The sequence below is a fragment of the Amblyraja radiata genome, chromosome 19 (assembly GCF_010909765.2).
Source record: "Amblyraja radiata isolate CabotCenter1 chromosome 19, sAmbRad1.1.pri, whole genome shotgun sequence".
Classification (NCBI taxonomy): Eukaryota; Metazoa; Chordata; class Chondrichthyes; order Rajiformes; family Rajidae; genus Amblyraja; species Amblyraja radiata.
The window spans coordinates 40,070,103-40,214,281 of record NC_045974.1 but is presented as its reverse complement, the minus strand read 5'-3'; positions in this window follow the sequence as shown (position 1 = coordinate 40,214,281).

Below are 144,179 nucleotides of genomic sequence, written 5' to 3'. Positions count from 1 at the left end.
TTCCTTGTATGTGAATACTTGGCCAATAAACTTGCTTACTTACTAACTTACTTAATTAACATGGCCCTGGGATTGGTAGAAATTCAAAATTGTTCCTAGTGGAGGATAGTGTTAATGTACGGGGATCGCTGGTGTGTGCAGACTTGGTGGGCCAAAGTGCCCATTTCCACGCAGTATCTCAAAGCTAAAAACTAAAATAACATAGATCTTGCTGGTGAGGGGTAAGTGGGAGGGACATAGTGGGGCAGGTTGCATGATCCATTCTTCTTGCTTGCGTTAGCCTTCCCAACAACCCATTCTAACCGAGGCTGCTCTCCGGTAAGAGAACTACTGTAACAGTTGTTCTGTTCCTGCTCTTCACAAAACTGGAGCAATGCCTTCAGCTGTAATTTTAACTTGAGTCACGAGTGCCGTGTGGGAATGTGGCCATCTCAACCGCTCAAAGGTGGGCCAGTTGTCACAGAGATGCTCAATCACCCTGGTTAATCACAAAGGCCATGTAGGATTCCTGAGACCTGACTGAAGAACGTTGGCCTCAAAGACATACAGGTTTGTAGGCTAATTGGCTTGGTATCAATGTAAAGTTGTCCCTAGTGTTTAGTTTGGTTTAGTTTAGTTTAGAGAAACAGGCCCTTTGCTCACCGTGCCTGCACCAACCAGCGATCCCCTCACATTAACACTATCCTACACACACTAGGGACAATTTACACTTATACCAAGTGTAGGATAGTGTTAGTGTGTGGGGAGCGCTGGTTGGAGTGGGCTCTGTGGGCCGAAGGGCCTGGTTCCGTGCTGTATCTCTAAACTAAACTAAACTAAATGGGCAACCATCACCAGGTTTTGGCAGTCTAACCAGGATATTTCCATCGCAGAGCTAAGAAACATTAACACTCTGCTGACCGCACTGAAGACTACACGTCAGCAACATTTATAACTCTGGTGGATGCTCAAGTAATTGTCTGACAACCTTTGGTCACTCTTGTGGAACTTAATTTGTGATAAGGGGTTCTAATGGGCATATATTTTCCATTGAAAATATGACACGAACTGCTGGAGCAACTCAGTGGGTCAGGCAGCAATATTGGAGAACACGGATATGCTACATTCTAGTTTGAAACCCTTCTGCTGATGGATTCTAGTCTGATTGAAGTGTCACAACCTAAAACATAGTTTTTCCATGTTCTCTAGAGATGTTGCCTGGTCTGCTGTGTTACTCCAGCACTTTGGGTCTTTTTTGTAATCCAACACCTGCAGTTCCTGTAGGAAGAAACTGCAGATGCTGGTTTAAATTGAAGCTGGACCCAAAATGCTGGAGTGACTCAGGGGACCGGCAGCATCTCTGGAGAGAAGGAATGGGTGACGTTTCAGTGTCGAGACCCTTCTTCAGACTGATGTCAGGGGAGTGGGAGGTACATAGGTAAGGAAGTGTATAGATAAGGAAGTGCAAAGTGTGAAAACAGGACAAAGGGTACGGAGATCAAAGAAAATGTGGAATAGATCATTGTTAGTTGGGAGAAGGTAACAACAAAGCAAATAGATAAAATGTTGTCGGAGACAGTAAGACGGGTCGGAGAACTGGGGAGGGAGGGGATGGAGAGAGAGGGAAAGCAAGGGCTACTTTAAGTTAGAGAGGTCAATGTTCATACCACTGGGGTGTAAGCTGCCTAAGCAAAATATGAGGTGCTGTTCCTCCAATTTGTGCTGGGCCTCACTCTGACAATGGAGGAGGCCCAGGACAGAAAGGTCAGTGTGGGAATGTGAGGGGGACTTAAAGTGTTTAGCAACCGGGAGATCAGGTAGTTTCGGGTGGACTGAGCAGAGGTTTTCAACGAAACGATGGCCGAGCCTGTGCTTGATCTCGCCGATTTACAGAGTGTGACACCTGGAACAGCGGATACAGTAGATAAGGTTGGAGGAGGTGCAAGTGAGCCTCTGCCTCACCTGAAAAGACAGTCAGGGTCCTTGGATGGAGTCGAGGGGGGAGGTAAAGGGAGAGGTGTTGCACCTCCTGCGGTTGCAGGGGAAGTACCTGGGGAGGGGGTGGTTTGGATGGGAAGGGACGAGTTGACCAGGGAGTTGCGGAGTTCCTTGTGTCTACATTCATTTGCTGTAATCTGCTTTTGTATAGAGTTTGTGGGGCTGAACATTGCTGTAACAACAGTGGAAGTGGCACAGTGGGTGCTGTATGGATGGCAGCAAATCTGCCACATTATATCACCTCCTTTCAACAGGGGAGAGGGGGTGTACGGTGGCATAGTGGTAGAATTACTGCCTTACAGTACTAGAGACCCGGGTTCGATCCTGACTACAGGTGCTGTCCGTAAGGAGTTTGTACGCTCTCCCGTGCCCATGTGGGTTTTCTCTGGGTGCTCTGGTTTCCTCCCATGCTCCAAAGACATACAGGTGTGTAGGCTTATTGGCTTTGGTAAGAATAGTAAATTGTTCCTAGTGTGTAGTATAGAGTTAGTGTACGGGGATCACTGGTCGGCGTGGACTCGATGTGTCGAAGAGCCTGTTGCCGCATTGTATTGCTGAAGTAATAACGAAAGGCAGATTATCCCATCAGCGGCAACCCTGCATGCAATTGCTTTTCTCTCAGAGGATCCAACACCCAGACATCACGAGCATGTTATAGTCAAGTCAAGTCAAGTCAAGTCACTTTTATTTCTATAGCACATTTAAAAAACAACTCTCGTTGACCAAAGTGTTTTACATTGGTGGAGGTACTAACGTTATACAACAGTGGTTCATAGATTAAGTACGTACATAAATACATACATATAGCCCTCACTCAGAGGACGTCAAGAAAGGCTTGAGAGTAAAGATGAGTTTTAAGTCTCGACTTAAAAGAGTCGATGGAGGGGGCAGTTCTGATGGGAAGAGGGATGCTGTTCCATAGTCTAGGAGCTGCAACCTCAAAGGCACGGTCGCCCCTGAGCTTATGCCTAGACCGCGGATGGTCAGTAACCCCAAGTCGGCCGATCAGAGGGACCTGGAGGTGTAGTGGTGGGTAAGCAGACTTTTGATGTAGATGGGGGCAAAAGTTCGTGGGAATCTCACCTTTGGACCATTTATTTTTTATGTTTCTGACTGACAAGTGTAATTGTGCATTTTCCTACATTTGCAACATCATTGCCCGCTCTTTTTGCAAGATCCATAGGGTCTTCTTTCAACGAGTACCTGCAGTTTCTTACCACTCATGTTTCTATAGGCACAGGTTATTGATTGGGGGCGATCAGCCATGATCACAATGAATGGCGGTGCTGGCTTGAAGGGCCGAATGGCCTCCTCCTGCACCTATTTTATATATTTCTATGTTTCTTTTTACCCGTCTCTATGACGTTTGCAGCTTCCTAAAGTTCCTTCATGACGTACATTCTTATATCTTTATGTATTCAGCAAAGTTAGCAACATATCTTCAGTACCTTGTCTGGGTCATTAATATGGATTACAAGAAGCTGAGGCTCCATCATTGTGACATACTAATCATTACAATCTTATTAACCAGACAAAGATCTTCTATCTGAGTCTTTAGTCAAGGAGTGGTGAATCCGTAGAATTCATTCCCACGAACAAGTCAATGAGAATCTTTAAGTCAGAGATTGTCAGATACTTGATTAGTATGGGTGTCAAGGGTTACGGGGAGAAGGCAGGAGAATGGGGTTGATATGAAAAGATAGATCAGCCATGGTTAAAATGTAGAGTAGACTTGATGGGTCAAGTGGCCTACTTCTGTTCCCATGACTTATGACCATACGTCTATTTCTGCAACAGGGAAACACCCCTGAGGTGAAAGCAGATTGGTGTCCCACTTTCTCTCCTGTTCTCTCTCATCTTCTTCTCTTTCTTCCTCCTCCCTCCTTCCTCCTTCCTCCTCTCTCTGCCATCCTCCCTTCTCCTCCTTCCTCCTTCCTCTCTCACCCTCTTTCCCCCTCGGATGCCTAGGTGTTATAGGGAGTCTGCAAGGTTGAGGTGACCGACCATACCAACATCCGCTAATTTGACCCAGTGGTTCCCAGTGATGCTGGAGATGGGCCTCTCCTGGCCTGCCAGCCAGTGATAGGGATCAGAGTGGCATCTGAGGGAGGGAGGCGCTGTCACACCTGTTTCAAATATAATTTGTAACTCTGAGGATCCCAGTAAGGTGTTGTTGAAGATCTCTAACTAATCCAATTATTTACCATAACATTTCTCTGGGAGCTCATTTTCAAATCAGCTCCAGCTTGAGATCTTATAGTCAATAATTCTGCCTATAGTTGAACCATTGTGATTCTAATGCATTAAAATCATTAGATTTAGAAGATTTTCTGACTGCCATCGGATGTAAGATTTCCATGATTCTTTGTGAGTTCTCCAGACTGGAAATTTGGTCTTGAAGTTTCATTTCAACTGAGTTGCTTATTGATTATCTGTTTCCTGTTAGTCACCCATTCATCTATTTATTATCTCTGCCAGCAGGAGCATTTGAAGGAGACTTTGAAAATCCTTGAATTGGTTTCTCAATTTGACTGGAAACATTTTGCTGTAACAAAGCTGTGATCAGCGGCTGCCTCTTTTGAGAATCTGGAGTCAGACATTTACATGATGCGGACGACTATCAAAACTGACAAAGCTCAAGTCGAGTCTCATTGCTGGGATCTTGGCTGGAGATCCCAGTCTGCTTACCCTACCAACATTTTAAAGGATTCCGTAGAGATAGCTTTGGTTCTAACTCTCCATTGCATTGAAGTGTCCTGTCTTAACATCAGCCTTGAAACATACGTGGGGTGCAGGTTGAACACTGCCTAGTGAACCAGGAGGTCTGTGCAAGGTTTGAGCTCTTGATCATTGACGATGCTTTTCCTCAGTTGGCCAAAATACTGCAGGTCCCAGGACTTAATTGTGACATTAACTAGGTATGTTACAAAACTTACCTTCAGCGGTGCTGCAATTCTGCCACTGGCCGTGTGCGCGATTTTGGCGCGTTTGAGGGGGGGGGGGGCGGGGTTAAAACGGGGGGTTTTCCCGACCTGGTCCTGAATTATATTTGTTAGAGTGCAAGATGTTGCTAAAGAATCGTTCCTGCGGCCGTTGTGCATGTTTTTTTCAAAAATTCACCCGACAAGTTAATCGCTGTGAATGATTTTAAAATCAGCTTCTGAAGCCGTCAATGCCGAAAACGGGGACGGATTTTATGGAGGACCAGGTAAAATAAAGTAGTTCATTTTTATATATAAAAGTGTTTCTTAAGATGTATTTAATTCACATTTTATGTTGCGAAACGGTGATTTCCCCCCCCCCCCCCCGAAGAACCGGCAGTGTATTTGCTGCTGATATGGGGGACTAAATTCACCGCACCCTGAACGTTCCAAATGGTCCCGTTCCAGAAAATCCCACTCGCAAGCTGATTTAAATGGCCATTAATTTACAGGTATTAAACATTAAATTCCTTCCATTTGGCCTATAAAACCATGACAATGAGATTTAAAAATTATGTTATATTCTGAATAATTGTGTGAATGTTATTTGGACACTTAGGCTATTTAAAAATGTTAATCTATTCTTAAGAAATGGATAGATGTTTAGATCTAGTAATTTAATTTTGTAATTAGCTACAATTAGGTAACTAACTAATTATATGCTTTAATTTCAAGTAATCTAAGTAAGATTGTTTCATATTTTTTTCAGAATGCTTCAATCTATAATAACTGATAATTTCTTTCAGTTCTCTTAAATTTTAAGAAAGTTATTGGCTTTTAAATGTTCTCGATCACAGCTTTTGTGTTAATTCAATGAAAAAGCAATAGGGAACAAGGTGCCAATTTCCGAGTATGAAAATGGCCATAACCTTTTTAATACTGAAGATATGAAAGTGAATTAGGTGTCAAATTAAACTTATTTTTATGCTTTATCTGATGGGACAAATTAAAAACTTGATTTTTAAAATCTCAAAATTTTGGAACATTGCTACATTAACATCAACTCTGTGAGGTGGATCCTGAGACGTAATCCATTTGTACCAGACTATCATTGTTAACCCTGTTATGATACGATGCGGTACGATACTATATGATACGATGCAATACCGTACAATAAACTGTATTTATCCCAGGAGGAAATTTGATCAGGAACTGTTGCTGTGCAGTGAAGGCAGTGTTGTAGGGAACCTTGCTCCTGTCAATGGCTGATATAAGGCCCACTATTTCAAACTCCAGTAAATAAATCAACCATGATTTGAATCTTGTCCTTCAGGAAGGTGAATGAATGTCTAATCTGTGTATTGCTGCTCAATGATGTGATCTTAATTCTGGAGGGGAAGTAAGGAAGTTAAAGAGTTCCACACTTATTGTGTGGGAGCTCATTGGAGACAATATTGTGCCAAAGAAGATTGAAAAGAGAGTTGGGGTGAGGACATAATTTTGCTTGATGCCAGTCTAAACTGGGACTGGGTCTGTGGTATATCCATTGGTTAGAGTCATGGCTTGGATGTCATCGGTGAAGATAATGTAAAATTGTGGAGACATTTTGAAGATAGACTTTCTGCAAAATAGTTGACAGAGTCAAAAATCTTATGCAAGATGAAGGAAGATTATGTACAGTATTTGACACTGCTCCAGGCTTTTTTTTCTTTGGGATTAAAATCATTCACATGACATCTCTGTGTAGATACAATACACAACACAAATTATTGATATCACTGCTGCATTAGCTTTGTTGTTCCTCTGTCTCTCTGTGTGACCTCCACAATCCATTACATGTGCAGCTGGTCCTAAGATGAGTGTGGAACCTTGGTAGTTGCAGAAAATACTCACAAATTTTCTTAAAAGCCTGAAGTTAAAATTGTCATGGGCAGGGAAAGAACAAAAAAAATTGGTAGTACGTTCTTGATAATTTAACACCCTGCTCCACCTGTTTCCTTTGAGCGCAGAAAGGTAAAATTAAGACTTTTCAGAATGTCTAAATTAACTGCTTCAGGAAAATGTTTCCAATCCTCTGTGGCATCTGGGATGATGCCGGGTTTGGCAGTGACCACACCAACACTTGTAGTTAGGTATCCGTATAACAGCACCTCATATTACACTTGGGCGGCTTACACACCAGCAGTATGAACATTGACTTCTCTAACTTCAAGTAACCCTTGCTCTCCCTCTCTCTCCATCCCCTCCCCCTTCCCAGTTCTACGACCAGTCATACTTTCTCCGACTACAGTTTATCTCTGTTTGCTTTGTTGTTACCTTCACCCAGCTAACAATGATTATTTGCCTTTGGGAGCTCCAACCATGGGAGCCTGCGGACTTACCATCACAGAGCTCGCGATTCCTTTGCCAGGGATTGACCTCTGGGCTCCAATCATGGGAGCCTGAGGATTTTAACATCGTGGAGCTCGCGGTCTCTGGTTAGAGACCGACTTCGGGAGCTCCAAGCCGCAGGAACTTCGACCGCCTCAATCGCGGGAGCTTCGATCGCCCCGAAGCGGGATAAATTCAGAAACATTCTGGGGATATTGACAGTCAGCTAAGACAGATTGAGTGGATAAAGGGTTGCCAAGGTTTTGTGGGCAGAATTCATAATGGCCCAAACTCACGGCAGGATTTGTGAATGGAAGACCTCCCACAGCACAAAGCCACTGCTGACAGCTGTAATAAGGTATTCTCAGTGGGGAATGCCATAGAGATCAGTTGGATCGTTACCGACTGCAGAATGTAGCCATTCTGTAAATTGCTGAAGAAATCCTGAGGCTATGAAAAGTATTATGACTAACCTGAAATGTTATCTCTGCTTTTCTCTTCCTGGGTGCTGCATGAATTGCTCAGTATTTCCAGCATTTTGGGGCTTTCATTGCAAATTTCCAGCCTTTCCATTATTTAGTTTTTTGCACAATAAGTTATACAGTACAGAAACCCAGCCTATGGCCCATCTCATCTACACCATGCAAGGCTCCTTCCAGACTTAGTGCCATTTGCTTTTATTTGTGCCATGTTCCTCTATTTTTCACATTTGTACCTGTCCAAATGTCTTTTAAACATTCTAACTATATCTACCACCAACACTTCTTTTGATATCTTTTTCCATGTACCCACCATCATCTGTGTGAAAAAATGTCCCCAGCATGAATCCTTTAAATCTCTACTTTCTTGCCTAGAAATATACCCTCTAGTTTTAGGCTCCCCTATCCTTGGATCATTTATCTTGTCTGGTACCCTTATCTATATAACTAAAATTCTCATTGACCACTTCCTGTCTGTGCTGTATATGGATTTTAGAAAAAACACTACCATATCACTATGATTTTGGCCATCTTACACACAGTCCTCCTCCGCTGAGGCAGCCCCGAGGATTTTTCCGATCGATGAAAAATAAAAAAGTTATGAGTGTTTAAAAATCTTGAGATCAGCTGATTGGCCATCTTACCTGTTAATCACCATGATGAAGGTAACGCCCGCAGGACTCCAAAATCCCGGATGACTGGACATGAGTCAATCACTCTGGAAGATCGTGAGGGAGAGTCCACAACTGTGATTCTAAGCTGTGAATCAACTGAACTGTGAGTCTGCAATGTACTTGCAATAAATGATTTGTTAACCCTTAACGACAATGTAATGAGTTGTTTGGCAATTTGGTGGCCTGCATGCTGCTTGAAATGCTATGAAATTGAATGTGGTGGCCTGCACACTGCTTGAAATGCTATGAAATTGAATGTGGTGACCTGCATTCCGCTTGAAATGCTATGAAATTGAATGTGGTGGCCTGCACTCTGCTTGAAATGCTATGAAATTGAATGTGGTGGCCTGCACTCTGCTTGAAATGCAATTTCGAGGAATAGCCGTGAGTGAACTGCCAGCCCACCAGCCCTAAGTTACTGAGCTGCCAGCCAATCAGCCCTGAGTAACTGAGTGGCCAGACCACCAGGCATGCGTGACTGAGCTGCCAGCATACCAGGCCTGAGTGATTGAGCTGCAGCCTACCAGGCCTCAGCTGCCAGTCCAAGAATCCATTCGGCCCACAATGTCTATACTAGCCCTCTTGAAACCAGTCCCTTCGGCCAACAACACCTATACTAGCGCTCCAGAAAGCCCCCCTCTCCCACTGGCCACCAATATTGGAATTGTTGGAGAGGTGGAATATTGCGTTGGGGGACCAGCCCTCCCGTGTGAACATGGGACCCAACGGGTCCCACTTAGTCTAGTGATTTTATAAAAAAGAGGTTAGGTCACCCATCGGCTTTCTTCACTGCAGTGGGAATGGCCCCAACCATAATGTAAGTGCATGTATTTTTGACTTGTTGAACACTTTTATTCATGCTATTATTAATTGAATGGCCTACTTCAATATCTTTTCACTGAGTCATACAGTATGGAAACAGAGCCTTCGGAGCAACTTGCCAATGCCGACCAAGTTGCCCCATCTACGCTAGTCCTACCTGCCCGCATTTGGTCCAAATCCCTCTAAACCTTTCCTATCCATGTACCTGCCTAAATGACTTGTTAACGTTGTTATAGTACCTGCCTTAACTACTTCCTCTGGCAGCTTGTTCCACCAACTTCTGTGTGAAACATTTGCCCACAGGCTCTATGAAAACTTTCTCCTCTATCTATTAGCTATTTGGAGATATCATTTAACATTGCTCTAAGAATCTCAGGACATTTGGCTTCACTTGATGTCAGAATATTTAAGTGCCTGCCTCTGTATCCCATGAGGGATTTAAATGTGGTTCTAAAGTTATATTGTAAAAATATAACAATGGGAAATTTCAGGTTTTTCGTATTCATGTGAATAAGGTCAAATGAGGATACATTTTCCAAGGATAGAAACAAATTCATCCACAGCCACTGAAAGATGCTGGAAATTAATAACAAACACATCAAAATGTTGGAGGTATAGTATGGATCAAACATCATCATCAGGAAAGGAAATAATCAATGTTTCAGGTCAAAACCCCTTCGTAAGGACGATGTCACATTAAAAATGAGAAAACGTACATTTTAAGTTGCAAAGATACGTGGGATTGGATAGGATGCAGACCAAATGTCAAGATTCAAGATTCAAGATTCAAGAGAGTTTATTGTCATGTGTCCCAGATAGGACAATGAAATTCTTGCTTTGCTTCAGCACAACAGAATATAGTAGGCATGAATACAGAACAGATCAGTGTGTCCATATACAATTATATAAATATATACACACATGAATAAATAAACAGATAAAGTGCAAATAAACAGATAATGGTCTATTAATGTTTTGTTTCAGTTGAGTTTAATAGCCTGATGGCTGTGGGGAAGTAGCTATTCCTGAACCTGGACGTTGCAGTCCTCAGGCTCCTGTACTTTCTACCTGAAGGTAGCAGGGAGTTGAGTGTGTGGCCAGGATGGTGTGGGTCCTTGATGATGCTGCCAGCCTTTTTGAGGCAGCGACTGCAATAGATCCCTTCGATGGTAGGGAGGTCAGAGCCGATGATGGACTGGGCAGGGTTTACTACTTTTTGTAGTCTTTTCCGCTCTTGGGTGCTCAAGTTGCTGAACCAAGCCACGATGCAACCAGTCAGCATGCTCTCTACTGTGCACCTGTAGAAGTTAGAGAGAGTCCTCCTTGACATACCGACTTTCTGTAATCTTCTCAGGAAGTAGAGGCGCTGATGTACTTTCTTTATAATTTCATCAGTTTCTCGGACCATGTATCATGTTAACAATGACTTAAAAAGAACAACAGTTATAAATTGAAAATAGAAAGGAAATAAATCAAAGCATAGAGGTACAGCAACATATGTGGAGAAAGAGGGAGTAAAAAATAGAATGATCATCTAAAAATATTAAATTAATAATTAGAGTCATAGAATATTGTAGTTATACATAATGGAATGAGGCCTTTTGGCTCAACCCGTCCACGCCAACCAAGATGGACCATCGAAGTTTGTCCCATTGGCCTGCATTTGGTCCATATCCCTCTAAATCTTTCCTCTCCATATTAAGCCCCAAGACTTCATTGTACTCAACTAGAGTCAAGATGCTGTCCCTCCAGATCACATTGGGAATTATTGGAATAATATTGAAAGCAATTTTGTATTCAGTTTCAACATCCACTCATTATGACATGAAAGAGCCACAGTTGAAAAGACTTTTGTTTAAAATACCTCAGACACACTGGTTTGTACCACAATGCCAGGTCTCCATTGATAGGCAGAAGTACGAACTTTGCACTAAGGGAATTGCAATGCCTGGTTATTTGTCTTGTGAGTGCAACCTGTGAAACTTTGGAAATGCATGAGACTTGGTCATACAAGATTTCCACCCTCTTCTTTGTAGTTCAACCAACCAGCATTACCTAGAAACTTTTATACAACTCAAAAAAAAAATAGTCCCATCCAGTTGAAAATTGATTTAACCTGGAATATATTAAGAATATAAATGTGTTTATGTCTAGGTGTTTCACAACAGGGCAGGAAATTCAGTCCTTGACTTTTCAATTTGTCTTCAGTTTGCAGTAATACCAATTTGCCCCCAACCTTGGCAACCCCAGTACAATTTCCCAAATCATTTCCAGTATCTCTTTCTTCCATGCTGGTGTGAAAGATTGAAATGCAGGCCATGATTTCCCTGTCATCCTCTTTCCATTACCTTGTTTCCTTTCCTGCAGTGTGTTCTTCCCATCTTCGTCATTCTTTCACACTTTCATTCTCAGTGCTCTCGTTCCATTTGTTTCTCTCATTCATTCTCACATTTTTTTCTTAATACCTTCATGTGTTTTGTTCATTCCACTTATCCTCTTTGTATGCAGGGGAATCATAACCTGCATGTGTAGGAAGGAACAGCAGATACTGGTTTACACTGAAGATAGACTCAAAATCCTAAAGTAACTCAGCGGGACAGGCAGCATCTCTGGAGAGAAGGAATGGGTAACGTTTTGTGTAGAGACCCTTCTTCAGATTGTAATACCCAGTCAGTCAGTAATACCCTGCTCTACAGAACAGTCTTGAAGAATCCACAATACATGAAACTGACCAATGGACATGGCAGTGTAAGGCTATGGAAAATGCTGTAGCTGTGTGTGTTTGTATATTGTGAAAATTTGATGTAACAAATTGCATCCCTCACTCACTATAAGCACAAAAGGAGAGTTTAAGAAACCTGTAGGTATGTTGGATTTCTCATTCACACAATCAAAACTCAGGAGGCAGTTCGTACCTACATATTAAGAACAAAACTGTTCTTCCCAGTCAATAATATCGCTGTGGGAAACTGGGGAAAATGTTGAGGAATAGAACACAATGGTACAGCGTCATGAATCAAACATGTTTATAGTACACAACTGTGTACTGGTCAATGTAAGTGCTGCACTGGGTAACAGGTATCCCCTTTGACAAATACATAGATATACTACAGAATCATTTTGACAGAACACTTTTAGTGCATACATTGGTGGATGTAACAATGGCATCTCCTTTTCTTGGGGAAGACCAATTGTTACAGGGAAATCATATTCTATGTTCTAAGCTTCAAATGACAGGAAAGATTTCTATCATCGTAATGGCATATAGAATTCGGCAAGTATGTGTAAGAAGGAACAGCAGATGCTGGTTTAAACTGAAGATAAGACACAAGAAACTGGAGTAACTCAGCGGGTCAGGCAGCAACTCTGGAGAAAAGGAATAGGTGACATTTCGGGGCGAGACCCTTCTTCAGACTGAGGGTCCAGGGAAAGGGAATCCAGAGATATAAACGTTGATATAGAGAGATATAGAACAAATGAATGAAAGATATGCCAAAAAAGTATTGATGCATGGAAGGTTATCTATCATGTAGGGGATGGTGGAAACAGACACAGTTGCTAATTGTAGGTGACATTTAGACAGATATTTAAATGAGCAAGGCATAGAAGAATAAGTTTCCCAATGCGGGCCAATGGAATTAGTCTAGATGGGATAAACGGTTGGCATGGGGGTGAATGGCTGAAAGCCTTTTTCTGCAATGCATAACTCCATGGTTCTATGAATATAAAACATAGAACAGTACAGCATAGGAATAGGCCCTTCAGCCCATAATGTCTATGCCAGAACATGATGCTAACTCTTATCTGCCTGCACATAATTAGGGGATATTAGCTATAGTATTGGACAGACTTGGATTGTTTTCACTGGAATGCCACAGGTTGAGGGAAGACCTGATAGAAGTATATAAAATTATTAGGTGCAGAGCTATGGTAGACAGTCAGAACCTTTATCCCAGGATGGAAATATCAAACACTAGAGGGCATTGCTTTATGGTCCGAGGGGCATATTTTAAAGGAGATATGCGGGGCAAGTATTTTTTTTACAGAGACGGTGATGAGTGCCTGGAATGTGCTGCAGGGGATGGTGGTGGAGGCACATAAGATAGTATCATTTAAGCGACTCTTGGATAGCCATATGGACATGCAGGGAATGGAGGGATCTGGATATAATCCTAATCCAGGCATTTATTCTTGTAAACATCCTCTGCACCTTTTCCAAAGCACCCACATCCTTCCCATAGTGGGCGACCAGAACTGTAAGCAAAATTCCATATGCGGCCTAACCAAAGGCCTATAAAGCTGCATCAGGACTTACTGACTCCTAGATTGAAAGCCCCAGCCTGCGAAGGCAAGCGTACGATGTGCCTTCTTTGACTCTATCTACTAGTTACAGTGGTGCAACGGTAGAGTTGCTGCCTTACAGCGCTTGCAGCATTGGAGACCCCGGTTCGATCCCGATTATGGGTGCTTGTCTGTACAAGAGTTTGTACGTTCTCCCCATGACCTGCATGGGTTTGCTCCGAGATTTTCGGCCTCCCCCAATGCTCCAAGGATGTGCAAGTTTGTAGGTTAATTGGCTTGGTATAAATGTAAAAACTATCTCTAGTGTGTGTAGGATAGTGTTAATACGTGGGTATTGCTGGTCGGCAAGGACTCGGTAAGCCGAAGGGCCTGTTTCCACGCTGTATCTCTAAACTAAACTAAACTAAACTAAACTAAACTTGTGTTGCCACTTTCAGGGAGTTCTGGACTTAGCCCCCAAGATCCTTCTGTACATCAATGCTGTTGAGGGCTTTGCCGTTAATTGTACATATGGTGAATAATAATTATACTGAAGAAGGTTACATGAAAAGGACTGCAAATCTGATCTCCACCAGATTGGGGTGAGGACAATTCGCCAGCAGTTGGGAGCAAGTGACAGAGAGGAGGTCAATAAGTGTGGAAGCATTTCTCAAAATTAGGAAGTAACTTAATATTACACAATGTCTGAAAAATGAAAGTAAATGCCTTCAAAAATCATTCAGATCTCAATCTGAGGAAAGAATGAACCAGGAGTCCAACAATAGAACATTCTCTGATGGAAACATAAATGTGGTTGGCAGGTTTGGATAAGAGAACTGACCTAAAGAGCCTTCTGACAGGAAAACTAAATGCTCTTGAAAGCTAAATGCAAATAAAAGATGTCAAAATAGATACATTCCAAAGGGCACTGAATAAGGTGAAAGGTAATCTGTCTGAGCAGTCGTCTCAATTACAACAAAATATACAGGTAAATAGCCTGAGAAAGCAAGCATTGATAATGTTGGTATTGCAAATCACTGAATTACAAGCTGGACTGGATACATTCTCAGTTTTGCATTTAAACTTTGAGCTGCCATTAATGCATTCAATCTAAACCAATACAGCACAGGAACAAACACTTTGACCCTTGATGTTGCTGCTGAACATGACGTCTTTCAAACCAATTGCAATTAAACCAACGCTTCTACTTCCTTCGAAGGCTTCAGAAGTTCGGCATGTCCCCTACAACTCTCACCAACTTCTGCAGATGCATCATAGAAAGCATTTTATCAGGATGCATCACAGATTGGTTTCGGAACAGCTCCATCCAAGAATGCAGCGAATTGTGGACGCAGCCCAGACCATCACGCAATCCAACCTCCCTTCTATTGACTCAATTTATACCTCATGCTGTCTCAGCAAGGACAATAGCATAATCAAGGATGAGTCGCACCCTGGCTTTGAAGATTGACGCGCATGCGGACTGGCGGGGTTCTTCACGTAATCGCTCATCGTAACTCCTCATAAAATAAAGATCAAACTTCAAACTGGTAAGTTCTCGTTTAATCTTACTATTCTATCTGCCTGCATGTGATCCACAACCTGCATATTGATGTGCTTATCTAAAAGCTTCTCTCCTATCTGCTTCCACCACTATCCCTGATCAAGTGTTCCAGGTACATATCACTCAACACTTGCTCCACACATTTCCTTAAACTTTCTCCCTCTGACATTTCCATGCTGGAAAAAAGTTTCAGGCTGTGCATCCTACCTATGCCTCGAATAATTTAGTAAATTTCTATCAGGTCTTCCTTTTGCCCTTGGCACTCTGGAGAAAACCATCCAAGGTTGTCCAACCTCTCCTTCTAGTTCATACCCTCTAACCCAGGCAGCATCCTGGTAAACATTGTCTGCACCCTCTCGAAAGCATCTACATCCTTCCTGTAATGGGGTGACCAGAACTACACATAATACTTCAAATGCAGTCTCATCAAAGTTTCATAAAGCTGCATCATGACTTCTTGACTCTTATACCCAGTGCCCCGATTAATTCCATCCACCTTCTTCACTGCTTTCAGGGAACTGTGGACCCCCAGATGTGTCTGTGCATCATTACTGTTGCAGATACTCCCATCCATATGATTTCTCTTTACATTGCCCCCCACCGAAGTGCAACACCTCACACCTTTGGAGATTGAACTTCATCTGCCTTTTCCCCCTCAATACCAATATCAATAACTAGCCCATTCTCTTCCAAATGTAAGTAAATTCTATCTTGAAGAATCCTCTCCAATAACTTCCAAACCATTGAGGTGAGGATCACTACAATTTCCTGGATTATCCTGATTTCCTTTCTTGAACAAAGGAACTACATTGGCTACTCTTCAGTCCTCCAGGATCTTGCCTGTGGCTGGAGAAGATGTGAAGATCTTCATCAAGGCCCCTACAATCTACTCTCTCTACCTCTCAATAACCTGGGATAGGCCCCCATCAGGTGATGGAGATGTATCCACCTTAATACTCGTCAAGAGCCCCAAACCACCAGCTTCTTGATCTCAAATTGCCCTCGCTTATTAGTATTCCCCACACTGATCTCACTGTCCTCCATGTCCATCTCCCTGGTGAATGCCAGTGCAAAGTTCTGGTTTAGTAACCTGCCTACATCCTCTGTCTCCAAGCATAAATTCCTTCCTTTATCTTGTCATGGTCCTACCCTCTTCATAGATAACCTCTCTAGTTTTAAAGTATAAATAAGCCTCAGGTTCGGTTTTACTGTGAACGATACTGTGGTTGAGAATTTGCAGAGAAACTCCGCGGCAAATGAAAGGTATATTTCTGAAGTTATAGAAGACGTGATTGGAATGTAGTGGTTTTGAAAGAAGCTTTCTGGAACATGTGGATCAAATTGAATTAAGTAGGTATGTTGCAAAGCCTACCTGAAGCGTCGCTGAAAATCTGTCGCTGCGGGTGTGCGCGATTTTGGCGCCGTTTAGAGGGGGGCGGGTTTAAAACGCGATTTTCCCTAGGCTGTTCAAATCGAAGATGTTCAGCCTAGTTAATTATTAACGAAAAATCGCTGGAAGACTCCGTCGCAAAAGCTATTATTAGTTTTAAAGGCCTTGGATAATAGTTATAGTAGTTTAAAAACCAATCTCTAAACCCGCGACCACCGACAGCCGTCAGGGTCCCATAGAGCAAACCACAGAAGGTATGTAGCTTATTTTTACATTAAAAAGGGCTTCTTAAGATCCCTTTATACAAAGTTTAATATTGCGAGTAGCTCATTTTGGGCCCATTATATCCCGCAGTATTTTTCTGGGCATTTGAGGGCACAAATCTACCGCAATGTGAACGTTCTAAACCAGCGCGTTCACAGGATCCCACTAGAAAGCTGATTTAAAATGGACTTTGATTTACAGCAATTGAACACTAAATTCCTTCCATTTGGCCTATAAATTAATGTAAATGAGATTTAAAAATCATGTTTTATTGTGAATTATTTATGAATATTATTTGCACACTTAGGCTATTTAAAAATGTTAATCATTTATTAAGAAATGGATAGATGTTTAGATCTAGTAATTGAAGTTTGAAATTAGCTACACTTGGGTAACTAACTAATTATATGCTTTAATTTCAGGTCATCCAAGTAAGATTATTTTATATTTGTTTCAGAATGGTTCAATCTATGATAACTGAAAATTTCATTCAGTTCTCTTAATTTTTAAGAAAGTTATGGGCTTTTGACCAAAGATCTTATAGCAGAGCAAGATAGACCACTCCTCCGAAATCCAATGGGCTGACGTGTAGTACGTGACGAAACGTCACGGCCGCCATTTCTTTAAGCGTAAGGGAGGGAGAGAGAGAGATCGAGAGAAGAGAGGGAGAGAGAGATTCGAGAGAAGAGAGGGAGAGAGAGATTCGAGAGAAGAGAGGGAGAGAGATCGAGAGAAGCGAGGGGAGAGAGGGATCGAGAGAAGAGAGGGGAGAGAGGGATCGAGAGAAGGGAGAGGGATCGAGAGGGGAGAGGGATCGAGAGGGGAGAGGGAGAAGGGGAGAAGGGGGAAGAGGGAGAAGGGGGGAGAGGGAGAAGGGGGAGAGGGAGGGTGGAACGATAGCATGTTATAACGTTCACCCGTCCCATTCCGACCAAAGATTATAGAGCAGAGCTCCTCTAGTATCTTTGATTGCAACCGCCGCCACTGCCGAACGCCACGGCCCACCATTGCACCCAAAGATGATAGAGCAGAGTTGTATAATCTTTGATTGCACCCTTCTTCACGGCGGGCTTGTGATCTTTGCTTGTGATGTCTCGACAAATCGAGGGCTATAACTAGGTATGTTGCAAAGCCTACCTGAAGCGTCGCTGAAAATCTGTCGCTGTGGGTGTGCGCGATTTTGGCGCCGTTTAGAGGGGGGCGGGTTTAAAACGCGATTTTCTCTAGGCTGTTCAAATCAAAGATGTTCAGCCTAGTTCATTATTAACGAAAAATCGCTGGAAGACCCCGTCGCAAAAGCTATTATTAGTTTTAAAAGCCTCGTATAATAGTTATAGTAGTTTAAAAATCAATCTCTAAACCCGCGAACAACGGCAGCTGTCTGGGTCTCATAGATCAAATAATTGAAGGTATGCTGCTTATTTTTACATTAAAAGGGGCTTCTTAAGATCCCTTTATACAAAGTTTAATATTGCGAGTAGCTCATTTTGGGCCCATTATATCCCGCAGTATTTTTCTGGGCATTTGAGGGCACAAATCTACCGCAATGTGAACGTTCCAAACCAGCGCGTTCACAGGATCCCACTAGAAAGCTGATTTTAAATGGACTTTAATTTACAGCAATTGAACACTACATTCCTTCCATTTGGCCTATAAATTAATGTAAATGAGATTTAAAAATCATGTTTTATTGTGAATTATTTATGAATATTATTTGGACACTTAGGCTATTTAAAAATGTTAATCATTTATTAAGAAATGGATGGATGTTTAGATCTAGTAATTGAAGTTTGAAATTAGCTACACTTGGGTAACTAACTAATTATATGCTTTAATTTCAGGTCATCCAAGTAAGATTATTTTATATTTGTTTCAGAATGGTTCAATCTACGATAACTGAAAATTTCATTCAGTTCTCTTAATTTTTAAGAAGGTTATGGGCTTTTGACTGCATCGATCACAGCTTTTTTGTTATGTCCATAGAAAATCAATAGGGAACAAGATGTTAATTTCCAGGTATGAAAATGGCCATAACTTTTTAAATACTTGAGATATGAAAGTGAATTAGGTGTCAAATTAAACTTCTTTTTATGCTTTATCTGATGGGATAAATTACAGACTTGATTTTTTAAATCTCAAAATTTTGTAACATTGCTACTATAACGGGTAACAGCCGCCGCGTTCTCGGACTTGAATCTGAGCTCGAAAAATCCCGTGGTCACTGGGCCCAATGTGTTCCGCGGGCCATATTTTGGAGACCAATCCCTTACAAGAACAAAACCAAAAACGTACAGAAGTGTTAAAATTGTCTTTATTATTATGGTAAGTAAAGATCTATTAAAAATAAGTCTACTAACTTTCTAATGTACCGACAAACCTAGTTTCACAATGGCCGTTGATGGGAGAACAGAAAATAAAATTTTCACGACAGAATATCGACAAAAAATAATAATAATATTTTCTTACCTTTCTTTTTTATCGGGGAACCTAAAGAATGACAGGTCGGGTCGTTTAGATTTACGATTAGAACAATTGATAGCGGAGCAGTGATGTGAAGATTTACATGAGGACGCCATGACAGCCCAATAAAATGCTCAAAAAATGGCGTCGACAATCACACACGTCATACTACGCGTTTTTCGAGGAGTGGTCTATCTTGCTCCTCTATGATATTTGCTTTTGACTGTCCACGATCACAGCTTTTTTGTTACGTCCATAGAAAATCAATAGGGAACAAGATGCTAATTTCCGAGTATGAAAATGGCCATAACTTTTTAAATACATGAGATATGAAAGTGAATTATGTGTCAAATTAAACTTCTTTTTATGCTTTATCTGATGGGATAAATTACAGACTTGATTTTTTAAATCTCAAAATTTTGTAACATTACTAAATTAAGTCATCAGGTTAAGCTGGATTTTTCCCTGGGACATGGAGCTGTGCTCAAGAAATCTTCAGAGCAATCATCAGTTGCATCAAGCGAAACACAAATTATTTTCAAAGAGAAAAGCCAGCCAATGTTTCTCTGCAGAATTTTTTTAAAGTCCTGGCAGTTTAGTTTACTTTAGTTTACTTTAGAGATACAGCATGGAAACAGGCCCTTCAGCCCACCGAATCCACACCAACCAACGATCCCCGCACATTAACGCTATCCTACACACACTAGGGACAATTTTACATTCATACCATGCCAATTAACCTACAAACCTGTACGTTTTTTGGAGTGTGGGAGGAAACCGAAGATCTTGGAGAAAATCCCCGCAGGTCATGGGGAGAACGTACAAACTCCGTACAGACAAGCACCCGTAGTCAGGATTGAACCCGGGTCTCTGGTGCTGTAAGGGAGAAGCTCTACTGCTGTGCCACAGTGCCACTCCATTGAGAAGTAAAACGATGGACAAGGAAAAGGTTCAAACTGGATGATTAACCTGAAGCAAGTCAATGAAGTCATGCAACAGAGGAGACAACCTAGAAAGGGGCTCCAGCACGTCCAGAATCTTCTTCACATGCCTCAAGAAAATCACTGAAGATGTTGCAAATGTTGTAGAATCTTGATGTTGAGTGTGCTGAATTTGAGTATAAAGGGACCACCAAATTAACATTAAAATAAACCCCCAATTGCAGAAGCTTGGTTTAGTTTAAATCTAAAGATACAGTATGAAAACAGGCCCTTCAGTCCATCGAGTCCATGCCAATCTCGATCACCTCTTCATATTCATTCTGTTAGCCACCTTTGCATCCACTCCCTACACACGGCCCAATTATCCTCCAAACCTGCACATCTTCAGGACTTAGAGTAAACTGGAGCACCTGGAGGAAATCCACATGGTCACAGGGAGTATGTGCAAACTCCCCACAGACAGCATGCCAGGTTGGGATCGAAAATGGATCTCTGGTGCTGTGAGGCAGCATCTCTTCAAGCTACGCCATTGTGTCACCTTTAATTTGGTCTACTTTGTCCATTTTGTGGTCCTTATTGTTTTTCAAGATGACCAGTTCTGGCACAGGTAAAAGATTTTAAAGCGGTAATGATGGTTAATGCCTTGGTCAGAGGTGAGCATTCACGTTGATACAGGAATAGCCAAATTAATACTTGAGTCGGACAGGCTGAAGCTGCAAGCTGAAAAAGCCAAAACATTCCAGCGATCTTGAGTGGAACCAAGTCAACATTAACATGGCTTCCTAGAGGGGACATGGAATGATGAGGACATTTTGAAACCAACAGAAGTGCTTAGATGAGATGTGAAGAGCACTGGTTGAAACAATGATCAGAGAAGCTACAGATCATGAGCAACATTATTCTGTAGCCAACAAGTACCCAAGAAAAGGAGGTAATATTTGATGTAGTGCTGTTGGGCTTTACACTGTGGACCCAGGAGCATGTCGGAAGTCTGTGATGTGGTGGAGGAAAAGCGAGAAGATTAATGAGAGAGTAAAGGGAAAGTACTGTAAAAATAACTTGACGATTCCTAGCATTCAGATTATTTGTCCTTTATGCTCAATTAAATTTGTTCAGAGAAGTCTACAATGAGAATATTCAATGTGAATAAGAAGCAGCAAGCAATCTCAAAATTATCAATATTAATCTCGGACACCTCTCTCTCCCTTCTCGATCTCTCTGCCTCCACCACAGGAGACAGACTATCAAAAGGCACCTGTTACAAACCTACCGATTGCCATAGCTATCTGGACTATACTTCTCCCCACCCTGCCTCTTGCAAAGATGCTATTCCTCCCCACAATTTCCTCTTTCTCTTCCTCATCTACTCCCAAGATGAGGTGTTCCATAGATGTCCTCTTGCTTCAGGGAACATAGGTTCACCTCTTCTGTCATAGATGGAGCCCTCACATGTGTCACCTCTGTGTCCCGTGGTTCTGATCTTGCTCCCCCTACCACCCAGACGCAAACATGGACAGAGTTCTCCACGTCCTCACCTTTCACCTCACCAGCCTCCTCATCCAACACATTATCCTCCGACATTTCCATCACCTCCGAAGGGATCCCACCACTAATCGGTTTGTCCCATCTCCACCTCTTCCCGCCTTCCGCCAAGACTGCTCCCTCCGCAACTCCTTGGTTCACTCATCCCTTCCCATCTAAATCACCCCTTCCCCAGCTACTTTACCCTGCTATCATTGTAGACAGAGGTTCACATATACCTACTCTAACCTCATCTATTGCATCTGGTGTTCCTGATGAGGGCTCCGGGTACATCCGGGTGTAGACTCCACCACCATTTTGCAGAACTCTTACGCTTGCTCCACCTAGGCCTATGAGATCACCCAGTTACCAACCATTTCAACTCCCCTTCCCATTCCCACACTGACCTTTCCATCCTCTGCTGCCTCCCTTGACAGAGTGAGGCCACATTGAAATTGGAGAAACAGCACCTCATATTTCACTTGGTCAGCTTACACTCCAGCGGTATGAACGCTTGCTCTCTTCCTCCATCCTAGTCCTTTTATCAGTTCCACCATTCTCCACATTGTTTTTTCTCTTGAGATCATACCTTCCCTAGACAACGATGTGCTTATCAGGCATAGCCCTGCCCGAGGTCATTTATGGCCGGCCCTGATTCAGTCCTGGACTTTTCTTGCCTCTATCTATTCACCTGCGCACGTCCCACTCCCTACGTTCAGTCTGAAGCAGGGTCTCGACGCTTTTTCTCCAGACATGCTGCCTGAGCCTCTGAGTCACGCCAGCACTTTGTGTCTATCTTAAACAAAACTAAGGCACAGAGATTTTAATCATAGTTAGGCCAGAGGAAGGCTTGGCTTCAGGCTACTCATGAATTATTGCTGCTGTTAATTTACTGGCATAGCAACATTAATTCCAAAGAACTTTAGGGCAGAAAGTCCCGGGGCCAAAGCTTCAGATAACCAAGGGTGTAAATAAAGCAGCTGGCTCCCAAACTACACGTGAACTTAAAGAAGTGACTGTTTTCTACAAGAACTTTCTTGCACATAGAACTTTTAAATGGACTGAACCAAGTGCAGTAAAAATTGGACGTGTTATGGATAGAATGGGAAATTCAAGAGATAAGTCTCAAGACAAAGATGATTTCTTCTGAAAATATAAAAGCTGTTTTTAATGTCAATTGGCTCAGTTTCTTCGAAAGTTGATTTATTTGTTCATTTGGACGTGGGTTTCTCCCAATTAGTTTTGTTTTGCCTTCTATGTAAATGTTTGAATATTAATGCTTGATTTCAGATTTGCACAAATGTTAAACACAAGACATAGTAATTGAATAGAATTTTTCAATGTCTTAAGGCCAAATATGGAAATGTTTTAATCATGCATTGCACACTTGTGAATTCAACATCAGTATATATATAAGGTATACAAAAATGCTGGAGAAACTCAGCTGGTGAGGCAGCATCTATGGAGGGAAAGAATATTCCTTCGTTCCATAGATGCTGCCTCACCCACTGAGTTTCTCCAGCATTTTTGTCTACCTTCGATTTTTCCAGCATCTGCAGTTCTTTCTTAAGTATATATATAAGCCTCTGGTATAAATATATTTGGCTGCTGATTCAGTGTCATTTGTTTTCATTTTAAATGAGGGTGTTGTGCAATATATGCATGTTGATGGTTGCCCTCCCTTTTGCAGAGTCTGGATTTGCAAGAGGGTCTGGAGAAGGATGCAAGGGTCCTTGTCACGTGGAAGCCTTGGAAGCCTTACCCCACTACTCAAACCTCACGTTAAAAACCTTGGCTTGATATTTGACTCAGCACTGAAATTTGACAAACAAATCAATGCCGTGGTAAAAGCTAGCTTCTTTTAGCTTCGGATGATCGCTAAAATAAAACAATTCCTCCAGTTTGATGACCTGGAAAAGATCATCCACACATTCATCTCCTCTCGCCTAGATTACTGCAACTCCCTTTACACTGGCATCAGCCAATCTTCCCTGTCCCACCTGCAACTGGTCCAAAACGCCGCAGCAAGTCTCCTGACAGGCACCCGAAAAAGGGACCACATCACCCCGATCCTGGCCTCTCTCCACTGGCTCCCTGTGTGGTTCCGTATAAACTTCAAAATACTCCTCCATGTCTACAAAGACCTCAATGGGCTTGCCCCCACCTACATAAAAAGTCTTCTCACCCACCACTCCACCTCCAGGCCCCTCAGATCGGCCGACTTGGGGTTGCTGAATATCCCACGGTCTAGGCATAAGCTCAGGGGCGACCGCGCCTTAGCGGTTGCAGCTCCTAGACTGTGGAACAGCATCCCCTTTCCCATCAGAACTGCCCCCTCCATCGACTCTTTTAAGTCAAGACTAAAGACTTATCTATACTCCCAAGCCTTTCCTGACGTCCTCTGAGTGATAGCTACATGTATATATGTATGTAGTCTGTTTTGTTGTGCTATTCTTCTAACAAATGTAAAGCACTTTGGCCAACGAGAGTTGTTTTTTATATGTGCTATATAAATAAATGTGACTTGACTTGACTTGATTTGTCACAGTTCACCCCAAGAAGATCAAAAAAAAGAGAATGATCTGATTTAACCTTCTGTTCCCAGACACACACTTGAAGATGGACATCAAGTGCTGCTGGAAGACCATGAACTTGGTGAAAGCCACTCTTTAGTCTGTCTGAAACTTTTTGGTCTCCCAGCACAGCGAGATATCCATTGGGAAATGTTGCCAACTGGGCCATTTCAGACTGTAGGAGTACAGGCTGAGAGGTGCACTGGGGCTGGGTGCAGCCAACACCAAGGCTTAGTGGGGGAGAGCCACGGTCCAGGGTTCTTCCACTGCTGGACATTGAGGAGCTGAGTCTAGTGGGAATACCCCACAAACAAAGGAAGAGATATCACTCCATGGGCCACAGAGCGGCAAGAGTATTTTGTTTAAAGATGAGTACAAACACCACTGAACACACATTATTGAATATTTAACAATATGAAAAGTCACAGTTTTTGTTTTATATATTATTTATTCTGAATAATGCTTATTTCTGAGGTATCTATGTCTATATATATGTGGAAAAGCTAACTCAAAGTTTGTGACTTGCTGCTACCTGAAGTGACTGTGTCGTGCTGATATATACATGCCTTAGATCAAGAGACCAGTTTACAATGAATTCAAAATATGTGACACGACTATCTCTACTTCCATCCTTCCTTTTTCACCTCTCTCTCCCATTTGGTTCTCTAACACCCAATCCTTCCATCTGAATATTTTCCATTTATTCTTTATGATTTTCTCTTTTGGATTTTGCCTTGTATTCTCTTTTTATTCACTCAATCCATCCAATTTCACTTCTCGTATTATATTTTATTCATACTCCTCCACGTCTTATGTTTCTCTCTGTAATTTTACCCTCCCTCCCTTTTGTTTGATTTCAAGTGTATTTTCCTCATTCTTCATTCTGATGATTTCTCTACATCCCAAACCTCATTCACCGTAGTCTCAAAGGTTTCCTCTCTTCTCATCTGAAAATCGATTCATTCTTTATTTTTCCTTTAATCCCGTTGCCTATTTTTTTCTGTCCTTGTCTGCAGACCAGCATTTCAGCCTTGTTGTGATTGGGAGAAATCTGGTAACGCTCAGGTTGTCAGGTTGTGCATTTATTATTTTTTTTAATCCTGCATTATTATTAGAAACATAGAAACGTAGAAACATAGACAATAGGTGCAAGAGGAGGCCATTCTGCCCTTCGAGCCAGCACCGCCATTCATTGTGATCATGGCTGATCGTCCCCAATCAATCCCATGCCTGCCTTCTCCCAAAACCCATTGATTCTACTAGCCCCTAGTGCTCTATCTAACTCTCTCTTAAATCCATCCAGTGATTTGGCCTCCACTGCTCTCTGTGGCAGGGAATTCCACAAATTCACAACTCTCTGGGTGAAAATGTTTTTTCTCACCTCAGTCTTAAATGGCCTCCCCTTCATTCTAAGACTGTGGCCCCTGGTTCTGGACTCGCCCAACATTGGGAACATTTTTCCTGCATCTAGCTTGTCCAGTCCTTTTATAATTGTATATGTTTCTATAAGATACCTCCTCATCCTAAACTCCAGTGAATACAAGCCTAGCGTTTTCAATCTTCCCTCGTATGACAGTCCCGCCATCCCAGGGATCAATCTCGTGAACCTACGCTGCACTGCCTCAATCGCAAGGATGTCCTTCCTCAAATTACTGTGCAGCTGTTGTTCCTTTATTATTATTGAATCATTACTACCCTTAGCCCTGCATCAGACGTGTCTTATATGTTTGTTTCATGTCTGTCTTTTACCTGACATAAGTAATGCCAAGCAGTATTTCTGTGTTTGTTATAGATTCCAACAGTTAAAGCATTTTGCTTCAATATTGTATTGGTTGTACAAAGCTGTATCTACATAGATCTTGTTAAAGATGAACAATAGTTTCCGCAGTCAGAATTCAAGAACATTTGCCCCTAAAGTGATTCATTGTAAAAGGGCATTATTCATTTTTGATACATTGAATAATGTTCCTAGTGTCAGTTCCACTCACCAAACTTTCTCACCATCAGAGGGGATCCTGATGCAGATCAGAAGAGGCAAACAAGTAAATGTTTCATCTCATCAGAACCTGTAATTCTGCTTGTTATTTTAACCACTTCTTCCCATGAAATGGTCTTAGTTTGGAATATGCAACTTTTGCATTAAATTTACCTTTTTTGGGGTCCAGCTAATACTCTTATATCATTCTTCATTACAAATCCTCTCCGGAACAAGACACAGGAGTTGCTCAGGAGAAATCCGACAAAGACTTTCACACCTAATCATTGCAAATTTGATTTCAATGCTTTATATTCTACGGAGATTGTCAAGGACTGCTATTATAATTGAACAAATGGATTAGTGTTGGGACCCTTGCTGTGTTTTAATATGCATTACTGACCTGGATGTGAATGAAGGAGGTATGATTAGTAAGTTTGAAGTTATTGTGAAAACTGATGGTGTTATTGATAGAGGTGGTCTCTCAGTCAAACAGAACAATGACTTTGATAAGAAGGAACTGCAGATGCTGGTTTAAACCGAAGATAAACACAAAATGCTGGAGTAACTCAGCGGGACAGGCAGCATCTCTGGATAGAAGGAATGGGTGATGTTTAGGGTCGAGACCCTTCTTCAGACACAGAAAATGACTTTGGTAAAATGGGTAAAGCCATCGCAAATCGTAACTAATCAAAAAAAAAATGCGAAGACTAAATGCTAGGAGATACAAAACAAATGCTAAGATCTTAGGAATGCTAAGAAATTAAGAGATGCTGGTATACATGTCCATGGATCCCTGAAAGAAGGTAGATTAGGTGATTAAAAATGCATATGGGATAATTGTGTTGAACACAAAGTGTTGGTGCAACTCAGTGGGTCAGGCAGCATCTCTGTCTCTGGGGGACATATAGGGGCAATTTTTTGGGTCAGAACCTGCTTTTAGACTTGAATCTGACCCAAAACGACAACTATCCATATCCTCCAGAGAACGTACCTGGAATTCGGAGCACTTTGTGTTCTAGACATGATTCCAGCAGCTACAGTTCCTTGTATCTCTATGGCATCATTGCCTTCTTTAGCCTGATCACAGAATATAAAAAAGCAAGAAGGGTGGATGCAACTATATAAAATATTAAAGGTAACCCTTGTGTTACGGATATTATGGCAACAAAAATTTACACTTAAGGGGCTGTCCCACTTGGGCGACCTAATTTGCGAGTGTAGAAGAGTTTGAAAAAATGACGTGTTGAAGACCTCTTTCGACTTTGTAGAAGACCTCCTTCGAACTCCTTCGACTATGTTGAAGACTAGCTATGACTAGCTCCGACTAACTTCGGGAAAATTGGGCACCATATAGTGGAGAGTAAAGATGACCTCCTTCGATCTCCGTCAACCTCCTTTAGACTATGATGAAGACTATCTATGACTACCTTCGGCTACCTTCGGCTACCCTCAATTACCGATGACTAACATGCCGACCTACTACGACCCACTATGACTAAACCTACGATGGATGGCCATTCGCGGGTCCAGGCAGCGGGCAGTCGATGGCCGCACACCGGTTGCCTGCCTGCCCCTTTTCCGGGGTTACGTCCGAGCTCGCGTGTCCCTAGAAAAGGAACACGCGGTGTCCATGGGGACTGTGGAGGTCTTCTGTGCACGCTGGTCACCACAGGAGGTTGAATATATTATCGATAAGCATGTTAATATTTTAATTTGATAATTTTGTTTAAGTGTTAAGAGGGAACACGTGGTGTCCATGGGGACTTTGGAGGCTTTCCATGAATACTGGTCGCCGTTGAAGGTCGAGTGTTTTGTTGATAAACGGAACACTCGACCTTCAACGGCCATTCGTGGGTCCAGTTGACGTTGACGTTATTAATTTGACGATCATTTGTTTGTAAACTGTCAGCATAGGCAGTCTTTGATTGTGTTAATACTCTATGTTTATTTTTATTTTTTGAATAAAAGTAGTTTCATAATTTAAAAAAAAAAAAAAGCCTTTCCTGACGTCCTCTGAGTGAGAGCTACATGTATATATGTATGTAGTCTGTTTTGTTGTGCTATTCTTCTAACAAATGTAAAGCACTTTGGCCAACGAGAGTTGTTTTTTAAATGTGCTATATAAATAAATGTGACATGACTTGTCACAGTTCATCCCAAGAAGCTCAAAAAAAGAGAATGATCTGATTTAACCTTCTGTTCCCAGTGCTGCTGGAAGACCATGAACTTGGTGAAAGCCACTCTTTGGTCTGTCTGAAACTTTTTGGTCTCCCAGCACAGCGAGGTATCTATTGGGAAATGTTGCCAACTGGGCCATTTCAGACTGTAGGAGTACGGGCTGAGGGGTGCACTGGGGCTGGGTGCAGCCAACACCAAGGCTTAGTGGGGGAGAGCCACGGTCCAGGGTTCTTCCACTGCTGGACATTGAGGTGCTGAGTCCAGTGGGAATACCCCACAAACAAAGGAAGAGATATCACTCCATGGGCCACAGAGCGGCAAGAGTATTTTGTTTAAAGATGAGTACGAACACCACTGAACACACATTATTGAATATTTAACTATATGAAAAGTCACAGTTTTTGTTTTATATATTATTTATTCTGAATAATGCTTATTTCTGAGGTATATATAATAATAATAATAAATTTTATTTAATGGGCGCCTTTCAGACATCTCAAGGACACCTTACATAGTAATCGGAATAACATATAATCGGAATATAACAAGTAATAAAGACATCACAGAGACACAAATTAAAAACAGAATTCAATCCAAAAACAGAAAATCAAAAACACAGTGTGAAGAGAGAGCAGCGGCAGCCAAAGCGCGCCAGCGTCCACTCTCTCTTCACGGCAGCCATCTTGGACACAGACCTACAGGACTACAATTAGACAAAAAAATCATCCCCCCACAGTGGATAGCACTGTGGAGGAAGGCACAATGTCCAGTCCCCACCCCATGTTCACCCCAAAGTCAGGCCTATTGAGGCCACCGCAATTGCCTCTACGGAGGCCCGATGTCCCTGGCCGTTCTCACCGGGTGGTCTTGCCCCGGCGTCGGGAGAGTCCTTTCGGCGGCTGGGCCACCTGGAACGGCCGCTTCCTGGTTGGATCCCGCAGCTGCCAAAGCCGAAAAGGCCGCGCCGGTTTGGAGCTCCCAGGCTCCCGATGAAAAAGTCGGCGCCGCCTCTCCGCACTGCCGCCTCTCCGCTCCGCAGACCCGCAGCCCGGAGATGTTGCTCTCGGCGGTCCAGCTCGCCAGAGCTCCAGCGCGTCGCTCCAGCGCGGCGACCCAGGCAAGGCATCGCCCGCTCCACTCCGCTCCGCTCCAGCGCTCCAATGCTGTGCCGCCGCCGAGGCCGAGGTGCTGGGCGGTCCCCGCCAGGAAACGGCGCTCCAAGCCCGCAGGTAGGCCACGAGGACGGGTCGACGGGCAGCCCGGAGAAAAGGCTGCCACACCGACCAGGTAGGGACCTAGAAATAAAGTTTACACCTACCCCCCACATTAAAAAGACCATATCCCCTACAAACAAAAAACAGGACTCACTAAAAACTATTAAAAAAACGGATTTAAAACGGACGGCTGCTGGCTAGCAGATGGCTCCTCCTCCGACATATATATATATGTCTATATATATGTGGAAAAGCTAACTCAAAGTTTGTGACTTGCTGCTACCTGAAGTGACTGTGTCGTGCTGATATATACATGCCTTAGATCAAGAGACCAGTTTACAATGAATCCAGAATATGTGACACGACTATCTCTACTTCCATCCTTCCTTTTTCATCTCTCTCTCCCATTTGGTTCTCTAACACCCAATCCTTCCATCTGAATATTTTCCATTTATTCTTTATGATTTTCTCTTTTGGATTTTGCCTTGTATTCTCTTTTCATTCACTCAATCCATCCCATTTCACTTCTCGTATTATATTTTATTCATACTCCTCCACGTCTTATGTTTCTCTCTGTAATTTTACTCTCCCTCCCTTTTGTTTGATTTCAAGTGTATTTTCCTCATTCTTCATTCTGATGATTTCTCTACATCCCAAACCTCATTCACCGTAGTCGCGAAGGTTTCCTCTCTTCTCATCTGAAAATCGATTCATTCTTTATTTTTTCCTTTAATCCCGTTGCCTATTTTTTTCTGTCCTTGTCTGCAGACCAGCATTTCAGCCTTGTTGTGATTGGGAGAAATCTGGTAACGCTCAGGTTGTCAGGTTGTGCATTTATTATTTTTTTAAACCTGCATTATTATTAGAAACATAGAAACGTAGAAACATAGACAATAGGTGCAAGAGGAGGCCATTCTTCCCTTCGAGCCAGCACCGCCATTCATTGTGATCATGGCTGATCGTCCCCAATCAATCCCATGCCTGCCTTCTCCCCATATCCATTGGCTCCACTAGCCCCTAGTGCTCTATCTAACTCTCTCTTAAATCCATCCAGTGATTTGGCCTCCACTGCCCTCTGTGGTAGGGAATTCTACAAGTTCACAACTCTCTGGGTGAAAAAGTTTTTTCTCACCTCAGTCTTAAATGGCCTCCCCTTCATTCTAAGACTGTGGCCCCTGGTTCTGGACTCGCCCAACATTGGGAATATTTTTCCTGCATCTAGCTTGTCCAGTCCTTTTATAATTGTATATGTTTCTATAAGATACCACCTCATCCTAAACTCCAGTGAATACAAGCCTAGTCTTTTCAATCTTCCCTCGTATGACAGTCCCGCCATCCCAGGGATCAATCTCGTGAACCTATGCTGCACTGCCTCAATCACAAGGATGTCCTTCCTCAAATTACTGTGCAACTGTTGTTCCTTTATTATTATTGAATCATTACTACCCTTAGCCCTGCATCAGACGTGTCTTATATGTTTGTTTCATGTCTGTCTTTTACCTGACATAAGTAATGCCAAGCAGTATTTCTGTGTTTGTTATAGATTCCAACAGTTAAAGCATTTTGCTTCAATTTTGTATTGGTTGTACAAAGCTGTATCTACATAGATCTTGTTAAAGATGAACAATAGTTTCCGCAGTCAGAATTCAAGAACATTTGCCCCTAAAGTGATTCATTGTAAAAGGGCATTATTCATTTTTGATACATTGAATAATGTTCCTAGTGTCAGTTCCACTCACCAAACTTTCTCACCATCAGAGGGGATCCTGATGCAGATCAGAAGAGGCAAACAAGTAAATGTTTCATCTCATCAGAACCTGTAATTCTGCTTGTTATTTTAACCACTTCTTCCCATGAAATGGTCTTAGTTTGGAATATGCAACTTTTGCATTAAATTTACCTTTTTTGGGGTCCAGCTAATACTCTTATATCATTCTTCATTACAAATCCTCTCCGGAACAAGACACAGGAGTTGCTCAGGAGAAATCCGACAAAGACTTTCACAACTAATCATTGCAAATTTGATTTCAATGCTTTATATTCTACGGAGATTGTCAAGGATTGCTTTTGTAATTGAACAAATGGATTAGTGTTGGGACCCTTGCTGTGTTTTAATATGCATTACTGACCTGGATGTGAATGAAGGAGGTATGATTAGTAAGTTTGAAGTTATTGTGAAAACTGATGGTGTTATTGATAGAGGTGGTCTCTCAGTCAGACAGAACAATGACTTTGATAATAAGGAACTGCAGATGCTGGTTTAAACCGAAGATAAACACAAAATGCTGGAGTAACTCAGCGGGACAGGCAGCATCTCTGGATAGAAGGAATGGGTGATGTTTAGGGTCGAGACCCTTCTTCAGACACAGAAAATGACTTTGGTAAAATGGGTAAAGCCATCGCAAATCGTAACTAATCAAAAAAAAATGCGAAGACTAAATGCTAGGAAATACAAAACAAATGCTAAGATCTTAGGAATGCTAAGAAATTAAGAGATGCTGGTATACATGTCCATGGATCCCTGAAAGAAGGTAGATTAGGTGATTAAAAATGCATATGGGATAATTGTGTTGAACACAAAGTGTTGGTGCAACTCAGTGGGTCAGGCAGCATCTCTGTCTCTTGGGGACATATAGGGGCAATTTTTGGGGTCAGAACCTGCTTTTAGACTTGAATCTGATCCAAAACGACAACTATCCATATCCTCCAGAGAACCTACCTGGAATTCGGAGCACTTTGTGTTCTAGACATGATTCCAGCAGCTACAGTTCCTTGTATCTCTATGGCATCATTGCCTTCTTTAGCCTGATCACAGAATATAAAAAAGCAAGAAGGGTAGATGCAACTATATAAAATATTAAAGGTAACCCTTGTGTTACGGATATTATGGCAACAGAAATTTACACTTAAGGGGCTGTCCCACTTGGGCGACCTAATTTGCGAGTGTAGAAGAGTTTGAAAAAATGACGTGTTGAAGACCTCTTTCGACTTTGTAGAAGACCTCCTTCGAACTCCTTCGACTATGTTGAAGACTAGCTATGACTAGCTCCGACTAACTTCGGGAAAATTGGGCACCATATAGTGGAGAGTAAAGATGACCTCCTTCGATCTCCGTCAACCTCCCTTAGACTATGATGAAGACTATCTATGACTACCTTCGGCTACCTTCGGCTACCTTCAATTACCGATGACTAACATGCCGACCTACTACGACCCACTATGACTAAACCTACGAGTAAAAAAAAGTATCAATTTTTTCCATGGCGACCTTATTTTTACTCGTGAACATTTTTTAACATTGAAAAACACGCCACGACCTAGCTGAGGCCTCGAGTACGCGGAGATCACTCTCGAGCATGAAAGAGAGTTCCGAAGACCTCCTACGCTCATGTCGACCATGCTGCAAGTATGAGTCGAGGGCAAACACGCCAGAATCACGGATTAGGTCGCCTAAGTGGGACAGGCCGTTTATAGTGTTCACAAACCTCAACCTAAACATTTGAACAATGGAAATATATATTAGCTCTCTCAGAATTTCTGTGAAAAAATTAATAATTCCAGTAATATGTATAATTTTCAACTCACGGTGCTTAAGTGGCATGATCCGTAAATGCCAATTGAGTTGGTGATACTACAGCCTGTAAATGCCCATTGTGGTCTTTGTACTCAGAATAAGGAACACTATAGGGATGTGTGATTGGGGGCAAAGTGGCAAAGCTATAAGAGCTGTTGCCTCACAGCTCAAGCAACCTGGATTGAATTCTAACCTCTGGTGCTGTCTGTGTGGAGTTTGCACATTCTCCCATTGATGCCATGGGTTTACTGTGTGCTCTGGTTTCCTCTCACATCCCAAAGTTGTGCGGGTCGCTCAATTAATTGGCCACTATAAATTGCTCCAGTGGAAGGGAATATCAGTGGAAGGGCGGCACGGCGGCGTGGCGGTCGAGTTGTTTCCTTACAGCGCCAGCGACCAGGGTTCGATTTTAACTACAGGTGCTGTCTGTAAGGAGTTTGTACGTTCTCCCCGTGACCTGTGTGGGTTTTCTCCGGGTGCTCCGGTTTCCTCCCACACTCCAAAGACGTACAGTGTGTTAGATCGAGTTAGTGTTCGGGGTGATCTCTTGTCAGCGCTGACTAGGTGGGCCGAAGGGCCCGTTTCCGCGCTGTGTCTCTATACTAAACTAATCAGATCATAGGGGGGTGTGTGGTAGTGGATGGGAATATTTAGAATTAGGGTAAAGTTGTGCAATGTGGACTGAGTGTATCTATTTCTCGGCTCAAAAACCCATATAAAAGTAAAAGTCGGCTATCCGGTCACTCATCTCGCTCAGCCAGTCAATATGATCATGGCACATCTGTCCCCTCCTTTCCAAATCTCATATTTCTTGATTCCTTTAATGATCTTATTGACAATAATTTGTGATGAGCACTTGATATAAAAAAATAGAATGGAACAGATATTTCATTCTTTTGTCTACTAATCTGGATGTAAAATTAAGAAGATTAATGGAAGATAGGATTACGAAGAATATGTTACACAGACACAGGGTATCTATGTTGCTATTGAAACTTCGTTAATTCGATCAGCACATCTCTCCATTATGTTTGCCTCTTGTACATAAATAACTTCCTTTCAATTGCAACCATGCGATTTGCTAACCTCACACTATGGAATTACATCACATTTTTACGACTCTCTGGATAAAGAATTTTCCCTTGGATTCTCTTTTGAATTTAACAATTTTTAAGAATATATTTAAATTCTCTAAAGTATTGTATCTCCCCATGCCCCCTGTAGTTCAAATATCCCTCAGTCTCCATCTTCAATATGTTTATTAACTCAGGGGCCATTGCTGTCTGATATAAGGGATTTCAATGAGTCAGGACACTCAAAAGAAAAAATATTCTCATCTGTCTCAAACATGTGAGTCCTTATTCTTAAACTAGTTCTTGATACCTCTTCTGGGGGAAACATTCATCTGATATTCAGCAAGAATACCTGTTGTTTTTCTAAACTTCATTGAATATAGGCCTATCGATGTATCGAGTCGGTATGTCAAGGAGGACTCTCTCAAACTTCTACAGGTGCACAGTAGAGAGCATGCTGACTAGTTGCATCGTAGCTTGGTTCGGCAACTTGAGTGCCCAGGAGCGGAAAAGACTGCAAAAAATTGTAAACACTGCCCAGTCCATCATCGGCTCTGACCTTCCTTCCATCGAGGGGATCTATCGCAGTCGCTGCCTCAAAAAGGCTGGCGGCATCATCAAGGACTCACTCAACTCCCCGCTGCCTTCAGGTGGAAGGGACAGGAGCCTGAAATCTGTAACATCCAGGTTCATGAATAGCCCCTTCCTCACAGCCATCAGGCTATTAAACTCAACTCAAACAAAACTCTGAACATTAATAGCCCATTGCATTTTATCTGATTATTTATGTGTGTATATATATATTCAATAGTATATGGCCACACTGACCTGTTCTGTATTTATTTATGCCTACTATATTGTGTTGTGCTGAAGCAAAGCAAGAATTTATTGTCATCTGGGACACATGACAATAAACTCTCTTGAATCTTGAATCCTGCGCAATTCCTCTATATGTTAACCCCTTCTTCGCAGGAGTCAACCTGGTTGACCGTTCTTTCACTGCCTCTGATGAAACTTTATTCTCCTTAAACATAGAAGCCAAAACCAAATGTAATATTCCTGGTTCAGTCTCACTGGCAAAGTTGCATCAATAGTTCACATATTCACTATGAATGTCCTATGATTAGAAATACCCTCATTCTAATCACTTGCTATATCTGCAACAATTTTCTTTTTGATTAAAAAAAATACAGCACTGCACCAGGCTCTTCAACACAACAGTGTCCACAGTGAACATCAGCCACCTACTATCCCGATACTAATCCTTTTTTAGTCTACTTATATGCTCGTCAATATAGAAGTGCGAAAACGCACACCTCCAGATTTAGGGACAGTTTCTTCTCAGTTGTCATCCAACAACAGAATCGTCCTGCAGCAACCCGAGAGCAGTGCTGAACTACTATCTACCTCATTGGAGACCCTCAGACTATCTTTGATTGAACTATACTGGCTTTACTTTGCACTTATAAGTGATAAGTGTTCATATGTGATAGGAGCATAATTGGGCCATTCGGCCCATCAAGTCTAAGCTGCCATTCAATCATGGCTGATCTATCTTTTCCTCTTAACCCCATTCTCCTGTCTTCTCCCCATAACCTTGGACACCCGTACTAATCAAGAATCTTTCTATCTCTGCCTTAAAAATATTCATTGACTTGGACTCCACAGCCTTCTGTGGCAAAGAATTCCAATTCATTCTTTTGAAATCATCCGGAGAATTGGCCTCCAATGCCTTCTGAGGCAGAGAATTCCACAGATTCACAACCCTCTGTGTGAAAAGGTCTTTCCTCATCTCCATTCTAAATGGCTTACCCCTTATTCTTAAACTGTGGGCCCTGGTTCTTGGACTCCCCCGGCATTGGGAACATGTTTCCTGCCTCCAGCGTGTCCAAACCCTTAACAATCTTATATGTTTCAATAAGATATCCTCTCATCCTTCTAAACTCCAGAGTGTACAAGCCCAGCCGCTCCATTCTATCAACATATGACAGTCCTGCCATCCCGGGAATTAACCTTGTACACCTACGCTGCACTCCCTCAATAGCAAGAATGTCCATCCTCAAATTTGGAGACCAAAACTGCATACAATACTCCAGGTGTGGTTTCACTAGGGCTCTGTACAACTGCAGAAGGACCGCTTTGCTCCTGTACTTAACTCCTCTTGTTATGAAGGCCAACTTGCCATTCACGTTCTTCGCCTGCTGTACCTACATGATTACTTTCATTGTAGAAATACCCTCATCATGTGTCTATACACTGTAAATGGCTCGATTGTAATCATGTATTTTTTTTATTTTTTTTAAATTATTTATTATTTATTTATTTTGAACAGAATAAAAGAATAAAAAGCAAGTGTGAAACAGCATACAAAAAACAAAACAAGAATATTTATAAAGTGTCATAAACAATATCTATAAATAAATGAAATCGTATGTGTCCGAAAAGGATTGTCTTTCTGCTGACTGGATAGCATGCAACAAAAGCTTTTCACTGCACCTCGATACACGTGACAGTAAACTAAACCGACGCTGAAACAATCTGGACATTTTTGGGACATTGGGAGGAAATCAGATCATCCAGAGAAAACTCACACGGTCACAAGGAGAATGCGCAAACTGCCACGGACAAGATTCGAGGTCAGTATTTTAATGTGTATTTCTGGTGCTGCTAAGGTAGAAGAACTCCTGGCCCCTTTGTGGCACACCATTTAATGATATCACCCCATTATAATATTAACTTGCTTTTTCACTCCTCTTTCTACAGTGGATAACTTCATCTTTTCTCACATCATATTCCATCTGCCAGCTTCTTGGCCATTCGCGTAACCCACCGTTTTCCTCTGAAGAATCTTTGTGTCATCCTCACAACTTGCAATGTTCCTACCTTCACATCATCAATGAATTTGGCTCCAGTGCACTTGGTTCCTTTACCCAAGTCTTCAGTACAGATTGTAAATGGTTGATCTCTGTGGTACCCTAACCACAGAACAATAAGCGGAATAACAGCATTCATCCTAAAATAATACATTCATTTTCTGAAACATCGCACCCATATTCTGATCATTGGAGGGCAGCCTTGCTTGCGAACTCTATTGTTCCCTGTTTATTCTGTATCTCTTACTATTCATATGGATTCTATGAACGGGCAGGTTAGCTAAAGAAAACATTTAACAAGCTGCATTTCAGTCTCAGGTACTCTTGAGATACTGGTCACTCACCTCTGTCCTCTGGGCTTCAGCAGATGAAAGCAATATTTACTATACCACTGAGCCTCTGAGAAATGGAAATTGTAATCCATTATATTTGGTGGGTGAATCTAGTTCTTTATCAACCTCCAAATAGATTTGATTCAAACGTTGTTCTTTTATTCCCATTATCTGTGAAACCTTTGGGAAATAGCTCAACATCATTGTGGCAGTATTTCTTGAATGACTGTCATGTTTAGTGATATTTCACAGGCTGCTGAAATTGCCCAGTGATCAGGGTTTCACGGTTAATAAGTTGGACAAACAGTCAATTTGGTAGTAATCGAAAGGCAAAGAAGAAAGAACTGCAGGTGCTGGAAAACCGAAAGGAAAATAAGAAATATTATCAGTGTTAGGTCAAAGCTACTGTATGCTTGTGGTTTGTAGGTTTATTGAAATCAGATGACTCTATAAAAATGGGTCTGTTCAACTCAGTGTCCTGTTAGTCCAGTGCCAATCTCACTAAGTGACTTGTGAGTGAACTAGAAAATGTTGGCAGCGCTGAACAGGTCAGATACATCCCCTTAGTTCTCTACAGCCTTCCGCTGTAACTTAAAACATGGTCATTTTCTAGGTTTACCTAGTTCTTCTGAAATGTTATCAATTTGAAAGATAAACCCATGGTTTATCCACTTACATATATACTGCCTGATCTTCTGAGTTTTACATGTTTGTTTAGTCAATGTACGGTGTTTTTCACTTGTAGCGATTATATTGTCACTTTAATAACTCTTACTTAGTGAGATTGGCCAAGTCTGCCTGAGGTATTTGGGTACTGAACTAACAGGACACTGAATTGATAGGACCCAATTTTATAGGATCATCTGATTTCAATAATTACATAAAGCACAAGCATAGTTTTGACCTAACGCTGATAATATTTCTAATAAGGAAATGTAAATCTTGATTGATATCTCATTAGAAGCTACCTGCAGCTTCAAGGTAGGCATGCCCTTATACTCAGGGGAATATCATTTCAATCAGAATTGTCTTTTAAGTTTAAGAAGTGGAGAAAATATATCAGGTAAACTGAAGTGAAGTTAGTGCCCGTGCTAATGAAATGAATGGGATCATTGAACAACTGGTGGAGCGGTGCTTGGTTTATGACAGGTAAATTGGATGCCCTTCCGCACAATGTCAGTGTGGGGAAAGTATGGGGAGAAGTCCTATCAGACACTAACGTTATCCTCCCACAGGACAGCAGAAGGTTGTGGGAAGGCTTACAGTACCAGTGTATCATTAATCACATCCCGTATTGTTGGGAAACCTTGAGTCTGATAAATATTCTGCAGCCTCTCAAATTGTTCAATGGTGAATATGTTTCCATTGCAAACACAATCTCGGGGACTTGTTCAGACATCCTTGGATAGCAAATGGACTATTTTGTTTGTTGCCGCACACGGCGTCAGAAAAGTCCAAGTGAAATAAAAGCTTAATGCCTGTCAAGATAGTGGCTCTTTAGCTACAGGTGTGTTTCTGACAACTGACATGGGAGCTCCTTTGCAAAGAAAAGATCTTCATTGACTTGCCTGAACCTGACTATCTAGGTTGGTACGGTGATTCCTTGGGCCGCGCATATCGTCTCAGACCAAAGATAGACACAAGAAACTGGAGTAACTCAGCGGGTCAGACAGCATCTCTGGAGAAAAGGGATAGGTGGTGTTTTGGGTCGAGACCCTTCTTCAGACTGAGAGTCATGGGAAAGGGAATCGGGAGATATGGACAATGATGTAGAGAGAAATCGAACAAATGAATGAAAGATATGCAAAAAAGTAAAGATGATAAAGGTAACAGGAAACAAATCTGTGTTACGTAGAATAGATGTCATCTATAGATGACTAGATAGAAACATAGAAAATAGGTGCAGAAGTAGGCCATTTGGCCCATCGAACCAGCAGTGCAATTCCCTATGACCATGGCTGATCATCTATAGTCATCTATCTGATCATCAGTACCCCGTTCCTGCTTTCTCCCCATATCCTTTGATTCCGTTGTCATAAGAGCTATATAACTCTCTCTTGAACACCCAGTTAATTGGCCTCCACTGCCTTCTGTGGCAGAGAATTCCACAGATTCACAACTCTCTGCGTGAAAAAGTTTCTCCTCATCTCGGTCCTATATAGCCTGACCCTTATTCTGTTGTCCAGTTACGGACCCAGGTCGATAAGTAATGTTTTTTATTTAAATCCTAAGGATATATAGAAGTTAAATTATGGTTCAGCCAAGAAGGTGTTAATTGGAGTTTGAACACAGATACTCCACAGGTTTGCAATCTTGTTTTGGCAGCCGCAAGCATACAGCGAGATTATAAAAATGTGGAGGATGAAACACGACTCACTTGAAAGAACAAACCTTCAAATAAAACATTTATTTTACAAAAAACACATTATTGGAAACAATTTAGGTTGGCATGTTTATTACTGACTATCAGTGTTTGTTGCAGATGTATTTAGAATCATTATCTATGTCATAGATGCTCGGCTTATGGTTTCAAAGGTCATTAGCTTCATGCATGTAGATGCTGGCAGTTTCAGGGAATGAGTATGTAGGCATGCCAATCAGCCATGTACAATTGCACATACTCTACAGGTATCAACAGTCCCTAGATGTGCACTGTAAAAGGAAAAGACCATTTAGCTGTTCAGGTACAATTTTATGCAGCGTAAATGTATAAATTGCATTGTGTGTCATTCATGTTATGCTGCATTGCAGTCCACAAGTTTCTGTCGCCTACGCATAAAAACCTATTGATGCTACACACGATTGCCCTTGAAATCGCAGCTTGCAATTTCCACATCATTTAATATGCTCTTGTACTTTTAACTTTTTTCTAGACCAAGTGCAGACCCGCTGGGTCTGTTCCCCCTAACGCGCGGTGGGGGGGGGGAGGGGGGTGGGGGGTGTTGCTGCGGCTTCACACGCACACTAGCCACCATCCCACACACACACAGGGGGGGGGGGGGGAGGGAGAGATGCGGTGGGGAGAGGGGAGGGAGAGGAGATGTGGCGAGGGAGAGGAGGGGGGAAGGGGGGGAGAGATGGGGGAGAGCGAGGAGGAGGAGAGAGAGAGGGGGAAGGAAGGGGGGGAAATAGAGTAGAGAGGAGAGAGGAGGTGGGGAGAGAGGAGGAGAGAGGAGGGGGAGAGAGGAGGGGGGAAGATGAGGGGAGAGAGAGGAGGGGTAGTGGGGAGAGAGGGGGGAAAGGGAGGGGGTAGAGGGGAGGGGAGAGGGGGTTGGAGGAGGAGAGAGGGGAGGTCGGTGGGGGTGGAGGGGGGTTGGAGGGGGAGAGGGGGATTGGTGGGGGATACAGGGGGGTTGGAGGAGGGGAGGAGGAGGGTGGAGGAAGGGAGATGGGTGGGGTCGGGGAGAGGGGAGAGGAAGGGAGGGAGGAGGAGAGGCGGAGATGGAGAGGTGGGAGAGGGGGGAGGGGAATGGGAGGGGGAAGGGGGAGGGAGGAAGGGAGAGAGGGGTGTGGGGAGGGGAAGGAGAGCGGGATGGGGGAGGGGTGGAGAGAGGGGGGAGGGAGGAGGCGGGGACAGGGAATAAGGAGGAGGGGGAGGGAGGAAGGAGGAGGAGATGGGGAGGGGAGATGGGTGGTAGGAGGGGAGGAGATGGGGAGGGGGAGAGAGGGGTGAGGAGAGGTGGAGACGGAGAGAGGGGGAGGAGAGAGGGGGAGGAGAGAGGCGGAGGAGAGGGGAAGGAAGGGTGGAGATGGGGGAGAGATTGGGGAGGGGAGGAGAGGAGGGAAGGGAGAGAGCGGGTGATGGGGAATGGGGAGTAGAGTGGAGAGGGGGGTAGGGGAGAGAGGGGTAGGTGGTGGGAGAGGATGTGAGAGTGGCGGGGGAGAGGTGGAGAGAGGGGATGGGTAGGGGGAGAGAGGGATAGGGGGAAGGGAGAGGGGGAGAAGAGGGGGAGAGGGGTGGGGGAGGAGAGTAGGAAGGAGGGAGAGAGGGGAGGGGAAGAAGGGGAGGGGGAGGAGAGGGGGAGAGGGGAGAGGTGGGGAGAGATTGGAGCGAGAGAGTGGAGGGGAGGGAGAGAGTGGATGGGGAGAGAGTGGAGGGGAGAGAGAGGAGGGGGAGAGAGAGAGAGAAGGGGAGAGAGAGAGAGAAGGGGAGGAGGGAAGGGGGGAGAGAGAATGGGGGTGAGAGAGAAGGGGGAGCAAGAGAAGGGGGAGCGAGAGAAGGGGGAGCGAGAGAAGGGGGAGTGGGGGAAAGGTGGGAGAGAGGGAGGGGGAGTGAAAGATTAGAGGGGAGAGAGAGATTAGAGGGGAGAGAGAGTAGAGGGGGAGAGAAGGGAGGGGTTAGTGAGGGGGAGGGAGGAGAGGGGAGGGGAGAGTTGGAGGGGAGAGAAGAGGAGGGGGAGAGTTGGAGGGGGAGAGAAGAGGAAGGGGAGAGGTGGAGAAGAGGTGGGAAGTGTGGAGAGGGGAGAGGATAGGAGGGGTAGAGGGGGAAGGGGGAGTGGAGAGGGAGGGGGGTGGAGAGGGAGGGGTAAATAGTGAGAGGGGTAGGACAACTTGCTCTATTTGATCTCATTTGATTGTGCACGCCAGACCACGTGAATGTTCCAATCTTCCACACCTGTCCCATTGTGATGTCATAGCATATGTGAAATCCATTGTGATTGGACATCTGTGAGATGGCATTGTGACTCATGCAGCAGCTTGATTTTAATTTGTTTTAATGTTTTTTACTAAAAAAGTGGGGAAATTAATAACCAATTTTTTTATTTTCCAATGTGGAGGAGGAAAAACTCCATTACGGCAAACGGTGGAGGAGTAAATTATCAAACAGCTTAAACAAATTTTCGCAAAATAGAACCCGTTACAAACCAACAATCGAGAGTTTTAATAGTTTCTAGACTAAGTGGGACCCGTTGGGTCCCAGCATCAAATGGGAGGGCTGGTCACCAATGCAATATTCCGCCTCTCCAATAATTCAAATATTGCTCGCCTATGTGGGGGGGGGTGCTTTCTGTTGCGCTAGTATGGGTGTTGCGGGCCGAAGGTACTGGTTTCCAGAGGGCTAATATAGACATTGTGGGCCGAATGGATTCTTGGGCAGGAAGCCAACTGTTGCAACAATTTAAAAAGCCAAGGCAAACAATATGGATGCAGCTACCTGACAACAAAAATTCATTTTGTGAACACAAACTTTTTTTAAAAGGCGAGGCAAACAATTGAGCAGCAGCCACCCGACAACCAAAATTAATTTTGTGAACACAATTTTTTTTAAAAAGGCGAGGCAAACAATTGTGCAGCAGCCACCTGACAACCAAAATTCATTTTGTGAACACAAACTTTAAATAAAATGGCAAACAATTTGGTATCAGCCACATCGAGGGGACTCACCATGGAGTAGAAGTGCGTTCAGTGTTATTCACAGCTCAGAGAGCCGTGACATGCTCGCTTCCTGGGTCTGGCAGAGACTTAGTGAGGGGGGAGGTTTTATAGTCCCTCCCTCCTCCCCCCCTGCCGCCTGCGGGGGCAGCAGAGAGAATGGGGAATTTTTTAAAACATTAATATTTCTCTGATTTTTCATCGATGGGAAAATTCCTCTGGTCACGGAAGGCGGAGGGGGGCTCTGAGCGAGGTGGCCATAAATGATGGCCGTAGGTGGCGGCGTTCTCTCGGAAATCGCAGCACAGTGGGCCAAAAGTGGTCAAGATCAGACTTTTAGTAATATACTAGACCAAGTGCAGACCCGTTGGGTCTTTACCCCCAACGTGCGGTTGTGGGGGGGGGGGGGGGGGGGAGGCGGCACGCAGCATCACACAAACTAACTATCCTCCCCTCCCGCACTCACGCTAATTACCCCCCTTGATATTATATTAATATTATTAATTTGCTCCTTTTACCCCATAACCACACTATCTACTGACGCATAGCCAGGGGCAGGGGTAGAGAGTGAGGTCAGAGAGAGAAGAGGCAGAGACAGAGAGAGAGACAGAAGCACAGAGAGAGGGGCAAGAGGGAGAGGGGGGTGCAGAGGAGGAGAAGAGGTAGGGTGGGTGACGGGGGAAAGGTGGGGGAGGAGGGGAGGAGAGAGAGAGGGTGAGAGTGAGGGGGAGAGAGGGGGTGCTGAGAGGGGGGTGAGGGCGAGAGGTGGGGAGCAGGGAGGGGGAGGTAGGGGGGATGGTGGAGGGAAGAGGGTAGGGGGTGTGGAGGGGAGGGGCTTTAGGGGAGGGAGGGAGGGTGGGGAAGAGGATGGAGGGGAGGAGGGGAGAGAGAGAGAGGGGGATGGGAGGAGAGACGGGGAGAGAGAGGGAGGGGGAGAAGAGAGGGGGAGGAGAGAGGGGGAGGGGGGGTGGAAGAGGTGGGGAGCAGGGAGGGGACGGGAGGGGGGATGGAAGAGGGTAGGGGGTGTGTAGGGGAGGGGGTTTAGGGGAGGGGGTTGAGGGGAGGGGGTTTAGGGGAGGGAGGGAGGGTGGGGATGGAGGGGAGGAGGGGAGAGAGAGAGAGAGAGAGAGAGAGAGAGGGAAGGGAGAGAGGGGGGAGGAGAGAGGGGGAGGAGAGAGGGGTAGGGGAGAGAGGGGGAGGAGAGAGGGGGAGAGGGGGAGAGAGAGGGTGTGCTGAGAGCGAGGTGAGGTGAGGGGAGGGGGAGAGGTGGGGAGTAGGGAGGGGGAAGTAGGGGTGCAGGGAAGGGGGTAGGGGTGTGTTGAGGGGAGGGGGGGTTTAGGGGAGGGCCGGTGGGGGAGGGGATGGAGGGGAGGAGGGGGGGGGAAGAGGGGAGAGAGAGGGGGGGGGAGAGGAGAGGGGGGGAGAGCAGGAGAGAGGAGAGAGGGGGGAGAGAGGAGAGGGGGAAGAGAGGAGGGGGGAGAGGAGAGGCTGGGGGGGAGAGGAGAGGGGGGAGAGGAAAGGGGGAGAGGAGAGGGAGGGGGGGGAGAGGGGGGGAAGGGAAGGTGGGAGAGGAGAGGAGGGGAGAGAAGAGGGGGGAGAGGAGAGGGGGAGAGGAGAGGAGAGGGGAGGGGGGGGAGAGGAGAGGAGAGGGGGAGGAGAGGAGAGGAGAGGGGCGAGAGGAGAGGAGAGGAGGAGGGGGAGGAGAGGAGAGGAGAAGGGGAGAGGAGAGGAGGGGGGCAAGGAGAGGCGGATGGGGGGAGATGAGAGGAGAGGAGAGAGAGGGAAAGGAGAGGAGAGGGGGGGGAGGAGAGGGGGGGATGGGGAGAGATGTGGGGGGAGAGATTTGGGGAGAGAGAGGAGGGGAGCGAGAGAGAGAAAGGGAGAGAGACAGGGGGGAGAGAGAGGGATAGGGAGAGAGAGAGGTGGGGAGAGAGATATGGGGAGAGAGGAGGGGAGAGAGAAAGAGAGTGCCTTTTTACTTCAACCCAAACCCCCCAAACAACCATTTGCAGTCAGTGCTTTTTTATTTCAAACTAATCATATTTTCATTTTCAAACCACATTAAGGGTACTTACTCACAGGTGTGAAGAAATTTGTTCAGTGTCATTCAGAGCTCAGGGTGACATAGACTAATTGACAGAGCTCCATCTTGATGAGGGACTGATTGAGGCACACCACTTCCTGGTTTTATAGTCCCTCACCCTCCCTCCAGCAGGGGCAGCAGAGAGAATGGGGAATTTTGTAAAAACATTAATATCTCCGTCATTTTCCATCAACGGGAAAAATCCTCGGCACACCTGCGGCGGAGAGGGGCTCTGAGCAAGGTGGCCAAAAATGACGGCCGTAGGTGGCGGCGTTCTCTCGGAAATCACAGCACAGAGGGCCAAAAGCGGTCAAGAACAGAGATTTAGTAATATACTAGACCAAATGCAGACCCGTTGGGTCTGTTCCCCCAACGTGCGGTTGTGGGGGGGGAGGCGGCATGCAGCGTCACACACACTAACTACCTCCCCCCCCCGCACTCACGCTAATTAACCCCCTTGGTATTATATTAATATTATTAATTCGCTCCTATTATCCCATAACCACCCTATCTGCTGACGCATAGCCCCCAACTTGCAGTCACATGTATAGAGGAAGGGGGTGGGGGCAGGGGTAGAGAGTTAGGGCAGATAGAGAAGGGGCAGAGACAGAGACAGAGACAGAAACAGAGAGAGGGGCAAGAGGGAGAGGGGGGTGGAGAGGAGGAGAAGAGGAAGGGTGGGTGAGGGGGGAAAGGTGGGGGAGGAGGGGAGGAGAGAGAGAGGGTGAAAGTGAGGGGGAGAGAGAGGGGGTGCTGAGAGGGTGGGGAGCAGGGAGGGGGAGGGAGGAGGGAGGGTGGAGGGAAGAGGGTAGGGGGTGTGGAGGGGAGGAGGTTTAGGGGAGGGAGGGAGGGTGGGGAGGGGATGGTGGGGAGGTGGGGAGAGAGAGACAGGGGGAGAGAGAGACAGGGGAGAGGAGAGAGGGGGGAGGAGAGAGGGGGAGGAGAGAGGGGGAGGAGAGAGGGGGAGGAGAGGGGGGAGAGAGGGGGAGAGAGGGGAGGGGGTGGAGGGAAGAGGGTAGGGGGTGTGGAGTGGAGGGGATTTAGGGGAGGAAGGCAGGGAGCGGTTGGAGGGGAGGAGGGGAGAGAGAGAGAGGGGGAGGGCGGAGGAGAGAGGGAGGGTAGGAGACAGGGGGAGGGTGGAAGAGCGGGGGCAGAGAGGGGGAGAGAGGGGGGAAGAGGGGGAGAGAGAGGGTGTGCTGAGAGGGGGGTGAGGTGAGGGGAGGGGGAGAGGTGTGGAGCAGGGAGAGGGAGGGAGGGTGGAGGGAAGGGGGTAGGGTTGCATGGAGGGGAGGGACGGTGGGGGATGGGATGGAGGGGAGGAGGGAGAGAAAAAGGGGGAAAGAGAGAGAGGGGGGAGGGGCGAGGGGGGAGGGGGAGAGGACAGGGGGGAGGGGGGGAGGAGAGAGGGGGGAGGAGAGAGGGTGGAGGGGTGGAGAGAAAGGGGGAGAGATAGTGGGGAGAGAAATGGGGGAGAGACAGGGGGGAGAGGGGGGAGTGAGGGTGTGCTGAGAGGGGGGTGAAGTGAGGGGAGGGGGAGAGGTGGGGAGCAGGGAGGGTGGAGGGAAGGGGGTAGGGGTGTGTGGAGGGGAGGGGGGTTTAGGGGAGGGACGGTGGGGGAGGGGATGGAGGGGAGGAGGGGGAGAAAACGAGGGGAGAGAGAGGGGGGAGATGACAGGGGGGGAGAGGAGAGGGGGGAGAGGAGAGGGGGGTGTGGAGGGGGAGAGGAGGGGGGAGGAGAGGGGGAGAGGTGAGGAGAGGGGGGGATAGGTGAGGAGAGGGGGGAGAGGTGAGGAAATGGGGGAGAGGTGAGGAGAGGGGGGAGAGGTGAGGAGAGGGGGGGGAGAGGTGAGGAGAGGGGGGGAGAGGTGAGGAGAGGGGGGGAGAGGTGAGGAGAGGGGGGAGAGGAGAGGAGAGGGGGGGAGGAGAAGAGATGGGGGGGAGAGGAGAGGGGGGGAGTGGAGAGGAGAGGGGGGAGAGGGGGGGAGAGGGGGGGGAGAGGAGAGGAGAGGGGGAGGGAGGAGGGGGAGGGGGGGAGAGGAGGGGGGAAAGAGGAGAGGAGGAGGGGGTGAGGTGAGGGGGGAGAGGAGAGGGGGGATGAGGAGAGGGGGGATGGGGAGAGAGGAGGGGAGAGAGAGAGAGAAAGGGAAAGAGACAGGGGGGGGGGGAGAGAGAGAAAGAGAGACAGATAGGGAGAGAGAGGTGGGGAGAGAGAGGAAACCAAACCCCCCAAACAACCATTTGCAGGCAGTGCTTTTTTATTTCAAACTAACCATATTTATTTTCAAACCACATTAAGGGTACTTACTCACAGGTGTGAAGAAATTTGTTCAGTATCATTCAGAGCTCAGAGTGCCCTCCATGTTGCAGAGTGATTGAGGCACACCACTTGCAGAGACTGATTGAGGCACACCACTTGCAGAGACTGATTGAGGCACACCACTTCCTGGTTTTATAGTCCCTCAATCTCCCTCCAACAGGGGCAGCAGAGAGAATGGGGAATTGTGTAAAAACATTAATATCTCTGTCATTGTTCATCGACGGGAAAAATACTCGGCACACATGCGGCGGAGGTGGGGCTCTGAGGAAGGGTGGCCAAAAATGACAGCCGTAAGTAGCGGCGTTCTCTCGGAAATCGCAGCACAGAAGGCCAAAAGCGGTCAAGAACAGAGATTTAGTAATATAGACTAGACCAAGTGCAAACCCGTTGGGTCTGTTCCCCCAACGTGCGGTTGTGGGGGGGGGGGGGGGAGGTGGCACGCAGCGTCACACACACTAACTATCTCACCCCCACCCCCCCACACTCACACTAATTACCCCCTTGATATTATATTAATATTATTAATTTGCTCCTTTTACCCCATAACCACCCTATCTGCTGACGCATAGCCCCCAACTTGCAGTCACATCTAGAGAGGGGGCGGGTGGGGGTAGAGCATGAGGGCAGAGAGAGAAGGGGCAGAGGCAGAGACAGAGACACAGACACAGAGAGAGGGGCAAGAGGGATAGGGGGGTGGAGAGATGGATAAGAGGGAGGGTGGGTGAGGGGGGAAAGGTGGGGGAGGAGGGGAGGAGAGAGAGAGGGTGAGTGTGAGGGGGAGAGAGAGGGGGTGCTGATAGTGGGGTGAAGTGGGGAGCAGGGAGGGGGAGGGAGGGTGGAGGGAAGAGGGTAGGGTGTGTGGAGGGGAGGGGGTTTAGGGGAGGGAGGGAGTGTGTGGGAGGGGATGGAGGGGAGGAGGGGAGAGAGGGGGGGAGGAGGGGAGGGAGGGGGGAGGGACGGGGTGGAGAGGGGGGGTGAGGGGGGGAGGGAGAGGGGGAAGGAGTGGGGGAGAGAGGGGGGGAGAGAGGGGGGGAGAGAGGGGGGGAGAGAGAGGGGGGACAGAGCGGGAATGAGGGGGAGAGAGAGGGTGTGCTGAGAGGGTAGGGGGAGAGGTGGGGAGCGGGGAGGGAGGGTGAAGGGAAGGGGGTCGGGGTGTGTGGAGGGGAGGGGGTTTAGGGGAGGAATGGTGGGGGTGGGGATGGAGGGAAGGGGGGGAGAAAAGAGGGGAGGGAGAGGAGGGGGGAGAAGAGAGGGGGGGGGAGAGGAGGGGGATGAGAGGGGGGGAGAGGAGAGGGGGGGAGGGGAGATGGGGGGAGAGGAGGGGTGAGGTGGGGAGAGTAGAGGAGGGGAGGGGGGAGAGGAGAGGGGGAGAGGAGAGGGGGGAGAGGAGAGGGGGGGAGAGGAGAGGGGGGAGAGGAGAGGGGGAGAGGAGGGGGGAGAGGGGGGGAGAGGAGAGGGGGGGGAGGAGAGGGGGGAGAGGAGAGGGGGAGAGGAGAGGAGAGGGGGGGGGAGAGGAGAGGGGGGGAGGGGGGGGGGGAGAACCTAAAAAAACATTTTAGAACCAAAAAAGACACATTCTGCAAGCATTGTAGAACCAAAAGAGACACTTTTTGCAAACATTTTAGAACCAGTAAACACTTTTTGCAAACATTTTAGGACCAATAGCCACATTCTGCAAGCGATTTAGAACCACTAAGGACACTTACATTTGAGTAGACATGTTTTCAGTGTTATTCACAGCTCAGAGAAACGTGACCCCCTGCCTTCCTCCAGCTTGCAGACACTGATTGAGGCACACCACTTCCTAGTTTTATAGTCCCTCCCCCCTGCCGCCAGCAGGGGCAGCAGAGAGAATGGGGAATTTTGTAAAATCATTAATATCTCTGTCATTTTTCATCGACGGGAAAAATCCTCGGCACACATACGGCGGAGGGGGGCTCTGAGCGAGGTGGCCAAAAATGACGGCCGTAGGTGGCGGCGTTCTCTTGGAAATCGCAGCACAGATTGCCAAAACAGGTCAAGAACAGACTTTTAGTAATATAGACTAGACTAAGTGGGACCCGTTGGGTCCCAGCATCACACGGGAGGGCTGGACACCCAACACAATATTCCACCTCTCCACCAATTCCAATATTGCTCGCCAGTGGGGGAGGGGGGGGGGCTTTCTGTTGCGCTAGTATGAGTGTTGGGGGCTGAAGGTACTGGTTTCCAGAGGGCTAGTATGGAATTTGTGGGCCAAATGGATTTTTGGGCTGGCAGCACAGTCACTGAAGGATGGCAGCTCAGTCACTGAGGCCTGGCAGTACAATCACTCGGACCTGGCAGGCTGGCGGCTGAGAAACTGCCAGAAATTCTGCCCAAAACAGGTGAGACTGTAAGAGAGAAGGGGGAAGAGGGTGGACTGAATAGATTATTGGGCTGGCAGTTCAGTCACTTACAGCTGGTGGGCTGGCAGTTCACTAAATCACGGCTCGTCTGCTGGCAGTGCAGTCACTCACGCCTGGTACGCTGGCAGTTCACTCAGTCACCCCACCTATCTTCACCCCCCCCCCCCACTCTGCTCCTTGCCATTACTCTCCCACCCACACATTCAGTGCATATCCAAACAACCTCCCCCCCATGCACTCTTAGTGGGTCTCCCACAGAGCAGCCGTTCCTGCCTATTAGGTTCTATTGTGATGAAGAACACACAGCATTAAAAGTGCAAAAAGGTTTTATTAAAGTTTAAAATGTGAATGACTCTTAAAATATAAGAACAATTTAAATTTTAAATATGAGATTTGTGTTCTGCTGCTCGCTGCCTCTTGATGACTATTTCCTGTTGATAAAAAGAGACAATTTTAATATAGAGAAAGTCAGCGGTCAAATTTTAAGAAGTTTGTGGGCGGAATGGATTTTTGGGCTGGCAGCTCAGTCACTGAGGGCTGGCAGCTCAGTCACTGAGGCCTGTACTGGCAGGGGGGCACCAAAATGCTTAGTGTTGCTGAAGACATCTGGAAGATTTCTGTCCACAAGTTCAAGGCATTCTCTCCTAATCATTGGACATTCATCCCAAACAATGACTTTCACTTGCCTCGTGAAATGTGCCGTCTTAGAGTTCTTCTCGATGTTGCACAATGTATCCTTGGCCACTTGGATGGGTATCTTGAATCGAGAATGTGTAGATCTTCCACCAGGCAAAAATGTAGCTGCTATCCTAGAGGATACTATAGCAATAGCCACATCACCTTGACCTCTAACATTTCCTGACATGATGTTGAAAAAGCAGCCTAAAGACAATTTCAGTTGTTAATGAACACAGAAGATTTTGTGCAAAACATTTTTTTGAGTTGGGGGCTGTCAGGGTGGGGTGGGGGTGGTAAACATTGTGCATCCAAGGGAGGGGCACAGCTTCAGGTGGGGGTTCTCGTGAGCTGATGAGAAATGGGGGGCGGGGGCTCATGCAGGGGATGAGGGCGGCTTCAGTAGGGGGTGCATCCTATAGCCAGGCGGAAGTGTGGCATGTCAGTGGAGGAGAGGGGGCAGTGAGCGATTTACTCATGACCTGTGGACTCACTCACTGCCTTGGGATTAACTCATGGCCTTTGGACTGACTGACTCTCACGGCTTGTGGACTGACTGATGCCCGACTTCTGGAGTCACATCCAACTTATCAAAGGTTATTCAAAGGTTATTTATTAGTCACATACACCTAGGTGTAGTGAAATGCTTCTTGCCAATGCAGCACATAAAGAAGGAATACAGACATAACATTAATAAGAGTTTTAAACATAAAGAACATCCCCCCACAATGGCTCCCACCATGAGAGAAGGCATAATGTCCAGTCCCCAACCCCAGTTCACCCATAGTCGGGCCCATTGAGGCCTCCACAGTTGCCTCTACGGAGGCCCGATGTTCCTGGCCGTTCTCGCCGGGTGATGTGAACCCTGGAACGGCCGCTTCCGTACTGGAGGCCGCGGCTTCCGAAGCCAACAAGGCCGCGCCGGTTGGAGCTCCACAACTGGCGATCTCATCTAGAGATCCCAGGCTCCCGGTGTACAGTTCGGCGCTGCCGCCCGCAGCTGGCCGCTCCTCAAACCCGCAGCTCCGCGATGTTTTACTCGGCGGTCTTCAGCTCACCGGAGCTCCAGCGCGGCGACCCAGGCAAGGCATCGCCCGCTCCACGATAGCGCTCCAGCGCTGTGCCGCTGCCGAAGCCGTGGTTCTGAGCAGTGCCCGACAGGAAACGCCGCTCCAGGCCCGCTGGTAGGCCGCGAGGACGGGTCGAAGCTGCAGCCCGGAGAAAAGCTGCCTCTCCGACCAGGTAGGGACCCTGAAAGGTAGTTTCCCCCTTCCCCCCCCCCCACCCCCCACATAAAAAAGTCTAGAACTCCAGAAACAAAAACACTTTAACTAACTAAAAATAAAAAAAAGATGAAAAGACAGACAGCTGCAGGCTGGGCAGCCGCGCACAGGTCAGCGCCCCCTGTTGGTTATGTAAACTGAAAACTGTAACATATACATTGAGGAACAGCTTCTTCCTGACAGCCACCACGCTACTAAACATAACAAATAAGCTCTGAACTACAAAACACTATATTATTTCTCACACACACATATTCCACATACACACACACACGCACATATTCACACACACTCATTCACACTCACATATATTCACACACACACACACACACACACACACACACACACACACACACACACACACACACACACACACACACACACACACACACACACACACACACCCACACACACACACACACACATACACAAACACATACACACACACACACACACATATATTCACACACACACACACACACAGACACACATACACACACATTCACATATATGCACACACAGACACAGACACAGACACAGACACAGACACAGACACAGACACAGACACAGACACAGACACAGACACAAACACAGACACAGACACACACACACACACACACACACACATACAATTGCAGCTTTTGCTGAAACACAATTGCCGCTGTGGCTGCAACAAACAAACACTTACCAGTTCTGTAGAATTTTCCAACACCTCGTGCACTCTGCGGGCAGCGCCATCTCGCCTCCGACCGGAAATGAAGTTATCGCCGCCATCTTCCCTCCGACCGGAAATGACGTCATCGTCGCTGGGTTACCGATCACCGGAAATGACGTCATCGCCGTCGGCTTACCGATCACCGGAAATGACGTCATCGCCGCCATCTTGCAACCGCCAAAATCACAAAATGAGCGCCGATTTTAAATTTAAACACAGTTCTGGTCCAAATATAAAGCTTTATTTGTGCATTACTCGCCTGAAAACGTTGCAACAAATGCATTTCAATTTACATGAACATTTCAAAGACATCATGCTTTAGTCACCTGAAAACGGGTGCAACCATTTTAAAACCCAAGAGAAACAAATTTGCAAACACTTTATAACAATAACAAATGCTTTTCATGTTCAATACACATTTCAAACACAATATAGATAGACAAATATACAAATGCTTTTTATTTTCAATACACATTTCAAACACAATATAGATAGACAAATTTAAAAATGCATTTCATGTTCAATACACATTTCAATGACAATATAGATAGACAAATATACAAATGCTTTTTATTTTCAATACACATTTCAAACACAATATAGATAGACAAATATACAAATGCTTTTTATTTTCAATACACATTTCAAAGACAATATAGATAGACAAATATTCAAATGTGTTTTATTTTCAATACACATTTCAAACACAATATAGATAGACAAATTTACAAACTCTTTCCAACAAAATGCCAAGAAACTTCAGACCATGGTGAATGGTGAACAACATACATATCAATTGGCTGAAAAAGCATATGCAGGGGACTCACCTTGGAGTAGAGCTGCAGCTCAGCGAGCCGTGACCCTTTCACTTCATGGTCCGGCAGAAAGTGATTGAAGCAGGACACTTCCGGGTTTTATAGCCCCTCCCTCCCCCTGCTGCCAGCGGGGGCAGTAGAGAGAATGGGGAATGTTGTAAAAACATTAATATCTTGGTCATAGTTCATCGACGGAAAAAATCCTCGGCACACATGCGGCAAAGGGGGGCTCTGAGCGAGGTGGCCAAATATGACGGCCGTAGGTGGCGGCGTTCTCTCGGAAATCGCAGCACAGATCGCCAAAAGCGGTCAAGAACAGAGTTTTAGCAATATAGATAGATAGATAAGATTGCCTAAAGATGCACTTTCATCCTCTCTGATTGGGATTGGTGTATCTCAGCTAATTTAGCTTTGCAGAGTAATTAGTTTATTAAATGTCTTGTGTGATATTTGTTGGTCACATCTACACAGTTCACAGAGACTGCAGTGCACAGAAACATCCTTTATTTGTCATAATTTTCACAAGAAAGAAATATATGCAACTAAGAAGATGCAAAGGGCATTACTACACTACCAACGTTAAAACTTGTGAATTTAAAGCTCATGATAGGCATTTCATTTGTATTTTAGCATTTGTGTTTCAGTTCAAAACTATTGCTATAGAATAACAGAAATGGTTTCACATAGTTTAACCATCACAGTGGTGGAGGACACGTTGGCCATAAAGGTACCAAGCATACCTGGTCGCAAGAGGTGGCACAGACACTTTAAGCCAAAAGGTAGTCTATTTTTTAGTTTTAGTTTTTTCGAGATACAGCGCAGAAACAGGCTCTTCGGCCCACCGTGTCCACACCAACCAGTGATCCCCGCACACTAACACCACTCTACACACACTAGGGACAATTTTACATTTATGCCAAGCTCATTAACTTACAAACCTGTACGTCTTTGGAGTGTGGGAGGAAACCGAAGTTCTCGGAGAAAACCCATGCAGGTCATGAGGAGAACGTACAGTACAAATTCTGTACAGTCAACACCCGTAGTCAGGATCGAACCCATGTCTCTGGCGCTGTAAGGCAGTAGCTCTACCAATATGCCATTAGGCTGTTGAAAGATTATATTATTGTGTGAGTTGTAAAAGCTCCAGAATTTTACACTAGACAATTTGAAATGTGTCTGGATCCTTCGGATAGTTAAAGACGAGATGGAACTGCAGGAATTTTTCAGTACTAGAAAGGCTTAGACTGTCTTTGGTGTCTGGTGGGACAAGTTGAATGCTGTTATGATCTCGAGAATCTGTGCTAATAGGGTTATTTGATCCTGGCAGTTTCCAGCCAGATCACTGTCTAATGCCTGCTCGCACAGACCAGACACCTTCATCTCCGGCCTGGGACCGAGGCACAGGGTTAACAAGCCTGTCCTGCAAATCAAAAGAGTGGAGAACGCAGTCACTTCTGTAGAGGATGGCATTCAGGATTCAATGACCTCCATGACTGCCTGTGGTGAAAGCTGAAATGAAGCCACGAATGTTAAGGCGGAAATGCTACATGTTAAGAAAACAAAATGTAAGCTGTTTTTTAGAATGAAAATGGGAAAGCTACCTCAGCTCACAGGAGAAAAAAACACTACTGCTTATAAACCTGGGTATCAGCAAGGGTGGGTAGTTTAGATTAATTTAATTAATTTTATTGGCACATGTACAGTGAAAAGCTTTCTTGTTGTGTGCTATCCAGTCAGCGTAAAGGCTACACATGATGACAGTCAAGACGTCCACTATGTACTGATAAAGGATATAGAGAATAATGTTTAGTGCAAGGTAAAGTCCTATTAAAGATAGTCTAAGGGTCTCCAATGAGGTAGATGGTAGCTCAGGACTGCTTTCTAGTTGGTGATAGGATGGTTCAGTTGCCTGAAAACAGCTGGAAGGAAACTGTTCCTGGAGGTCTGCATTTTCACCCTTCTTTACCCATAGATGTAGCTATAGATAGCAGTAGATGGGATCAGGAAGATTATAAGCAGAAACTCTGCTATATTCTGGATGGGATGTTGGGCAACAGCACGAGGGTACGGTAATTCGCTGCTTGAATGAAAGAGCATCAGAGGCAGACTTGTGAGAGGCAGACTGAAAGGGAACACAACTACCTTGATACAGTGCTAAGTTGCGACACTGTACAGGACTGCACAGTCCTGACACTGATGAAGAAGCAAAGGGCAACTTCCGCCTCAAACTCCAGTTAGACGCAGTACCATGACATAACCTAACTATTTTCACAGGAAACATACAACATGAATCCTAGAACATAGTACAGCACAGGAACAAGCCCTTAACCCCACAATGTCTGTGCCGAACATGATGTGAAGACCAAGTTTTGTCTGCCTGTACATAATCCATATCCCACCACTCTGCCTCAGAGGGTGGTGGAGGCGGGTTCAGAAGGCAGGAATGGGGTACTGATTGGGGATGATCCGCCATGATCACATTGAATCAGCGGTGCTGGCTCGAAGGGCCGAATGGCCTACTGCTGCACCTATTGCCTATTGTCTATTGTCTATTGTCTATTGTCTATTGTCTATTGTCACCCTGAATGTCCATGCACCTATCCAAAAGCCTCTTAAATGCTACTGTTCTATCTGTTTCCACCACCACCCCTGACATTATGTTCCAGGCACTCACCAACCTCTGTGACACATCTCCTTTAAACTTTTCCCTTCTCACCATGCACTCTAGTAATTGATATTTCCATCCTGGGAAAATGGTTCAAACGGTCCTATCTACCGCCTCTCTTCATTTGATATATTTCTATTAGTTTTCACCTCAACCTCAAGCATTCCAGAGAAAACAATCTCTGCCCAACATCTTCCGATACAAAATCCCCCCAAATCCAGGCTACACGAATGCCAAGGTCGGCAAGGAAAATAATAAATGATGACAGACAGTGGGGCATCATGAATGTGGCACTGCAAATGAACATACAGAGAGGTTTGTTGATCTCCGCATTACGATCAATCTAATCTCAGGCAGAACATTATTTCAACCTCATGAAAATCGCAAGCTATCATGGTGTTCTCCAAGTGGCAGAGATAAGAACCAGATTGATCATATGGTGTTGAAGAACAATTGGGAACACGCACTGCGAAATGATGAGTGATGAGCAAGTTGCAGAACAGATGTCAACAGCCACCACTGCCATCTTTCTCACTGCCTTTGATCGAGCTACAATTGCCAAGTGTGGGTTTTTCTGAACAAGGACTTGCATGTAATGATGTTGACAAGCTGAAGGTGCCTGAAATATCTTCATTTAAAGAGCAGGTTTCAGGCGCATGCAGTCCATGATGAATGGAAGGGAACACACATGAGGAGATCAATAAGAAGAGAGACAAATGGCAACAAACTACAAACAGAGCAGTATTTAGGCCACACGCAGGTGAAAAAAGGGAATGACTTACATCCAGTGCACAGATCACCACAGAAACCAGATAAGGCTGAAGAAAAAGTATCCAGACACACAATCCAAGACATTAAAGGACAAATACCAGGCAGTAAAGGCTCATCGGGAAAGTCAAACTGCTATGTTTGGGAAGGAACTGCAGATGCTGGTTTAAATTGAAGATACACACAAAATGCTGGAGTAACTCAGCAGGACAGACAGCATTTCTGGAGAGAAGGAATGGGTGACCTTTCGGGTTGAGACCTTTCTTCAGACTGACGAAGGGTCTTGACCTGAAATGTTACTCCAGCATTTTGTGTCTATCTTCAAGTCAAACTGCTTATAGCTTTGGACAAGCAATGTTGATAACTTGGCAATAACAGCATTGGTGGCAACTCCTGGTGATGAAAAAAGAACTAGCTATAAAACAACATGGCTTATCAACACCAAATGGTGAAAATCAATGAATGTTCTCAACAGAGACAAATGAGGTGACCTAAGAAAGAGTATGAGAACAAAAAATGTACAGGCCAGAGCACCTCAAAGAAAAGCTGAATAGATAACCACCTAATCAAGAAGCAAACACCAATGAGGCAAAAGATAAAATAATTTCTGACCACATAGGAGGCTAGTTAGTCAGCTGTGCCACCCTTCCCGTCAAAGCCACCCCCCCCCCCCCCCCCCACTAATTCCCCTATAACATACTGTATTATCTCTCACTCGCCCAGCAACTTCACACAATTGTCTTGCCATTGACTACAGTGGGGATAATTTACAGTGACCAATTAATTTACCAAAAAATATGTCTTTGGAACAGGGAAGCTGGAGCATCATGTAAAATGGAATATACAACAGGACAGCACAGGAACAGACCCTTCAGCCCACAATCTCTGTGCTGTACATAATACTAAGTCACAAAGTCCATATTCTATTCCCTGCATATCAATGTCTATCCAATATGTCTATTTAATATATTTATCCAAAACTATCTTAAATGCCCCTATTGCATCTGCATCAACCACCACCCCAACAGCACGTTCGAGGTACATACCACCCTTGTGTAAAAAACTTGCCCTGCACATCTCCTTTAAACTTTATCCCGCTAACCTTAAAGCTATCCCCTCTAGTATTTCATTTTTCCATTCACTCTGACTGTCTACTCTATCTCTGCCTTTATCTCGGGACTAGGACTATCTGCTGCACCACTGTCCTCTCCTTTCAATAGAGCTCCCCAGCCATCCCAAACATAGGAAGAGACCAGCAAAGCTATAAAATGGTTAACAACTGAGAACGATCCTGGCAAGAACCAGCTGAATACAAAATTAATCGCGGCATCTCCTGAGTTGGCAGCATTTACCCAGGCTCGTAATATTCACTGTCACATTCAATGTGGGAAAGGGAAGGATTACCAGATGAGAGGACTAATGGGATTATTATGTAGATACCAAAGGAAAGTGGAGCCAATAATTTTAATAACTGGCACGATTTCATAGTTTTATTTGTGCCAAGCAAGGTATTCTGCAAGGTCAAGGTCACAAAAGAGAGACACAAAATGCTGGAGTAACTCAGCGGAACAGGCAGCATCTCTGGATAGAAGGAATGGTGATGTTTCGGGTTGGGACCCTTCTTCAGACTGAGAGTCAGGGGAGAGGGAGACACAAAGATAAGGAAGCGTAAGGTGTGAGAACGGGACATCAAAGGGGATGTGGATCAAGGAAAATGTAGAATAGTTCATTGTTAATTAGGAGAATTTGACAACAAAGCAAACAGAGATAAAATTTAATCAAGGGGACAGTCAGACTGGTTGGAGAACTAGAAAGGGGGAGGGATGGAGAGAGAGGGAAAGCAAGGGTTTCAAAAGGCAGGTTAGTTTTCGGTAGAAATGGATGCACAGGCCAGAACTTTACAAAGAACAGAACGGTAACAGCAGATTGCCACAAAAACCTGGAGTAACATCCTCAGAAGGGTCTCGACCCGAAACGTCACCCTCTCCTTCTCTCCAGAGATGTTGCCTGTCCCGCTGCGTTACTCCAGCATTTTGTGTCTATCTTCGGTTTCAACCAGCATCTGCAGTTCTTTCTTACACAGAACAGTAACAGCAAATGTACATGAACTTCACACGGCATTAGATAGACAGCCATTGAATCTTCCATTGAAGATATTAACTTTTTAGTTGATTTCGATCATATTTCCCAAAATCATATATAGGAAAAGAAAACAACCTGGCTCAATGCCTTCAACAGCAAATTGAACCCAGTTAATCTCAGATGAGCATTATCATGACACAAAGTGCTGGAGTAACTTAGCGGGTCAGAGAGCATCTGTGGATTTCACCATTTCTCCCATTATCCCCCTCCTCAACCTCCTGTCCCCTCCACCTATATCCCCCGCTCTGGCTTTATATTTTGCTCCAATTTTCTCCTTATCTGATACCTTATGTCTCCTTTTCATCTCTAGCCTTTGTCCACCCATCTGCCAATGAAAGCCCCGTCATCTGTATCCACCTGTCGATTGGCAGGCTTTGTCCCACCCAATACAATACAATACAATACAATACAATATTTATTGTCATTTATATTGTCCCACACCTCTTTTCCAGCTTTCTCCCCCTCACTACAATGGCTGATGAAGGGTCCCGACCCGAAATGTCACCTATCCATTCCTTCAACAGGTGCTGCTTGATGGACTGAGTTAGGCCAGCACCTTGTGCTTTATGCAAGATTCCAGCATTCCTTGTGTCTCCTGCCAACATTTTCATGTTTCACCGTCATCTGTGCAAATGATGATCACCTTCACATCATTGCAGAAACAGTCACAAACTTAAGCATCACCATTACAATGAGCTGTAATAGTAAGATTAAATGAGAACTTACCAGTTTGAAGTTTGATCTTTATTTTATGAGGAGTAACGTTGAGGGATTACGTGAAGAACCCGCCAGGACGCATGCGTGTCAATCTTCAAAGCAGCGGTGTGATATCACAAATAACAGTAAATGAACTGAACATAGTAAGATTAGAGAAATAGGATACCAGTTGAACTTTATGATCAAGGGTGGGCGTGGAGGGCACATAATCCCTCAACGTTACTCCTCATAAAATAAAGATCAAACTTCAAACTGGTAAGTTCTCGTTTAATCTTACTATTTTACTTCGGAGTCACGTGAGTGACTACGTGAAGATTTTAAAGCTCTGTGATTTTGTGCCGTGGAAACAAGTCCAGGCGTCATACACAGCATAAGTGGGCCAATGATGAGTGAACATTAATATAGCATTCAGACATGACATAGATATAGATATGTTGATGCTATTAATGAACAATAGTGGGAATCGTAACCTCCCTCAACCTGGAGGAAGTATGAACCATACCTAACATAGAGTTGGCAAATACCCCCGATCTGGCAATGGGTTTATTCTGAATATTTGTACAGATTAATAGTTTGACCATCCTGCAGCAGCTAGGATGCGGTCCATAAGCCTGCTGCTGAGGTATAGCGGTCCTGGTAGAGTGGGACTCAATTTCAATGTACACTCCTGTATATGCCAGATCCATTTAACCCTCTGGAGAAGATTTGTAGTGATTCCTTCTAACGAAGTTTTATGTAACTAACAATATTACTAGTTAGAGTCTATGAGGCTCTTAGAGACCTTGACATACTGGTGTAGATGCGTGTTCACACGCAACCCAAGGTCCATGGGATATGCAACATCTAGTTTGGTCTTGTGTCCCTGTCTACTCTGCTTGACTAATCATAAACAAAACATGTTATTATAGCCCACAGATATGATCATTCTATCCAGTGTAGCAATGACTGGACCCGTAGCACTATACTCAATGCTATGGCATAACCACTAGTACGTGAGTTTGACCAGGACAGGGATGTTGCTGGTGCCTATCGGCGAAGTGACGTAGCACAGTGTTAAAAACACATATCTCTGTGTCCCTAGGCCTAGGAGGTTTTTAGTTGACGATACCCTTCATAATCTAGATGTCAGAGGGTGAGACCGGAAAGAGTAGTTTATATTCTCCGCAGCCAAATGATGAGGAGGTACTTCAGGCTCAGTAAATGGAATTTTAACTTGATGTTATAATCCCATAAAACTGAATTTTAATGTTTCAGTCATCCGTGCCGAGTTAAACGTAAAGAAGAATAAACATCTCCTATTCGGTTTGTTGCTATTTGGTGCTATCCCTGCAATCTGCAGTGGGTACTCCTAATGCTTATGGTTAGACAACCCGAGCCGCAGGAAACTGTCTCTCAGAGTCTGCAAGTCTATGAATTGATTATATCATGCAGAGGATGGTTTCAACATCATAACTGAACCAGCATCTTTTTTATCCGGAAATAACCATGTGTGGTTTTATGTTCATTCCCCACATCAGCAGGAATCATGGGTATATAACCCAGGCAGGGACTATGGAACCTGGAAGCGGGAATCTTGCTGAATTTTGCAAGACCCGTCTATTGAAGCCAAATGGAGGAAGACAGAAAGAACATTCCTCCCTTGTGTAGCGAGAATGCACCCTTTGCCACTATTATGCCTTGTATTTTTTGCAACTGTTGATTGAACCTGGATGCAAGCATCTCAATCGTTAGTGTTCCATCGATCCACAATGTTATTAAATGCTTTGTGATCACACATTCAATCTGTGTTGTCATTGATTTTGCATGATGATACACCAGTGCTAAATGCGGTTAGGTAAAAACTATCACCGGATACTTTGACTTGATTGTACCTTTGTGATTAACATATACCACCACCAAAGTGTATCACCTTGGACTTGTGCATGCAGGTTATGCATATCCACATGCTCTTTAATGCACAAATTGCACCTTGTGTCCATTGGTAGTTGATACCATAACTGAACACTTGATAACTCATGCTAATCCCATCTGCCTCCATAACTAGAGATGGTATTAGTAGATTTCCCATCTTTGGGCAATAGCATCAGTTTGCAAATGACTGAAGATTTACAGATGAGAGGTTTTTAGAGGAGCAACGCTGAATACTGTTCGTCCATCATTGTGACTTTGTTAGTTTCAGCTGAGAATAGCAGAGGTCTAATCTTTTGTCTCAGAGCTGATCCCAGACAAATAAATGGTTTGATTCCAATAATCAATAGTTTCAGTTGGTATCAACTTAATTTGAATTTAACTGGACGGAAAATTGAGAACCTCAATTTCTCAAATATAGCTATGTGGCTGATAAGGCTAATTTAGTAAAATATAGTATGTTCAATATCATCCAAATTGGCCAAGCCACTTATTTGTTAGCTCTGTGCAGTCGAAGCACTGATTGTAGTGATTTAGTAATAATCTGGAAACTGGGTGGACCATTTTACAACGCAACTGAGTGCATCATTGCCTCATCCAGTTAAATTTCAAATATCTTCTGTGAAAGGAAATAATCACATGGAAGTTATTCAGAAACGTCTAAACTGCACATGCAGGTTGAGGCTGTTGACATTGATCAGTCCACATCCCATATTGTGAGCCTGCCTTGAAAGGCAAACTCCACCATACCTGTTGTGCAGTATAAACTAATCTTATGTTATCCCAAACCAGTGTAAATATTCAAACCAGTTTAAGATTACTAACTTGTATCCATGACGGGAGACGTCATCGATGTGGCTCCATACCCTTATCCGGATGGGAGGACTTATGCAACCCGACCCAGGAGCTGCCTCAACCATGTGTGCATGATTTTGCTCTTCTGCTCCTGGGAGGTAGAGGAGCTTGAGTACGGAGTTGGCGCATCTTCCAGGAAGGCCGTTCTGGGCTGTGGCCTAAAAAAGACCTTTGTTCTGGTTGTACGGTCTTCAAGCTTTCACCAGCTTCAGTGCATCGTGGTTTGCTGGTGGGTGCGTAGGGGTGCTGCCGCCGGAGATGTGAGGTCTTGTGTGATGATGTGGCCTTCCTGAGCCCGATGGCCCTCATCGAGCTCCTGCTGCTGGTTGTGTTGTTTCTGCACCCCCTGCACACTTGTGGTATCTTGAGCCAAACCCCTGTCTTCAGAGTCAGCCCAGAAATGATACCTAATGCTCCCCTCTGTCGAGGGAGATGCATTATGCAGCCCTCAATAAGGTGCTGCCTTGGGCGTCCTAGAACACCCTGGTGACTAAACTCCATATACCGGAGCATGTCACATTGGAGCTTCTGCTCCATCAACCGCTCCATGCAGGATATGCGATCACAGTTGCTCCCGCCGGCGGTGAGTCTTCACAGCCCGACTCGTCCGAGTCTTCGGTCGGTCCGACTTCTGCTTGGCTTTCCCACCAGTCTGTGGTGTCGATTCCGACTGTGCAGATGCCAGGTCGGAGACTGCTGATCAATAGCGATCCAGGTGCAGTCTACCGCTGCTGACTGCCCGCAATTCCGCGATCCTCCGCAGTCAGTCTGGTGCGATCCATTCCTGTAACATATTCTCACAAAATAGCATAAAACGACCTTCGAGTAAGGAATTTACCTGCATGTCCTTTTTAAACTTTCTACTGCGGGGCAACGCTCCTCCTGAGCCTGGTCTCGTGGTCGTAGTTTGTTACAGATGGGGTTCCTTCTGTGGTCCTTGTAGAAAGGCTTCCATTGCGGGTATTTCTCCCCCGAGCTTTCTCTCCACGGTCCCTTATAGCAGGGCTTCTCCGCGATGTTCTCCAGTCGGGGCTCCCCCCCCCCCTCCCCTCCCCTCCCCCCTGATCTGGGAATCCCCGCAGTAACTGAAGCCGGGATATCCCCGCGGTCCCTATAAAAGGGATAGCCGCGTTACAAAGTCGGGGGGGGGGGGTATCCTGCTTCGGGGGGGTATATGAAGCCGCTGGTTTTATTGCCAGCGGCTCAGTAGCGACTTACCGCCGTCCGCTCCTCGCATCCCCGGTCTACAGAGCGGGTTGTCCAGGTGCCTCCGGCTCCAATATGAAGCCGCTGGCTCCACTGCCAGCGGCTCGAAGGCGAATCCACCGCCTCCCGCTCACCATGTTCCGCGGTCTCTGGAGCGGTTTTTCAGGTGCCCCTGACACCAATATGAAGCAGCTGGCTCCACCGCCAGCGGCTCGAAGGTGAAACCACCGCCGCCCGCTCCCCGTGTTCCACAGTCTCCCCAGCGGGTTCTCCACCAATATGAAGCTGCTAGTTCTACCGCCAGCGGCTCAAAGGTGAATCCATCGCCGCTCGCTACCCGCATTCTGCGGTCTTCCGAGCGCCTAGGTCCGTGGGCGGGATACCCCATGACCAGGGTTCTTTGAAGTTCGAGACTGGGGTCTCCCCTCCGTCCCGACTTTGCCCCGGACTTTTAGCAGGACCTCCAAGTAGGGATTCCTGCAAGAAGATTTAACCTGAAAAGTTAAAAAAAAACTTACCTCAGGTCTGTTGCTGGCAGGTGAATAACGTCCAGTCATCACGCAATGCGATAAACGATATGACACGCATGCGTCCTGGCGGGTTCTTCACGTAGTCACTCACGTGACTCCGAAGTAAAATTTGGTGGTTAGCATGTGATGTATAGAGATGGAATGACACAGTGTCTAAATCATGTTTAAGTCATACACCCTGTTTCAGAAAAAATATTCTCTGCATCTTTAGGCCCAAGGCAATCATAAATCAAGCATTACAGTTAAGCCAACAAGATGTTAGTACTGTGGTTACCAGTAAATGTTGAAGATGGATCGGCCTTGTCACCGAGAAGCAGATTTCAACACTTTAGTTTAGTTTAGTTTTGTTTTATTTAGAGATACAGCACGGAAACAGGCCCTTCAGCCCACCGAGTCTGCACCGACCAGTGATCCCTGCACATTAACACTAGCCCACACACACTAGACATGATTTTACATTTATACCAAGCCAATTAACTTACATACCTGTACACCTTTGGAGTGTGGGAGGAAACTAAACCCACGGGGAGAATGTACAAACTCCGTACACACAGCACCCGTAGTCGGGATTGAACCTGGGTCTCTGGTGCTGTAAGGCAGTGGCTCTACCGCTGCACCACCTTGCCGCTCTTCTACCGCTACATCTCCGTGCCGCCCTTGAGCAGTAATAACACCTGAAAATGGGTGAAAATAAGACTGCATAAAAAATCACACGTCTCTTATGTAGTAAGTAAGTAAACAGCTTAGAAATTAGTTACCTCCTAAAAACATTCAGTGTTGTCCCTCGGGTGGCATGTGACCATTTTGTGCAAGGTCATTGGAGGCAAGATGCTGTAGCTGATGCGGTCTAATATCTTGTGTGCAATAGAATAACTGCACGCATAAATTGCACAGAAACCTTCTCTCTTCCAGCTCTTCCAGAACCTTTCCATGGCAAGACAAACTTTTAGAAGTTTTTTTTTAAATTTAGAAATACAGCATGGAAACTGGCTCGTCGGCCCACCGAACCAAATCCATGTCAGCCATCGATCACCCATTCTCACGATGTTATCCCATTTACTCATCCACTCCCTATACGTTAAGGGCAATTTACAGAGACCACTTAACCTACAAACCCACACGTCTTTGAGATGTTGGAGGAAACCAGAGCACCTGAAGGAAACCCATGCAGTTCCAGGGTGAATGCGCAAACTTCACACAGACAACACCCAAAGTCAGGATCGAACCTGGTGCTGTGAGGCAGCAGCTCAAACAGCTGTGCCCCTGTGCTGGCCGTAAGAAGAATAAATCAAAAAGGGATGAGGGAGGGGAGATGTGGGATGGGGTCGAAATGATGGCGTCCAGATTCTGGGAACTTGGGGCCATCAGTTGAAGTAGCATGAAAGGATGGAGCAACATTGTGCGTTATCTGATGGATATCTGGATATCAGGTGGTTGTATCTACAGTGGGGAGGAAGGTGTGGACTTGTTATCAGGTGGTGGGGATAGGGTGTTGGTTGTTGAGAGGTTCGTTGGACAAGATACCACAAGCTCAAGCAGCATCAGTTATAGGCTGCCTGGGAACTGGTGAATTGGGAACAAACGTCAACCAAAATAATTAAAGAAGTTGATAAGTGTATAAGTTCCTCGATCTTCCTGGCACAGACTGATAGGAATGGCATCCCTTAATGAACCTCAGCTCTCCAGTTCATGCCTGTACATCCTTGGTGCCCAGTTGCACTATTGAATGTTGGTTTCTGCAAGGCATTCACAAGGCATTGCTACATGTGGCCATCTGTCTTCATTCATATCTGTGCCATATGTATGTAGCAACTGAACAGATTTGTGGAGATGGGCGATCTGGGTACAATGGGGCCGATCATATTTCATTATCAGGCTTCATCGTGGCACAGCTAATAGTGAAACTGCCACACTGCTCCACCAATCTGGGTTCAATTCTGATCTCCTGTGTTGTCTTTGTGGAGTTTGCCTGTTCACCCTGTGACTGCATGTGTTTCTCCTGTGTGTGCTGGTTTTCTCCCACATCATGAAGACATGATGTAGTTGATGTAGTTGAATGGTGTATGAGATGCAGGGGGTGAATGTGGGAAGGGATTGATGATATTGGTCTGAGAACCAATATACACTCATAGTCATAGAGTCATACAGCATGGAAACCAATCCTTCAGCCCATCTAGCCCATGCTGAACAACATGTCCCATCTACACTGGTCCCACCAGCCTGCATTTGCCCCATATCCCTCTTGGGCGACCTAATCCGCGAGTTCTGGCGAGTTTGCCCTCGACTCATACTCGCAGCATGGTCGACACAAGGTCGTAGGAGGTCTTTGTAACTCTCCTTCATGCTCAAGAGTAGTCCCCGTGTACTCGAGGCCTCAGCTAGGTTGCGGCGTATTTTTCAACATGTTGTAAAATGCCCGCATGTAGAAAAAGGTCGCCATGTAAAAAATCGATACTTTTTTTACTCGTAGGTTTAGTCGTAGTAGGTTGTAGTAGGTCGGCATGCTAGTCGTAGGTAATCGAGGGTCGTCTAAGGTAATCGAAGGTAGTCGAAGATAGTCTTCATCATAGTCGAACGGAGGTTGAAGGTGGTCTTCTACATAGTCGAAGGAGATCTTCAACATGACATTTTTTAAACTCTCCTAAACTCTTCCAATTAGGTCTCCCAAGTGGGACAGCCCCTTAAACCTGCCCTATCCATGCACCAGTCTGAATATTTATTGAATGGCATGATAGTACCTGCTGCACTCAATGGATCAAAAGCCCTCCTTTTATCTCTTGTCCTTCACCTAATATATAGCCAAGGTGATATTTAACAGCTGGGTCTTGAAAGGCCATTATAGAAGAAGTGACAAGTTGCACTTAGACGTGAATAAACTTAGCTCTTAGGTTTTTCTATTATTCAATTCGATGTTCAATGTCTTAACAGATCATTATTTCCTTAGAATCATGTCATCATTCAACAATATGCGTAAAGTAAAAGTACTTAATGCTGGAGAAGATGCAGAGGAGTTTCACCAAGATGTTGCCTGAGAGGGAGCATTTCGTTTAAGAGGGGAGACAGGAAGCTGGGTCTGTGTTCCCTGCAGCACAGAAAGTTAAAAGGAAACAAGAGGTATATAAGAGGTATATGAGGCAGTACAGATAGGGTAGGCTGTGTCAGAGATAACTAAAAATAGAGATTTTACTTCGGAGTCACGTGAGTGACTACGTGAAGAGCCCGCTCAGCACGCATGCGCGGCATTGTGTTCAGCAGTGCAACAGCGGCCGCATCGGGAGTCAGGTGCTCCCGCTACAGGTGAAAGAACGGACCGTCAGGTAAGCTCTGAGGTCGGGTTTTCTTTCACAGGGAGCCTTCTGCTTTCAGGTAGAGAAGAAAGGCTCTTGGACAAACCTGTCCCCCGCTCGACTCCACGGAGGAGCGTTCCATCTGGGGGGGGGGGCAGCAACAAGGCGGTCGGACCGCTTACCCGGCGCTCCGCTATTTCCCGACACCGTGCCAAGCCCAGCCCGCTAGCGCCTGAGCAGCGGGCTGGAAGTAAAGCCACGGAAGAGGTGTCCGGCCGGTGGCTTCCGACTTGTCGGAAGGGGACGTCTCTCCACCCGCATGGGGGAGAAAGACAGCCGCCTGAAAAGACCTGTCCCCACCGGACCAAGACGCCGTAATCCATCCCGGGAGCCGGTCCCACACAATTTGAGCCGCCTTTCCTCGACACCCTTCGTCTCCCTCCGAGACGCAGGGAGGCGTGTCCTGTACAGGCTCCTCCTCCACACCCTGCACTTCCTCGCCCTGGTCCACCATCCGGACACCAAGTGGCGGTCGGTGTTCCCTTCCGGTCACGAGGGGGGCCCCCGGTGGGGGTCCCTCTACGCAGGGATTCTCCCCTCTACATTGGGGACCTGGGGTGGAGGGTATTGCACCGAGGTGTTCCCTGCAACCTGTTTCTCTCACGGTTCACAGACTCGCCAGCCGCCTGCCACTTTTGCGGGCTGGAAGAGTCTGTGTACCACGTGTACATGGAGTGCGTGAGGCTGCAGCCACTGTTTGAATATCTAAAGGGGCTGCTCCTTGCCTTCTGGCTGCATTTTTCACCCACCATCCTCATCTTTGGACACCCTGTGCGTAGGGGAGAGGGTAGGGCTGAAGATGTGCTGGTTGGGTTGCTCTTGGGCCTGGCCAAGCTGGCCATCCGCGAGTCACGGCGCCAGACGGTGGAGGGCTCTACCCGAGCCGGCTGCCTGCCCCTTTTCCGGGGATACGTCCGTGCCCGGGTGCGGATGGAAAGGGAATACGCCCTGTCTACGGGCACCCTGAGGGAGTTCCGCGACCTCTGGGCACCGAGGGAGGTTGAATGTATCCTTGACAAGGATTGTAATATAGTTGTTTAGCAGTTGATTAGCATAATTGTTGATCTTGCATTATGGTGGTGTTTTGTTTTATTGTATTGTAAATACAATTTTAATATTTGAATAAATATTTTTGATTTATAAAAAAAAAAAAAAAAAAAAAAAGACCTCTCCCCCGCTCGACTCCACGGACGAGCGTTCCATCTGTGGGGGCAGCAACAAGGCGGTAGGACCGCTTACCGGGTGCTCCGCTATTTCTCGACACTGTGCCGAGCCCAGCCCGCTAGCGCCTGATCAGCGGGCTGGAAGTAAAGCCACGGAAGAGGCGTCCGGCCGGTGGCTTTCCGACTTGTCGGACGGGGACGTCTCTCCACCCGCACGGGGAGGGGAGACAGCTGCCTGAGCCGCATGGAGCGGCTCCTGGAGCAAGAACTCCAGCGGGACGCGCTTCGTGAGGGGCGCTCTCGCAGGGGGAGTTCAGGCACTCCCTCCACAGTGTCTTGTGCACTGTCCATTGCTTCCTCCTTACCCGAGGGTAGCTTTGGTGACCAGGACTGGGCTGGTCAAGAAGAGGGGACGATGGCTGAATATCTCGGGAGTATGCAAGGGGTGCAGGAACAGGAAGAGCTGCTAGGTGTGGTGGACAGCTACGTGGCAACCCCACGTGCAGGAGGCCGTTAAAAGCCTGACGTCAGCCATCACATCGTTTGCTTGTTCCGTGGACAAATACGGAGATGACCACAACCTTCGTAAACAAATCATAAGACCTGCCATAAAATCCTAAATTTGCGGGGTTGTGCATACCCCAGCCACTGAGCCAGACCCACTGCTCTTTGGCAAAAACCTCACAAAGCATATGAAGGATATGGAAGAGGCTTTAAAAAACTTTCGGTCTCATGAGGGCAGGCCCGGGACGAGCAAACCGAAAACAATAATTCCTAAGCAGCAGCACCCCATAGCGTCCATCAGTCGACGTCTACCATATGGGACTGGTGAAAGCTCGGGGTCCGCATTCTACCCCCAGAAGTCTTCTTTAGACCAGGGCCCAGAGCGGACCCCATGGAAAATGCACCACCCCCCAACGTCACCGCCACGTCAGACAACGTGCAACACTCGTTGGACCGGCAGGAAACAGAAGAATACCCATAACCATGGAGGTAGGTGGGTCTGGTTCCTACCAGCGTATAGAGTAATACTAACAGGGGGGAGATTACACCTGTTTAAAGAAGCACGGGAGTCTATCACGAGTGATCAGTATATACTCAATGGCATTAGTGGATACAAATACAATTCATACTAGAAAAATTGCCACCAGTTCAACATTCACCCCAGAGGGTATTTTCCCTCTCCGTTAAAGAAACGTGAGGGACAAGCTGAACTGGTGAGACTAATTCCAAGGGTATCATGGGGAAACATGAACACTTGGAATTCGTATCAAATATGTTCACTAAACCCAAAAAATATGGTGGATGTCGCATCATCATTGACTTAACTTCACTAAATATGCTTGTTAAGTATATACATTTCAAAATGGAAACGGTTGTTACTGCCAAACAACTAATTTCCAAAGGATACTTCATGGCAAGCATTGATCTCAAAGATGTTTACTATTTAGTACCATTCACAAGGATCATCGCAGATACCTGAAATTTACCTGGATGGGGCAGCTATAGCAGTTTAAAGCGTTACCCAATGGGTTCACATCAGCCCAAGATTGTTCACCAAGATACTAAAACCAGCTCTGGCAGTATTCAGAAGACAAAAACATATTGTCATGGCATATCTTGATGATATCTTAAATGGTAGGCAAGACCATGGAATTGACTATGTTAGCTGTATCAGCTACCAAACAGTTATTCGAAACCCTGGGATTGTCTTACATCCAGATAAATCTAAGTTGAAGCCATCCACAATCATGGACTACTTGGGCTTCACAATTAATTCAGTCTACGTGACTGTAACATTGCCAAGAGACAAAATAGTTGAATTGGCACAATCATGCAACAATTTAATGGTCAACGAACTACCAACTATTCGACAAGTAACAGAGTAATTGGGAAAATGGTAGCAGCATTTCCGGCTACATAATTCGGACCTTTGCACTGTCAAAACTTACAACGAGCAAAGGTACAGGCACCAAAAACGACATACAGGTCATTATGATCGTGTCATGAAGTTACCCACTGAAGCAATATCAGAACTACAGTGGTGGGCAAAAAACGTTTGGCATAGTTTTCAGCCCTATTATCATCACTAACCCTATGTTAGTTATCCAAACAGATGCCAGTGCTCAAGGCTGGGGAGCAACTAACTCTATATCCAGCACAGGTAATAGATGGACTAACCCAGAGTCATCATTACTACTTACACTGGGCATTAATTATCTAGAGATGTTGGGTGACTTTTATGGTTTAAAGCATATGCACAAATATGCATCACTTGCATGTACGGTTACAAATAGATAATACTACGGTGGTGGCCTACATTAACCATATGGGCGGCATAAAATCGGTATCATGCGACAAGTTGGCAACACAATTTGGCAATGGTGTGTCGAAAGACATATTTGGCTATCAGCAACTTACCTGCCAGGTAAGCTAAATACAGTGGCAGACACCAGGTCACGTAAATTTAATGACAACATCGAATGGATGTTAAAACCCCCAAAAATTTTGCAAAAGTTATCAAGCAATATGGCATGCCAGATATCGATTTATTTGCATCAAGGCTAAATCACCAGGTACCTATGTATGTCGCTTGGGAACCAGACCCTGGGGCAGCAGCGGTAGATGCGTTCGCGCTGGATTGGGGAAATTCTTCTTCTATGCATTTCCTCCCTTCTGCCTCATCAGTCGGGGACTACGCACAATACAAATAGACTCTGCTTCAGGTATTTTGATAGTACCCAACTGGCCTATGCAGCCATGGTTCCCAATACTCCATGACATGGTTGTTGAAACTCCGATGGTATTCCCCAGTGACCCAGAGTTATTAACACCCAGTGTCGGGCATAAGCCACCCGTGCCATGAAAAAAAAAAAAAATAATAAAAATCAAACTCCTGGGTTGCAGATTCTGCACAAACCACTTCTGGGACTGGGATTATCAGAACAAACCGTCGACACCATGTCAGCATCCCTCCGAACATCAATCAAAAAATGTGAGAAGTACTGCTTGGATACAGGGGCCACCTACTCAACCGCTACAGTTACCAACGTACTGGAATTCCTGGCGAACCTTCACCACGATGAAGGACTTCAGCTACAGAGCCATCAACACAGCTAGAAGTGCGCTGTCTGTCTATTTAAAACCAGCTCCAGGACAACAGGCCGTGGGGTCCCACCCGCTGGTGGTCAAACTAATGAAGGGTATTTACAACTCTAACCCTCTAGACCAAGGTACACCCATACATGGGATGTCAGTGTGGTCCTGACATACCTCAGGGGATGGCCACCAGGCAGATCCCTCAACGTGGAACAATCTATGCTCAAAACACTCATGTTGATGGCACTTGTAGCTGCACAGAGGGTCCAGTCACTACACCTATTGCGACTGGACAGCATGCTCACAGCTCCAGACCAGATCTCTGTCGTTATCCAGGGAGTTATCAAACAGAGCAGATCAGGAACACCTAATCCAGTCGTGGAATTCCGGGCTTACCCGCCAGAACCACGGTTATGTGCCATGACCCACCTACTATCCTACATAGACACAACCAAAAATATTCGAGGGAGATGAAAAGCCTTGTGGGTCAGTCATAAAAAACCTTATGGTCGGGTGACGAGCCAAACCATTTCGAGATGGCTCAAGCAGGTGCTAAAAGCTGCTGGGATAAACACTAACATGTACAAATCTCACTCCACCAGGGCAGCATCCACATCGATGGCCAAAAGAATGGACGTGCCTATAGACCACATCCTGACTACAGCAGGATGGTCGGGGGAAAGACCGTTCAGAAATTCTATAATAAGCCGTTGGCAAAACCTGCTTTATTTGCAGAATTTTTTTTTACAGTGCAAATATTTAATTTAAGCCCAGGGGAGCAATTTAATTTCTTTGTTGTTATTGTTAAAAAATACCATTGTGTTTTTCTACAAACAGAATCATTGTTTGATTACGATAACACACTTCCTCCCTCAAGGACTTCGGCAGTGCGTGAAGTAATACCTGTTACACGGTTTGAAATCACAGAGCTTTGAAGTCTTCACGTAGTCACGCACGTGACTCCGAAGTAAAATAGTAAGATTAAACGAGAATTTACCAGTTTGAAGTTTGATCTGTATTTTATGAGGAGTTACGATGAGGGATTACGTGCCCTCCGCTCCCACCCTCAATAATATGGGTCAAACTGATAAACTGATGTCTCCTTTTCTTTACTATGTTTACTTCAATAACTGTGTCTATCTGTGATTCCACACCGCTGCTTTGAAGTATGCCGCGCATGCGTGCTGAGCGGGCTCTTCACGTAATCCCTCATCGTAACTCCTCATAAAATACAGATCAAACTTCAAACTGGTAAGTTCACGTTTAATCTTACTATTTTACTTCGGAGTCACGTGAGTGACTATGTGAAGAACCCGTCCAGCACGCATGCGTGACATGAGCGTTCACGCAGTGCAACAGCGACGAACGGGAGTACAGGCGCTCCCGCTTGAAGTTTAAAAAGACAAACCATCAGGTAAGTAACTTACTCTGAGGTCATAAATTCCCAAACCTTGTTCTGTTTTGTGCACTCCACAAAAAATGAACAAGGCAAAACAGGGAAAGAAGGTCACTCCCCATTCGACTCCAACAGAACAGGAGCGTTCCATCAGTGGGGGGCGATCGGCGGCACCTGGACCGCACACGCTGCGGTCCTTAATCACTGATTCCGAGCCGAGCCCAGTATCGCTAGCACAGCCTGACCAACAGCAGCGGACTAGAGGCAAGGCGAAAAGGAAATCGGACCGGCCGGTAATCTCCGATGACTCCGGCGAGGAAGACTCGCCGCCCGAGAGCGGCAGAGGCAGCTGCCTGAGCCGCATGGAAAGGCTCATCGAGTCAATGCTCCAGCGAGGCTTGCTTCGGGAGCTGGGGTAGTCTCGCCAAGGGAGTTCAGGCACTCCCGCACCAGTGCATTACAATGCACTGGCCATCGCTTTTCCCTCAGCCGAGGACAGCGTTGGTGACCAGGGCTGGGCTGGTCAGGAACAGGGGTCGGGAGTATGCACAAGGTACAGGATCAGGAAGAGCTGCTGGGTGTGGTAAACCGCTACGTGGCTACACCATGAGCGGGGCGGCCGTTGCAGTCAAAACTAGCAGCCAGCATTGATTACCTGTCCTTCAAATCCCTATAAGAACAGGTAGTCAATGAGGCATTGGAACTCTACTTGCCTCCGGAGAACTGCATTTCACTCAACGTACCCGCCGTCAACAGCCAAATCTGGGGGTACATTGGCCAGGCTATCCGAACCCAGGAACTGAAATTGCAGCGCATACTAAAGCTCCTGACGTCAGCTATCACATCCTATGCTCATTCCGTGGACGGGGTGGACATGACCACCAATCAGCAAGACACCCTGGCTCTGCTGTGTAATACTCAGTACGAGATCAATAACCTCCGCAAAGAGGCAATAAGACCTGCCCTCAACCCCAAATTTGCAGGACTGTGCACAACACTGGCCTCAGAGCCACAGATCCTGCTATTTGGAAAGGACTTGTCCAAACAAGTCAAAGATCTAGAGGAAGAGTCAAAAGCATTCGGCCTCATGAGGGCAGGCCCCAGAACGAGCAGACCCACAAACCCAGACGGCAGTACCTCACCGCGTCCACCAGTCGACGTCAACCTCATGGGACTGGTGAAAGCTCGTGGTCCGCATACCATCCCCGAAAGCCTTTTTTAGGCCAGGGCCCAGAGCAGACCCCATGGAAAATGCACCACCCCCAACCAGCACCACTTCGACAGATGAAGAAACCGAAGAAAGGAACACACCAATAACTATGGAGATAGGTGGGTCTGGTTCCTACCAGCATATAAAAGGTGGGGGAACTGTACTAACAGGGGGGAGATTACACCTGTTCATGGAAGCATGGAGGACTATCACAAATGATAGTTATATACGTAACAGTATTCGTGGATACAAAATAGAATTTATTCAAGAAAAAATGCCACCAGTTCAGCATGCACCCCAAAGGGCCTTTACCCTCTCAGTTAAAGAAAAACTAGAGGGTCAAGCAGAACTGGTGAGGTTGCTTACAAAGGGTACATTGAGAAATCTAAACATGAACCTTTGGAATTTGTCTCAAATATATTTACCAAAAACTAAAAAGATGGTGGATGTCGCATCATCATTGACTTAACTACACTAAATAATTTTGTTAAGTATATACATTTCAAAATGGAAACATTTGTAACTGCCAAACAACTGATTTCCAAAGGATACTTTATGGCAAGCATCGATTTAAAAGATGCCTACTATTCAGTACCCATTCAAAAGGATCATCGTAGATACCTGAAATTTACCTGGATGGGGCAACAATGGCAGTTTAAAGCGTTGCCTAATGGTTAACATCAGCCCCAAGACTATTTACCAAGATATTAAAACCAGCCTTGGCAATATTAAGAAAACAAAAACATGTTGTCATGGCATATCTTGATGATATCTTAATAGTAGGCAAAACCATGGAATTGGCTAAATCAGCTGTGTTAGCTACCAAACAATTGTTTGAAACCTTGGGATTTGTCTTACATCCAGATAAATCTAAGTTGACGCCATCCACAACTATGGACTATCTGGGATTCACATTTACTCAGTCCAAATGTCTGTAACATTGCCAAAAGATAAATCAGCAGAATTGGCATAGACGTGTAACAATTTAATGGTTAGCAATCGACCAACCATCCGAAAAGAGGCAAGAGTAATTGGCAAAATAGTAGCAGCATTACCAGCTACATAATTTTGACCTTTGCACTATCAAAACTTACAAAGAGCAAAAGTGCAAGCGTTAAAACGACATGCAGGTCACTTTGACCGAACCATGAAATTACCCATTGAAGCGATATCAGAGTTACAATGGTGGATAGAGAACATTTGGCATTGTTCCAGTCCTATCATCATCAATAACCCAATGTTAACTATACAAACAGATGCCAGTGCTCAAGGCTGGGGAGCAACTAATACCATATCCAGCACAGGTGGTAGATGGACTAACCTAGAATCATCTTTACTACAGACACTGGGTATAAATTATTTGGAAATGTTGGGTGCGTTTTATGGTTTAAAAGCATATTCCACAAATATGCACCACTTGCATGTTTGTTTACAGATTGAAAATACCACGGTGGTGGCCTATATTAACCATATGGGCGGGATAAAATCTATATCATGTGACAATCTGGTCAACATAATCTGGCAATGGTGTGGCGATAGACATATTTAGCTATCAGCAACTTACCTACCAGGTAAGCTAAATACTGTGGCAGACACCAGGTCACGCAAGTTCTATGATAACAACGAATGGATGTTAAATCCTAAAGTATTTGCTGAAATCACAAAGCAATATGGCACACCAGATATCGATCTCTTTGCATCCCGACTAAATCACCAGGTACCAATGTATGTCGCTTGGGAACCAGACCCTGAGGCAGCAGCGATAGATGCATTCGTGCTGGACTGGGGGAACTATTTCTTCTATGCCTTTCCCCCCTTCTGCCTCATCAGTCGGGTACTACGCAAAATACAGATGGACTCTGCTTCAGGTATTTTGATAGTACCCGACTGGCCTACATGGTTCCCAGTGGTCCTCGACATGGTCATTGAAACTCCAATGACCATTCCTAGTAGTCCAGACCTATTGACTCACGCGGTATCAGGCATAAGTCGTCCATGCCATGACAGAATTAACCTACTGGGTTGCAGATTCTGAAAAGACCTTTGCTGGGCCTGGGATTATCTAACAGGACCATCAACACGATGACAGCGTCCCACCGTATGTCCACCAGGGAACAATACCTATCGAGCATAAGGAAGTGGGAAACATGCTGCTCGAAAACAGGGACAACATATTCATCAACAACCATAACCAATGTACTGGAGTTCCTGGCCGGCCTTCACCATAATGAAGTCTCAGCACAAAGGGTCCAGTCCCTCCACTTACTTCGACTGGACAACATGGTTATAACACCAGACCGTATCGAATTCACTATTCAGGAGCTGGTAAAGCAGAGCAGGCCAGGAACTTCAGGCCTTGTTATGGATTTCCGGGCGTACCCACCTGACCCTCGGTTATGTGTCATGACTCATTTACTCGTTTACATCAACACAACAAGAGATTCCCGAGGGAGAGAAAATGCTCTATGGGTCAGCCACAAAAAACCTCATGGTCGGGTGTCGAGCCAAACCACCTCCAGATGGCTCAAGCAGGTACTGGGAGCTGCTGGAGTAGATACTGACGTTTATACATCTCACTCCACCAGGGCAGCAACATCATCGGCGGCTAAAAGGATGGACGTACCATTGGACCACATCCTGGCTACAGCGGGGTGGTCCATGGAGAAAACATTCCAAACGTTCTACGATAAGCCGTTAGCAGAACCTGTTTTATTTGCAGAAAGAGTTTTAGAATCTGCAAACATATAATTTAAGCCCGGGGGAGCATTATTTTCTTTTTGTTATCGTTAAATAAATACCATTATTGTTTTACAAACAGATTCATGGTTGATTACGATAACATACTTCCTCCCTTGGATGACTTCGGCAACGAGTGAAGTATGAACTGTTACACGGTTTTAAATCACAGAGCTTTAAAATCTTCACGTAGTCACTCACGTGACTCCGAAGTAAAATAGTAAGATTAAACGAGAACTTACCAGTTTGAAGTTTGATCTGTATTTTATGAGGAGTTACGATAAGGGATTACGTGCCCTCCGCTCCCACCCTCAATTATAGAGATCAACTGGTAACTTAGTTCTCCTGGTCTTTACTATGTTTATTTCAATTATTGTGTTGTTTCTGTGATTCCACACCGCTGCTTTGAAGTATGTCGCGCATGCGTGCTGGACGGGTTCTTCACGTAATCCCTCATCGTAACTCCTCATAAAATACAGATCAAACTTCAAACTGGTAAGTTCTCGTTTAATCTTACTAATATAGTTTAGAGATACAACACGGAAGCAGGCACTTTGGCCCGCTGAGTCAACGCTGACCGTCGATCTGCCGTTCACACCAGTTCTATTTTTCTATTTTATCCCAATTTCCATCCACTCCTTGCACACTTTGGGCAATTTTATAAAAGCCAATTAACCAACCGAAACGTTGCCTATTTCCTTCGCTCCATAGATGCTGCCTCACTCGCTGAGTTTCTCATGCACTTTTGTCGACATTCAATTTTCCATCATCTGCAGTTCCTTCTTAAACATTGAGAGGGCCTTTTCATCCAGGGAGTGTCGAGTACTTGGAATACATTGCCTGAGAAGATGGTGGAAACAGAGTCACTGCCAGGAATTATGCCGAGAGGAGCACTTGAATAGCCTAGGCATTACAGGTTGTGGGCCAAGTGCCTGAAGGTGGGATTATGCAGATGGACCAGCTTGAGGTGATGTTCCATTTCCATGTTATATGACTCTCTGACTGCATTTTAATGTTTTACATGATGTACAATAAGTAGCTGCTATTTTTCATTAGAGATCTCATCCTCCTAGGTCTGTGGACACAAGGAACTGCAGATGCTGTGTTACAGTAAAAGGCATAATGTGCTGGAATACCTCAGCAGGTTTGTGGGTTAAAACTGTGGAGAAAATAGATAGGTGACATTTCTGCTTCTCTGGAGAACATGGATGTATTCCAGAGAGAGTTAAACCCCTGTCTCACGGTACGAGTCCAGCCACGAGTTATCCCGAGTTTAAAACAAATTGCGTACAATTTTGGTCTCCAAATCTGAGGAAGGACATTATTGCCATAGAGGGAGTGCAGAGAAGGTTCACCAGACTGATTCCTGGGATGTCAGGGCTTTCTTATGAAGCTTTCAGAAGGCTTTCCTTCAGGACTTTCAGAAGGCTTTCGACAAGGTCCCGCATAAGAGATTAGTATACAAACTTAAAGCACATGGTATTGGGGGTTCAGTATTGATGTGGATAGAGAACTGGCTGGCAAACAGGAAGCAAAGAGTAGGAGTAAACGGGTCCTTTTCACAATGGGAGGCAGTGACTAGTGGGGTACCGCAAGGCTCAGTGCTGGGACCCCAGCTATTTACAATTTATATTAATGATCTGGATGAGGGAATTGAATGCAACTTCTCCAAGTTTGCGGATGACACTAAGCTGGGGGGCAGTGTTAGCTGTGAGGAGGATGCTAGGAGACTGCAAGGTGACTTGGATAGGCTGGGTGAGTGGGCAAATGTTTGGCAGATGCAGTATAATGTGGATAAATGTGAGGTTATCCACTTTGGTGGCAAAAACAGGAAAGCAGACTATTATCTAAATGGTGGCCGATTAGGAAAAGGGGATATGCAGCGAGACCTGGGTGTCATGGGACACCAGTCATTGAAAGTAGGCAAGGTACACAAAATTGCTGGAGGAACTCAGCGGGTGCAGCAGCATCTATGGAGCGAAGGAAATAGGCGACGTTTCGGGCCGAAACCATTGAAAGTAGGCATGCAGGTGCAGCAGGCAGTGAAGAAAGCGAATGGTATGTTAGCTTTCATAGCAAAAGGATTTGAGTATAGGAGCAGGGAGGTTCTACTGCAGTTGTACAGGGTCTTGGTGAGACCACACCTGGAGTGTTGCGTACAGTTTTGGTCTCCAAATCTGAGGAAGGACATGATAGCCATAGAGGGAGTGTAGAGAAGGTTCACCAGACTGATTCCTGGGATGTCAGGACTTTCATATGAAGAAAGACTGGATAGACTTGGCTTATACTCGCTAGAATTTAGGAGATTGAGAGGGGATCTTATAGAAACGTACAAAATTCTTATGGGGTTGGACAGGCTAGATGCAGGAAGATTGTTCCCGATGTTGGGGAAGTCCAGGACAAGGGGTCACAGCTTAAGGATAAGGGGGAAATCCTTTAGGACCGAGATGAGAAGAAACGTTTTCACACAGAGAGTGGTGAATCTCTGGAACTCTCTGCCACAGAGGGTAGTTGAAGCCAGTTCATTGGCTATATTTAAGAGGGAGTTAGATGTGGCCCTTGTGGCTAAAGGGATCAGGGGGTATGGAGAGAAGGCAGGTACGGGATACTGAGTTGGATGATCAGCCATGATCATATTGAATGGCGGTGCAGGCTCGAAGGGCCGAATGGCCTACTCCTGCACCTATTTTCTATGTATTTATGTATCTAAGACTGGATAGACTCGGATTGTACTCGCTAGAATTTAGGAGATTGAGGGGGGATCTTATAGAAACTTACAAAATTCTTAAGGGATTGGACAGGCTAGATGCAGGAAGATTGTTCCTGATGTTGAGGAAGTCCAGGACAAGGGGTCACAGCTTAAGGATAAAGGGGAAATCCTTTAGAACCGAGATGAGAAAAACATTTTTCACGCAGAGAGTGGTGAATCTCTGGAACTCTCTGCCACAGAAGGTAGTTGAGGCCAGTTCATTGGCTATATTTAAGAGGGAGTTAGATGTGGCCCTTGTGGCTAGAGGGATCAGGGGGTATGGAGAGAAGGCAGGTACGGGATACTGAGTTAGATAATCAGCCATGATCATATTGAATGGCGGTGCAGGCTCGAAGGGCCGAATAGCCTACTCCTGCACCTATTTTCTATGTTACAATGTTTCTAAATCAAACTCGTGGTAATTACGTAGAATTAACATAGCGGGAACGTCGGAACTCGTAACGCTAACGGCAGGTACTCGGGAAACTTGTTAACTCGTGAAAATCTTTCAACATGATGAAAGATTTCCACGAGTCAAATTTACCTCTTGAAGTAAACATTTGTAACTTTTAAACTCGTTGTAAGTACGTAAGTAGCCCGTGAGTTTACCGTAGTGTCTCGTGAGTCTACCCTGGGCACTCTTTAACTCAGCTGGACAGGCAGCATCGCTGGAGAGAAGTAATAGGAGATGGGATGACGTTTCCAAAATTATGCTGCGTCTTTGTGTTACTCCAGCACTGTGTGTTTACTTTTTGTCAACCAGCATCTGCCCTTTCTTGTGTCTAACATAATTTGTATCTGTGGCAATTGATTGTCGCTCCCTTCAGTTTCCCAGGGGGTCAGGACAGGGGGGGGTGGGGGGGGTGGAATGCTGCCTAGTGACGATCTCATTTATCCAACGAGTTACGCTCTCTTTAAGGATTAATTTTTAAATAACCCGCCAATTTCTCTTCATTCGCTGTTATATCCGAGAACTGCTGCAGATGAACTCCTGGATTAGATTTTTTTGCCTCCCGGGGGTAAAAGAAAAAACAAATGCACTTAAAGCACCAGGGGTGGGGTAGAGGCGTACGACCAACGAACGGGGCGATATTATCCAGAATTAGTAAAATAAAACAAAAATTGGGGTACTGAATAATAGCACATATTTGAGAGGTGCAGGTAGGAACTGCATATGCTGGTTTAAACCGAATATAGGCTCAAAAAGCTGGGGTAACTCAGCGGGACAAGCAGCATCTCTGGAGAAAAGGAATGGGCGAGATTTCGGGTCGAGACCCTTCTTCAGACTGCAGTTTGCAGTCGCCTAGTCCATTTCTCCTTAAAGAGAGCGTAACCCGTTTGATAAATGAGATCGTCACTAGACAGCATCTCCCCCCTCCCTCCCCCCCCCCCCCCCCCCCCGTCCCGACCCGACCCCTTGGGAAACTGAAAGGAACGACAATCAACTGCCACGGATACAAATAATGTCATACACAAGAAAGGGCAGATGCTGGTTGACAAAAAGTGAACACACAGTGCTGGAGTAACACAAAGACGCAGCAGAATTTTGGAAACGTCATCCCATCTCCCATTCCTTCTCTCCAGAAATGCTGCCTGTCCCGCTGAGTTAAAGAGTGTCCATGGTAGACTCACGAGTCACTACGGTAAACTCACGGGCTACTTATGTTCTTACAACGAGTTTAAAAGTTAAAAATGTTTACTTCAAGAGTAAATTTGACTCGTGGAAATCTTTCATCATGTTGAAAGATTTTCACGAGTTAACAAGTTTCCCGAGTACCTATCGTTAGCGTTACGAGATCCGACGTTCCCGCTACGTTAATTCTACGTGATTACCATGAGTTTGATTTGTTTTAAACTCGGGATCACTCGTGGGTGGACTCGCACCGTGAGACAGGGCCATTAGATATAGCTCTTAGGCCAAACGTAATCAAGGGAAATGGGGAGAAAGCAGGAACAGGGTACTGATTCTGGATGATCGGCCATGATCATATTGAATGGCGGTGCTGGCAAGAAGGGCCGAATGGCCTACTCCTGGGCCTATTTTCAATGTGTCTATGTTTCTATTTTGTGCCAGGATCCTCTCCCTATCTGCAGAAGGGTCCTAATCTGAAACGTCATCTATCCATTTTCTCTCGAGATGCTGCCTGACCTGTTGAGTTACTCCAGATCATTGTATCTTTTTTTCCTAGGTCTGTATTTGTGTTCAATTTCAAGTGCCTGAAATGCATGGATGTCTTGGTTTATGTGAAAATAGAGATAACACGCTAGGTCATAATGGCATATTTAAATAAACGAACAATCATCAGTTCAAGTATTATACAGGCTGGCAGTATCAATCAGATGGTAAGTTTGAAAACAAATCTATCAATCAGGCATAACTACTGTAACTTGACAGATCGAGAATTAGCAAAGCAAGAGGCTTCTTCATAAGGTCCTGTACTAAAAATCAGTGATAAGTGATAAACATTTAAAATCATTCAATGGTGAAGTGAATTACAGAACAGCCTCAGAAAATCTTTTTTTTAATCTTTCACTCAGCACTATATTCCTTATTAATTAAATATTCTTTCCGTACTGAATGAGAATCCTAAACTGATCGTTGCTTTAGATGTAAAACCTGAGCCGACTTGCATGAACGTGAAATGTGACAATCCTATTTGCTGGTGCAGTAACTGCTTCACATTTGCCATCCGCATTAACAGGTGGGTGATTTCAATTAGAGTGGGGTTTACACCAGTATGCAAGGGACTAAGGGAGAGTCAAACTAACACCTTGCTCTTTTGAGATCCTATGTTGAGATGGACATCAATTGCTGCTGGAGAACCATCAACTCGGTGAAACATGCTCTTTGGTCTTCCTGAAACTCTTGGGCTCCCAGCACAGCAGGAAGTCCATAGTCCATTGGCAGATTCCAGATTGGCATATTTCAGATTACAGGAGTATGCGCAGAGTGAAACAACTATGCTTGATGCAGCCATCGTGAAGGCTCTGTGAGTCTAGGGTCCTTCCGCTACCAAACATTGAGAGGTTGAAACTACGCTGCTGAGAATGACACTATTGAATGCATTGACACTGAAAATTTATGAAGAGTTTTTGCACAGTTCTGGTTTCTTATGTATTTTATATTCTGAATTTATTTTTGAAATAAATAAAATATGTTGTGTTTGACACCATTGCCCAAGGATCTTGTGAGGCTAAGCAGGCAGCAAACTAGAATATCAGACAATGAGTGTAAGTGATGGAATGGCTTACAGCTTTCCCCAAAAGTAAGGCCTTGTTATCAAAATGGCTGATCTAATTTCACTATTTAAATCAGTCCAATAAATAGCTCTATCAAATTTAACAACTTTGAGTATGATTTCACTTGTATTCTGAGCCTTTCAGATCTTGAGTAGGTGGACTATCTGGAATCTTGACATTCACTTAAAGCTTCATAAAATGGTAGTCACAAGAGACTGCAGATGCTGGTTTACAAAAAAAGACACAATGTGCCGGAATAACGCAGTGGGTCAGGCAGCATCTCTGGATGAGATGAAGAGGCCACACTTTGGTGGTGAATGTTCCTGACCCGAAACGTCACCTATTCATGTCCGCCAGAAATGCTGCCTGACCCATTGAGTTACTCCAGCACTTTATATCTTCATTTTAAGAAGAAAGAAACAAAAGTTTTTGAAGGTTTTCTTTGATGCTTTTGCTGCTCACTCTGTATTTAGTTGCATTGGGCAAATCCAGGATGCTCCACTATTGAGATACTGTGAGAAAGAAAGAAGAAAATCAAATATTTGAAATGTTTTTTCTTCACACTCATCCAACTTCAATCTTGAGTTCGTAGATTCCTAAACATTTAAGGTACAACTTACATTTACTCCTTCCATGTTGTGCGACATGTTGTCATTGAACTGTGCTGTTTCCAACACAGTAAACTGCAGACAACACACAGATATCCAATACATCTCCCTAAAGAACTGGAAATCAGGAGCGTGTGAGGTTTCCATCTTAGCACATCTTTCTAAGCCATGACAAGAGCCTTCTGCTCCACCAAAGCACACAAATATCAAAGCCATCAGCGGAAATAAATTGGAGCGAAGGAAATAGACAATGTTTCGGGTTCCTTCGCTCCATAGATGCTGCTTCACCCACAGAGTTTCTCCAGCATTTTTGTCTACCTACAATTTTCCTGCATCTGCAGTTCCTTCTTAAACAGCTGAAATAAATTGATTGAGAGGAACTGGTTTTATTGAAAGAAACAGCCTGGAAACAGACTCATCAGCCCACCGAGTTCATGCTGACCATCGATCACCCGTTCACTCTAGTTCTATGTTATCCCACTTCCTTACACAATCGGGGCAATTTACAGAGGCCAATTAACCTATAGACTCGCATGTCCTTGCGATGTGTGGGGGAAACCAGAGCACCTGGAGGAAATCCACACAGTCATAGGGAGAATGTAGAAACTCCATAGAGACAGCACCCAAGGTTAGAATTGAACCTGGGTCTCTGGCATTGTGCCACTGTGTTGCTCCACAGGAAACAACCAGCCGTATGGCAATTGGGCTTCAAACCTTCCCAGATTTCTGACTCAGAGCACAACAGCCAGGCACAGGCGGTGCAGGAGTGAGTGGATGTGTGCACGACAAATCTGGCCCCACACCAATCCGATTCATTAGCATTGGGTCACAGGTGCATTGGAGAAATATGTGCAGTTATTCTAGTTATTTCATGTTCGTATTTCATGGTGTTATTGTTGATTTAAAAACAATTTAAAATGATACACGATTGAATAGTTTTTAAATGTCGCTGTACTAATCAAGAATACATTTATTTCTGGCTTGAAAATATTCACTGATTGGCTTCCACAGCTGTCTGTGACAAAGAATTACGCAGATTCACCACCCTTTGATTAAATAAATTTCTCCTCATCTCCTTCCTAAAAGAACGTCCTGAAAGGACTGCCTAAAAGGAACGCTGTTCCTCAAACATTTTTGCAGTCGTTGTGAGCGATTGGACCCGTTTTTTTCCTTTTCATAGATTTATATTATTTGATGCGACATCCTTTCCGATCTATGGCTTTGTCAGTCAAACACGTCTTAAGACAATTTGCTAGCATTTATAGCATCTGTGGCCATTTTTGCATCTCCAACAAAACTAAACTTCTGTGTGCCCCTCTCGCACTATGAGAGTTTATGATTCACTTGACATTCGTGTTGGAGAAGCTCATTGATGCATTTGCAATATTATTATTTGGCTTTCACTTTCTCTTTTTTTAGTTTAGTTTAGAGATACAGCGCGGAATCAGGCCCTTCGGCCCACCGAATCCGCGCCAACCAGCGATCTTCGCACACTAACATACACACACTAGTGACAATTTTAGACAATAGACAATAGAAAATAGGTGCAGGAGTAGGCCATTCCGAGCCAGCACCGCCATTCAATGTGATCATGGCTGGTCATCCCCAATCAGTACCCCATTCCTTCCTTCTCCCCATATCCCCTGACTCCGCTATTTTTAAGAGCCCTATCTAGCTCTCTCTTGAAAGCATCCAGACAACCTGCCTCCACTGCCCTCTGAGGCAGAGAATTCCACAGACTCACCACTCTCTGTGAGAAAAAGTGATTCCTCATCTCCGTTCTGAATCGGTTACTCCTTATTCTTAAACTGTGGGCCGTGGTTCTGGACTCCCCCAACATCGGGAACATGTCTCCTGCCTCTAGCGTGTCCAAGCCCTTAGCAATCTTATATATTTCAATGAGATTCCCTCTCATCCTTCTAAACTCCAGAGTGTACAAGCCCAGCTGCTGCATTCTCTCAGCATATGACAGTCTTCCTTAGTGAAGACGGAACCAAAGTAGTTATTCAATTGGTCCGCCATGTCCTTACATAGAAACATAGAAACATAGAAATTAGGTGCAGGAGTAGGCCATTCGGCCCTTCGAGCCTGCACCGCCATTCAATATGATCATGGCTGATCATCCACTCAGTATCCCGTACCTGCCTTCTCTCCATACCCTCTGATCCCCTTAGCCACAAGGGCCACATCTAACTCCCTCTTAAATATAGCCAATGAACTGGCCTCGACTACCCTCTGTGGCAGGGAGTTCCAGAGATTCACCACTCTCTGTGTGAAAAAAGTTCTTCTCATCTCGGTTTTAAAGGATTTCCCCCTTATCCTTAAGCTGTGACCCCTTGTCCTGGACTTCCCCAACATCGGGAGCAATCTTCCTGCATCTAGCCTGTCCAACCCCTTAAGAATTTTGTAAGTTTCTATAAGATCCCCTCTCAATCTCCTAAATTCTAGAGAGTATAAACCAAGTCTATCCAGTCTTTCTTCATAAGACAGTCCTGACATCCCAGGAATCAGTCTGGTGAACCTTCTCTGCACTCCCTCTATGGCAATAATGTCCTTCCTCAGATTTGGAGACCAAAACTGTACGCAATACTCCAGGTGTGGTCTCACCAAGACCCTGTACAACTGCAGTAGAACCTCCCTGCTCCTATACTCAAATCCTTTTGCTATGAAAGCTAACATACCATTCGCTTTCTTCACTGCCTGCTGCACCTGCATGCCCACTTTCAATGACTGGTGTACCATGACACCCAGGTCTCGCTGCATCTCCCCTTTTCCTAGTCGGCCACCATTTAGATAATAGTCTGCTTTCCTGTTTTTGCCACCAAAATGGATAACCTCACATTTATCCACATTATACTGCATCTGCCAAACATTTGCCCACTCACCCAGCCTATCCAAGTCACCTTGCAGTCTCCTAGCATCCTCCTCACAGCTAACACTGCCCCCCAGCTTAGTGTCATCCGCAAACTTGGAGATATTGCCTTCAATTCCCTCATCCAGATCATTAATATATATTGTAAATAGCTGGGGTCCCAGCACTGAGCCTTGCGGTACCCCACTAGTCACTGCCTGCCATTGTGAAAAGGACCGGTTTACTCCTACTCTTTGCTTCCTGTTTGCCAGCCAGTTCTCTATCCACATCAATACTGAACCCCCAATGCCGTGTGCTTTAAGTTTGTAAACTAATCTCTTATGTGGGACCTTGTCGAAAGCCTTCTGGAAGTCCAGATACACCACATCCACTGGTTCTCCCCTATCCACGCTACTAGTTACATCCTCGAAAAATTCTATAAGATTCGTCAGACATGATTTACCTTTTGTAAATCCATGCTGACTTTGTCCAATGATTTCACCACTTTCCAAATGTGCTGCTATCCCATCTTTAATAACTGACTCTAGCAGTTTCCCCACTACCGATGTTAGACTAACTGGTCTGTAATTCCCCATTTTCTCTCTCCCTCCCTTCTTAAAAAGTGGGGTTACGTTTGCTACCCGCCAATCCTCAGGAACTACTCCAGAATCTAAAGAGTTTTGAAAGATTATTACTAATGCATCCACTATTTCTGGAGCTACTTCCTTAAGTACTCTGGGATGCAGCCTATCTGGCCCTGGGGATTTATCGGCCTTTAATCCATTTAATTTACCCAACACCACTTCCCGGCTAACCTGGATTTCACTCAATTCCTCCAACTCCTTTGACCCGCGGTCCCCTGCTATTTCCGGCAGAGTATTTATGTCTTCCTTAGTGAAGACGGAACCAAAGTAGTTATTCAATTGGTCTGCCATATCCTTGTTCCCCATGATCAACTCACCCGTTTCTGACTGCAAGGGACCTACATTTGTTTTAACTAATCTCTTTCTTTTCACATATCTATAAAAACTTTTGCAGTCAGTTTTTATGTTCCCTGCCAGTTTTCTTTCATAATCTATTTTTCCTTTCCTAATTAAGCCATTTGTCCTCCTCTGCTGGTCTCTGAATTTCTCCCAGTCCTCCAGTATGCTGCTTTTTCTGGCTAATTTGTACGCATCATCCTTCGCTTTGATACTATCCCTGATTTCCCTTGTTATCCACGGATGCACTACCTTCCCTGATTTATTCTTTTGCCAAACTGGGATGAACAATTTTTGTAGTTCATCCATGCAGTCTTTAAATGTCTTCCATTGCATATCCACCGTCAACCCTTTTAGAATTAATTGCCAGTCAATCTTGGCCAATTCACGTCTCATACCCTCAAAGTTACCTTTCTTTAAGTTCAGAACCATTGTTTCTGAATTAACAATGTCACTCTCCATCCTAATGAAGAACTCAACCATATTATGGTCACTCTTGCCCAAGGGGGCACGTACAACAAGACTGCTAACTAACCCTTCCTCATTACTCAATACCCAGTCTAAAATAGCCTGCTCTCTCGTTGGTTCCTCTACATGTTGATTTAGATAACTATCCCGCATACATTCCAAGAAATCCTCTTCCTCAGCACCCCTGCCAATTTGATTCACCCAATCTATATGTAGATTGAAGTCACCCATTATAACGGTTTTGCCTTTGTCGCACGCATTTCTAATTTCCTGTTTGATACCATCTCCAACTTCACTACTACTGTTAGGTGGCCTGTACACAACACCCACCAGCGTTTTCTGCCCCTTAGTGTTTCGCAGCTCTACCCATACCGATTCCACATCCTGCAAACTAATGTCCTTCCTTTCCATTGCGTTAATCTCCTCTCTAATCAGCAACGCTACCCCACCTCCTTTTCCTTTCTCTCTATCCCTCCTGAATATTGAATATCCCTGGATGTTCAGCTCCCAGCCTTGGTCACCCTGGAGCCATGTCTCCGTGATCCCAACTATATCATAGTCATTAATAGCTATCTGCACATTCAAGTCATCCACCTTATTACGAATGCTCCTTGCATTGAGACACAAAGCCTTCAGGCTTGTTTTTACAACACTCTTACCCCTTATACAATTATGTTGAAAAGTGGCCCTTTTTGATTTTTGCCCTGGTTTTGTCTGCCTGCCACTTTTACTTTTCACCTTGCTACCTATTGCTTCTACCCCCATTTTACACCCCTCTGTCTTTACGCTCACACATTTAAGAAACCCTTTCCCTTTAACTCCATCCTCCACTAGCCCATTCGACACCCCACCCCCCTTATTCAGTTTAAAACCACCCGTGTAGCAGTGGCAAACCTGCCTGCCAGAATGCTGGTCCCACACCTGTTAAGATGCAATCCGTCCCTTTTGTACAGTTCCCCCTTACCCCAAAACAGATCCCAGTGATCTAAGAATCTAAATCCCTGCCCCGTGCAACAGTTCCTCAGCCACACGTTCAGGTCCCGTATCTCCCTGTTCCTGCTCTCGCCAGCACGAGGAACTGGAAGCAAACCGGAGATAACAACCCTGGAGGTCCTGCTTTTCAGCATTTTTCCGAGCTCTCTAAAGTCACGCTGCAGAATATTCATCCCCTTCTTTCCGACATCGTTTGTGCCGACATGCACTACCACTTCCGGATGTTCACCTTCGCCCTTGAGGATTTTCTGCACTCTGTCCGTGACATCCTGGATCCTGGCACCAGGAAGGCAGCACACCATCCTCGCATCCCGTCTGTTGCCGCAGAAACCCCTGTCCGTACCTCTCACAATGGAGTCTCCTACTAAAATGGCGTTGCCTGCCTTAGGCCTTTTTGTTTTTGGCTCAACAGCCCTATTCGCATCACAAGCCAGTCCGCCGCCCAGTGTAAACACCTCTTCTGTCCCGACAGCTTCTAAGTGGGTGAACCTGTTCACAAGAGGTACAACACCCGGGGATGTTGGCATTCCATGCTTCCCTCCCGTTCTCACTGTCTCCCACCTTCTCTCTTCCAGTACCTTAGGTGTAACAATCGTACTGTAGGACTTGTCGAGGAACGACTCCGTATCTCGGACGAACCGGAGGTCATCCACTTGCTTCTCCAGTTCCCCAACACGGCCCTTCAGGAGCTCTACCTGGATGCACTTTTCGCATTTGTAGCAGCCAGAGGCACCAGCGGTGTCCTTGACCTCCCACATACTGCAAGCATCACACTGAATCAGCTTGCCTGACATCTCCTTCTTTCGTCTCTCCCTCTGCAGTGTTTTGCGTAGTCTCCTCTCCTCAGCCTCCTCTCCGAAGACTCTCGAGCCAAAGACTCACACGTTTCTCACAGGGCACTTCACTCACAAAGCCGCTCACTCACTGCCGCTCCCTAAGAGCAGTCTTACTTAAATTGATGATAAATTGCCTGATTTACCAATTTACAAACCAAATTCCTCAGTTTTCAACTGTTTTCCCAGCACTGACTCACTTCTCTCCTCCCACTTGGGCTAGAGCCAATCAGTCGTATCTCTTGCTAATCTCCTCCTGCTGCTGTTGTTGCTCCCAAAGCTACAATTAACCTTGTAAACCTACGCTGCACTCCCTCGATAGCAAGAATGTCCTTCCTCAAATTAGGGGACCAAAACTGCACACAATACTCCAGGTGTGGTCTCACTAGGGCTCTGTACAACTGCAGAAGGACCTCTTTGCTCCTATATTTGATTCCTCGTGTTATAAAGGCCAACATGCCATTCGCTTTCTTCACTGCCTGCTGTACCTGCATGCTTACTTTCGTAGACTGATGTACAAGGACCCCCAGATCCCGTTGCACTTCCTCTTTACCCAACTTGATGCCATTAAGTGGGATAGTAATCTGCCTTCCTGTTTTTGACGATGATAGTAATCTGCCTTCCTGTTTTTGCTACCAAAGTGGATAACCTCACATTTATCCGCATTAAACTTCATCTGCCATGCATCTGCCCACTCCCCCAACTTGTCCAAGTCACCCTGCATTCTTCAAGTTCAAGTTCAAGTGAGTTTATTGTCATGTGTCCCTGTATAGGACAATGAAATTCTTGCTTTGCTTAAGCACACAGAAAAATAGTAGGCATATACTACAAAACAGATAAATGTGTCCATATACCATGATATAAATATATACACACATGAATAAATAAACTGGTAAAGTGCAAATAACAGAAAGTGGTTATTAATAATCAGAGTTTTGTCCGAGCCAGGTTTAATAGCCTGATGGCTGTGGGGACTGGGCAGTGTTTACTACTTTTTGTAATCTTTTCCTCTCCAGGGCGCTCAAATTGCCAAACCAAGCCACGATGCAACCGGTCAGTATGCTCTCGACTGTGCACCTGTAGAAGTTAGAGAGAGTCTTCCTTGACAATCCGACTCACCGTAATCTTCTCAGGAAGTAGAGGCGCTGATGAGCTTTTTTGATAATTGCGTTAATGTTCTCGGACCAGGAAAGATCTTCAGAGATGTGCACGCCCAGGAATTTGAAGTTCTTGACCCTTTCAACCATCGACCCGTTGATATAAATGGGGCTGTGGGTCCCCCTCCTACTCCTTCCAAAGTCCACAATCAGTTCCTTGGTTTTGCTGGTGTTGAGGGCCAGGTTATTGCGCAGGCACCATATGGACAGTTGCTCGATCTCTTCTATATTCTGACTCATCCCCATTAGTGATACGCCCCACAATAGTGGTGTCGTCAGCGAACTTGATGATGGAGTTCGCACTGTGGTTCGCTACGCAGTCATGGGTATAGAGTGAGTACAGCAGGGGGCTGAGCACGCAGCCTTGAGGTGCTCCCGTGCTGATTGTTATCGAGGCTGACACATTTCCACCAATACGAACAGACTGTGGTCTGTGGATGAGGAAGTCGAGGATCCAGTTGCAGAGGGATGCGCAGAGACCCAGTTCTGCGAGTTTGGTAACCAGTTTGGAGGGGATGATTGTGTTAAATGCCGAGCTGTAATCTATGAATAACAACCTGACATATGAGTTTTTGTTGTCCAAGTGGTCCAGTGCGGAGTGGAGGGCCAGTGAGATCGCATCCACCGTTGATCTGTTGTGGCGGTACGTGAACTGCAGTGGGTCCAGGTTTTTGTCGAGGTAGGAGTTGATTTGCTCCATGATCAACCTCTCAAAGCACTTCATCACCACCGGCGTTAGTGCCACTGGTCGATAGTCATTGAGGCACGTCACTTTACTCTTCTTGGGCACCGGTATGATTGATGCCCTTTTAAAGCAGGTGGGGACCTCAGACCTCAGAAGTGAGAGGTTGAAAATGTCCGTAAAAACTCCCGCCAGTTGGTCCGCACAGGTTTTTAGAACACGGCCAGGTATACCATCAGGGCCAGGTGCTTTTCGGGGGTTCACCCCTCTGAAGGATTTCCTGACATCGGCCTCTGTGACTGAGACTGAAATGCCATCACAGCGAATGGGGAACCGGAAAGGCACATCAGTATTCTCCCTGTCAAAGCGTGCGTAAAACGCATTGAGCTCGTCAGGGAGTGATGTTACACCGACATTCGAGCTGCCTCCTGGTTTCGCCTTGTAGGAGGTGATTGCATTCAGGCCCTGCCACAGCTGCCGAACATCTGTCTCGTCCTCCAGTTTGGACCAGGTCCCTTTTGGCCTTTTTGATGGCCTTACCAAGGTCATATCTGGTCTTCATGTAGGCGACTGTATCATTGGAGGTGAATGCCCTGTGTCTGGACTTCAGGAGAGTGCGGATCTCAAAGTTCATCCAAGGTTTCTGATTTGGAAGGTTTTTGTAGGGATGCAGTCCTCCACACATTTCTTTATGAAGTCTGTAACGACTGTGGCGTATTCGTTCAAGTCCGTTGCCGAGTCCTTGAACATTGCCCAGTCTACAGACTCCAAACAGTCCTGGAGTTGTTCTTCTGCCCCCCCCAACCAGCTCTGTGCTGTCCTCACTTCTGGGGGTGCGCTCTTCAATTGCTGCCGGTAGGCAGGAAGAAGCAGCACCGCGGTATGGTCGGACTTACCGAAGTGAGGGCAAGGGATAGAATGATAGGCATTCTTGATGGTGGTGTAGCAGTGGTCGAGGGTGTTAGGTCCTCTGGTGCAGCAGGAGACATGTTGGTGGAAGTTGGGAAGTGATTTCTTGAGGTTCGCCTTATTGAAGTCCCCAGCAATGGTGGTAAATGCCTCGGGGTAAGACGTCTGGTGTTTGTTGACCATGGCGTGCAGCTCCTCCAGTGCCAGACGGACGTCTGCCTGGGGTGGGATGTAGACCGCGGTCAGGATAACGGAGGTGAATTCTCTCGGGAGGTAGAAGGGACGGCACTTCACCGCCAGATGTTCGAAGTGTGGAGAGCAGGAGTTGGACAGGACTGCCACGTCGGAACACCACGCAGAGTTGACCATGAGGCAGCCGCCCCCTCCTCTCCCTTTCCCAGATGCCAAGGTACGGTCCATACGGTGGATGGAGAACCCTTCAGGCTGGACCGCTGAGTCTGGGGAGCTGGGGGTGAGCCATGTCTCTGTGAACCAGAACACAGAGCGTTCCCTCAGCTCCCTTTGATAAAGCAGTCTTGCCCTTGTCCTCCACTTTGTTTTCAAGGGACTGTACATTAGCCAGTAGGATAGTAGGGAGAGGGGACCGAAGGCCCCTGCGCTTCATTCTGACCTGAAGTCCTGCCCGACGGCCACGTTTCCGGACGCAATGGAGGCTTCCCCTTTGTTTCCAGGTACTGTACTTGCTGTACCTACTGTTTCTGCGGACCTGCGCTGGAACGGGGATTCCCTCACAGACGGCAGCTCCAGTTCCATTGTTCCTGGAAGATCCAGCCCGTCGGCTCTGGGGGTCATCCCGGGGTTTCAAGGTACAGTACCTGTGATCTACAGTCAGGTTGGGAGTTCCACAGCCAGCGTGGGAAAGTTTAAAGTCCTGGGTTCCCGCAGCTGCGGGAGATCGCGAAATTGCAAGAGCCTTGAAGTGCTCAAGCAGCTTGTCGGAAACGGCACCGATTTCTGCCGTTTTTCTGATCCAGGTAAGTTGTTGGAAGTTGTAGTTGAGCCTTTTCTTTTCCAGAGCTCCGCAAAAGTCGCCGCAGGCAGGCGCCATCTTGCAGTATGTACAGATTTCAACATTGAGTACAACATGAGTACAACATTCTCATGGCATCCTCCTCACAGTTCACACTGCCACCCAGCTTTGTGTCATCTGCTAATTTGCTAATGTTACTTTGAATCCCTTCATCCAAATAATTGATGTATATTGTATAATATATATATATAATAGCTGCGGTCCCAGCACCGAGCCTTGCAGTACCCCACTAGTGACTGCCTGCCATTCTGAAAGTGATCCGTTAATCCCTACCCTTTTTTTTCCTGTCAGCCAACCACTTCTCTATCCATGTCAGTACTCTACTTACAATTATACCAAGCCATTAAACCTTACCGACGGTAAGGGTTCCCGATGGTGGGGGAGTGGCTGTGAACTGAGAACGCAGTCTCGATGGCTCCCAGATCGCCGCGTAGAAGCCCGGGTCATGGCCTCGCGGGTCGAAGCCATGGTCAGGCGAAGCAGCTGATGGAGCCCGCAGCTGGGGCCCGGGTCGGCACCATGGAGGCGTGAAGTGGGGCATCAACAGCGGTGAGGCCACGGTAGTGGCAGCGGTGAAGCTTTGCGACGATGGGGCCTCGGTGGTCGTGAAGCTTCGTGGCGGCGGTGGCGATGCCTTGCGGGTCGACCTGCGGTCAATGGTCGATGAGAGCGCGGAGGACCACCGTGAGGGGGGAGCAGAAGAGCAATGGAGGACCCAGCATGGGGGAAACCACCCTGAGGGAGGTGGGGGAAGAACAACGGGGACCCAGCGTGAAGGGAGGCTGTGATGGAGGAGTGGGGAGAACAATGGGGAACCAGCGTGCTTTGTAACTTTGTCAGCGCTGTGGGTGGCCGCTATTTCTATACATTGTGTATGCAAGCAAAGAATCTTACTGTGCCTGGCAAAGATCATAGAGCATTAGCAAGATAGACCATGCACTGAGGTGTTGTACGCAACGGAGTGGAGCATCCGCCATTTGAGTATGCAAACCCCACCGTCCGTTATGCCTCTCACAGTGTAATCAGTGTTATGGGGGAACAGCATGTGTGATGATACCATAAAAATGCAGAATATAGCTCATCTATCAATGCACATATTTTTGTTATTTTTCTTTTTAAATGTATTCCCCCTGTTTAATCTCTCAGATTTTATTATTTCTTACTGTTTCTGCCCATTTCCCTCACATCTTTCCTCCCCAGCCCTCTCTTGTGCAGTTTCCCTTGTATTGCTCTAAAGGGCCTGTCCCTGCGCTCTGCGCTCGCCACAAGCTCGCCACATGGTCGCCACATGTTCGTAGGTTTTCCCTGGTGAGTCTCCTTCGTGGTCGAGAGGTCCCTCAAGGTGGTTATTATTCGAGGCCTCAGTATAGTCGCGCAACATGTTTTCCACGACCAAAAATTGATCGCCATGGAGAAAATCGATACTTTTGAAGTCGTAGGGCAGTGATAGTGGGGTCGCCATGTCGTTGTAAGTAGTCGAGGTAGCCGTAGGAAATCTCTTTTGCTGACCGGGCATTTTAATTGGCTCATTGGAGAAAAAAAAACGTAAGCATGAGTTTTCAGAATCAAGGAAAACCGACCGGTAATGTTAAATGCCCGCTACACTTCACAGCTGTGTATATCTGGCTTATTAAAAGTTGTCTGGCTTCTTAAAAGTGTCTCCACTCCTTCTCCCCCCCTTCATAAAGGCGATTATATATATATATATAAATATATATATATATAATATAAATATATATACAAACACACACATATATTTCTCTAGTTTCTTTCATGTGATTTCCTCTAATTATTTGTTTAGCAACCTTTTTATTTCAAAAACACGCACACACTCTCTCTCTCTCTCTCTCTCTCTCTCTCTCTCTCTCTGTATGAAATCAATCTTGTGAATAAAATATCCGTGAACACATGTCAAGATGTGTTAAGTTCTGCATGCATTATATTCTTTTAAATTACTGTCGTTAGCATAGCCAGATTTCCTGGATTGGGGAGGGGGGGGGGGGGGGGGAGCAACCATCCTTAACATCCTTAATGTTCCCACAAGAACTTGAGAGAAAAAAAAGCCCCCTAAATGTATTTGCCTATTTTTATCACCAAATGCCCTAATACCTTTGCTAGAGTAGTAAAAAAAAAAAGGTTTCCATAACTTTCCAATGCACCGGTAAACCTTGTTTCTCCATGACCGTTGATGGGAGAACAGAAAATAATATTTTCGCGGCAGAATAATATCGACAGAAAGTAATAATAATTTCTCACCTTTCTTTGTTCTTGGGGAACCTGAAGAAAGACAGGTCGGGTCATTTACTTTGGCGATTTGAGCAATTTACAGCAGAACAGTGAGCTGAGCTTGTAGAAGTACATGTAGATGCCATGACGATTCTCGCGAATCTGTTTACCAAGATGGCGCTAAAATTTACCCACGACTCGGCTTTTTCGCTGAGTGGTCTATCTTGGTCTGCTCTATGGTCTTTGGTGCCTAGTCACATGTGTCAATAAAGTATTCCTATTCCTACCAACCTGTACGTCTTTGGAGTGTGGGACGAAAATGGAGATCCCGGGCAGGTCCCAGGCAGGTCACGGGGAGAACATACAATCTCCGTACAGACAGTGTGAATATGCAGGGGTTTGGGTGCTTGGGAAAATGCCTGTGTCAAGCAGATCTGTGAAACCTGCTTGACATCATTTGCAGGGAGTTGCTGAACCATATGACATGGATAGCTCCAGGGAGTCTGAAGCCTGGGAAGGGCTTGCAGAAGGTTTCTGTCCTGATGGCATGCAAGTTGCCAATATGTCTAGAATTCTGTAGGTGGAACTATGTCCTGATGCTAAAGGCATGCCTGGGATTGGTTGGGGAATTGTTATGTCTCAATTATGTTGCAGTACCTTACTGCCGGTACTTGTAATTGATCCAGAAGAGTGACTTCACCAAAGTTGTTTCCAATACAATACAATACAATACAATACAATACAATACAATACAATACAATACAATACAATACAATACAATACAATACAATACAATACAATACAATACAATACAATACAATACAATACAATTTATGTTATAAAACGAAATTCTGTTTCCACAGCCATACAAACAAAGACAATTTCCTAGACATACACACAATTAATTCACGCAAACATCCGTCACAGTGGACCCACTGTGATGGAAGGCAAAGTATTTTCTCTCCCCTGTTCTCCATATCTCTCCCGATGTCCAAGCCCCAGGCGGGCGATGATAAGTCCCACGGCCATTTTAGGCCGTGCCGGGCGATTTACGGCCCCGCTCCAGGTCTAAATGTCACAAAGTTGGAGCCCCCGGCGGGCGCTGGAATGTCCCACAGCCATAAAGCCGTGCCGGGCGATGTACGACCCCGCTCCAGGTCGTTCCAACCCCGCGACAAGGGCTGGAGAAGTCGCGTTGCGGGAGCTCCGGGAAGCGGTCTTTCTCTCCCCCCGGACCCGCGAGCTCCCGATGTCTCAGTCCACCGGACCTGCGGCTGCGTTGCTCGAGCCTCCGAGCCCCAGGAGTCGAGTCGCAGCAGCGAGTCACCACCGCTCCCCACGCTCCGAGGCCGGCCAGCCCCACGATGGTGAGTAGTCCGCAACTCCGCAGTCTCCCGAGCCCCCGGGTCATTCAGGTTGGAGGCCGCTCCACGGTGCTAGGCCCCAACGACAACGGAGACCCGACAGGGAAAAGGTCGGGTCTCCCGGACAGGGAAAAGGTCGGGTCTCCCGGACAGGGAAGAGATTTTAAACGGTTTCCCCCTCCCCCACCCGCCCCACACATATACACATTTAAAACTAGTATTAAAAAACACCAACACTATATTTAACTAGACAAAAAATAAAAAAAAGACAGACAGGCTGTAGGGGCCGCTGCAACGGGTGAGTCGCGCTGCCAACTCGGTTTCTTTATCTAGTGATAATGTTTCTTCACTGAATGGAAGTGTTTCTCCCTAAGTGCTATGTGTTGAAACTATTTTATATACTATTATATGAATGGGCCAAAGAGTTGTCATTCTATGTATTTTGTAGCCAGTATCGGTAATTGGCTTGTAGGGGTTGTCTCCCCAAGTAATGTCACGCACTTAGCTCGGAGGGGTATAAAGGGGTGAGGAGCACATTGGGCTGTGCCAATTGCCTTGAGTCTGTTCTATTTGCGCGAGGTTGTATTGGGCTCGAGAAAGTGGTAACGAGGATCGTCCCCGTGGTATCGTATACAATAAAATAGTTGGAATTCCAATGCTCGTATTCGGTGTTTGACTGAACCAGACTTCGGGGGTACGTTTAGATCCGGAATTAACAAAAGCACCCGTGGTCATGATCGAACCCGGGAGTCTAGCGCTGTAAGGCGGCAACTCTACCACTGCGCCACCGTGCTGCCTTTTTGTTTGAAATGTAACAAAAGACACTTAATTATCATCAATGGATTCAAGAGTTGTTAAAGCCTGCATGTCATAGAGAATAATGAAAGGTCTATCACTGTTATATATTGATCAGTACAGAGAAAATCAAGATCAAGATACATTTATTTGTCACATGTACCAATTTGTACAGTGAAATGTGTGGTCATCATACAGCCATACAAATAAATAATAAAGAGCACAGGACACGATCGTTTTTAACACAGACATCTCCACACAGCGGGATCAAATTCCCACTGTGAGGGAAGGCTCCAAAAATTCAGTCATCCTCCTCTGTTGTCCTCCCGTGTTCGGGGGGCTCCTGAATCCCCCGCTGTTGCCGCTCCGGGCGGCCCGATGTTCAGGCCCTCTCACCGGGGTGATGGAAGTCCGACGTCGGGACTGGAGGGCCTCCTCAGCGGCTTGGACATCCGAGTCGGGCACCTCCTACCAGAGTCCGCGGCTCCCAAAGTCCGCAGGCCATGCTGGGCGGAGATGCAACGCTGGCGGCCCTCGGCAAAGGGCCCCAGGACTCCGAGATGTTGTTCAGCGTTGGCCATGCTGGAAGCTCTCCAAATCCCAGCTCAACAATGTTGGAGCAGCAGGCCCAACACTCCGGTGCTCCAAACGGCGATCCAGGTAGGCATCGCCCGCTCCGCGGTGAATCCAGCGCTGTGCCGCCGCTGTTGAAGCTCTGGTCCGGTACCCGGCAGGAAAGGCCGCGCCAATCCAGGTGGTAGGCCACGAGGAGGGGGGCGAGGAGGCGAATCGGAGAATGGTCGCGTCCCCGCCAGGAAGCGACTGGGAAACAGATTCCCCCTTACTCTTCCCCCCTCTCCCACATAGAAAAGTTAAAGATCAGTTTTAGACTAAAAATAAAAAAAAGATTGCCAAACAAACGGACTGTAGGCAGAGGCTGCCTTCAATGTGGTGCCCCTAGAGCCAATGCATTAGGATGATCTAACTTAGGTAGCTGGTGTTGTTCTGTTGAGATAATCCTCAGGAAATGGCACAGTGGCACAGCAGTGGAGTTGCTGCTGTAGAGCACTAGTGACCCAGGTTCAATCCTGACTACGGGTGCTGTCTGTATGAAGTCTATACATTCTTCCTGTGACCATGTGGGTTTTCCTTGGGTGCTCCAGTTTCCTCCCACACTTCAAAGAAGTGCTGGTTTATAGGTTAATTGTCTTTGGTAAGAATGTGAAATTCTTCCAAATGTGTAGGATAGTGTTAGTGCATGGGGCGATCACTGGTCGGCGCGGACCTGGTGAGCCGATGGGCCTGTTTCCATGCTGTATCTCTAAAGTCTAAAGTCTAAAACTGAAAAAAAGTCCACTTTTGGAGAAAAGGAAAAGCAGATGAAATACCAGCAAAAAATGAGTAGCACAGTGCGGATTCAAGTGCGCAAGCTGTGGTTTACAATGATATCATCCAATAAGTAATTGGCACATTGCTATGGGAATAATGCCTACAAGAATAACCATTAGATGTACAGCCTAACAAATCGTGCATTTGTGTAAAATACTTCACAAGTTGCCATGGGAATACCGCCTACTGCAGTAGCCAGCAGAACGATAGCTGTGTTAAGTAAGCAAAGTGAAGTCCAATTGTGGCTTGCATTAGTTATTAGTCATTTACTTCAGTCATTAAATTTTATAAGTTGCTTGACCTTTACAGTGAAATGTCTATCATGCAGAACTATTTGCACAGTGTTCCATCACATGCATTCACCGTCGAGTCATTTACTGTGATGTGATGGATCTCTGATATTTTGAAAAGTTAAGGGTGTTGTGAAGGAACTGAATTTTAAAATCAAACTTGCATTAAGATTCTAGACCATTGAATTGTAAAACTCCATCTGACGTTCTGCTCATTGACAGGTTGGCATGCAGGGAATAGAACAGTGTTTTAGACTAATGGTGCAGAAAAAGAGAAGGGCAAAGATTTAGTAGGGACCTGTGGGGTAATTCAGAGAGAGGTGGGTTTTCATTCAGAGTGTGGTGTGCATGTGGTGTGGAGAGGCCCGGGGAGCCGTTGGTGCGAGGAGGAATTACCTGGAGCTGTGAGTATAAAAACAGCGCGGGGCTTGCTTCTACAGAGGCCCGGGGAGCCGTTGGTGCGAGGAGGAGTTACCTGGAGCTGTGAGTATAAAAACAGCGCGGGGCTTGCTTCTACAGAGGCCCGGGGAGCCGTTGGTGCGAGGAGGAGTTACCTGGAGCTGTGAGTATAAAAACAGCGCGGGGCTTGCTTCTACAGAGGCCCGGGGAGCCGTTGTTGCGAGGAGGAGTTACCTGGAGCTGTGAGTTACCCAAATCTGCAACGTTCCATCTCACTTCCAGAGAAGGAGTCTGGTGGAAGCCTCTGATTGGCGGAAGAGGACCAAAGGAAGCAGCTGATTGGCTTCTATCCCAGGTAAGGCTTTATTGTATTCGGATAAGGGGGAGAATGAGGGCCAGGGCAGTTTACTGTTCTGGATGTCAGATGTGGGAGGTCATGGAATCTGTGTGCCGTCCAGACGTCCACATCTGCGCCAGGTGCCTCGAGATGGGGCTCCTAAGGGATCGTGTTAGGAACCTGGAGCAGCAACTCGATGACCTCTGTCTGCTCAGGGAGAGCGAGGAGGTCATAGAAAAGAGTTACAGGGTGGTCACTCCAAGACCATGGGAGAGAGAAAACTGGGTCACAGTTAGGAAGGGCAATGGGCAGAGGCAGGGACTGGTGAGTACCCCGGTGGCTGTACACCTTGAAAATAAGTACTCTTGTTTGAGTAAGGGTGGGGGAGACAGCCTACCTGGGGGCAGCGTCAGCGGCCGGGCCTCTGGCACAAAGACCGGTCCTGTTGCTCAGAAGGGTAAGGAAAAGAAGAGGAGGGCAATTGTAATAGGGGACTCTATAGTCAGGGGATCGGACAGGCGATTCTGTGGACGCAGACAGGAGACCCGGTTGGTAGTTTGCCTCCCATGGTGCCAGGGTCAGGGATGTGTCTGAACGTGTCCAAGAAATCCTGAAATGGGAGGGAGAGGAGCCTGAAGTTGTGGTACATATAGGTACCAACGACATAGGTAAGAAAAGAGAAGAGGTCCTGAAAGAAGAATTTAGGGAGTTAGGTAGAGAGTTAAGGAGAAGGACTGCAAAGGTAACAATCTCAGGATTACTGCCTATGCCACGCGACAGTGAGAGTAGGAATGGAGCGAGGTGGAGGATAAATAAGTGGATGAGGGACTGGTGCAGTGGGTATGGATTCATGTTTCTGGATCATTGGGACCTCTTTTGGGGAAGGTGCGACCTGTACAGAAAGGATGGGTTGCACTTGAACTCGAGGGGGACAAATATCCTGGCGGGGAGATTTGCAAAGGCTACTGGAGAGACTTTAAACTAGTATGGTTGGGGGGAGGGACTCAAATTGGGAATGCTAGCAGTCAGTGTGTGAGGCAGGAGGCAGAGAATGGTAGCACTCTGACCCAAAATGTAGGGGAGAGAGAAGAAAAAGACAATAAACAGAGAATAAGAGAGGGTGGGTTTCTTAAATGTGTATATTTTAATGCTAGGAGCATTGTAAGAAATGTGGATGAACAGAGCCTGGATTGACACCTGGAAGTATGATGTTGTGGCGATCAGTGAAACATGGTTGCAGGAGGGCTGTGATTGGAAACTAAATATTCCAGGATTTCGTTGCTTCAGGTGTGATAGAATTGGAGGGGCAAGAGGTGGAGGTGTTGCATTGCTTATCAGGGAAGATATTACAGCAGTGCTTTGGCAGGATAGATTAGAGGGCTCGTCTAGGGAGGCTATTTGGATGGAACTGAGAAATGGGAAAGGGATAGCAACACTTATAGGGGTGTATTATAGACCGCCAAATGGGGAGCGAGAATTGGAAGAGCAAATCTGTAAGGAGATTGCAGATATTAGTAGTAAGCACAAGGTAGTGATTGTGGGAGATTTCAATTTTCCACACATAGACTGGGAAACACATTCTGTAAATGGGCTGGATGGGTTGGAGTTTGTAAAATGTGTGCAGGATAGTTTTTTGCAGCAATACATAGAAGTACCTACTAGAGAAGGGGCGGTGCTGGACCTCCTGTTAGGAAATGAGACGGACCAGGTGGCAGAGGTATGCGTTGGGGAACAGTTCGGGACCAGTGATCACAATACCATTAGTTTCAATATAATTATGGAGAGGGTCAGAACTGGACCTATGGTTGAGATTTTTGATTGGAGAAAGGCTAACTTTGAGGAGATGCGAAAGGATATAAAAGAAGTAAATTGGGACAGTTTGTTTTATGGGAAAGATGTGGAAGAGAAATGGAAAACATTTAAAGGTGAAATTTTAAGAGTACAGAATCTTTATGTCCCTGTTCGGTTGAAAGGAAATAGTAAAAATTGGAAAGAGCCATGGTTTTCAAGGGAAATTGGACACTTGGTTCGGAAAAAGAGAGAGATCTACAATAATTATAGGCAGCATGGAGTGAATGAGGTGCTTGAGGAGTATAAAGAATGTAAAAAGAATCTTAAGAAAGAAATTAGAAAAGCTAAAAGAAGATATGAGGTTGCTTTGGCAAGTAAGGTGAAAGTAAATCCAAAGGGTTTCTACAGCTATATTAATAGCAAAAGGATAACGAGGGATAAAATTGGTCCATTAGAGAGTCAGAGTGGACAGCTATCTGCAGAGCCAAAAGAGATGGGGGAGATATTGAACAATTTCTTTTCTTCGGTATTCACCAAGGAGAAGGATATTGAATTATGTGAGGTAAGGGAAACAAGTAGAGTAGCTATGGAAACTATGAGATTCAAAGAAGAGGAAGCACTGACACTTTTGCGAAATATAAAAGTGGATAAGTCTCCAGGCCCGGACAGGATATTCCTAGGACATTGAGGGAAGTTAGTGTAGAAATAGCAGGGGCTATGACAGAAATATTTCAAATGTCATTAGAAACGGGAATAGTGCCGGAGGATTGGCGTACTGCACATGTTGTTCCATTGTTTAAAAAGGGGTCCAAGAGTAAACCTAGCAATTATAGACCTGTTAGTTTGACGTCAGTGGTGAGCAAATTAATGGAAAGGATACTTAGAGATAATATATATAAGCATCTGGATAAACAGGGTCTGATTAGGAACAGTCAACATGGATTTGTGCCTGGAAGGTCGTGTTTGACTAATCTTCTTGAATTTTTTGAAGAGGTTACTCGGGAAATTGATGAGGGTAAAGCAGTGGATGTTGTATATATGGACTTCAGTAAGGCCTTTGACAAGGTTCCTCACGGAAGGTTGGTTAAGAAGGTTCAATTGTTGGGTATTAATGGTGGAGTAGCAAGATGGATTCAACATTGGCTGAATGGGAGATGCCAGAGAGTAATGGTGGATGGTTGTTTGTCAGGTTGGAAGCCAGTGACTAATGGGGTGCCACAGGGATCTGTGTTGGGTCCACTGTTGTTTGTCATGTACATCAATGATCTGGATGATGGTGTGGTAAATTGGATTAGTAAGTATGCCGATGATACTAAGATAGGAGGGGTTGTGGATAATGAAATAGATTTTCAAAGTCTACAGAGAGATTTATGCCAGTTGGAAGAGTGGGCTGAAAGATGGCAGATGGAGTTTAATGCTGATAAGTGTGAGGTGCTACATCTTGGCAGGACAAATCAAAATAGGAAGTACATGGTAAATGGTAGGGAATTGAAGAATGCAGGTGAACAGAGGGATCTGGGAATAACTGTGCACAGTTCCCTGAAAGTGGAATCTCATGTAGATGGGGTGGTAAAGAAAGCTTTTGGTGTGCTGGCCTTTATAAATCAGAGCATTGAGTATAGAAATTGGGATGTAATGTTAAAATTGTACAAGGCATTGGTGAGGCCAATTCTGGAGTATGGTGTACAATTTTGGTCGCCTAATTATAGGAAGGACGTCAACAAAATAGAGAGAGTACAGAGGAGATTTACTAGAATGTTACCTGGGTTTCAGCAACTAAGTTACAGAGAAAGGTTGAACAAGTTAGGTCTTTATTCTTTGGAGCGCAGAAGGTTAAGGGGGGACTTGATAGAGGTCTTTAAAATTATGAGAGGGATAGACAGAGTTGACGTGGATAAGCTTTTCCCACTGAGAGTAGGGAAGTTTCAAACAAGTGGACATGACTTGAGAATTAAGGGACAGAAGTTTAGGGGTAACATGAGGGGGAACTTCTTTAGTCAGAGAGTGGTGGCTGTGTGGAATGAGCTTCCAGTGAAGGTGGTGGAGGCAGGTTCGTTTTTATCATTTAAAAATAAATTGGATAGTTATATGGACGGGAAAGGAATGGAGGGTTATGGTCTGAGCGCAGGTATATGGGACTAGGGGAGAATACGTGTTCGGCACAGACTAGAAGGGTCGAGATGGCCTGTTTCCGTGCTGTAATTGTTATATGGTTATATGGATCAAGCTGCCAGAGGAGGTAGTTGAGGCAGGTCCTACAACAGCAGACAAAAGACACTTGGACAGGTACATGGGTAGGTTTAGAGGGAAATGAACAAATGGGACTAGCTTAGATTGGGCATCTTGGTCAGAATGAATGAGTTGGGTCGTAGGACCTGTTTCCATGATGTATAACTCTATGACTCTGTGGCACTTTATGATGCTTTCATTGACCTTGGCCTTCCATACAAGGTCAGTGATTTTTCTCTGCCATTGTATCCAGGACCTTGAGGCCCCATTACCACCACTGATCTGCAGGTCCTTCATCTCTCACCGCCTTCTGGAAGTTTATAATAAACAAAAAATCAATAAATTAATCACCCCGATACTAATGCAAAATAACTCAAAATCCTTAGAATATCTCCCTAATTGAGGAGATTTTGTTTTGCAAGTGGATTTTTTTGTATTCAAATTTATTGTCATTGTCTCAGTTAGAGACAACGAAATGAATTTCCCTTACAGGCAGTATCATAAAAATAAATAAATAATAATAAATAATAAAAAATATTAAAAATAAAATAGAATTTAAAAAAAAGCACAAACACTGAAAGTCCACGACACAACATAACACAGTGGCACCAAGGTGAAGAAGGCACCATAGTCCAGCCAGCCTTCCCTCCGTTCTTCCCAGATGTTCACTCGTGGTCGAGGCCTTCCTAGCATCCGCAGCCCCGGGTGGCCCGATGTTCAGGCCCTCACGCCGGGCTGGTGGAACGCCGACGCCGATCCCCGACGGTGAACATCCTCGCAGCTCCCGAGTCCGCAGGCCGAGCCGGGCAGAGTCGCAGGACCCCGCGTTGTTGATCAGCGCCGCCCGCGTTGGGAGCTCCGCAAACCGCAGCTCCATGATGTCGGTGCAGCAGGTCCAGCACTCCGGGCTCCAGACGGCGATCCCCGGTAAGGCATCGCCAGCCCCACGATGTTACAGCGCTGTCCCGCCGCTGCTGGAGCTCTGGTCGATCCCGGCAGGAAAGGCCGCGCCAATCCAGTAGGTAGGCCGCTGGGGGTGGGGGGGGGGGGGCGAGGACGCGACTCGAATAATAGTCGCGTCCTCACCAGGAAGCGGCTGAAGGACGGTATCCCCCGCACCGTACCCTCTTCCCCCACATAAAAACACCAAAAAAACACACTTTAACATAACTAAATAAACAAAAAAACAAAAAGATATCGGGCTGTAGGTGGAGGCTGCTGGCACCAGCGCCACCGGAAGTTTGATTTGTGTTTGTAGAAGGATTAGATTTAGGGTTCAGTCACACAACTCTCAAGGTTATGGACAGACTCCAACTAGTCTGACTGTCCTCGTTTACATTTTATCTCTGTTTGCTTTGTTGTTACCCTCCTAGCTAACAATGTGATCTATTCTACATTTTCCTTGATCTCTATACCCTTTGACTCATTTTCACACCTTACATTTCCATTGTCAGAGTGAGGAAGAGCGCAAATTGGCGGAACAGCACCTTATATTTTACTATCGGGTGGCGCCAGCAATGGCTGCCTCGTCAACAGTCTGCCTGTCCCTTTCTTCTTCATTATTTTTTTAGTATGTGTTAAATGTATGTCTTTAGCTTGTTTTATGTGGGGGGGGAGGGGGAGGAGGTTGAGGGAAACTTTTTCTACTCTCTTATCATGACAGAGATGCAATTTTGCGGACTTAAATATCGCAGAGCTTCAAGCGCCCGGACGCGGGAGCTTCTACCGCCCCAATACTGGACCAACGATTGCCCCGATGCGGGGGCTTCGACCGCCGACTGCGGGAGCTTCGATTGCCCCGACGGATGGGAGAAAATGAGGGAAGGAGATCAGACTTTAATGCCTTCCATCACAGTGAGGAATGTGGGGAATTCGCTGTGGTGGATGGTTATGTTAACTTTTATGTAGTTGTGTGTCTTGTTGCTTTTTTAGTATGACTGTATGGTAATTTGCTTATCACTGTACCTTAATTGGTACACATGACAAAAAAGACCTTTGAAACCTTTATATTTCATTTGGGCAGCTCACACTCCAGCTGTATGAACATTGACTTCTCTAACTTCAAGTAACCCTGACTTTCCCTCTCTCTCCATCCCTCCCCTTTCCCAGTGTTCACCGGCCAGTCTGACTGTCCTCCTTTACCTTTTATCGCTGTTTGCTTTGTTGTTACCTTCTCCCAGCTACATTTTCCTTGATCTCCATCCCCTTTGTCCTGTTTTCACACCTTAAACTTATTATGTATTTCCCTCTCCCCTGACATCAGTCTGAAGAAGGGTCTCGACCCGAAACTTCACCCATTCCTTCTCTCCAGAGATGCTGCCTGTCCCGTTGTTACTCCAGCATTTTGTGTCTATCTTTGGTTTAAAACAACATCTGCAGTTCCTTCTTACAACTTAAGGTTTTTAACCACAGAGAGAGGATCAGGAAAAGAATAAAAAGCTATGGAGCAGAGTTCACTATTTGTGTCCCAGGATTATGGCTGAACCCTTCCCAATGTTTAACAGTTTTCAGTGTTGTACATCTGCCAGTACAACTTAATAATGGCAAAGTAGCTATTAATTTTAATAATGATTCATATTACATACTTCTGGATGGCCCACTTGAAGGACTGCTGGTTGCTGAAATGATTTTCTTCAAACCTATGCGGTAACGAGTGGAGAGTGAAAAATCATTAGCCCTGAAAATAGATGCTGGAGTCATGAAACGCAATTAACCTGCCCATTGATTACAGAATAAGCTGCACAACAAATTCACACTTTAAGCTCAGATGAATAATTTTAGCTCTAGGTGTGCTGAAATAATTGGCTAAATGCATTAACAGTGGATCAGTACAAGGCAGCCGGCATCTTTTGAATGCAAGATGCCTGGTCACCTGCTGCTGGCAGTCCTAAGGAAATTAAATCTGACCTGGTAAACAGACATGCCGCAACATGATAGAGCAGCGTTTCTCAACTGGGGTTCCCCGGAACACCAGGGTTCCGCAAGAGGTCTCTAGGGGTTCCGAGAGCAATAGTGATAAATAGGCTAATCATATGTAAATACATTTTTGAGTCATTTTTGTGTTAGCAAAATCTCGTGATTTTAACAGGGTTTATGTCATCCTTTGGTAATGATAAACAATAGCAAGGCACTCATCCATTCCACATACAATACACAAAACAGATTGCAGCAAAAGCACCTTCGAATTTTACATTTTTAAATAGCTCTTGGGTTTAATGAGTGTGGAACGATTGGAGTCGTTTAAGACTTGATTCCTCTGAGACGAAAACAATTTGTTAACTGCCGCTGTTAGTGTTGGTTAACTGCCACTGTTAACATCCTACTAACACTGTTATACAAAGTGTCACCAATACATCGATATGCATTCCTCAATAAATATAATTGTGTTTTGATCTTCAAGTATTATTGACGCATTCTTTTGAATGAAATTCATGGGAGAATAGCACATTTTGCTGATTTGTCTGCTCTTTTGTCAAATAAAAGTATGGAATGCTACACCTACAAATCATATCCAGTTACTGAGAAAATTTCTTAAAACTGTCTGATGCGGGTACAATTACCATTTGAACTTTGCATGTATTGGTGGATGGGAAAGATTTAAACAGGTATCTGATGGTCATTAAGGGCAGTCGAGCACGTGCTTCACGCCCTCATTCACCACATTATTTAGTTATTTTTACCTATCATTTAGGGATGTTATCTATACTATTACTAAAACTCTAATCTTGACCACTGGGCCCCACTGCTTTGTATTTAAATTTGCGCAAAAACACTACCCTATATTACTAGGGTTACTCGCCACCTTACTCACTGTTCTCCTCTGCTCCAAGCCACCAAGTTTTGTTCCGATCGGTGGAAGATTACAAAAGATATGAAGATTTAAAAAATTGTGAGATCAGCAGATGGTCTTCTCACCTGTGAGTCACCATGAATGTAACGCCCCTTATTCTGTTAATCTTTGCTGTTAATCACCGGGCGGGGCGAGGAGAATAAAGCCCCGGAGGCGGGGCGAGGAGAATAAAGCCCCGGAAGCGAGGCTGAGTCCGCAAGCCGTGCGGAGAAGAATGACCAGCGAAGCAACCAGCGCCCACTGTGAGTCCTCATCGCACCCCCACCCCCTTCCCCTCTGGTCCCCCTCGTTGGCTCCTGCCCCCCTCCCCTGTAATACCGCACTCTCCCCAAGGCTCTTCCCCCGTCTTTTCTCCGAGCTCTCTTCCCCCTGCCCACACACCCCTCCCCCCCACATCCCAACCCCCTCCCTTCCACACACCCCGCCCTTCCACACACCCCGCCCTTCCACACACCCCTCACAACCAACCCCCTGCCCACACACACCCCGAGCTCTCTCCCCCCCGCATCTTTACTGCAGCTGCGGGAGACTCTGGATGAGCCGGCCCGGCCCGACCCAGCCCAGCCAGCACCGAGTTGGAGATGGCGCCGATGTCGCCAAACGGAAAGCGGAGATTCCCGGCAGAGGAGAACGACCAGTGAAGCGACCAGAGCCCGCTGTGAGTCCCCATCGCACCCCCAACACCTTCCCCTCTGGTCCCTCTCACTGGCTCCTGCCCCCCTCCCCCGTGATACACAACGGGTCCCACTTAGTCTAGTATGATTTTTTAGAATGTAATATGTTCATGTTTATTTTTGTTAGTTTATCAAAAATGTATTTATGTCTGTTTTTGTTAGTTTGTGAAAAGTATATGTTTGTTGTTTTCTCTCTCTCTCTCTCTCTCTCTCTCTCTCTCTCTCTCTCTCTCTCTCTCTCTCTCTCTCTCTCTCTCTCTCTCTCTCTCTCTCTCTCTCCTCCAAGGTTAGTTCCTCTGTTTGCAATTATTTGCTTCAGTTTTATTTGTTTAAGTATTATTTGTTCATATGACATATTGCCTTGATTTATCTTATGTCTTTTCAACATTGGCAATAAATGATTAAGTTATTGCGATAGTTATTATCTGATTTTGTCTGTTATTTATGATGTTGGTTATTTATGTTTATTTTTTTGTGTTTACAGATATGCTTGGTTTATGCATGTGTAAATGAAAAACTCCTTATAAGGTCTCTTGAACAAGCAGTTTGATTTCAGTTTTTTTTTTGCATTGTCAATAAACTTGAGAAAAACATAAGATTTTTTGCTTAAATCAGAAAAATGGATTATGTTTGCCTTAGGCGGACAAAAATGCTGGAGAAACTCAGCGGGTGAGGCAGCATCTATGGAGCGAAGGAAATAGGCAACGTTTCGGGTCGAGACGTATTGAGTGTATTTGGCACTCATATACACCTGGACCATTTCCGACATCTCCCTACCGTTTCTAGACCTCACTATGTCCATCGCAGGTGACAGATTATTGATCAACATCTACTATAAACCCACTGACTCCCATGGCTATCTGGACTACACTTCTTCCCACCTTGCTTCCTGTAAGGACTCTATCCCCATCTCCCAATTCCTCCATCTACGCTGCATCTGCACCCAGGATGAGGTGTTCCAAACCAGGGCATCGGAGATGTCCTCTTTCTTTAGAGAATGGGGGTTCCCCTCTTCTACTATAAATGAGGCTCTCAACAGGGTCTCTTCTATACTCTGTGACTCTGCTCTCACTCCTCATCCCCCCCCCCTTGTAACAAGGGCAGAGTTCCCCTTGTCCTCACCTTCCACCCTACCCACTGTCACATACAACAAATAATCCTCCGACATTTTCGCCAACTACAATGTGATCCCACAACTGACCACATCTTCCCATCTCCTCCCCTTTCGGCTTTTCACAGAGACCGCTCCCTCCGTAACTCCCTGGTCAATTTGTCCCTTCCCACCCAAATCACCCCCTCTCCTGGCACTTTCCCTTGCAACAGCAGGAAATGCTACACTTGTCGCTTTACCTCCCCCCTTGACTCCATTCAAGGACCCAAGCAGTATTTCCAGATGGGGCAGAGGTTCACCTGCACCTCCTTCAACCTCATCTATTGCATACGCTGCTCTAGATGAGGTTGCTCTACATCGGTGAGACCAAACGTAGGCTTGGGGATCGCTTCGCCCAACACTTCCGCTCGGTTCGCAATAACCAACCTGATCTCAGCACTTCAACTCCCCCTCCTATTCCGAATCTGACCTTTCTGTCCTGGGCCTCCTCCATGGCCAGAGTGAGGCCCACCATAGATTGGAGGAGCAGCACCTTATATTTTGCTTGGGCAGTTTACACCCCAGCGGTATGAACATTGACTTCTCCAATTTCAGGTAGTCCCTGCTTTCTCCTTCTTTCCTCTCCCCTTCCCAGCTCTCCCACAGCCCACTGTCTCCACCTCTTCCTTTCTTCTTCCCGCCCCCCCCCCCCCCACCCCCACATCAGTCAGAAGAAGGGTCTCGACCTGAAACGTCACCTATTTCCTTCGCTCCATAGATGCTGCCTCACCCGCTGAGTTTCTCCAGCATTTTTGTCTACCTTCGATTTTCCAGCATCTGCAGTTCCTTCTTAAGCATTATGTTTGCCTTATGAACTTTAAGTTTATGGTGGAGAAAGAAAGCGATTAATAAAGATATATAATAATTTTTATGTAGGAGTTCCTTGAGACATCAAAATTATTTCAAGGGTTCCACAAGGGTCACAAGGTTGAGAAATGCTGTGATAGAGAATGGGCTGTAGGGTTTCAGACAATCTACTAGAGGTCTACAGTAGGTAGAGAGAAAGCAGCGCTGGAGAACTGTCCAATAGTAGCAAGGGGCCAGGAAATCCTCCCAGCAAATTCCCAGAAGACAGCCATAGCCGATCATCCTGGAGATCAGTGGCAGCTATTTAATTTAGTTTGGTATTGTTTGTTTAGAAATACAGTGCAGAACAGGCCCTTTGGCCCACCGAGTACACGCTGACATAGAAACATAGAAACATAGAAAATAGGTGCAGGAGTAGGCCATTCAGCCCTTCGAGCCTGCACCGCCACTCAATAAGATCATGGCTGATCATCCAACTCAGTATCCTGTACCTGCCTTCTCTCCATACTCCCTGATCCCTTTAGCCACAAGGGCCACATCTAACTCCCTCTTAAATATAGCCAATGAACTGGCCTCAACAACCTTCTGTGGCAGAGAATTCCAGAGATTCACCACTCACTGTGTGAAAAATGTTTTCTTCATCTCGGTCCTAAAAGATTTCCCCCTTATCCTTAAACTGTGACCCCTTGTTCTGGACTTCCCCAACATCGGGAACAATCTTCCTGCATCTAGCCTGTCCAACCCCTTAAGAATTTTGTAAGTTTCTATAAGATCCCCCCTCAATCTTCTAAATTCTAGCGAGTACAAGCCGAGTCTATCCAGTCTTTCTTCATATGAAAGTCCTGACATCCCAGGAATCAGTCTGGTGAACCTTCTCTGTACTCCCTCTATGGCAAGAATGTCCTTCCTCAAATTAGGAGACCAAAACTGTACGCAATACTCCAGGTGTGGTCTCACCAAGACCCTGTACAACTGCAGTAGAACCTCCCTGCTCCTATACTCAAATCCTTTTGCAATGAATGCTAATATACCATTCGCCTTCTTCACTGCCTGCTGCACCTGGATGCCTACTTTTAATGACTGGTGTACCATGACACCCAGGTCTCGTTGCATCTCCCCCTTTCCTAATCGGCCACCATTCAGATAATAGTACACTTTCCTGTTTTTGCCACCAAAGTGGATAACCTCACATTTATCCACATTATACTGCATCTGCCATGTATTTGCCCACTCACCCAGCCTATCCAAGTCACCTTGCAGCCTCCTAGCATCCTCCACACAGCTAACACTGCCTCCCAGCTTTGTGTCGTCCGCAAATTTGGAGATGTTGCATTCAATTCCCTCGTCCAAATCATTAATATATATCGTAAATAGCTGGGGTCCCAGCACTGAGCCTTGCGGTACCCCACTAGTCACTGCCTGCCATTGTGAAAAGGACCCGTTTACTCCTATTCTTTGCTTCCTTAGACCGCTAAGATCTTCTGAAACCAATCTGCTAGTGATTCCCAGAGTAAATACAAAACATGGGAAAGCAGGATTTAGTTACTATGCAACAAATAGCTGGAATAAACTTCCTGAAGATTTAAGACTTGCCTCAACTTTGACCACTTTTAAAACAAGACTGAAAACTTTTATGTTTACTTTAGCTTTCAGCTAAATCTTAACTACATTGCACTTTTAACTTTTGCACTTTTTATAATCCATTTTTAATTTTGCTTTTCTTTTCTTTTAGTTCTTCTATTTTATTTCATTTTATTATTTCATTTATTGTATGACATGTTTTTATGTGAAGCACTTTGAGTCTGCCTCGTGTATGAAATGAGCTATATAAATAAAGTTGCCTTGCCTTGCCTTGCCTTCATGTCTGCCAGCCAGTTCTCTATCCACATCAATACTGAACCCCCAATACCGTGTGCTTTAAGTTTGTATACTAATCTCTTATGTGGGACCTTGTCGAAAGCCTTCTGAAAGTCCAGATATAACACATCCACTGGTTCTCCCTTATCCACTCTACTAGTTACATCCTCGAAAAATTCTATAAGATTCGTCAGACATGATTTATCTTTCATAAATCCATGCTGACTTTGTCCAATGATTTCACCACTTTCCAAATGTGCTGCTATCCCATCTTTAATAACTGATTCTAGCAGTTTCCCCACTACCGACGTTAGACTAACTGGTCTGTAATTCCCCATTTTCTCACTCACTCCCTTTTTAAAAAGTGGGGTTACATTAGCTACCCTCCAATCCTCAGGAACTACTCCAGAATCTAAAGAGTTTTGAAAAATTATCATTATTGCATCCACTATTTCTGGGGCTACTTCCTGAAGTGCTCTGATATGCAGCCTATCTGGCCCTGGGGATTTATCGGCCTTTAATCCATTCAATTTACCTAACACCACTTCCCGGCTAACCTGGATTTCACTCAGTTCCTCCATCTCATTTGACCCCCGGTCCCCTGCTATTTCCGGCAGATTATTTATGTCTTCCTTAGTGAAGACAGAACCAAAGTAGTTATTCAATTGGTCTGTCATGTCCTTGTTCCCCATGATCAATTCACCTGTTTCTGACTGCAAGGGACCTACATTTGTTTTAACTAATCTTTTTCTCTTCACATATCTATAAAAGGTTTTGCAGTCAGTTTTTATGCTCCCTGCCAGTTTTCTTTCATAATCTATTTTCCCTTTCCTAATTAAGCCCTTTGTCCTCCTCTGCTGGATTCTGGTAGGCTGCTTTTTCTGGCTAATTTGTACGCTTCATCTTTTGTTTTGATACTATCCCTGATTTCCCTTGTTATCCACGGATGCACTATCTTCCCTGATTAATTTTTTTGCCAAACTGGGATGAACAATTGTTGTAGTTCATCCATGCAGTCTTTAAATGTCTTCCATTGCATATCCACCGTCAACCCATTAAGAATCAATTGCCAGTCTATCTTGGCCAATTCACGTCTCATACCCTCAAAGTTACCTTTCATTAAGTTCAGGACCCTTGTTTCTGAATTAACAATGCCACTCTCCATCCTAATGAAGAACTCAACCATATTATGGTCACTCTTGCCCAAGGGGGCACACACAACAAGACTGCTAACTAACCCTTCCTCATTACTCAATACCCAATCTAGAATAGCCTGCTCTCTTGTTGGTTCTTCTACATGTTGGTTTAGAAAACTATCCCGCATACATTCCAAGAAATCCTCTTCCACAGCACCCTTGCCAATTTGATTCACCCAATCTATATGTAGATTGAAGTCACCCATAATAACTGTTTTACCTTTGTTGCATGCATTTCTAATTTCCTGTTTGATGCCATCCCCAACTCCGCTACTACTGTTAGGTGGCCTGTACACAACTCCCACTAGCGTTTTCTGCCCCTTAGTGTTTCGCAGCTCTACCCATATCGATTCCACATCCTCCAAGCTAATGTCCTTCCTTTCTATTGCGTTAATCTGCTCTCTAACCAGCAACGCTACCCCACCTCCTTTCCCTTTCTGTCGATCCCTCCTGAATATTGAATATACCTGGATGTTCAGCTCCCAGCCTTGGTCACACTGGAGCCATGTCTCCGTGATCCCAAATATATCATAGTCATTAATAGCTATCTGCACATTCAACTCATCCACCTTATTATGAATGCTCCTTGCATTGAGACACAAAGCCTTCAGGCTTGTTTTTACAACACTCTTACCCCTTATACAATTATGTTGAAAAGTGGCCCTTTTTGATTTTTGCCCTGGATTTGTCTGCCTGCCACTTTTACTTTTCACCTTGCTACCTATTGCTTCTACCCTCATTTTACACCCCCCTGTCTCTCCGCTCACACATTTAAGAAACCCTTTCCCTTTAACTCCATCCTCAACTATCCCATTTGACACCCCATCCCCCTTATTCAGTTTAAAACCACCCGTGTAGCAGTGGCAAACCTGCCTGCCATAATGCTGGTCCCCCACCTGTTAAGATGCAATCCTTCCCTTTTGTACAGTTCCCCCTTACCCCAAAACAGATCCCAGTGATCTAAGAATCTAAATCCCTGCCCCATGCACCAGTTCCTCAGCCACACATTCAGGTCCCGTATCTCCCTGTTCCTGCTCTCGCCAGCACGAGGAACTGGAAGCAAACCGGAGATAACAACCCTGGAGATCCTGCTTTTCAGCATTTTTCCGAGCTCTCTAAAGTCTCGCTGCAGAATATTCATCCCCTTCTTTCCGACATCATTTGTGCCGACATGCACTACGACTTCTGGATGTTCACCTTCGCCCTTGAGGATTTTCTGCACATGTCCGTGACATCCTGGATCCTGGCACCAGGAAGGCAGCACACCATCATCGAATCACGTCTGTTGCCGCAGAAACCCCTGTCCGTACCTCTCACAATGGAGTCTCCCACTACAATGGCGTTGCCTGACTTTGGCCTATTTGGTTTTGGCTCAACAGCCCTATTCGCATCGCAAGCCAGTCCGTCGCTCAGTGTAACAGTCCGCCGCTCAGTGTAACAGTCCGCCGCTCAGTGTAACTGACCAGTGATCCCAGGCCCATACGAAGCTTTCCCAAAAGGGGGGTGGCATGACAGGATTACAAAAAATGTAACGTGAAACATTGTGCGCGCTGCGCACATCATGAGCGCAAAGCGTGAAGTCCCTTGATGCGTGAAGTCCCTTAAGCGGCCCTGGAAGCTCTGGGGTTTTAGATGCTCTCTGATGCATTCTGAGCCTTATTTTGTAGCATTTTTGCACCAAGTTTATGACCAATATTTCAGAAATTAACAGGAATCTGACAGGTAGCTTTTTCACACAAAGGGTGCTGGGTGTATGGCACGAGCTGCCAGAGGAGGTAGTTAAGGCTGGGACTATCCTAATGTTTAAGAGACATTTGGACATGTACATGGATAGGACAGATTTAGATGGATATATGGGCCAAACGCGTGTCAGTGGGACTAGTGTAGATGGGACATGTAGGTCGGTGTGGGCAAGTTGGGCTGAAGGGCCTGTTTCCACACTGCATCACTTTATGACTAAAAAGTTAAGAAGAAAAATGAATGTAGATAAGTAGAGCAGATTTGAAAGAGGAGTGAAATGTAAAGGCAGAGAGAGGTTTATGGGTGGGAAGGAACATAGGAAAGGAGGGGGGAGAGTGGGCTTGGGCAGATGGGTGAAGGGAAAATATACACAAAATGCTGGAGTAAGTCAGTGGGTCAGGCAGCATCTGCGGAGAATATGAATAGGCGACGTTTCACAGAGTGCTGGAGTAACTCAGCGGGTCAGGCAGCATCTCAGGAGAACATGGATAGATGACATGTCACAGAGTGCTGAAGTAACTCAGTGAGTCAGGCAGCATCTCTGGAGATTATATTTCGGGTCAAGACCGTTCTTCAGTAATATTCATGATGTGACATGCATAGACATTCCTGAATGTTACCCAAACCATCGTGAGCAACTTTGTTACGGTGCTTGCCCTCTCCTATAACGTCTCTGCTGCCTTGGGTGATGCAGGACAGGACACAAGCTTTGGGACATGGTGTGAAGCTGTTGCCGTCTGTCCCAGCCCGGTAAAAACCTGGATGGAGTGGATGTGGAGAGGATGTTTCCACTAGTGGGAGAGTAGTCTAGGACCAGTGGCCACAGCATCGGAATTAAAAGACATTCCTTTAGGAAGGAGATGAGCAGGAATTTCTTAAGTCAGAGGGTGGTGAACTGTAGAATTCATTGCCACAGACAGCTGTGGAGGTCAAGTCAATGGACATTTTTCAGGAGGAGATTGATAGATTCTTGATTGATACGGGTGTCAGATGTAATGGGGAGAAGGCGGGAGAATGTGCTTGAGAGGGAAAGATAGATAGAGCCATAGAGTGATACAGTGTGGAAACAGGCCCTTCGGCCCAGCATGTCCCATCTGCACTAGTCCCACCTGCCCACGTTTGATCCATATCCCTCCGAACCTGTCCTATCGATGTACCTGTCTAACTGTTTCTTAAATGTTGCGATAGTCCCTGCCTCAACTACCTCCTCTGGAAGCTTGTTCCATACACCTACCACCCTTTGTGTGAAAAACATACTCCTCAGATTCCTATTAAATCTTTGGCCGTTCACCTTAAACTTATGTCCTCTGCTCCTCGATCCACCTACTCTGAGCAAAAGACTCAACCATATCTATTCAAATCATGATTTTATACACCTCTATTAGATCATCCCTCATCCTCCTCTGCTCCATGAAAAAGAGTCCCATCCTACTCAACCTCTCCCTATAGCTCTGGCCCTCTAGTCCTGGCAACATCCTCGTAAATCTTCACTGTACCCTTTCCAGTTTGATGACATCTTTCCTATAACATGATGCCTGGAACTGAATACAATACTCTGAATGCGGCCTCACCACCTTCTTATGCAACTGCAACATGACCTCCCAACCTCCATACTCAGCCTGACCCGCTGAGTTACTCCAGCACTCTGTGAAACGTCACTGAACAGGGCAAGATTAGCAAGTTTGCTGATGATACAGATGTGAGTGGCTTTGCATATAGTGAAGATGGTTGTGAAAGATTGCAGCAGGATCTGGACCAATTAGCCAGGTGGGCAGAGGAATGGTTGATGGTTGCATGGTTCCTTGAAGGTCGTGTCGCAGGTATATCAGGTGGTCAAAACGTATTTTGGCACTTTGGCCTTCATCAGTCAGAGTATTGAGTATAGAAGTTGTGAGGTCATGTTGCAGTTGTATAAGACGTTGGTGAGACTGCATTTAGAATATTGTGTTCAGTTCTGGGCTGAAATAGGAAATTTATAGGAAATATGTCAAATTGAAAAGAGTACAGAGATCCCCATCCTGGATCAGTCCAATCAGGGTTGTGTCGTCCACAAACTTGAGAAGCTTGACAGAGGTGTCTGTGGAGGTGCAGTCATTGGTGTGGCGAGAGTAGAGGAGAGGGGAGAGTACGCATCTTGTGGTGCTCCTATGCTGAACGTTTGCGGGTCCGAGATATGCTTTCCCATCTCACATCCTGCTTCCTGTCAGTCAGAAAGCTGGTGATCCACCGACAGAGGGGTTCAGGCACAGCCAACTCAGAAAGTTGGGAGCGTAGTAGCTCTGGCACAATGGTGTTGAATGCAGAGCTAAAATCAACAAACAAAATCCTCGCATAGGTCCGCCGGTGGTCTAGGTGCTGGAGGATGAAGTGTAGGCCCAGATTGACTGCTTCATCCACAGATCTATTGGCCCAATATGCAAAATGCAGAGGGTCCAGCAGAGGGATTGTGATATTTTTCAGCTTGTCCAGCACAAGCCTTTCAACGGTCTCCATGACTACAGTGCAACAAGCCTGTAGTCATTAAGACCAGTAATCCTTACCTTTTTGGGTACAGGGACAATAGTGGGGACTTTGAAGCAGGCAGGGACAGTACATCTTTGCAGGTACTGGTTAAAAATGAGTAAATGGATGTGAAGTGTTGGTGGGGGTGGGAAAGGGTCCACTCTTTTCATTACTGGAGTCTTGCCTTAAGTAGGTGTAAGGTGGTGAATGGGAAGGAGAGGGTGCAGGGTCCATTCTTTGCAGACTGGGATCTGGCTGTGTTTGTTGGGGAGGGGGTACCAGGGTTACGTTTCTGATTTTCAAACCTGCAGTAAAACTCATTCAGGTAGTTCGTCAGCTGACGATTGCCCAAAGAGCGGGGGGCTTTCCTCTTATAGCTGGTGATTTCTTGCATGCCCTTCCAAACTGAAGAAGAGTCACTAGCTGAGAACTTGCTCCTCAACTTCTTTCCTTTCCTTGGCAGCTCTGATTCCTCTTCTCAGCTCTTCCTCGATTAGGCTATCTTTTAACTGTTTAACGATTAGGCTATCGGCTTGACGCATATTTGCCCCCACCCCCCCCCCCCCGCCCCGATCTCGAAATGTAAATGTTACCTGTATATAATGATCCCATTAAAATGTATATTTATGTCACAAACTATGGAATTCATATTTTTCAGTATTGTTATCAAGGAAAAGAAAGCAGTTCCAATTGTTTGATATTATTTGATATTGTTTAAAATTATTCATATGGAGGAAAAAATATAATAGCTCTAAAACCTACCTTAATTTTGGAATCTCACTAAAGATAATCCCCCTTTCCCTCTTCCCTCCCCCATCTCTCTCTCCCCTCCCTTCCCCTCTCTCTCTCCCCCTCCCGCATCCCACTTTCTGGCGGGGGATGACAAAGATGAAGGTGGCGTGGGCCCAGCGGGGGTGGCGTGGGCCCAGTGGGGGTCAGCGGGGGTGGCATGGGCCCAGTGGGGGGTCAGCATGGGTGGCGTGGGCCCAGTGGGGGTGGCTTGGGCCCAGTGGAGGTGGTGTGGGCCCAGCGGGGGTGGCTTGGGCCCAGAGGGGGTGGCTTGTGGCCAAGCGGGGGTGGCGTGGGCCCAGTGGGGGTGGTGTGGGCCCAGTGGGGGTGGAGTCAGCGGGGGTGGAGTGGGCCCAGCGGGGGGCTTTCCTCTTACAGCTGGTGATTTCTTGCATGCCCTTCCAAACTGAAGAAGAGTCACTAGCTGAGAACTTGCTCCTCAACTTCTCAGAGTACCTTTCCTTGGCAGCTCCGAATCCTCTCTCAGCTATATATTAACTCTTTAACGATTAGGCTATTAGCTTGACGCCCAGTGGGGGTCAGCGGGGGTGGAGTGGGCCCAGCAGGGGTGGTGTGGGTGGCGTGGGCAGCGTGGGCCCAGCCGGGGTGGTGTGGGCCCAGCGGAGGTGGCATGGGCCCAGCGGAGTGGCTTGGGCCCAGTGGGTGTGGCTTGGGCCCAGCGGGGGTGGCGTTAGCCCAGCAGGGGTCAGCGGGGGCGACGGGGGCCTAGCAGGGGTCAACGGGGGCCCAGCGGGGGTGGTGTGGGCCCAGCGGAGATGCTTGGCCCAGCGGGGGTGGTGTGAGCCCAGCTGGGTAGCTTGGGCCCAGTAGGGGTGGCTTGGGCACAGCGGGGGTGGTGTGGGCCCAGCGGGGGTGGTGTGGGCCCAGCGGGGTTCAGCTGGGGTGGCATGGACCCAGCAGGGTGGCGTGGGGGGAAGATGGCTTGGACCCCAACGGCGGGGGGAGGCGAGGGGAGCGGGCCCCGCCGCATCGGCGTCTGGTGTTGGGGTTACAGCCACTCGGTTCAGAGTCAGCTACTCCCGCCCGGTCTCCTGGTCGCCATGCAAGCCGTTGGTGAGGCTCCAACGCTGCGGATGGAGACGCTGGACCGGGCGGGCAGACACCGCACCTCCCTTATCCAGCGGGCCAGATTTTTTCCCAATTTTTTTTTAATTTTCTGATTTTGCCCCAACGCACCCCCCCTTCGGACGGCCATGGATCACTGCACACTAACATTATTCTACACTAGGGTGCAACACTAGGGACAATTCACAATTTTACCAATTATGCCAATAAGCCCACAAACCTGTACGTCTTTGGAGAGTGGGAGAGTGAGATGTAACGGAGGACCCAGAGAAAACCCACACAGGTCATGGAGAGAACGTGAAAACTCTCTACAGACAGCACCCCATTATGAGGAACGAACTCGGGTCTCTGGCGCTGTAAGGCAGCAACTCTACCGCTGCGTCACCGTGCATCGGGGTCTTGGATACAGAGCCAGATGAAATCCACTGACCTCAGACGAGTGGCCAAGGTCAATGAGTGCCAACTCATACCAATGGTGCCACCGGTATCTGACTGCGCACTTATATTTCGCTGGGGCAGTTTACACCCCCAGCTGTGTGAACATTGACTTCTGCAATTTCAGGTAGTCCCTAGCTTTCTCCTTCTTTCCCCTCCCCTTTGCGTCCTCCACTGTTCAACTACCCATAATCTCTGCAGTACACGACTCAATAGTCAGATGCTGCACTCCTTCTCAAAACAAAAGGTTCACTGTACCTTGGTACACGTGACAATAATTTAATCTGAACTGAACTATTCTGTCATCAATGGGCATTAGATCAGGAGGATGAAAAGGTTAAAGAGTTTAGTTCAATGCATTAGTTGCATTCATGTTCACATGGGAGGGCTGGTCCCCCAACGCAATATTCTACCTCTCAACCAATTCCAATATTGGTGGCCAGTGGGAGGGGCGGGGGGGGGGGGGGCTTTCTGGAGCATTAGTAGCGAGTGTTGTGGGCTGAAGGGACAGGTTTCCAGAGGGCTAGTATGGACATTGTGGGCCAAATGGATTCTTGGGGTGGCAACTCAGTGATTCAAGCCTGATGTGCTGGCTGCTTACTCACGGCTGGTGGGCTGGCAGTTGACTCACGGCTATTCCTTGAAATTCCATTTCAAGCAGGGTGCAAAGCCACCAAATTCAGGTGCAGTTTCCTACCACTTCAAGCAGGGTGCAAGGCCATTGAATTCAAGTGCAGTTTCATACCACTTCAAGCAGGGTGCAAGGCCACAAAAACTCGTGCAGTTTCAGGCCACTTCAAGCAGGGTGCAAGGCCACCAAATGTATGTGCAGTTTCATGCCAATTCAAGCAGGGTGCAAGGCCACCAAATTCAAGTGCAGTTTCATACCACTTCCAGCAGGGTGCAAGGCCACCAAATTCAAGTGCAGTTTCATGCCCCTTCAAGCACGGTGCAAGGCCACCAAATTCCAGTGCAGTTTTATGCCACTTCAAGCAGGGTGTAAGGCCACCAAATTCCAGTGCAGCTTCCTACCACTTCAAGCAGGGTGCTAGGCCACCAAATGCAAGTGCAGTTTCATGCCATTTCAAGCAGGGTGCAAGGCCACCAAATACAAATGCAGTTTCATACCACTTCAAGCAGGGTGCAAGATAACCAAAGTCAAGTACAGTTTCATACCATTTCAAGCAGGTTGCAAGGCCACCAAATTCAAGTGCAGTTTCCGACCACTTCAAGCAGGATGCAAGGCCACTAAATTCAAGTGCAGTTTCATACCACTTCAAGCAGGGTGCAAGGCCACCAAATCCAAGTGCATTTTCGTACCACTTCAAGCAGGGTGGAAGGTCACCAACTTCAAGTGCAGTTTCATACCACTTCAAGCAAGGTGCAAGGCCACCAAATTCAAATGCAGTTTCATACCATTTCAAGCAGGGTGAAACCATCATAAAACCACACAAAACGCCACAAAGTAGCACATACACACCACACTCATAGTTCAGTAGACATTCAGTGTGTTCAGTTGATTCACAGCTCAGACAGTCGTGACCTCTCCCTCCTCCATCTTGCAGAGACTGAGCCACACTCACACTTCCGTGTTTTATAGTACCTCGCCCCTCCCACCAGAAGGGGTGTGGCCTTCATAGCGTGATTGACAGGAGAGAGATTCTCAACATTTTTAAAATACTAATAGCACTTTTATTTTTCATTGATGGGAAGAAGCCTCTGAGTGGAGGGGGACTTAGATGGCCAAAAATCACAGCCGTAAGTTGTAGCGTTTTATCTAAAATCAATATACAGTGCAAACAGGAAGTTGTCAAGTTTAGACTTTCAACCATTTGCTGTGCTTTATTTCAAACCAACCACCACCACCAACCATTTGCTGTGCTTTATTTCAAACCAACCACCACCACCAACCATTTGCTGTGCTATATTTCAAACCAACCAACCACCACCAACCATTTGCTGTGCTTTATTTCAAACCAACCACCACCAACCATTAGTAGACATGTGTTCAGTGTTATTCACAGCTCAGACTGAGAGACGTGACCCTCTCGCTCCCCCCTTGCAGAGACTGACTGAGGCACTCAACACTTCCGGGTTTTATAGTCCCTCCGGAAGGGGCGTGGCCTTCAGGAGAGAGAATCTTAACATTTTTTAAACACTAATAACTCTTTTATTTTTAATTGATGGGAAAAATCCTCTTGGCGGAGGGGGACTGAGTAAGATGGCTAAAAATCACAGCCGTAAGTGGCGTGTTTTTTCTAAATTCAATATACAGAACAATAGGAAGTGGTCAAGATCACACTTTTAGTAATATAGATAATTTGTTTATGGTCACTATTTTAAATATTTTCAGCGAAAGGCTGTATGTTTTTAGCCTTTAGTATTTTTAACTAAAGACACATAACCCCGCATTCAAACCTTCTCTCATCGACAACACATATCAACAATGGGATAGACTGGGGATTAGGAAAGTAGGGGATATGTATGAATTGGGTAAACTGTTATCATTTCAACAATTAAAATTAAAATTTAAATTGAAGGATAATCAATATTTTAAATATATACAGGTATGTGACTTTATGAAGAAATATATACATAGATTTCAAACTATATTTTTAGACCCTTTAGAAGAAGCAATGAATATTAAGGCTGATTCACAAAAATTAATTTCATACTTTTATAATAATATATTAGATAGAGTATCACCCTCAACAGAAGCACTAAGGGAAGATTGGGAACATGAGCTAATGATAAAGATCTCGAAGGATAGATGGGAAAAGTATTTGATGAATACACATAACTGTTCTATTAATACAAGACATAATTTAATTCAATTCAAATTATTACATAGACTATATTATTCAAAAACGAGGTTGAATAAATTTTATCCAAACGTCTCTCCCAGATGCGATAAATGTTTGTTTCAAAACGCTAATTTAACACATTCATTTGTAGGATGTACAAAGTTGAATAAATTTTGGAGTGATATATTTGATATATTTACAAAGCTCTTCAAGTCAAGAATAGAACCCAAAATGGAATGGATTATATTTGGAATAATAGGAGAAGATACCAATTTAAATAAAGACCAAAATGTTTTTTTTAATTATGGGTTAATAATTGGAAAGAAATTGATACTTAAATTTTGGAAAAATACAACCATACCAACTGTTAAAATGTGGATTAGGAATATGATGGACATAGCACGCCTTGAAGAAATGAGACTCCGACTAATAGATAAATATGACCAATTCTTAAGGAGTTGGTCTCCTTTCATCGACTTTTTGGAATCATGTGATGCAGCGGTACCATAAGGATTGCTGATTTCAGTTCATGACGTGGATAGATCTACATCTCCGAATATAGATTTGAAAAATTCTCTTTTAAGGGGCCTTTTCTTCTATTTCTACTTTCCACTTTTTCTTTTTTATTTTATTTTTTTATTTTTATTTTTTATATCCACACTTCACATTTTTCTACTCTCTACCATCTATTTTTCCACTCTTTCCCCTTTCTATTGTTTTCTTTTTCTTGTCTTGCCTTGCCTACTCATAACATAAAACTAGAGGTTGTACATAGAATGGATTACGGTATGACATAGTTGGCACCTAAAATTAGGTGCCACTGTATTGTTTTGTATTGTATTAACTTCTAATAAAATAAACAAAAAAAAAAAAAAAAAAAAAAAAAAAAAAAAATAATAATAATAATAATAATAATAATAATAATAATAATAATAATAATAATAATAATAATAATAATAATAATAATAATAATAATAATAATAATAATATATTTTATTGTCATTGCACATCAGTGCAACGAGATTTGGTATGCAGCTTACAACCAATTTCAAAAATTAATAAATAAATAAATAAACTGTGCGACGTCACCATCTGAGGGAGACAGTTCAGGTGGGATGGGGGGCACTCAGTAGGGCCGGTTCAGAGCCGCTATAGCTGGGGATAAAGCTGTTTCTGAGTCTGGAGGTTCGGGCGTAGAAGGCCTTGTAACGTCTGCCAGAGGGAAGTAGTTCGAACAGTCCGTTACAAGGGTGTGAGGAGTCTTTATGGATGCTGATGGCCTTCCTGAGGCACCGTGTGTGGTAAATGCCCTCCAAGGCTGGTAGCTGTGTCCCAATAATCCTCTGCGCTCTGTGGACGACGCGCTGAAGAGCTCTCCTCTCCGCCTCCGTGCAGCTGAGATACCACACAGAGATGCCATACGTTAATATGCTCTCTGTGGTGCAGCGGTAGAAGGTTGTCAGCAGCTGTTGGGGCAGACCAGTCTTTTTAAATGTCCTCAGGAAGAACAGTCGTTGCTGTGCCTTCTTGACCAGCTCAGCGGTGTTGGTGGACCATGTGAGGTCCTCTGAAATGTGTGTGCCCAGAAACTTAAAGCTGGACACTCTCTCCACACTTTCCCCGTAAATGGAGATTGGTGCGTATTCTCCATTATGGGACCTCCTGAAGTCAATAATCAGCTCCTTGGTCTTGGAGGTGTTTAGTGACAAGTTAGTGACAAAATACTAAAGACTATATATTACATTGCTATTTTAATAAAGTAATATTGCGCAAGTGTTAATAGAAGTGATTGTATTGAAATTGAAATGGTCTCTCGCTGGCAAAGCAGTTGGGTTCCTAAAGGGCCTGTCCCACTTAGGCGATTTTTTCGGTGACTGCCAGCAACTGTCACAGTAGAAGCAGGTCGCTGAAAAAATGGCGATTGGACCCCCCTACGATAATGTCTACAACAAGCTATGACAACCTACCTCCATGTCGATGTCAAGCTACGGCAAGCTACCGACAACCGGTGACCAATTAGTAGCAATGTTACAAAATTTTGAGATTAAAAAAATCAAGTCTGCAATTTATCCCATCAGATAAAGCATAAAAATAAGTTTAATTTGACACCTAATTCACTTTCATATCTCAAGTATTTAAAAAGTTATGGCCATTTTCATACTGGGAAATGAGCATCTTGTTCCCTATTGATTTTCTATGGACATAACAAAAAAGCTGTGATCGTGAACAGTCAAAAGCCCATAACTTTCTTAAAAATTAAGAGAACTGAATGAAATTTTCAGTTATCATAGATTGAAGCATTCTGAAACAAATATAAAATATTCTTACTTGGATGACCTGAAATTAAAGCATATAATTAGTTAGTTACCTAATTGTAGCTAATTTCAGACTTCAATTACTAGATCTAAACATCTATCCATTTCTTAATAAATGATTAACATTTTTAAATAGCCTAAATGTCCAAATAATATTCACAAATAATTCACAATAAAACATGATTTTAAAATCTCATTTACATTAATTTATAGACCAAATGGAAGGAATTTAGTGTTCAATTGCTGTAAATTAAAGTCCATTTTAAATCAGCTTTCCAGTGGGTCCCTGTGGAACGCGCTGGTTTAGAACGTTCACATTGCGGTAGATTTGTGCCCCAAATGCCCAGAAAAATACTGCGGGATATAATGGGCCCAAAATGAGCTCCTCGCAATATTAAACTTTGTATAAAGGGATCTTTAGAAGCCCTTTTTAATGTAAAAATATACAGCATACCTTCAGATATTTGCTTTATGAGACCCTGCGGTTGCTGGTGTTCGCGGGTTTAGAGATTGATTTTTAAACTACTATAACTATTTTACGAGGCCTTTAAAACTAATAATAGCTTTTGCGACGGGGTCTTTCAGCGATTTACCGTTAATAATTAACTAGGCTGAACATCTTCGATTTGAACAGCCTAGAGAAAATCGCGTTTTAAACCCGCCCCCTTCTAAACGGCGCCAAAATCGCGCACACCGCAGCGGCAGATTTTCAGCGACGCTTCAGGTAGGCTTTGCAACATACCTACAATTAGGACGTCTACCTACGACCACACCTACGAAACCTACGACCACACAGGCAACAACCTACGACAACCAAAGTCAACCTACGTCCACCCACAACAAGCTACAACAAGTAACGACCCTGTCGGCGACAACTGAAGGAAATTCAGTCGCCGGTTGACATAGATTCACGTAGGTAGTCGCCAATGGAATTCACCAAAGTCAGCACCCAGCGCCAACCAACGTCACCTGCACCAACAACAGGAGAAGACAACGAACGGCACCAACAACAGGAGAAGACAAGCTACATCAAGCCCATAGTCGCCGAAAATTTTTGAACATTTTCAAATCCAGCGACGACTTGAGGAGACTATTCACGACCGTAAAGGTGTCACGCCGCGACCATGTGGCGACGGCTTAGTCACCAAAAAAAATCGCCTAAGTGGGACAGGGGCTTAAGAGACAATGGTGTCTGATTACAGTGGGGGTGGGGTGGTTTCCATAGCAGCTTCTTTCTCGTTCTCTGTTTGCAAAGTAATCTTTAAGAGGTTCTCAAATTCACGATTGAAATTGTGCTATAACCAATTAGATCGGTTGATACATTTGGTGTTCCCTAATTCATTAATTGTGCTATTTCCAATTTGTGTTGTGGAAACCGGCGTAATAGTAGAATGTGTATGAAAAACTGTAGATGCTGGTTTACAATGAAGATAGACACAAAATGATGGAGTAACTCAGCGGGACAGGCAGCATCTCCAGATAGAAGGAATGGGTGATATTTCGGGTCGAGACCCTTCTTCAGACTGTGATTGGGGAAAGGGAATCGAGAGATATGGAAGGGCAAGGTGTGGAAATGAGAGATCAAAGGGGATGAAACACAAGGAAAATGTAGAATAGACTATTGTTTCATCACTTTGATGATAATAGATTATCACTAGGGGAAGGTGACAACGTGGCATACTAAGTGAAATTTAATCAGGAGGACAGTCAAACTAGTCAGAGAACTAGGAAAGGGGAGGGATGAAGAGAGTGGGAAAGCATGGGTTACTTGAAGTTAGAGAAATGAATATTCATACTGCTGGGTTGTAAGCTGCCCAAGCAAAATATGTGGTGCTGTTCCTCCAATTAGAATGACCTGTAATTAAATGTTTTTTTTGCACGATAGTTTTCATTGCATGAACACCTCATTCAGCTTGGAATGGAATACTTGATTGTCACATGTGACAAAGCACAGTGAAATGCTTTGCATGCACACTCAATGTACACAAATAGCAGCCACATACGACGCTGACAAAGTTACAAAGTACGCCGGCTCCTCCTTTGTTCGCCCCCTCCCCCCCCTCCTCCACAGCGGTGCCCCCACACAGGGTCCCCATTGCCCTTTGTTCCCTCTTGGAGGTCCACCCACGCTGTGTCCTCCATTGTTCTCCCCCTCCCTCTTGGAGGTCGCACATGCTCTCGTTGACCATGGGTCGACCTGCGAGGTTTGACATAGTGGCTTGAATTCAGATGGCGTAGCAGAGTGCGGAGTTGAAAGCATCGGGGATGTTGCCAGGACTAGATAGTGTGAGTTATAGGGAGAGGTTGAGTAGGTTGGGTCTCTATTCCACGGAGTGCAGGAGGATGAGGGGATATCTTATAGAGGTGTACAAAATCATAAGAGGAATAGATCGAGTCGATGCACAGAGTCGTTTGCCCAGCGTAGGGGAATCAAGGACCAGAAGACATAGGTTCAAGGTGAAGAGGAAAAGATTTAATAGGAATCCGAGGGGTAACTTTTTCACACAAAGAGTGGTGGATGCATGGAACAAGCTGCCAGAGGAAGTACTTTATCTGTTTATTTATTGTGTATACAGGTATATGGTCTATGGTCTACAGACACACTGAACTTTATCTCTCATTCTGTATTATGTTTACATATTCTGTTGTGCTGCAGCAAGTAAGAATGTCATCATCCTGTCTGGGACACATGACAATAAAACTCTCTTGACTTGACTTGGCTGGGACTTTCCCATCGTTTAAGAAACTGTTAGACAGGTACATGGATAGGACAGGTTTGCAGGGATATGGACCAAGTGCAGGCAAGTGAGACTAGGGTTGCTGGGACATTGTTGGCCGGTGTGGGCGAGTTAGGCCGAAGGGCCTGTTTCCACACTGTATCACTCTATGACTGAGGCTGGACACTTCAAATGCACTCTGACGTCTTTTCCAGTTGCAACATACGGTGGGAATGGATATCACTCAGCATGCAGCATGCAGAATTGACATGAGGTGTTGTAGCAACGTGCATGCAGTCTATGGCACCTTCCCGCCCTGCGATGCATGAGATGGAGCAGGAATCGGTCGTCTTACCAAGGCCCTCTGCTGCTCTTTCACAAAAGTTGGTATTTCCCTTTGAGAAGAGGGTTGCAGCATGCCCCTTATACATCATACTGTGAGATGTTGCGAATATCTCCTTAATAGCTGACTTCTGAATCCTTTGATTTCTCATTTCTTTCTGAATGATTTCTTTCTTCTCTCTTCCTTATTTGATGTGATAAACCATGTGGTGCATCTTTAATTAGCAGTAATTTACACCGCTGCAGAGATAAATGTAATTATAGCACACATGCTGACTCCTGGCTCACAACTTCACAGCAGCATTCTGTGAATTACTTTGCAGCACCTCACTACTCACTGTTATTTTTTTGCCATTAATCGCAAAGAATGAATTACTTTCAGTATGAGTGTGTCAACATCCAAGACAAATATATTGAACTGAGAAATGATATTGGAGACAGAAGAACGAAACTCTCCCTTGGATCTCCATTCCATTGGGGAGCACCACATTTATTTTGGTCACATTACTGGTTTCATTACAATTTCGAACTTCCCAACATGATGGAACATTATTACACCATGGCTCTCTGAAAGACTTCTGATTTCATCTCCTCGCAACTTCATCATGCCTTTTGCAATTTGTCTTTTGCAGATTGTAAACATTTGCAGATTGTTGTGTACTGAAGCTGGAGTGAGTGGAATAAACAAGATGCCTTAGTTTTAGCCACTCGTCTTTCCTCTCCGTGAATCATTATATTATCATTCATCATTATATTAATGATTCCTGACACCATTTTCTGTTCGAATAAGAACCTTCACACAAATATTACACAGGTCTAGGCATGAGCACTCTAAACTATTATAGATTGCACTTCTTTCACTTAAAGCAGTTTTTCAGGGTAATAATTCAGAAAGTAATCTTGTGATGGATTGAACACAATATACACAAACCTCATCTGTAACAAAGTTCTTCTGAATTTAACCTGCACTAATTCCACAACTGATTATTCAACATAAGAAACATTGGATGAAGGCCTGTGAAGAGGGAATTGACTATTTCATTCAGGCATTCATGCTGGAAAAAATTAAATGGACTTAAATGAGTTGTGAATCTGTGGAATTCTCTGCCTCAGAAGACAGAGGACGCCAATTCTCTGGATGTTTTCGAGAGCTAGATAGAGCTCTTAAAGATAGCGGATCAAGGGCTATGGGGAGAAGGCAGGAACGGGGTACTGATTGTTGATGATCAGCCATGATCACAGTAAATGGCGGTGCTGTCTCAAAGGGCCGAATGGCCTACTACTGCACCTATTGCCCATTGTTTATTAAACTGACTCAAATAATAAATGCTTGCAGATTGAATAATTCTCTTTACAGAAAGGCAATACAACATTGTTTATCTTTTGATTGAATCTTGGATTCTTCCCAACCCTAAATAAAAGTATTTACATCAAGACAAGTGCCAATTAAGAATTGCATTATGTTAATGTTTATTAATTTAACATGCATAAATAAATACAATTAATCTCGGGTTGTATGACCACAAATAACCAAAGATATATTTATTTTGTATTTTACCTGCCATCCATTGGAAATAAGCTATTGGATGTCTTCAACTTGCAATTCCAAGTACTCAAGAATCATTGACCTATTATACTTCTTTACTGGAGCATAGCAGCAATGAAGAGATAATATACAAGATTGTGTAGGAAGGAACTGCAGATGCTGGGTAAAACCAAAGATAGACACAATAAGCTGGAGTAACTCAGCGGATCAGATGGTATCTCTGGAGAAAAGGAATAGGTGACATTTCGGGGCGAGACCCTTCTTCAGACTTCAGACGATGATCCAATAACAATGAAGAAATAGTTGTTTAAGGTTTACGTTTGTAATGATCACGAGGTACAGTGAAAAGCTTTGTTTTGCATCAAATTCAATAATGCTGCACATAAATACATTCGGCAAAGTCAAGTACGATGGGTAGAGCAAAAGGAACGATACAGAGTCTTTATATTGTTCACAGCATTGTAGTGCACCAGCTGCAGAGACAAAGTCCAATGTCCACAATAGGGTAGCAGTGAATCAGGCAGCACCTTAGCTTATTGAAGGACCGTTCTGAAGCCTGATTACAGTGGGGAAGAAGCTGTTCCTAATTCTGCTGGTGTGCACTTTCAAGTTTCTGTATCTTCTCTCTGTTGGGAGCAGGGTGAAGAAAGAATGTGGGACAAGTCTTTGATTGTGTTGGTGTCTTTTCCAAGTCAGGGTGGTGTGGCACTCAAAGGTGAACTTACACCTAGTAGCATTCCCATGCATTCCCATACATTTTTTGATCTTTGCTCTCTGGTGGTAGAAACTTCTGCCTTAAGAGATGCTATTGAAGGACCTAATTCTGGAATTCCTTCCCTGCCTGTCGAACACTCTTTTCTCCTCAAAACATTTCTCTCTGATAAGCATTCATTTGTTATATGGTATGGTCAAATTGTGCTGGATTTAATCACTGCCTTGCATCCCTTACCTTAAAAGTCCTCTGACTCTCAGTCTGAAGAAGGGTCTCGACCCAAAACGTCACCCATTCCTTCTTTCCTGCCTGTCCTGCTGAGTTACTCCAGCGTTTTGTGTCTCTCTTCGGTGTAAACCAACATCTGCATTTCCCTCCTACACACTTTCTCTCTCACCTTTTTCCTGCATGTCAATACAGATGTGGATCAGAGCTATCCTGTGAGGTGCAGTAGTGGTGGTCTGACGTTACTGAAGCCCTCCATTGAAATTCCCTGATGGACATAGCTGCTCACTGCTTTCAAAAGCTAGTTGTTGGTAGGATGATTCGGTTGCCTGATAATGGCAGGTAAGAAACGGCCCCTAATCAAGTTATCTACTTCTGTAAACATCCTTCCATACAATTGTGATTTCCTTCCTTTTTACATGTTATGGTAATGATAATGTCTCCCTAGAGTATTAAATAAATGTTTTATATTAATTGGAAAGTCTTCCTACAAGTTAATTAAAAATAAAACTTGTACAATATGTTCATTTTGCAGCTCAGCTAGATTGATAGCTTGTTTTCAATGTGGAGCGTTTCAGACCACTGCTGCTAGTGTTTTCTTCTGGCTACAGACCTACCGGTGTATAACCATCTATCGGGTGGTGAACTCATGTGTAGGAAGGAACTGCAGGATTTAAGGAACAATCTCGAAGTAAGGGTTTCCACTGTGACATCTACTAAGAAGTCTTCACTGTGCAGTCAAATATTTTTTCTGCAGAAAATCTTAAATTTAAAACTTTATCTAATCCAAAAATAATAGGAAATGTGCAAATATCACAACAGGAGGAAAAGAACCAGGCAAAGTAAAATAATAAGACTCTTGGAAAATTTAAGAGACACCAGAAAATATGCAGAAAATTGCAGGATAAATTAGACCTTTTTGATATTTAATGATCTTCAAGCAAGTCTGTTTCCCAAATAAAGATTATTAAGAGTATATTTTGAACAGGTATTTAAGGTTATCAATTTACCCACCAAGTTCTCAGTTGAAACCCGATTCACTGATAACCCGATAGTTAAACTGAGAAATATCAGAAAACAATGTAAGACTAGTCAACGATATTCAAGAGAAACCAAGATCGTCCTAGATATCTGTGGGAAAGTATCTGACACATCATACACCATGGAAGGTAAATGTCATAATTTGAGATGCTTTTGGCCTCTGCTAATATATGAGGGGCATTTATAATGGAGTAGGGTGAATCCACTGCTATGTGGGAAAGCTGGAGATGGGTCTAGGACATTGTTCTACAGCATTCATCAGTGGTGGCCCGATTGTCCTTCAGTGGATGTGTCCGACATGTCATAATCCCAGTTCAAGTGGTTAAAGAGACAATTTGAAATTGTGATTTATGGATTTGAAAGCAAGAGGGAAAGAATATTGATAATAGAGTTAGAATAATCAAATGTTGGTCCCTGCTTCATTAACATGTGCCTTGATGTGCAGCTGGGGACAGCAAGGATCCAGCAGAGAAACACTTCTGCACCACTACATGGAAGAGGCCTGCAGCTAATGCAAATAAATATTTCTTTGGAAATTGGCCAGGAAACCAGCAGATAAATGATACTCTGGATTCAGGCTAGAAACAGAGCCTGTTTCAAGCTCTGCTGGTCAGTGAGGTTGAAAACAGTTGTATGTTCCTGTTGTGTGCCTTGTCCTCATTCTCATGATGCCTTAACAAGCCTTTTTCACCTTCCATTCCTCAAGCCTATGACATTACAAGCACATCTATCTTTCTCGTTCTATACACGTTTATTCATTACAAAAGTTGCCCATCAGCCTTTATTACACCCCATCATCCTCACACAATTTAACATCACTCCCTGATTGCCACCCTCACCAAATGCATTATACGTGCAGGAAGAACACATTGTATTCCACTCAATCCTAGTCAAAGAGCCACTTGGAAGATGATTAATCTCCTTAGGGTTTAGTCTAAACTAAAATAAACAAGGGACACTGATAGTCTCCATCTATCTCCCAATTAACAACTGCATGGTTGGAAATGCTACAGATCATTGGAAGCAGCTATCAGACTATTTTGAGTTTAACTACCCTTGCACTGCTCACCCACCTCCCTCCATTCAAATAACCCTTAATGTCTCACTTAAGGCTTAATTTTTATCTCCACTGACGTACCATCTCACACACTTGTATGAGATGAGGAACAACCTGCTCCAAAGTTTGTAGGAAGGAACTGCAGATGCTGGTTTATATTCCAAATGCTGGAGTAACTCAGCGGACAGGCAGCATCTCTGGAGAGATGGAATGGGTGATGTTTCGGATTGAGACACTTCTCCCCTGACTCTCAGTCTGAAGAAGGGTGTCGACATTGAGTAAGCATATTTATGGGTTTACTTATTTCTAGGGCAGTATGATTTTTTAAAACATTTTTTAGAAAAAAATTAACATTGTAAAGCCACTTAAATAATGTCTGACTGAGAGAGGAATTTAAAAATACTCCAAAGATTATTGGGATTATTTTTGCTCGGGGCATAGTTGCTGGTTGTGATCACCTCCACATTGCAGGACAATGCTTGGATTAGGTCAAAAAAGCACAAAGTGTTGGAGTGGAGGAGAACTGACTGAACTTTGTGCCTTTCAACACAGTGATGAATGCTTTGGTGGATGTTTTGTGTTAAATATTTATTGTATAATGTGTGTTCTTTTTTAATTGTATCGATGCTGGAAAGTTCATTTCACTGCACTTCATTGTGTATGTGACGAATAAATCTGACTATTGACTATTGACTATTGAGTAGCTCAGCGGGTCAGGCAGCATCTCTGGAGGACATGGATCGGTGATGTTCTGAGTTGGGGCCCTTCTTCAGCCTCAGGATCAGGCTCACTGTATCAGGAACAATGAAATAGTGAATGGCTTGGATAGAGTTGACGTGTAGAGGATGGTTCCACTCGTGGAAGAGTCGAGGACCAGAGACCATAGCCTCAGAATTAAAGGATGTTCCTTCCGGAATGTGATGAGGAGGAATTTCTTCAGTCAGAGGGTGGTGAATTTGTTGAGTTCTTTGCCACAGAAGGTTGTGGAGGCTAAGTCAATGGATATTGATAAAGCAGAGATAAATAGATTATTGATAAGTACGGGTGTCAAGGGATATGAGGAGGTGGATGGGGTTAAGAGGGAGAGATAGATCAGCCATGATCAAATGGCATAGATTGGCTAAATGGCCGAATTCTGCTCCTATCACTTATGACCTTATGAACAGAGGAGTAAAGGAAGGCCAGTGCTTTCCTAATTACCAAACGACAACCAATGAAGTTAATACCTTATGACTATTGAATTAGTTTTAGGGATAGTGTCCAGCTCTGACAATTCTTACCCATTATAGCTGAGGGTGTTTTATATTTTATATCCTCAGCTAGTTTTATTTAAACACCATCTCCAGGACGGAATGTTTATTTATTCATAGTTTAAATTGGCTCATATTTGAGATGGTGGCAGAGACGAGCAATATAGTGTTTGCTTTTCATTGAATAACCAGCTTTTAGTAATAATTAAGCAGATTGTAATTAGATAAATGAATGGAAGAATAAGAAGAATATGCAGGCCTTAGGCATTCTAGGCATAAATATATCACATTTTTTTAATGTAGTGTACACTGTGAATGGCTCGATTGTGATCATGTATTGTCTTTCCGCTAACTGGTTAACACGCAACAAAGGCTTTTCACTGTACCTTGGTGCACATGACAATAAATAAACTAAACTAACTATTAAAATATTTCTCGCAAGCATGCCTACTTTATCAAAAGCTTTATAAAAATCTATCCTTCTTTCATTATTCTTTAACTAAATATAGTTCATTAGTTCATAAGTTATAGGAGCAGAATTAGGCCATTCGACCCATCAAGTCCACTCAGCCATTCAATCATGGCTGATCTATTTCCCTCTTAACCCCATTCACCTGCCTTCTCCCCATAACCCCTGACACCCGTACTAATCATATAAGTGCCTGTTACATCGTTGGAAATGTTTGGTCAGATATTCGTTTGAAGATTGTGAACTGTTGCCTATCAGATGTCCTGTGTAAATGTAAGCAGTCCCCAACGAATAAAAGTAACATGATGCATTGCTGTATATTCCCTGCGTCCTTGTTTCATTCAGTATTACAGACTAAAGGCCTGCCTTTCCAACTGGAAATTCAAAGAGTGTCATTCAGACATTCTGACTAGCCAGAATGATATCACCAGAAATATCACAATAAATAAATAAATATCAATCTATGTTATCACAAAAAATGTACTATTATGTATGCAATATCAACTTTACTAGCATTGCCAATATTTTGCTCTCATGATACGGGGTAACATTACACAGAACCTTAGACACGGTGAAGCATGTTATAATTAATAAAGTACTTTTGAAGCATACGGAAAATGTTTCTCTTGATCCATAAGCAGAAAGTGGTAGAAATAGTCTACAAGTCAGGAATAGTATATAAAGAGAGAAACAGTTAATATTTCAGATGACCTTTCATCATAACTTCTAATTGATCATTGATATACAATATCAACTATTTCTCTCTCTAAAAATGCTGCCGGACTTGCAATTTTCACCATTCCCTCATTATCTTTCAGATTTCTTGCACCACCAATTTTATTTCTTCTTTTTCTCAATTAATCTAATCTCCCTTCACCAAAAACCATACCAATAAAATGACAAAGAAAAGATTCATAAGTAGTTTTTTTTTCCAGCATTAGCAAATGCAAGAATACTCTCTCCAGGAAAAATCTTTCCAGATAGTCTGATGAGGAATAATGAAATATGTAGCATTCATAACTGCAAAACAGAGCAGAAAGGTTAAAATGCCATTCATCAACAGCTGAGAGATCTTACACTAAACCATTTTGATAATCAACGTATAGTCTAATTAAGTATTCAGAATTGCCAAGCTAGGGTACAATGGCCCAGAGCAATATAATACTAAAGGTGAATGTTCCTGCTTTTATCGATTGTCAAGATAATGTGCAAAGTATTATTTGTACCAATAGGTATGTGCCAAACCTGCCAGTTCATATTGAGGGGGCCGCTATGAGCTAAACGGCCTGCATATTTTAAGCAATAGCCCCCTCTAAGTATGTAAACCAGGGACACTAACTATGCAGGTTCTGCTATGGCGTGGTCAAAGCCTCTTAATCTAAAGTTTGTATGGGCAGCCCCTGGGTTGTATAAGGGTCCCTATCCTGAAGTTTGTCCATAAGCTGGTTTGTCCATATACCAGAAACGTCCATGTTCTATAGTAACCTTGTTATGTTTTGTGTTGCCTTGAAGTCTATCTTCAAGATAAAGAACAGAGACAGCACTCTCTGTGCTGTAGTTCTCTTTTAACAGTTCCATCTATTAAAACGGCTTCTACAGGCTTCTCATTCTGCAACTGTTTGCACTATCGAAATCACATGACTTAACTACGTCATGCATTTAATTTTCATGTTGCAACCCACTTTCAATTGTAACGATATACTGTAACAAACCTATATCGTATTCCTCTGCAGACATTCGATGCAGGAAGTCCCCAGGTTACAACACAATTGTGTTGCTGATCAATATCAGCACAGAGACCATGCAATGAAGTGTCTGGTCCTGTGCTGTACTGTCCTATGGTTTCAGGAAAAATATAATGTCAAAGCAACGGGAACAAATAAAATGCTGGAAAACCCTCTGCAGATCCGAAGGAATTAGCATGAATGACCAAAGCGGGTGATATAAATAGACTCCGAGACTCCTGAAGCATGGAAGGTATCTTGGAAATGGGGACAGGATATGGAAGGGAATTCCAGAACATGAGGAAAGGATGACTGGGACATGAGACGTGAGGTATAGGTGACTGGACTAATTGAGCTCATTGTTGTTAGTGCAGTGCTGGAGAATATTTCAAGCGGAATGGAGAGGTGGTGAAAGACAGTATGAAAGAAGCATCGATACACAAAAATGAAATATTTTAAATTGGAGGCAACGGAAAATCAAGAGCCCAAGTACAATATCAATCCAGAAGCAGTTTGTGTTCTTACTCCTTTTACTCAAAATGATCAAGTTTATTTATAATCATGTACAACAGCATTTAAACATTGAACAGGTTGACATAAAAATCAGCAACAGAGGTACACTTGCTTGCTCATGAATCAATTGCAATTACAGCCCTTTATATCGTTGCTTTGTACTTGTACCTGAGTGATCTCCCGGTTGCCAAACACTTTAATTCCCCTTCCCGTTCCCAGTGACCTTTCTGTCCTACGCCTCCTCCATTGTCCAAGTGAGGCTAAACGCAAATTGGAGATCTCATATTTCGCTTGGACAGCTTACAACCCAATGGTATGAATATTGATTTCTCTAACTTCAAGTAGCCCCTGCACTCCCTCTCTCTCCATCCCTCCCCCACCCAAGTCGCACCAGATTCTTGTTCCCACCTAGCAAACAGCTAACAATGGCTTGTTTCCTTTTTCATCGTTACTTGTTTGCAAATCTTTCATTCATTTGTTCTATATCTCTCTACATCACCGTCTATATCTCTCGTTTCCCTCTCCCCTGACTCCTAGTCTGAAGAAGGGTCTTGAATCAAAATGTCACCCATTCCTCTCCAGAGATGCTGCATGTCCTGCTGAGTTACTCCAGCATTTTGTATCAAATGAAGACTACTTTTGATTGACATCTATGCAATAGACATACTGTATGCTAATAAATGGATAGTCACTCTAAAAATATTTGAAAGCTGTAAAAGGAAGAGAAAATAAGTGCTACCTGACATGCCGATTTCAAGGAAGAATGAAGGGAACATATGACAGGAACATTTACTCTCAAAGCACTTTGTAGAGGAACTAATTGAAAATCCAAGCAGACCACTGCAATTTCCTTAATGCTTTGACTAATTTCATGGCCATCTTTGGTGGTGATCATATGTAAGGTATAGTAACAGGCACAGAAATTGAAACTGCAACATCAAACCAGATGAGTCAATGAATGGAAAGTCATTAAGATCATTCAGAATTTCAGTGAAGAACCTACCAGTCATTACAAATACTAAAACCAAGGTTTATCCATGGTTTTGACACTTCTCATACACATGCATTTAACATTTCGGGACGATTGTTATTTCCAAGCTCATGGAACTCAGAGTAGTCAATCACTTCCTTAGACAATGACAAATTAGACTACAACAGCCAGAGATCAATACATTTAGTATCTAAGATTCAAAAGATACTTAAAAGGGTTATCTACAACCAGGTCTGACAATAAATGATTGGTTGCCTCATCGGTAGCTCAACTTATCAATCACAGGCACATGAAAACGGAAGCTAATGCAATCAATATTATTCAGCTTACTAGATAACAAATAATGAAATATGCGTCAGGTGAAGAGATGGCTAGCTCCACATAGCTCCAACAAATCATTTGATTTCACAGTGTACCACAGCCTGGAGTTCATCCATCCTGAAAAGTTGACCTGGTTTTCCTGAGATGAGTTGATGCCACTTACATCTGGGTAAACCAATATTGTCAAGGGCGCTTCTTCAAATCGGTGTTAAAAATGACAAGGGCTTAATTCTTCTCGGTGCCACTGGACACCAACAGCGGTGGTTTGAGTTATTTCAACTTGGAGAACCACAGAAATATTTTAGGAGTAAAATTGTTCCAAAGCTTGGAAATAAACGAGTTAAATTGGATTAGAGAAATATTTCAAAGCGTGATAGGCTGAATGTCTCTCTTTTGAAATTAATGCGATTCTAGATAGTAAAGAGGTTCTTCTGTAGTTGTATAGGGCTCTGGTGAGACCACATCTGGAGTATTGTGTACAGCTTTGGTCTCCTAATTTAAGGAAGGACATCCTTGTGATTGAGGCAGTGCAACGTAGGTTCACGAGATTGATCCCTGGGATGGCGGGACTGTCATATGAGGGAAGATTGAAAAGATTGTATTCACTGGAGTTTAGAAGGATGAGGGGGTATCTTATAAAAACATATAAAATTATAAAAGGACTTGTCACGCTAGATGCAGGAGAAATGTTCCCAATGTTGGGCGAGTCCAGACCCAGGAGCCACAGTCTTAGAATAAAGGGGAGGCCATTTAAGACTGAGGTGAGAAAAAACTTCTTCACCCAGAGAGTTGTGAATTTGTGCAATTCGATGCCACAGAGGGCAGTGGAGGCCAAATCAATGGATGGATTTAAGAGAGAATTAGATAGAGCTCTAGGGGCTAGTGGAATTAAGGGATATGGGGAGAAGGCAGGCACGGGTTATTGATTGGGGACAATCAACCATGATCACAATGAATGGCGGTGCTGGCTCGAAGGGGCGAATAGACTCCTCCTGCACCTACTTTCTATGTTTCTAATCTATGTTTCTAGAGAAAAGTAAAGGTAATTTTCCTTCTTTAACCAAGCAGATTATCCATTTGGAAATTCAGTTTTTTCAATGTTGCTGAGTATGAGACAAATTTCAGAATATATGCAAAAGGTTTTAAGAATTGGTAAACAGAATGGAAGAACAATGTAAACTGGAAGCAGGAAGAGACAATTGATCAACCAAGGTGGCATTTCTCATCTAGTTTCACTGTGATATTCTGTCCATTAAGCCATTAACAAAAAGCAATTCACAGTATCAGTATCATTGCAACAGGCTATTTTAATTACGCTGGCATTCAGCATACTACCTGCAGAAGATCACCTGTCTGCATATAGATTGTCAGGCAAGTAGATTTCAAAACATACAGCAGGATCTAAATCAGTTGGACAAGTAGGCTGAGGAATGATTGATGGAGTTCAATGCAGATGAGCATAAGGTGTAAGTTGGGAAGTCAAACCAGGGTAGGATATCTGCAGTGAATGGCAGGGCCCTGGGGAGTGTTGTACTACAGAGGGATCTAGGAGCGCTTGTACATATTTACTTGAACGTGGTGTCACTGGTAATAAATAGTGTGGTCAAGAAGACTTTCAGTGCTTTAGGCTTTGTCACTCAATTGAGTATAGAAGTTGGGATGTTATGTTACAGTTGTACAAGATGTTGGTGAGGCCACATTTGGAGTGTTTTGTTCAGTTTTGATCACCCTGTTATAGGAAGGATGTTATTAAGCTGGAAAGAGTGCAGATAAGATTTACATGAATGTTGCCAGGACTTGAGGGCATGAGCTATAGGCAGAGGTTGGGCAGCCTAGGGCTTTATTCCTTGGAGCACAGGAAGATGAAGGGCATCTTGTGGAGGTGTATGGATCATGAGGGGAATGGGTAGGGTAAATGCAGTTTTTTTATTCGGAGTAGGGGAATCAAGAACTAGAAGACATTAGTAGAAGGTGGCCGACTAGGAAAAGGGGAGATGCAGCGAGACCTGGGTGTCATGGTACACCAGTCATTGAAAGTAGGCATGCAGGTGCAGCAGGCAGTGAAGAAAGCGAATGGTATGTTAGCTTTCATAGCAAAAGGACTTGAGTATAGGAGCAGGGAGGTTCTACTGCAGTTGTACAGGGTCTTGGTGAGACCACACCTGGAGTATTGCGTGCAGTTTTGGTCTCCAAATCTGAGGAAGGACATTATTGCCATAGAGGGAGTGCAGAGAAGGTTCACCAGACTGATTCCTGGGATTTCAGGAATGTCTTATGAAGAAAGACTGGATAGACTTGGTTTATACTCTCTAGAATTTAGGAGATTGAGAGGGGATCTTATAGAAACTTATAAAATTCTTAAGGGGTTGGACAGGCTAGATGCAGGAAGATTGCTCCCAATGTTGGGGAAATCCAGGACAAGGGGTCACAGCTTAAGGATAAGGGGGAAATCCTTTAAAACCGAGATGAGAAGAACTTTTTTCACACAGAGAGTGGTGAATCTCTGGAACTCTCTGCCACAGAGGGTAGTCGAGGCCAGTTCATTGGCTATATTTAAGAGGGAGTTAGATGTGGCCCTTGTGGCTAAGGGGATCAGAGGGTATGGAGAGAAGGCAGGTACGGGATACTGAGTTGGATGATCAGCCATGATCATATTGAATGGCGGTGCAGGCTCGAAGGGCCGAATGGCCTACTCCTGCACCTAATTTCTATGTTTCTAAGAGAAGATTTACTAGGAACCTGAGGGGCAACTTTTTCACACAGGGTGGGGGGTATATGGAACGAGCTGCCAGAGAAGGTAGTTCTTCTTCTTATCGAGTCCACATAGAAGATTAGAAGTTGTTCAGCCAGAGCTGAACACACTTCTCGGCATCTGCATACAATGGTGTCTGTCTTGTGCTTCTTGTGCGTGGTGGTGGACAGATTGATGGAACGTGAACGCTCTTTTCCTTGACCCCAGGAGGTAATTGAGGCAGGTACTATAACAAGATTTAAAAGATATTTGGACCGATTTAGAGGGATTGGGCCAAACGTGTGCAGGCTGGACTAGTGTAGATGGGCCATCCTGGTCGACATGAGCATGTTGGGCTGAAGAGCCTGTATCCAAGCTGTATGACTTTATGACTCGATATGAGTGATGCATGGTGTGATATTAAGATTGAAACCACTGGCTGCACATTTAATTCCCATTTCACTAGTAATCCCAATGTCATGAAAATTTAAATGGGTTCTATCCTGTTCAGTCAGTCTAACTGAGGGATAAATAATGCTTTTGGATTTCCGTGGCTCTTCTTCTGCAGTTTTACATATAATCAATAGAAACTCCATAAAAGTTCAGCCACTAATGTACTCTATGACGTAAATAGAAGTCTCATTGCCCATAAGCGAGCAACTTTTAAATCCACTCACTTTCTGTAAATCTAACATGTACTATGTCAACCCTCCCTTGGGTCCAAGAGATGTCAGCTTCTATGTGGGACATATGAAACAGTCCTTGCTTTATTAATAATTTGGGCATATTCATGTCTTTTTCGGTCTAGTGATCAGCACTGCTTCCTGCAATAATACGGATCAAAAAAGCCTCATTCTTTTTTGCTGTCAGCTTTACACCCTGGTCTCATTTCCACATTTCTTTCTTGACTTCTCTTTCCTGGCATTTTTGTCCCTGGAGATAGATTAGTAGGTGCAAGCCATGATTCCGCAAGTAACTTGAAAATATCATGGCCTGGATAAAGTGGATGTGGAGAGAATGTTTCCACTAGTGGGGTAGTCTAGAAAGCAGAGGGCGCAGCCTCAGTATAAAATGGTGTACCTTTAGAAAGATGATGAGGAGGAATTTATTTAGCCAGAGGATGTTGAATCCTCGGTATATAGTGTCACACATGGTTGTAGAAGCCAAGTCATTTGGTATTTTTAAAGCAGAGACTGACAGGCTCTTGATTGGTAAGGGTGTCAGGGGTAATGGGGAGAGGGCAGGAGAATGGGTTTGAGAGGGAAAGATAGATCAACTATAATTGAATGACGGAGTAGACTTGATGGACTGAATGGCCTAATTCTATGGCTTATGAATGTGAACATAGGAATCTCCCACTCTGCTTCCTATAGGGATTTCATTCTATTCTCCAGTTTCTCAGGCTCCCTTGTATCCATTCTGATGACAACATATTCCACACCTGTGGTTCTAAGATGGCTTCAGTTTTCCTTAACGGTGGTTATTGGCCCCACCATAGTTAACAACGGTCTCAACCAGATTTTTTCCATTCCCCCCTCTTCCACCCATGGCAAGGATTTGTCCTCATTTTTCACCCTCCCACTCTACATATTAATGAATCGTCCATTGTGATACATATCACCTTGAACAAGATGCCACCACCAAGCACATCTTACCCTTCTCTCCCTGTCCATATATCACAAGAATCATTTCTTCCTTGGCTCTCTTCCATCTGCATCAAGACCCACTCATCTGCTCATGTTGCCTGCTTGTGCAACCACAGGACCTGCAGCATCTTCCCTTTACATGTTTCCACCCTCACCATCCAGGGAACAAACACTCGATTTTCAAACAAATGTTATTTCAACAACTTTTTCCAATGTAGTCTCTGGCACAGTCTTCATGCAGTGATACGCTCCACATTGGAGAAATCAAATATGGATTGTGTGAGCTCTTTGCAGATTATTCATGTCCAGTCCATGTTTGACCATGAATTTCCAGTTGTTTGGTACTTCAATTCTGCAACCCACTTCCTCTCCAATTTCTCTGCCTTTGGCATCGTACTCTGTTCTAAGTGAAGCCCAAAGTGAATTTAAACGTCAACATCTTTTCTTCCAGCTAGGTAGAATTCAGCCAGCACTAAATAAACAACCTCAGCTAACAAACCTGGATAAGCAGAATAAATGACTCTAAAAATGTGCTTATTGTGGCCTTGACAAACATAAGGGGTAGCACTACACGCTACGAATCCCAGTTGTGGAGACACTGGTATCGTTGTCTCGTTGTAGGACATTGATCATCTTTTAATCTGGATTTTTAACTTAAGTATTGTGGGTTTAAAAAATATATAAATTATGATGTTTTTATGTGATATACCATGATTTTATATGTATTTATGATATTTAATATGCAATGCATTTTTTAATGTAATGTTGCCCCTTGTCTGGACCTTGAGTCCGTAATAAAGTTGATTATTATTATTATTATTATTATTATTAAACCTTTCCAGTGTGTGTCAGAGGTGGTCAGTTCTGATGAAGGATGATCAGCCTGTAATGTTAATTCTGGCGTGGTCTGATTTGCCAGGTCTTTTTACTTCAGATTTCCAGCAACTCCAGTGTTTCATGTCATGAATGGCATTTCTTTTGCTTTATTTGTTTTTTTTAATTTACATTTTTTCCACACAGACCAGCAGTGATTAACAAGTCTTCCCTATCCCCTTTCATCTGGCACCACCACCATTGCCATTCTTCAATATCTCGCAGTGTCCTTCCTAACACAGGTATGCCCTTTGTTTTCTCCACCCCTCTCTAGTCCAGTCATGGACAGGCCCCAGGCCCACAATGTCCATGCTGAGAGGCAACTGCTCCTCTACACTGAAGAAGGGTTTCGGCCCGAAACGTCGCCTATTTCCTTCGCTCCATAGATGCTGCTGCACCCGCTGAGTTTCCCCAGCAATTTTGTGTACTTTTGCTCCTCTACACTGATTTGTTACAGTCAAGTTCCCATCTATACTAGCAATCATGTTTGTGTTCAAAACCTTTCCAGTTGAGATGAAAAATCATTGAAAAGTTAAGCCTGTTTCCATCAACCAGTGTTTGCTAAATATTTCCAGCTGATTTTCACTTTCTGCTTTTCTCAAAGGTTTATACATTATTGCTCTACA